The following is a 140,695-nucleotide window of genomic DNA, read 5'->3' on the forward strand; positions in this document are numbered from 1 at the left end:
TGTCTAAAATAGGGAAAGAACAAGTCAAAAATTACTTAGAGAAGTTAGATGTCTTCAGATCACCAGGGCCTGATGAAATGCATCCTAGAATACTCAAGGAGTGACTGAGGAGATATCTGAGCCATTAGCAATTATTTTTGAAAAGTTATGGAAGATGAGAGACATTCCAGAAGACTGGAAAAGGGCAAATATAGTGCCCATCCATGAAAAGGAAAATAAGGACAACTTGGGGAATTACAGACCAGTCAGCTTAACTTTGGTATCCGAAAGATAATGGAGCAAATAATTAAGCAATCAGTTTGCAAAAACCTAGAAGATAATGAGGTGATGAGTAACAGTCAGCATGGATTTGTCAAGAACAAATCATGTCAAACCAACCTGATAACTTTCTTTGACAGGGTAACAAGCCTTGTGGATGGGGGAAAGTGGTAGGTGTGGTATATCTTGAATTTAGTAAGGCTTTTGGTACTGTCTCAGATGACCTTCTCATAAACAAATTAGGGAAATACAACCTAGAAGGAGCTACTATAAGGTGGGTGCATAAGTGGTTGGAAAATCATTCCCAGAAAGTAGTTATCAGTAGTTCACAGCCATGCTGGAAGGGCATAACAAGTGGGGTCCTGCAGGGATCGGTTCTGGGGCTGGTTCTGTTCAATATCTTCATCAATGATTTAGATAATGGCTTATAAAGTTTGTGAACGATACTAAGCTGGGAGGGATTGCAAGTGCTTTGGAGGGTAGGATTAAAATTAAAAATGATCTGGATGAACTGGAGAAATGGTCTGAAGTAAATAGGATGAAATTCAATAAGGACAAATGCAAAGTACTCCACTGAGGAAGGAACAGTCAGTTGCACACATGCAAAATGGGAAATGACTGCCTAGGAAGGAGTAGCGTGGAAAGGGATCTGGGGGTCATGCTGGATCACAAGCTAAATATGAGTCAACAGTGTAAAACTACTGCAAAAAAAGCAAACATCGTTCTGGGATGTATTAGCAGGAGTACTGTAAACAAGACACGAGAAGTAATTCTTCTGCTCTTCTCCGTGCTGATTAGGCCTCAACTGGAGTACTGTGTCCTGTCCTGGGTGCCACATTTCAGGAAAGATATGGACAAATTGAGAAAGTCCAGAAAGGAGCAACAAAAATGTTTAAACATCTAGGTAACATGACCTATGAGGGAAGATTGAAAAAATTGGGTTTGTTTAGGCTGGAGAAGAGAAGACTGAGAAGGGACATAACAGTTTTCAAGTACATAAAAGGTTGTTACAAGGAGGAGGGAGAAAAATTGTTGTTCTTAACCCCTGAGGATAGGAGAAGAAGCAATGGGCTTAAATTGCAGCAAGGGCGGTTTAGGTTGGACGTTAGGAAAAACTTCCCAATTGTCAGAGTGGTTACGCACTGGAATAAATTGCCTAGGGAGGTTGTGGAATCTCCATCATTGGGGATTTTTAAGAGCAAGTTGGACAAACATCTAGATCAGGGGTCAGCAACCTTTCAGAAGTTGTGTGTCCAGTCTTCATTTATTCACTCTAATTTAAGGTTTCGCATGCCAGTAATACATTTTAACGTTTTTAGAAGATCTCGTTCTATAAGTCTATAATATATAACTAAAGTATTGTAAAGTAAATAAGGTTTTTTAAAATGTTTAAGAAGCTTCATTTAAAATTAAATTAAAATGCAGAGTCCCCTGGACTGGTGGCCAGGACCTGGGCAGTGTGAGTGCCACTGAAAATCAGCTTGCGTGCCACCTTTGGCATGCGTGCCATAGGTTGCCTACCCCTGAGCTAGATAATACTTAGCCCTGCCTTGAGTGCAGGGGGCAGGACTAGACGATCTCTCGAGATCCCTTCCAGTTCTATGTCCCAGGTTCAGCATGTCTCTATACCCACTTTCACATCACAATTGTTCTTTCTGGGCGCTGCAGGGATCTTTTAGCTTATGTATGAGGAGCATTGCTGCAGAGTGAATGAGGAAACCAAAAAACACCCACGAGGGGGAGACAGAGAGAAGCAACCAGCTTAATCATGAAAATTATTTATTGCCAAGTAATAACCAGTGGGGAGCCAAACAAACAAAACAGTGATAATATTAAATCTAACTTAAATTTGATTATAAAGGTCAGGTTTAGAAAATGATCACTGATCACAGAAGTCAGGGTCAGAAGAGCTGGGTTCTCACCACTCTCTGAAGCTTGGGTAGGGGGTTGTGTTGAGAAATGACAGTGGTTCAAGGGAGAACACTAGATTTGTTTGTGTAAACTGATAGCTCCAGGGAGGATACCAGAGTTGTTTTGTTCAGGCTAGACAATGGGAGCTGATCTTTCCTGACTATGGGCGGTGTTCCTTCCAGGGAGCTCACAATGCAATTAGCAGCTTCCATATTTTGGATACCAATAAAGGATTCATTACTAGAGTTGGTCTGATAACTGCTGAGCTGGGTTCACCATAGATTATCAGAGTTAGAAGAGACCTCAGGAGGTCATCTAGTCTAACCCCCTGCTCAAAGCAGGACCAATCCCCAGACAGATTTTTTTGCCCCTGTTCCTTGAATGGTCCTCTCAAGGACTGAACTCACAACGCTGGGTTTAGCAGGCCAACGCTCAAACCACTGAGCTATCCCTCCCCCCATCTTTGTACATTTGTCTTCGGATCAGTTTTGGTTCAAGCAGAGGCTGGGGGGTGGGGGGAAGGCTGGGTACTGCACCCTGGTTCCCCAAGAGCACAGAGCTGACAGGTAACACTCCCCAGGCCTGGGAGCACCTGTGGGCCCTGCTTAGGGTGGGGTCATGGGTCTCATGACCCTCCCCCTACTGTCCTGCCATCAGCGCCCATGGCACTGGAAGAGGCTGGACACAAGGCCAGAGCCCTTCTGGGAAACCCCCCACAACCCTATAATTAAAGACCGAAGCACAGCAGAGGCACGGCAGGGCTGGCATGGGGAGACAGGGATGACATGGGGTTGGGTGTGCGGCAGGGCTGGCATCAGGTGGGGGCATGGCAGAGATGGCATGGGGGGCAGGGCTGGCATGGGGGGGTCACAGCAGGGACAGCATGGGGGGGGTTGGGACCAAACGGCAGTGGGGGTGTGATGGGGCCATCACAGAAAGGTGATCCCGGATCAGGGCTCTGGGTGAGATGAGTTTGTGGGGGCTCAGTCTGGTGCCCATGTGTCCCCAAAACCAGGAACCACCAGGGGAGTAAAGCAGGTATCACAGGCCCAGCCACTGGTTGTTGAGCGATGGGGGATTCCCCTCTCCGTCACATACTGAGATAGGATCAGTCTCTCCCCCCCTCCACCCCCCGCACTCTGTGGGACTTGGCATCCGGCTCTGCAGCCAGTGCTTGGACCCACACAGACCCTGGCATCAACTAAGGCAACGCCCCTGAGTCCCGACCTGCAGCCCCCTGCGACCCCAGTCCTGGGTTCCCAGCCCCCCAGCTCTGCCGGTGCCCCTCAATCCTGACCCACAGCCCCTGCTACCCCAGCCCTGGGCTCCCATCCCCCCAGCTGTGCCAGTGCCCCTCAATCCCGACCCACAACCCCTGCTACCCCAGTCCTGGGCTCCCAGCCCCCCAGCTCTGCCAGTGCCCCTCAATCCCAACCCACAGCCCCTGCTACCCCAGCCCTGGGCTCCCAGCCCCCCAGCTCTGCCGGTGCCCCTCAATCCCGATCCACAGCCCCTTCCTACCTCATTAACAATCTCTGCCGGCTGAACTGTCCCTGTTGTTTCCCCCATGCACATGGGCTGTGGATGAGAGCAGCTAATCCCATGTCGTGGGGGTGCAAACCTCAAACCCCAGCAGGGAAAACCCAGCACTGCCCCCCTCCCCCGCATGGATCAGCCCAAAACTGAGCTGGCTGGACGGTGGGCCTGGGAGCCCAGCTGCCTCTTGGCAGCAGGGGGTGCTCTTTGCTTGCACAATCCCCTGGCACAGAGGAGCTGAGTCCCGGGGGCAGTGGTATCTAGTGGTTAGAGTGGCAACGGGCTGGGAGCCAGGGCTCCTGGGTTCTGGCTCTGGGAAGGGAGCGGGGTGTAGTGGTTACAGTGGGGGTGGGGACCCAGGGCTCCTGGGTTCTATCCCTGGCTCCGGGAAGGGGGAGGAGTCCAGTGGTTGTGGGGAGGCAGCATGGGGAGGGAGCCAGGACTCCTGGGTTCTATTTCCAGTCCTGCTCTGTAACCTCAGGGAGGTCCCCCCTGCTCTCAGTGGCGGGGGCTGCGGGAGCCGCAGGTCAGGGTGGGGACTCTGGTTGCAGAGGGGAAGCGCTGAGTGTCAGGGATACCAGCCCTGCGGCCTCCCCGGCCGGTTGCAGAGGAAGCTGGGCCGGGCGCTGCCAGGGGCAGATATGCTGGGCCATGCTGATAAAGGTTGCGTTAGACCAGGCAGCCACCCCGCCGCGAGACCGGTTACATAACGTAGCTTGGGCTCTCTAGCAACGGGTCCAGGCAGGGGGTGGGCCAGCTGTGCTGGGTCCCCCCTGGAGCTGAAGGGGCGGTCCCATCTAGTCTGTGCCCCCCAGAGCCACTCACCCAACTGGCCCCCCAGCCACCTTTTTGGCTGAGCCGCTCCAGAATCTGGGTCCAGGGTGCTGCTCCATGGGGCAGGGTCCAATCCAGGGTGGCATCCAGATCCGTCAGGCCACACAGACACCCCTTCAGAGTTGGGGGGATCAGCACCCTTGGACAGACAGACCCCCTGCAGGATCAGTCCCACTGGAGCCCCATCCCTAAAAGTTGACATCCTGGGCTCCCTGCCTCATGCCCCCCACTATTCACTCAGCCAAACAGGCTATCCTGGGGCCCCTGTTGGCCCCTCCTGCTCACACCCCTCAGTGCCTCCCCACAGGGGAGCCTGGGCAGTGAGCATCCCCAGGACTTGAACCTGGGGTGACAGCAGGAGTGGCTGGGGCTAGAGTAAGTGGGAGGGAGGCAGGGGGTGCTGCACTGGCTCACCTGCACCCAGTGACAGCCGCAGCCCCACATTGCTACCAAGCCTGGCAGATCCTTATTCAGAAAACTGTTCTCCAGCAGTGAAATGCAGCCACCTCTGGGGTGGGTGGGGTGGCTGCTTCACTGCACTGAACAAAAGGGCCTGACTTTATCCTGGTGGGGTCGCCACTCCCTGCAGCCCCAGCCCAGCATTGGTTTGGCCAAGCATCCCTGGGCCAAGGGAGCTGAGCTGCTCCCCTGCTGCTGCATCTGGCGCTCCAGCTCTCTCCTCAGACTACGAGTCCCAAGATCCCCTGGGCAGGCTAGAGGGAAGCCCCAGAAATAGGCTTAGTCCCTGGGGGTTATAAATTGTCCATATGGCACAAAACACAGGAGGTGGCACAGAAACCACAGTAACGGCCTTCCTGTGGGGGTGGGGAGTGGGTCGAACAAGGGAGAGAAAACATTCAGAGCCTGTGATACCCTGGCTGTGATACCCTAGTGTGGCATGCGCCAGCGGGGCTGCCGTGGCATCCCTGTGTGCTGCGTGTTACAAACGTGCTGGCTGTGGCATTCCTGTGTGCCGCATGTTACAGACGTGCTGGCTGTGGCATTCATGTGTGCTGCATGTTACAGACGTGTGCTGGCTGTGGCATCCCTGTGTGCTGGCTGTGGCATTCCTGAGTGCCATGTGTTACAGATGTGTGCTGCCATGGCATTCCTTTGTGCTGTGTGTGTTACAGACGTGCACTGCTGTGGGATTCCTGTGTGCTGTGTGTGTTACAGACGTGCACTGCTGTGGCATTCCTGTGTGCTGTGTGTTACAGACGTGCGCTGCCGTGGCATTCCTATGTGTCGTGTGTTACAGACATGTGCTGCCATGGCGTTCCTGTGTGCTGCTTGTTACAGACGTGCACTGCTGTGGCATTCCTGTATGCTCCTTGTTACAGACGTACTGCCATGGTATTACTGTGGACATGTTACACAGATGTGCTAACATGGGATTCCTATGTTACGTGCCCTGCATCACATGGTATTTCTGTGTGGTGCCCATTACAGCTAGATGCTGACCAGGATTCATGCATAAGCAGGTCACAGTTATGTGCTGGTAGAGCATCCCCATGCCATACATGTCACAGCTGTGTAACTACTAGCTCATGCCACCAGGGTTCATGTGTAAGGCATGTGGCAAACGTGTGCTGTGATATTCCTATGTGCTGTGTGCAGCTCTGCTACTCCTATGTGCTGCTGGCATGTGCCAGTGTACCTGGGGCCTGAGTTTCCTTGTACCAGAGCTTGACACCCATATAAATTCACTTACTTTAACAGAGTGAGTCCTGATTTACACCAGTGTGAGAAGAATCAGGACCATGACCGAGCATTCACGTGTATACATGTTGAAGATATGTGCTGCTCTGGCATTCATGTATATTACATGTTGTAGTCATGATCACCTAGCATTGACATATACTGGATGTGCTGATCCACATGGATTGCATGTTGCAGGCGTGTGTGGCTGCACGATCCCCTATTAAGCCATGTTGGGGAGTGTTGCATGTTGTTCACATGGGGCAGGTATGCACGCCACAGACACATGCTGCTGGGATCGTTCCATGTGAGCCCCGGTACAGATGTGTGCCTCATGTCATAGCAGTGATGCTCACACGCATGCACTGAGTGAAGACAGGGCACACGCCAGGGCTCACCGCCAGGGAGCGGCGTGTGCAGCAGAAAGACTGCCTGTGCCTTTAAGACAGGTGCATGTGGATGCCTGGTTACCTGGGCCCATAAAAGGGCCTTTGTCTCTGCCTTGGCCTGGCCCAGCCCTGGGGGAGGGGGAACCCAGGAGCATGAAAGGGCTGAGATTCAGGCAACCTTCCTCCAGCTTCAGCCCTGGAGCCCCCACTGCCCTGGTGCTGTTCAGGGATCAGATTCCCCACCCCCCGCCATGCCATGGGGTGCTGGGGTGCACTTCCCACTGGGATGCACTTACCGAGCGCTCCGCCAGGCTTCCACAGGGTCCCCCCAAAACTGCAGGACATGTGGACTCAAAGCCTGCACCCACTTGCTGGAGGTGCCTAGGAGCCAGGACTCTTGGGTTCTGGGAGGGGAGTCTAGTGGTTTCAGGGACAGCGGGGGGGCAGAACTCCTGAGTTCTATCCCTGGCTCTGGGAGGTGGGGTGGGGATGGCTCACGGTGACAAGCAGTGGGGCCGTTTGCTCCTAGATGGCCAATGTGATTCAAGTTCAACTTGGCAGGAGTTGCTCCCCTCCCAGCACCAGGGGCAAAACTCAGGCTCCCAGGCCCCCTGCTCTAACCACTAGTCACCCTCCCTTCCTAGAGCTGGAGATAGAACCCAGGTGTCCTGGCTTCCAGCCCACCTGATGTAACTCACTGCACCTCATTCCTGTCTCAGAACTGGATTAGAACCCAGGAATCCCAGGCTATGAATATACTGCACCTAGCACAAGGTGCAGTAAGAAATATCCAGGACAGCTAATGCCTGTGTTTCCAGCTAGGTGGCTGATGTGACCCAGGGGGCGTCACAGCCCCTCTATATGCATCAGTTTCCTTTCTTAGATGCCACTCCTCTCCCACTTCCAGGAATAGTACCCAGGAGTCTTGGCTCCTAGTCACCCCTGCTCTAAGCACTGACCTCCACTCCCTATCCAGCGAGAGGAACAGAACCCAGGAGTCCTGACTCCCAGGTCCCGCGCTGTAACCCACTAGACCCCTATGCAAGGCTATCTGTGAGCTCTTTGGGACAGAGACTTTGGGACAGAGAGATGTGTACAGCACCTGACACGGTGGGATCCTGTTCTCTGCTCGGACCCATGGGTGCTACAGGAAAAACGAATCAGAAATACTCAAAAGAGTGTAAACCATTTTTATTATTTATATTCCGGGCTCCCCCAGTGTGCCAGGCACTGCACAGACCCAGAGTCCTGCCCCAAAAAGCTCATAAATTTGATAGCTAAAAGGTGGGAGGGGAAACTGAGGCCCAAGCAGGGAAGGAGATTTACCCAGAGTCACTCAGCTGGGAATAGAACCCAGGTGTCCTGAGCCCCAGGCCCACATGGCAGCCCCCAGCCAGGCTGCCATTGGCTTAGGCTCTGAAGCCTCCTCACAATGAGGCCTTGTGAGGCCTAGCTGGACAAGGGCCCCATTTCCTTGTGTCCTGGCCCATGGCCCAGCATCTCCGAGCAGCCATGGCAGCCCAGGTCCATGGCACCGGCACTGGGGCCAACGGCAGGGAACTCCCAGGGGTGAGGGGGTTCACTCACCACCCACCCCAGGGAACAGGCCTCCTCCCCATGGGGACAGTTCTCCATGGAAAGCCCCTGCCTCGGAGACAATGTGTCTGATTCGTTGTGCAATTAGCCAGTTTTGGTTCCTTCTCATGGGCCTTCGCCAGGCGGCTGCAACCACCCCTTGTGGCAATGGCCTGGCGGTTCCTCCCCTGACCCCGCACCCATCCCAGAGCTGGGAATAGAACCCAGGAATCCTGATGCCCATTCCCCCTGCCTCCCCCACACAACCCTTCTCTAATCACCAGACCTCACACCTGTGTCAGAGCTGGGGATGGAACTCAGGGGTCCTGGCTCCCAGTCTCCACTGCTCTAACCACAAGACCCCATTGTCCTCCCAGAAGTGGCCCACTCAGCCCTTGGCTGTCCCACTGAGACTCTAGGGGCCTGTTGTTTGTAGACCCCAAGTGGCTTGCGTGGTGGTGTGGAGTGGGTTAGAGCAAAGGGAGCTGGGAGTCAGGACACCTGGGTTCCACTCCCCATATCTGCCTCAGCTTTTCTGTCTGACCTTCAGCCAGTCCCACACCTCTCTGTGCCTCAGTTTCCCAGTCAGCACAGTTGAGTAATGGCTGGCGGGGGGTTAACAAATGTGCGAGATTCTCACATAAAAGACACAATTGATGATGCTGGTGCTCCCCTCATCATGCTCTCCTGCACTCCCGTGGTCACCCTGCTGCCCCCAAGGTTGCTGTGCTCCCCTGGCTGCAGTCACCTCTCAACCTGTTTTTTATCGACTAAAAATGAATTTGCATTGAACTCTCACTGGGTATATTTGAGACTTTACCAAGATGTGGCAAAAAGTCACAAAAATTCCTTGGCTCCAATGGGGGGAAAAGAAGGAACGAACGTGCCTCTGTGGATGAACCCATGTAACATTTCAGCTCAGCTGGGGGCTGCGTCTGTGGGTTTGTGTTTGTCTTTCTCAGGGCTCAATAATCCCTTTTAAAGTTGTTTTTGGGCATGGAGCTGTGTGTGTGTGCATGGTGTGTTCGTGGGGCTCTGTGTGTGCATGCCTGGCTGTGTGTGTATCTGTGGCTTTGTAGGTGGGGGAGGCAAGTTCTGTGTGCACATGCAGCTGTGTTTGTGCGTATGCACAAGGGATGTGTGTGGCTGGTTGGGTGTTTGAGGGGCTCTGTGTGTGTGCGTGTGGCTGTATGTGTGGCTGTGCATATGCGGCACTGTGTGTGTGTGTGTGTGTGTAACTCTGTGTGTGCAGGGGAGGGGGCTCTGTGCACACACGTGTGGCTGTGTTTGTGCATATGCACAAGCATGTGTGTGTGGCTGTGTGTGCGTGGCGCTGTGTCCCAAAGTCTTTGCGTGTCTGGGCGTTGTTGGGGGTTGTGTCATGTTGTGGTGTGTGTCCTTGTTATCACTGTGTGCCTTGGAGCGAGGGCTCCTGTTTCCCTGCAGCGCAGCCCCCGGAGGCGGGAGGGGGGCATCCCCTAGGGACACTGCTCTCTGTGGCTTCCCCTCCACACCTCGTGGGGGGGGGTGTAGCGGGAGGCCGTTAGACGGCGGGGCAGGGCTGGCCCCGCTTATGTAATAACAGGCAACCCCAGGGAGAGGCGCAGAGCCTCACCGAGGAGAACACGGACGAGAGCCCTGCCCTCCGTGAGCCCCCCAGGGCTGCCCAGGATGGAGGTGCCCTGAGAAGGCCCCCCCCCGGCTTGCAGTACGGACCACGCTCGGCTGCCCCAGCACCTCGGGGTCCTCCGGGAAGGAGCCACCGTGAGGGAGACGGGGAAAAGAGTGAGACCCCCCCACGCCCCCCGGCTGGGGATCCCAGGCAGGTAGGAGCCAGCAGCCCAGCCACGGCCTCTCAAAGGAGACTTTGTTCAGGTCCTCGCTGCTCCGGCAGGTGCTGGGAACCCGAGATCCCAGCTGGGGGTGGGAGATTTTCCCAAGGCAGATGGGTCACCACTTGGGGGGCGGAGAGTGAGCCCCGTCCTGCCTGCATGGAACTGCTCGCTGGGGTGGTTCATTCAGGGCACCCCCCAACGTGCCAGGATTGGGGCCCCAGACTCTGGAACAAGGCAGGGTGCAATCCCAGCACCAAGCCCCAGATTCCAATGCTGCCCCCCAAGACACAAATCCCCAGCCCTGTTTAGCCCCTCAACCGGGGTCCAACCCCCTGACCAGGATCTCTGTCCCCCATAACCCACCCCGCACCCTCCAGATCGCCATTTCTATCCGGCCGCTCGAGCTGTGGGGAGGGTCCAACCCAGATCCCAGGCTGAAACCTGCTGCTCGGCCCCGTCTCTGTGAGCTGGCTGGGGACACATGGCTCTGGGGACCCAGGAGTCTGGGGGCAGGCGTGGGGAGGCTGTGGGGCCCACGAGGAAGCTGGGGGTATGAAGTCCTGGGCATGTGGGGCGGGGATGCTGCAGCCCCTGGGGGTTCTGATCAGATGGGCGCCAGCCTGCTGGGTTTGGGGGTCTGCCCTCAGTGGCCTGTGGGGAAGTCGCTGCCCTGCGGGGTCCTGCAGAGACTTGCCAGGGCTTCTGCGGGGGTAGGGTTTGTGTCTGAGAGGGCAGGAGAGAGAAGGCAGGTCGGGGGGGGGGAGGCTCAGCCTGGGGGCCGCCTTCTCCCGTCTGCGCCCTTGTGTCACTGGAGGTGAATAAAACACAGCCTCCCCCCCGCACCCTGTATCACCTCCTGGGGCACCACACCATACACACATCCTACACACATGCACCGTGCACACCCACCCCTACATACAGAGTGCACACACACACGGACACATTGTATGCACACACACGCACACCCCTACACATAGAATGCACACAGACACACTGTATACACACACACACACATCCTAGAGTGCACACACACACACACACACCCTACACATACCCACTGCACACACACACCCCTACACACAGGGTGCACACATACTCACACACACGCCTACACACAGAGTGCACACAGACAAACTGTATACACACACACACATCCTACACACACAGAGTGCACACATACACACCCTACACATACCCACTGCACACACACAACCCTACACACAGAGTGCACACACACATGGACACACTGTATGCACACACACACACACTCCTACACAGAGTGCACATGCACACAGACACACTGTATACACACACACACACACAAACACACACCCTACGCATGCCCACTGCACACACGCACCCCAACACCTAGTGTACATTTATACTCTATGCACACACATGTACACAATGCATACACCCATACACACAGAGTGTGCGCGCGTGCATGTTCACACACACACACACACGTGGAGCCAATGCAGAGGTCAGCAAATTCTCCCAGCAAATTCTCCCAGTGTTTGCTATTGAGGTCAGCATGGCAGTGTTTGATGGTGTGCGGGAGAGAGTGTGAACCAGCAGAACTCCCTGCCACATGATATCACAGAGACAAAGAGAAACAGGCTTGGCACCTGCGGCTGCAATAACTGGTAGTAAATAGAGAGGCTGGGGCTGTGGGGCTGAGTTGATCCAGCCCCCAGGCGCTGCTGGGCTGTGAAGCAGAACCAGGCCTGGGCTCCAGGGACAGGTCTGTGGTTGGCTGGACACACTGGGAGTCTCACAGGGGGACCAGGTCCTGGACTTGATGGCCCATTGGCCTTGCCCTCCCCTGGGGCCGTTTCTGTTGCCCCAGGGACCCTGCTCCCAGCCTCTTCCTGGAGAGGGGCCTGGCTGGTCTCAGGACCTGTGACCAGCCAGTTAGTGCTCACCACTGCCCTCTCCTGGATGGCTGCAGACTCTGCTTCACCGAGTGTCATGACCCCCTCACAGCCAACAGCGATTTCCCTTCAGCTCAAGTGCCAGGGGCTGCGCACTCAGAGCAGCAGGGGCTGGATTCTATCCCTGAAGGGTCCCAGAGGGTTTCCAAGACTGCTGACACAGGGAACTCTTCCCCCACTGCCCAAAAGCCGCCACTTCTGGGGTGCAGCGCAGCTCACAGCTGTTTAGCATGAACTGGAAACTAGGCAGAGCTCAGGGAGGTTGGGCTCTGTTTGATTTTCAGACTGGGGTGTTGCCAGAACCCCAAACTCCCAGGTAGATGGGGGGCTGGCTTGGTGGAGGCACTCAGGATATGGCAGTGCCAGGGATGCCTGAGAGCTGGGTGCGAAGGCTGTTGGAGGTACCAGGGAAATCTAGCAGTGCAGGTGCAGGTGATGTCAGACAGTCCATCAGCAGCTCTGTGGCACTGGCTTACTGAATGTGGCCAGGCCCTGGCTGGGTACCCATGTACCTTACCGGGGGCCAGCCCAGCCTGCCCTTGGAGGGGCGGGGGCTAGGCCTTGCGCTGAGGGGCAGTAAAGGGGTTCCTGTAGCTCTCTCTCTTTCTGAGGATCTGAGCCTTGTGGCAACTTTGTCCTCAGACTGGTAATAACAAGAAACAGCAAAGAAAATATCCCCCTGCAGGGTCTCAGCTCACTCCTGTCTCCAAGGGCGTGTCACCTCAGAGCAGGCGTCCCGTCTCTCTCAGCCTCAGTAGAGCAAACGTGGGGCATAAAGGATGAGCTGTGTGTCATATGCTCTATACTGCTAAAAGCTAGTGGGGATTCTCCTTCAGCTCTGGGGGCAGAGGCCTGCATTCCTGGGGGATCCAAGCCCTCTCCCTGACCTGTCTCTGGCTCGTGGCTTGGGGTGCTGATTTGGCACACAGGATTGGAAGAGCTGTGCCTGCTTCCACCCCCTCTGAGCCAAACTCGGCACTTAGCTAGGCCGGTGTGAAGCTGACTAGCCCCACTCAGGTGCATGGCATGATCCTGGATTTACCTCAGCATCACCAAGAAGCAGTTGCCTCTGCAGATCCCAAGGCTGCATTCCCAACCTGAACCCACGCAGGCTCCCATCCCCAGCCAGCTGCTCCAGCCAGGGACAAGCGAGCCAGATTCTAGCCAGGCTTCTGCATCATCTCCATCGTTGACTGCAGTGAAACAGCCCAGCTGGGGGCAGGGGGTCTGGATTGAACCCCTTTGCTGGGGGCAGAGATGGGGCTGGATGCACCCTCTCGGGCTGCGCTGCCAGAACCAGGGTGGGAATCTGGGGCTGGCTCCATCCCCCATACACACTGACCATGATCCCCATCGGGTCCCTCCCTCCAGAGCCCCTGGGCTGTCCCCTGGACTGGCCCCAGGACTCCAAGACGGTGGAGTGACACTGAAGGCCAATCCCTCAGGGGAAGGGCCATTGGCTCAGAGCAGCGCTTGGCCTTGCCTGGGTTGGAAAAGGGGCCCTGAGACGAGCCTCTCTGGGAATCACGGGAGTTGCACCTTAGACCCCCCAGAACCTCCTGGAGACTCCCTGGGAGCAGTACAGGGGCTATGACACAGAGTAGTGTGGTGTGGATTCCATCCACTAGAGGGCAGTGGCGCTCACACACTGACGCATGTGCACACAACACCCACGTACCCAAGTATAAGGCATGCCCACTCAGTGTGGTGCTCTGGTCCCTTCTTGTGGTGCCTAGTGCAGCCTTGCCTAAGAGCTGATGTTTTAGGGACGATGATCTGGTTGCAGGTTCGATCCCTGCTGCTATTAACCCACGCAGGGCATGAGCGTTCCACACGCTTGGTACAAGCTACATGTCAGGCTAAGCAGCAGAACAAGCAATGGTCCTGGCGGAACCCCCTGCCCCGACAGAGCCCAGTCACAAGTCTCTGCCTGTCTCTCCGCTTTGCCTGTCTAGTCTGCTCCAGCCCTAAGCACCTACCCGGCTCTGGGGTCAAGCCCCAGGCAGCCCCATCTCAGCACTGACGCCAGCCTGACCTGAACATCTCTGGGAGCTTGAAAAACCCACCGAGCCCACTGCTGTGCATGCTGGTTTGTTATTGTAGGGTCTTCCCACAACAGGTACAGGAGCTGGGTAGAATCATGTAGCAAAGCCGCGGGCACTGGGAACTCCATGCCTAGCTGGATGAGACACAGAACTCAGATCCTCCTGGTGTCAAAGCCACCTGCACCAAGGGAGAATCCCCCTCAGCAGTGCAGGGCCTCTGACACACAGTTGAGCAGTCCTTATCCTGCCTAGCAGAGGGCAGTGGTGCACACATGCTCGCCAGCTCCTGCTAATGCTAAGGTTGCAGGATGCCAGCTGGGAGGTGCAGGGGTCTGGAGGGAAAGTATCCCCATCCTGCGCCACTGGGTGACACCTGGAGTGGATGTGGGTCCCACCTGGTGGGGGAGTATCTGAGACCCAGCAGCTGGAAGGCAGGGCAGGGTGGGGCACAGGGGAGAGAGCAGGCAGGGGTCAGCACTGCTGGTGGGTAAAGTGGGATCTCAGCTGTCAGAGCCGTCGTAGGGTCTGGCACAGACTGCCAGCTCCCAGGGCCATAGTAACAGTCCTGGCAGGCTCTTCTCTGCTGATCTCAAAGTGCTTCACCGAGGAAGTCTGCGCTGTGAACCCTATTGTACAGATGGGGAAACTGAGGCAGCGAGCAGCACAGCTTGCCTAAGGTCTCCCAGCAGGCCAGAGCCAGGGACAGACCCCAGGTCTCTCGAGTCCCAGTCCAGTGCACTCCCCGTGACACCACCCTGCCTCCAATGCTACAAGGGCAGTGAGCAGTGTTTGCGAGTGGCTGTACTGGGGGGTGCTGGAGTGTTTGCACCAAGGGTCCTCCCAGCGCAGTGCATGGTGCTGATCGTATGGCAAGGCTGCCTGGGCCAAGGGTGCAGGGTAGGGCCACCCTGATGAGCCGAGAGGGCTGGGCAGTGGCCAGGGCTGGTGGGGAGGCCTCTCTTAAGGAGGATGTCCCAGAGAGAGGCCCTGCAACCCCCCAACCCTGTCCCATGCCCTGGGCCCAGGAGCAAGGGAGGGGGACGTGCCCAGCTGGAGCCAGGCGCAGTGTTAACCAAGAGAGGCTGGGCATCAGTTTTGCCTTGTGCAACATCCCGCTGGGGCCTTGGGAAATCGTAGGGGGCCTGTGTCGAAACACGGGCGGGAAGCCAGGGGCCCCAGAAGGTGATAACGGCCCACAGGCTGTGGTGGGGGAGGGGGCCAATCAGTGCCTTAACCCTCTGATCCCTGCAATAAACGTGCCCTGCTCTCTACAGGGCCCTAGCATCAGGTGGCAAAATTGCTCTGACAATGGGCTCACCGAGGGAATCAGGAGCAGAGCTGGGGCTAGAACCCAGGAGTCCTGGCTCTCTGCCCCATAGCTCTAACCCACCAGACCCCACTCCCCTGCCAGAGCCAAAGGAGATAACCCAGGAGTCCTGGCTCTCTGCCCCATAGCTCTAACCCATCAGACCCCACTCCCCTGCCAGAGCCAATGGAGAGAACCCAGGGATCCTGGCTCTCTGCCCCATAGCTCTAACCCACCAGACCCCACTCCCCTGCCAGAGCCAAAAGAGAGAACCCAGGAGTCCTGTCTCTCTGCCCCATAGCTCTAATCCACCAGACCCCACTCCCCTGCCAGAGTCAAGGGAGAGAACCCAGGAGTCCTGTCTCTCTGGCCCATAGCTCTAACCCACCAGACCTCACTCCCTGCCAGAGTCAAGGGAGAGAACCCAGGAGTCCTGTCTCCTCCCAGCCCCATAGCTCTAACCCACCAGACCCCACTCCCTGCCAGAGCCAAAGGAGAGAACCCAGGAGTCCTGTCTCTCTGCCCCATAGCTCTAACCCACCAGACCCCACTCCCTGCCAGAGCCAAAGGAGAGAACCCAGGAGTCCTGTCTCTCTGCCCCATAGCTCTAACCCACCAGACCCCACTCCCCTGCCAGAACCAAAGGAGAGAACCCAGGAGTCCTGTCTCTCTGCCCCATAGCTTTAACCCACCAGACCCCATTCCCTGCCAGAGCCAAAGGAGAGAACCCAGGAGTCCTGTCTCTCTGCCCCATAGCTCTAACCCACCAGACCCCACTCCCCTACCAGAACCAAAGGAGAGAACCCAGGAGTCCTGTCTCTCTGCCCCATAGCTTTAACCCACCAGACCCCATTCCCTGCCAGAGCCAAAGGAGAGAACCCAGGAGTCCTGTCTCCTCCCAGCCCCATAGCTCTAACCCACCAGACCCCACTCCCCTGCCAGGGCCAAAGGAGAGAACCCAGGAGTCCTGGTTTCCATTCCCTTGGGCTCTAACCTTTAGACCACATGGAGAATGTGGCTCGGAACAGGAGGGGTCTGACATTTAGGCCTGGCCCAATCCCCACACTGGCACTGAAGGGGGGAATTGGGTTTGGGATCTGACGCCGGTGGCGGGAGAGTAAATCTCATGTTGCTTCAGCGCAAATCTGCCCCCAGCTGGCATCGGGTTCAGCCCTGTGGGGAGCTGCCCCTGATCCGGGGGCTCTGATCCACATGGAGGGGAGACAAACGGACGGGATGAGAGCGACGCACAGAGTCCTGGATCCAGGCACCACCTGGGCTGCTCAACAGAAAGTCCCGAGCACCCCTCCCCGCCCCACCCCCACAGCCTCTACCCTGGCTCATCCCCACACTCTCCCGGCCCGTTAACCCCATCCACAATGGCTTCGGTGGAAACAAAGCACTGGTGGCACGAGGCTGCCGAGCTAAGCCCGCCTCCCCCAGCCTGGCGCGCCGGTCCTGGTGGGATGCTGCTGCGGCCGGCTGCTCATCCCGCTTGCTGGAAAGCACCTGAAAGCAGAAGTGAGCACAATGCGCGGTCTGGCTGGGCGTTCCTGCGGCTGGGGAGTGTTTATGGTCCCGGGGACTGAGAGATGAGACAGCTTGGGGCATCCACGGGGCATCCTCAGGAGACAGCCCAGGGCACTCTGCCAACCTGCCCCCACAGGGAGCTGCCAGGTGCTCCCCAGCCCCTCCAGGGCCCAGCCTGGTGCACCCTCAATGCCCAAAGGCAGCAGGTTTAGCGCAAGGAACACAAGGGCTGTGCCAGGCTCAGGGCCCAGCTCAAGGATTTGGGAGTGGGGACAGGCTCCCCAAGGCCAGTTCTGATTGGTCACTTAAGTCACATGTGTGTGTATGGTATGGGGGGGATTTTTCAGCGAAAAACCACCAACCCCCATATTTCTGGGATCAAAGGGTTGTTTCCTCTTTCGACATTCCGTTGTTTTTTATAGAGATATTTTTGGAAAATTACGAAATGTTCATAATAGCTTTGAAGGGGCCGTTGGGAGCATCTCGTCCGCCGTCCCGCGTAGCACCAGTCAGAAAACTTCCCTGACCAATTCCTCCCTGAACCAGAGCAGGCCTTGGACGAAAACAGCCTTGCAAAGTTGCCAGGAATGGAGACAAAAGCAAAGGGGGGGGGAAACAAACCAAGAAACCTAGCAGATTTAGAAATTTTTTTTTGAGTTAAAAAAGGCTGAATTGGTCTCTTTGAAAATCATAGAATATCAGGGTTGGAAGGGACCTCAGGAGATCACCTAGTGCAATCCCCTGCTCAAAGTAGGACCAATCCCCAGGCAGATTTTTGCCCCAGATTCCTAAGTGGCCCCCTCAAGGGCTGAACTCACAATCCTGGGGTTTAGCAGGCCAATGCTCAAACTGCTGAGCTATCCCTCCCCCCACATACAGTGGGACAGAGCTGATTCAGTGAAGGCCCAAACTGAGGTTACTGAGGCCAGGTCTTGGGGGTGGATTTTTCAGCCCCCTGAGTCCCATAGCTGTTGACCAACGTTTTAAGTGTTGACCAGGCCTGTGACTGGAAGCTACGTCCCAGCCCAGAGGTGGCTGCATTGGACTGTAAGCTCTTTGGCACAGGGACCATCTGTCTGTTGTGTTTATAGAGCGCCTGGCACGTGGGGGGCCTGGTCCATGAGTGAGGCTCCAAGATGCTACTGTAATACACCTAATAAATACCTATAGACAGTAGGAGCCGCTGGAACGTCCCACCCCGGAGGCTGGATTCCTCCCAGTTCAAACTGGAACTGAGCCATGAGTCTGTAACAGGGAGGGGACTTAGTCCTGGGAGCAGCTTCCCAGGGGACTGGTGGATTCTCCAACACGTGGAGGCTTTTGGTTGAGGATGGACGCACGTCCAAATGATCCAGGTCCCTCAGTTACCAGGCTGAATGCAGGGATCTGAATGGACCTTTCTGGTTTTATCGCCAAGAAATCTATTTCCTTTCCGAACTGCCTCACTAGCTTCCCAGGGGGGCCTGTGGGCCCCGCCCTGCCCCCATGACAGTCCCGTTGCCAGAGACTGTCAGCCTTTTAGGGATGACTGTGGGGGCAGGTGTCTGTGATCCAGGGACTAGCCTGAGACCTGGCAAACTCGTTTCGCCGGCATGTGGAAACAGCTGCAAGGTGGTAGCTGCTGGCACTGGCTGCTGGATTTGGATGGGTGGCCATGTGGGGAAGGCGCTGTGTCCCGTTATCCAACAGCTGCTTCTGTGGTACAGCAATGGGTGTGGCCCAGTTGATACCAATCAGCTGTAGAAGTCTCTGATCTGCCTGGTCAGTTACACGGAACCCACCTGCATGGCCCTTGGCAGTGCCCATCTCTGCCCCAGTGTCACTGGATGTTTTTGGAGTGAGGGTGCTGAGCTGCACCCCTTTTATCCCTGCCCGCACCTCTCACCACCTCCTAGAGCTGGGGCTGGGAGCAGGGCTATGGCTCTAGGAGGGGGGATGTGGACTGGAGTAAGGCAGCGGAGGCTGGGGACACAGATAGAGGTGGGTGTGGAGCCGTAGGTGTGGGTCCGTCAGCCAGGACCTCGCGTGCGGGGCTGGCGGCTGGGACTCTGGGGCCGGCAGCGGAGCCCCCAGGGTCAGCGGCCGAGTGGGACCCAGCGGTTGAGCAGGACCTGGGGCCAGCAGCCAACACCCTGGACAGCCTGGACTGGCAGCCAGGACCCTGGGCAGCAGGGGCGCAGGGCTGGCAGCTGGGATGCCGAGTGTAAAACCTGGGGATGCTGCAGCAACCCCTGAACCCTACTTCCCATGCCTATGTTCTGCCCCTCATCCTGATCTGACCATACCCAGCGTCTCCCTGGCCCCAGAGCTTGTCATTGGTTAGAGTCACCCCTCGCGTCTGCGTGGCACTGGCAGGTGCTGTCTGGGGATCCCACAGCCAGGCCCTGCAGAACAGCATCCAGGAAATAGGGTCTGGGGGGCCACATGATCCCAGCTGGGTTGTCGATGGGGTGATGCTGCAATGTGGAACTGGGGGCGGGTGAGAGAGGACTGCACCGGCAGAGGGGGGCTTTTTGCCTGGATTCTGGTGGGGTTCCTGGAGGTGAAGTACTGAAGATTTCAGACACTCCCCTGGTTGGCGATGATGGCGGGTGGCCTGAGCAGGCTGTGCCTTTGTTTTCCACCCTTGCTTTGGCTCGGATCCCCCGCATCTGGCCCGTCATCTCCGTGGTTTATTGCCCCAATCGTGGTTCCATAGGGATTCTCTCTCCCACACATCTTTACTGTGAATTGCCCTTCAGGTTTCCCCGGTGCACGGAGGGGGGAGGCGGGTGCTTTCGAGTCTGGCTTCGTGGACGCAAATTACAGCTTCAGGCCCAGCTGAACCCCCTGGGGAGCCGGGCTGGACTTTCCAAGGAGCTGCCGCCCAGCGCGCCCTTGGCAGGGCCATCTCTTCTGAGAATCCGGCTCTGCCTGGGTGCCCCCCTTGGAAGGCTGCCTTGGCCAGGAGTGGGCTTAGAGGCGGGTATGGGGCAGGGGAGCGTCGATCTGCCAGAGTCTGTCCCTGTAAGCCCCACAGAACCTGCTGAGCCATGCGGAGGGGACCTGGGATCTGTCCCTTTGGGTCCCAGGGAGCTGGCCTGGCCATGGGGGGGTGGAGGGAGCTGGTTCTCTCCCTTTGGGCCCCAGAAAACCAGCCCAGCCATGGGGGGAGCCGAGATCTGTCCATTTGTGCCCCACAGAGCCATCCTGGCCATGTCATTCGTTCATTCCTGGGGTGGCACAAGCCCACTGGGATTCAGTTCCACTGGGGGATTAAAGACTCTGTCCTCGCCCCCCCCATACAGGGAGCCTGAGTATCACTGGCGGGGGCCTCGTGGGGGTCATTGCTTGGCAGAGCTGAATGGAGCGGCAGGGACGTTCCCCTGGGAGGGCACTGCCAGCAGGGAGGGGGTAACGTGGGCACCGGGTGGGGCTGGCGAGTGACGGGGCCGGTTCTGCTTCTCTTCCCGGCAGCCCGGGGGCTCCCCTGCCACAAGGAGCCTCTTGTGAAATCGCTGGAGGAAGGCGGCCCTGCCCGCACACTCAGTCGCTGGCACTGGGGAGGGCTGCGGGCCCAGGGAGCGGGGCAGGGGCTCAGCAGGGGGCGCTCTCCCCTGGCAGTCAGCTCTGGCCCTATTGCCCCAGGGTGGCACTAGGGGGCGCTGTGCTGCAGGAGGGTGCAAGGTAAATCCAAGGCCTGGCCATGCATGGTCATTAGCGTGGCGCAGTCTCTCAGGGCGGAAGCGTGAGTCACAGAACCTTGGCCAATCTGAGTGGGGTCACTAGGGCCCCCTCCATGATCCACCATCGGCTCCTATTGCAAAACAGGATTATTCTGTGCATATCTGCAGCACCTAGAGACCTGACCGAGATCAGGGCCCTGCTGCGCCAGGTGACGCACAGACAGAGTGAGAAACGGACCCTGCCCCAAAGAGCTCCCAGGCTCAATAGAGACAAGGAGGGGAAACTGAGGCACTGAGCAGAGACGCAGCCATGGAACAGAACCCCGGCGTCCTGTGTTCTAGTGCAGTGGATTACCCACTAGATCACACTGCCTCCCTTATGCTTTGGGCAGTTTCATGGGTGTGTCTCGCCCTGGACAGAGACTGAGGATGGTCAGGGCTGGGAGTGGGTGGGTAGAGCACAGTGGGTTCAGGGAACTGGCTGGGCATGAGCCTGACAGCTGCTGGCCGGGGGCATGTCTTGGCCATGCAGCTGCGGGTGATAAGGGCTCTTATCTGTGTGTTGCAGGAGCAGAGCAGGCCTCCTCCCAGCTTCATGAATGTCTGATTTTGCCAGCTGCGGGCTGCAAATTCATAGAACCGGCTCAGAGGTAAGGGGAGCGACCAGGGAGGGGAGGCTTATCGGGGCACCAGACGGGGTGGCCACTCCCAGGGTCGCCGTGGGAAACATCCCACCGGGCGGCAGAAGGAAACATGGTGCTCGGGAATGGCCCAGTACTGCAGCCCCCCCCACCGCGCCCAACCCCCCAGATGTGACAGGGGTGGGAGACTGTGGAGGGAGCTCAGGAAGGGGTGGAGCGGGACGAGGGGGAGGAGAAGTCGCCCCAGGCAGAGGGGGAAGAGAAATGAGGAGGCATGAAGCCGGGGTAGGGTAAGAGAGCAGCAGCAGGGTGAGTGGGGATGTGGGGGCTGGTGGGCATGGCCCTAACTGGGTTGGGTTGGGAAGAGGACTAAGGTTGCCAGAGCTCAGTGGGAATCAGGAACTGGAGTCTTTCCTATAAATGCCACCCCTACCTCCCATCTCTGCCAGGAAGGGGGTGTCCCTCAGCCCACTTCTGTGAGAGGAGTTAGAGCCAGAACTCCTCAGGCCACCCAGCTCCAGACGGTGACCCCTGACCCAACCCCTCAGACTCAGGAGAGTTGGGATCTGGAGCCAGTCTCCAGAGTGGGGGCCCAAGGGGAGCCTGGCCCCTCCATACGCTTGGCCCAGCAGGCCCGAGGGAGATGCTCAGAGCAGAGCGATCCTGGGCATCCCCACTTCCCCTGCCACACCCAGGCCATGCTGGACAGAATGAGCCTCAGGCCTCTAGGGAACTTGGGAGCGGCAAAGAGCTCCTCAGTCTTCCCCATTTCAGAGAGAACTCTCCAGTTCCCAATCAGAGAGAGAAATAGCTCAGACCACCAATCAGCAGATAGGAAGGCTGGTGTGTGTGAGGGAAGATCCTATCTCTACCAATCAGCAGGCAGAAAGGCTGGGGTGAATCCTGTCTCCACCAATCCCCAGGCAGGAAGGCTGGAATGGATCCTGTCTGTACCAATTAGCAGGCAGGAGGGATGGAAGGATCCTTTTTCTACCAATCAGCAGGTGAGGACGTTTGGGGTGGCTCCAGTCCCTATCAATCAGAAGGCAGGAAGGTTGGGATGGATCCTGTCTCCACCAATCCCCAAGCAGGAAGATTGGGGAGGATTCTGTCTCTACCAATCAGCAGGTGGGAAGGCTAGGGTGGATCCTGTCTCTACCAATCAGTAAGTGGGAAGGCTGGGCCCTTATCCAATCAAATTCTTTCTTTCCTTGTGCCACAGAATTTCCCTACCACGGCCGGTTTTGGGGTGGCCCTTCTGGAGCAGACGCTGGGCAGAGCCTGGGCCAGCAAGATGCCCCCTTGCCCTCCCCAGCAGGGCCGGACCCGGACATCACTCCTGCCCGCACCACCGCTGAGTGAGCCTGGCCAGCAGGGAGAGATGGAGCTGACCTGGCAGGAGATCATGTCCATCGCGGAGCTGCAGGTGAGCCCCGAATGGAGCCTCTGCTTCCCTCCCCCAGCCAGGCCGCCTTTGGATCCCAGGCTCCTTGGTTCAGCCGGTTGCTGCATCCAGCGCGGAGCCCCACAATCTCCTGGGTGCTGGAGAAGCTGGAGGGGCAGTTATTGTAGAAGAGGGAGGGGTTGACCCAGCTGCGCCAGAGCCCCAAGATGCTGTGTTGCCAGGCCCCTGTCCCCACTGGGCTACTGCCACCCACCTGGGTGTCTGTCTCCCAGGGGTTTGGTTGGCATCTCCCCTTGCAATGGGGCCTTGTTCTCAGGCGGCTGCCTGCTGTGGGCTCACACAAGTGACACGAGTTTGGCCAGGTTCAGAGCCTAGACCCCAGCGGGCGATTTGCTCCCAGCACCTAGAGAGGGGAAGTTCTGATCTGGGTCGAAAGTCACATGGGTTCCCTTGAGCCTGCCACAGGGAGGGGACTCACGGCTCAGCCCCCACCCCATCTTGGCATGGACACTGCCAGCTCGAGAAGGGGAGTGCACTGGCTGGCTCTTGGCCTGGCCTTGATAAGCCCAGGTTGGACCAGTGGGGGGTCCTTGCGATGGGCTGTCTGCCCCAGCCAATCTGGCCCTGGCTGGAAACACAGAGCTCACCCCAGACCTGATGTTTAGGTCTAATTTCTCCCATCTGCTCCCCCATCCTTTGGCCTCAGCCCAATTCCCAGTGGTGCTAACCGGCCCCCAGTGCCAACCAAATCCCCGTCCCCCTAGTGGGGATCCCTGAGTGAGGGAGCAATACTGCCCCCTAGTGGCTGAGCCCACCAAGAGGATAAGGGAGCTGCTAGCTGTGCAGGCCAAGGGAGCGCTCCTCCTGTTGGTGAGTTCTAGCCCCACGTCCCTGGGATTCTTTGCAGCCCCCTGGATCTATCCCACCAGGGACAGGTGACCTGGTCAGTGTAAGGAGGCAGCCAGGGCTCTGGGGACACACAGCCGCCTGCCCAGCACCCTGTCCTCCCGAGGCCCCGCAAAGCTGCAGGTATTAATTACACACAGCCGCCTCTTTAATCTTCCCAGTGGGATGGAGCTGATCACCTCCCCCTGCGCCAACACTGCCCCATTCACTGCAGGGCCCTTGCTGTGGTGTTCGGCTGGTGGGAGCAGGGCGGGGGGAGGCCGGCCACACAATGGGGCATCTGTCTGACGAGATGAATCGGCTCCATTGTTCTGGTAGGGACGATATCGTGCTGTCCATCTCTGTAGGGCAGGCACCTGCTGCAGGGCTGGGCGCCTTCCCAGCATGCTTTGGGCCTGCAACCCCCTCCCTGAGGGGCAGGGTGATCCCAGCATGCTCCATTCCCCCTCCAACCCCAGGAATGACACAGTCACAGCATGCTCTGGGCCCCCCATCCCACCCCAAGCGGTAGGGTGTTCCCAGCATGCTCTGGGTCTCCCTCATCCTACTCCAAGGGGCAGGGTGTTCCCAGCATGCTCTGGGTCCCCCCATCCTACTCCAAGGGGCAGGGTGTTCCCAGCATGCTCTGGGCCCCACATCTCATCCCCAGGGGCAAGGTGTTCCCAGCATGCTCCATTCCACCCCAAGGAATAACATATTCCCAGCATGCTCTGGGCCTCCCATTCTACCTCCAAGGGGTGGTGAGTTCCCAGCATTCTGCATTACCCACCCCCACAGCCTTAGGTCTTCCTGACCCCTTTCTAGGGCTGGCGGTGCTGCAGAGTGTGGGTAGCGGGGCAGGCAATGCTGGTGCCCTGAGCAGCCTGGCGCGGGTGACTGTAAATGCTCAGGAAGATTAGAGAGGCTACAAAAGCAGAAAGTGCAATAACAATGGGGAGTTTCAATTGTCCTCTCACTGAGTGGGCACATGTCCCGCTAGGGCAAGATGCAGAGATAAAATTCCTAGAGACCACTAGCTTCCACCGCTGCTCCGTGGAGCAGCTAGTCCTGGGAGCCAGTCACGAGGGGAGAGGTGGGTCTTGATTTAGTCCTAAGTGGCACCCAGGAGCTGGTCCGAATACTCCTGACCTGCTTGAGAATAGCAACTGTTGTGTAATCCTTGTAGGGAGGTAACACAAGAAAACCCACCATGGTGACATTTCACTTTAAAAAGGGGAACGATGCGCCAAGGGGGGACCCCTGTTAGCTGGCCATTAAAAGGGTGAAATGCCTGCAGGCAGCATGGGGACTGTTTAAAATCAGCAGAGTAAAGGCTCAGACTGAAGTCAGGAGAGACAATAAGAGGACCAGAAGACCACCACAGGTAGGCTGACCAGATAGGGGGTAATAGGAGCCTATATAAGAAAAAGCCCCAACTATCGGGACTGACCCTATACAATCGAGACATCTGGTCACCCTACCACCAGGGCTAAGCAGCACATTACGAGGCAAAAAGTCTGGAAGTCAGGTCCCAGTTAGGGTAATAAGAAGCCGCCCAAACTCTGGCAGATGAAGCATAAAACTAAAATACGACCAGTCAAGAAAGAATTTGAGAAGCTTCTTGCTAAGGACGCGGAAACCAACAGTAAGAATGTTTTTAAATACATCCGAAGCCAGAAGCCTGCCAGCCAGACAAGGGGCCCACTGGGCGGTCGAGGTGCTAAGGGAGCACTCAAGGAGGACAAGGCCATTGAGGGGAAGCTCAGTGAATCCTTTGCCCTGGTCTTCGCTGCAGAGGGTGTGAGGGAGATTCCCACGCCTGAGCTGTTCTTTTTCAGTGACCGATCTGAGGAGCTGTCGCAGATTGAGGTGTCAGTAGAGGGGTTTTTGGAAGGAATTGATAAATTAAGCTGTAATAAGCAGGGGTGAAAGTAATATTAAACTCTTACCCATACGGGGGCCCAGAATGGGTGGGGCCTCAGCAGAAGGGGCAGGGCTGGGGTCAGTCTTCCCCACCCAGCCCATCCGCGCTTCCTGGCCTGCACCACCCGCAGATCTGATGGTGATTTAAAAGGGCCTAGGGCTAAATTGCCGGCCCTGGGGCATCTTCCCCTTTTGTCCCCAACTTGGTGGCAGAGCTGCCAACTGGGGGTGGGGGAGGGGGAAGAGGCAGCGATGTTAACCCTTTAACATCGGCTGCGTACGGGCTTCTTACTGGTACGCCGTACCGGCTAACTTTCACCCCTGGTAATAAGTCACCAGGACCAGATGCGATTCACCCAAGAGTGCTGAAGGAACTCAGATATGACGCTGCAGAATTACTAACTGTGGTATGTAACCTATCACTGAGCTAAGCCTCTGACCCAGCTGACTGGAGGGTAGTTAATGTAACCCTAATTTTAAAAAGGGCTCCAAAAGTGATCCTGCCAATTACAGGCTGGCGAGCCTAACTTCAGTGCGGGGCAACTTGGTAGAAACTAAGTGAAGAACACACAGATAAACAAGATTTGCTGGGGAAGAATCAACATGGCTTTCGTGAAGGGAAATCATGCCTCACCAATCTATTAGAATTCTTTGCGGGGGTCAATAAACATGTGGACAAGGGGGATTCAGGGACATCGTAAACTTGGCCCTTCAGAAAGCCTTTGACAAGGGCCCTCACCAAAGCCAGGTAAGCAGTCAGGGGACAAGAGGGACGGTGCTCTCATGGGTCAGTAAATGCTTAAAAGACAGGAAACAAAGAGTAGGAATAAACAGTCCATTTTCACAGTGAGGAGAGGTAAATAGTGGGGACTCCCAGGGATCTGTACTGGGACCTCTACTGTTCAACATATTCGTAAACGATCTGGAAAAGGGGGTAAACTGTGAAGTGGCAAAGTTTGCAGAAGATACAAAATCACCCCTGTTAAACCCAAAGCTGATTGTGAAGTTACAAAGGGATCTCAGAACTCGGTGATGGGGCAACAAAATGGCAGCTGAAATTCAGTGTGGTAGATAAATGTAATGCTCACCAGAAAACATAACCCCAACTACACATATGTGATGATGGTTCTAAATTAGCTGTGACCCCTCAAGAAAGTGAGCTTGGCCTCACCATGGAAAACCTCAGCTCAGTGTGCAGGATGAGGATGTAAAGATCCATTAGGCAAGGGATCGATAAAAAGACAGAAAATATCATAACGCCATTATAGAAATCCCTGGTATGCCCAGGACTTGAATAAGGGGTGCAGCTCTGGTTGCCCTGTCATAAAAAGGATACAGCGGGACTGGAAAAGGTTCAGAGAAGGGCAACAAAGATGAGTGGCGGAGGGGGGGAGAGCTGGGGGAAGCATGAGTTGGGGGAGGGGAGGTGGTTGGAGGAGAGTGGGTTGGGGGGAGCGGAGGGAGCCTGGGTGAGAGAAGGGACAGGAGTTTGCAGAAGGAGGTTGGGGGAACATGAGTCAAGGGAGGGGAGGGGACATTGGTCCAGTCTGGACCCTATGTTGCTTTTGCACCAGCATTTTGGGCCTAGGGCGTGGTGGGGAGCGTGACCGTGGTGCTATGGGGGGAGTTGGGAGTAAGGACTCCTGGGTTCTATTCCTGACTCTGCCACTTGACCCTGAGCAAGCCGCGTACCCTCCCTGTGCCTTGGTTTCCCTACCCTGTCCTATGGGGACAACACCCAAGCCCCCTCAGGTGTGGGAGGCCTGGCCCAGCGATGCCTCGTGGGAAGCTCCTAGCAGCCACTAACCAGCCTGCATCTCTCAACCCCACAGGGCCTGGATGTGCCGAATGAGACCCCCTATGACCCGGCAATCTACACCCTCATGCAGCAAATGGTGCCCACTGTCAACTACGGGCACTGCCCAGCGCTGGGGGATGGCCCAGTGCCCAGCTGCAGCCAGCCTGCCCCAGTGTATGACCGCCACTATCTGGATGTCATGGCAGCTCCATGCCCCCGGCTGATGGGCCCCGTGCCCCCTATAGACCCCCCTTATGGCTACACTGGGATGCTGATCTCCTCCAGCCTTGACCCAGGGCCGGAAACCACCGCCCTGAGCCAGATCGGCACTAATAAGACTCCGTCTCTGTCCGGGCTGCTAAGCGAGGCCCAGCGAGAGGCCGGCGGGCGGGCTGAGGGGGGCCGGGCTGAGGGCTATGGCCCCCCACCACCCTGCAATGTCCAGGAGGACTTGGAGTCAGATTCGGGCCTGTCGCTCAACTACAGCGACGCTGACTCCATGGAGACAGAGGGGCTGGAGCCCAGCAGGCTGCGGCCCGACTACGCGGAGATGTACCCCGTGGACTATGGCCCACACTACCCCTTGCTGCCCACCTTGCAGGAGGTGCCCCCCTTCGCCATGCAGCCCCCGGAGCCATTCAAGCCCCAGCCGGAGAAGGGCCGGGTGCCCCCGCGGGCCGAGCTGGCCTGCAGCCGGGATGAACGCCGCGCCCTGGCCATGAAGATCCCCTTCCCTACCGAGAAGATCGTCAACCTGCCGGTGGACGACTTCAACGAGCTGGTGTCCAAGTACCAGCTGACGGAGCCGCAGCTGGTGCTGATCCGGGACATCCGGCGCCGCGGGAAGAACAAGGTGGCGGCCCAGAACTGCCGCAAGCGCAAGCTGGAGAACATCGTGCAGCTGGAGCAGGAGCTGGAGCAGCTGGGGCGGGAGCGGCAGCAGCTGCTGCGGGACCGCTGCGAGGTGGACAAGACCCTGGGCCTGATGAAGCAGAAGCTGGGCCAGCTGTACCGTGAGGTCTTCCTCATGCTGCGGGACGACGCGGGGAACCCCTACTCGCCCGACGAGTTCTCCCTGCAGCTCACCGCCGACGGTGGCATCTTTCTGGTGCCACACAGCAAGAAGCTGGACAGCGGGGACTGAGTGGGGCGGCCCCAGGGCCCCACAGCTAGGCCCTGCCTGGGTGTGGGCTGTGGGGGGGTCTGTGTTCTTTCCCAGCAACCAAACCTGCTTGTGGGGGGCCCCTTGGCGCGTTACACACCTGGAGGCATCATAAGGGCCTGGAGGGCCTTACATACCCAAACCCTGGAGGTGTCATAGGGAACAGAGGGGCCTGTCCAGAGCATCACACACCCAAGCGAACCCTGGAGGTGTCATATGGGGATGGGGGGACCCTGTAGTGCGTTACGCACCAGGGTCCCAGACGTGTCACTCTTTGTTTCTGTGATGATTACCCCAGCCCCCTTCACTCCCCTGTGGAGACCAGATCCCGACCCTGCTGAGTCCCTTGTCCCCTACTCCCCGAGCTCTATTCCCAGGGGGTGTTTGGGGTGACGATGCCAACCGCGGGGAAGAACAGCACTTCTCAGACCCACTCGCCCCACGGAAATGACTTGGCCTGGAGAGAAGGAGAAGGGTTCTGCCCCATGTGCCCCACAGAGCCGAGAGAACCGGAGTCACTTCCTTCCTGAGCATCCATAAGTCTGTTTGTCAGACGCCCCTTTGCAAAGTCACGGAGCGCAACAGGAGCCCTATGTCCCTGAGGGCAGGGCTGGGGAGAAGGCAGCTGGGGGTCCCTGAGGGCAGGGCTGGGGGGGGGGGGGCAGGTCTTTGCAGGGTCGAGAGGGACAGGGAAGGACGGGGTCCTTGAGGGCAAGGGGCTGTGCAGGGCCATGGGGGAGTGAACAGGAGGGTGTCTCTGAGGGTACGGTGGTGATGCCGGGCAGGGAGAGGCCGGCCTTGGGGCCCATGGCTCATGGCACTGAGCCCGTGTGGCTGGGTACAGGGCCAATCCACCCTCATGGTGGGTCACGAGAGCAGGTGCTGAACACAGCAGCTGACATCTTGTGGCCGAGGCCGGCTGGCCAGGGGACCCCAGAGCTCAGAGGGTTGAATATGGGGAGCCGTGGCCCCAACTACTGTGTTGCAAGGTGCCCCCGGCGGCGTTTCCCCCACTTGGACTGTTGTAAATAGAGACCTGGCCGGTGGCTGCCAACTGTCCAGCAATAAACAGCGCCCGGAGGGACCCGCTGGGAGCCCGCGTTTCCATGCCTGTCACTGGTGGGGGTCACTCACCGACGCCTGGGGAGGGAGGAGGAGGCGGATGGTGGGAACAGGCTGCAGACTGTGTGAGATGGGAGGGCATGCATGTGTGTGAACAGTGCAGGGTGCGTGGGTTTGGGTGTGCAGGCAGTGAAGGGGTCGTGTGTATGTGGTGGGAGGCCCCAGCTGTGTAACACAGCCAGCGCCTGCATTGGTGGGGAGTCTGTGTACAGCCCAGGGCTTGGGCGAGGGACGCTCCCCAGCGCTGTAGCTTCATGGGCGCAGGTTGCTCCTCCTGGGTCATGGCTCTGCACAGCCTGCTTGCCCTCGCCACAGCACGCCAGGCCTCAGTGAGCCGGCAGCAGTGCCAAGCAGAGCCGCTCTGCGCTGCATGGGTATGTTTTTATGGTATATGCATTATGTATACATTGTGCGGGGGGGGTGCATACTGTGATGTTTTTTGCACACAGTGTATGGTGTGTAGTGTGGTGTTTGTGCAGTGTGGGTGTGAGGGGTGTGTGGGAGTGTGGGTGTCATCTGTGGTGTTGTGTGAGTATGGAGTGGTGGGGGTGCATTATGTGGTGTGGGTGTAATGCGTTTCAGCTGTCCACATGGCTGCTGCAGATGAACCAGTTCCAGCTCTCTGCATGGTACCGTAATTGGGAGAATTGGGACAATACCCCTCCCCATATTCGCAGTGGAGCACCCAGCCCAGCGCAGGGGCGAGAAGAGACAGGACATCAGAGTGCGGGATCTCTATAGTGCAAGCAGGGCACATGGGCTTCTCCATCTCCACAACAGTGTGGACTGATAGCCACAGCGCAGCCAGCTTTTCACCCTGCCCCCTCCTATCAGAACTGAACCCACTTACAAAGCTTTTATCCCCACCCCCGTTTGAATATCGAATCACAGGATCAGAAGGGAGCTCGAGAGGTCTAGTCCAATCCCCTGCACTCGTGGCAGGACTAGTATTATCTAGATCACCCCTGACAGGTGTTTGTCCAACCTGCTCTTAAAAATCTCCAGTGATGGAGATTCCACCACCTCCCTAGGCAATTTATTCTAGTGCTTCCCCACCCTGACAGTTAGGAAGGATGGTCAGATTGGAAGGTCATCTTCAGGTGGGTTCCACAGCAATGTTCTGAGTCTAGTGTTATTTAACATATTTATTAATGACCTGGATAGAAGAACAGAGCCTGCTGCTCAAACCTGCAGGTGACAACACATGCGGGTGGGGGGTTTACAAACACTTAGGAGGATAGAGCTAAAATTCAAAGGGATCTGACACATTGGAGAATTGGGCTAAAAATGAAATTCAGTCAAGAGAAACGTAAGATGCTGCACTTCGAGAAGAAAAACCCAATGCATATGTACGGAATGGGGGATAACCGGCTTGGCAGCAGCACTGTTGAAAAGGATCTGGGAGTTGTGGTGGATCACAACTTCAACATGAGTGAGGAATGCGACTGCTGTTGCAAAAAAAGCAAATGCAGTTTGGTATGCATTAACGGGCATAGCATGCAAGTCATGGGAGGTGACGATACCACACTACTCGGCGCTGGTGAGGCCTCAGCTGGAGTACGGTGTCCAATTCTGGTCACCAATGTACAGACAGGATGTGGAGAAACTGGAAAGGACCCAGAGGCCAGCAACAAAGATGAAAAAAGGGATAGAATGCCAGTCAGATGAGCAAAGGCTGAAGGAACTGTTTAGTTTGCAAAGAGGAGATTAAGCGGAAGGGGGACAGGATAGCGGTCATCAAATATTTGAAAGACTGCCGTTAAAAAGATGGAGAAATTTTTCTCTCTCTTGCCCCTGAAGGCAGGACAACAGGCAATGAGCTCAAAGTACAGCACAGCAGATTTAGATTGTGAGCAGTAGGACAATGGAACAGATGCCCCGGGAAGTCCTGGTATCTCCTTCACAGGTTTTTGAAGAGGCTGGACAGCCATCTGTCCTGGCTGGTTTACACACAAGTCCTAAACCTTGGCAGGGGGTTAGACTAGATGTCCCTTGCGGTGCCTCTTATGGGCTGGGGGCTGTGCAGCACAGAACTCGGAGGTGATTGCCAAGCAAGGGCTGTTTCAAGCCCAGTAGAGCCTGTGGGCTGAGGCCCATGCTGTTTCCGATCTTGCACTTAGAGTATCCGGCGCTCCCTTCCCACCGAGGGAGTGTTACACACTCACACTCCAGTCACAGACCCAGCTGACGCACCCCAGGAAGTGGTGCAACAGCTTGCTCCACGGCCAGGCCAGGACTGCAGGCTGGGGGCTGAGCCCTGTGCAGCCGCTTCCCCTGCCACTCATGATGCAGTTGATTCAAATGCCAATTGTTCATTCGTTGAGATGAAGACCGCAGGGCTGTGCATCGACCCAAACCCAGCTGCGATGCAGGCCTTGTCAGTGCAGCTGAATAGAGCAGATTCCTCTGTTGGCATCATAGGGCGAGAGATTAGGGAAAGGACATTTACTGCAGCCCTTGCTGAAAGAGGTGCGCTAAGCATGGCTTTGTGGGGTCTTCACCTTACAGAGCCAGCACAGGCTGCTGCTCAGCCTAGCACCCAACATCGTTAGTCAGTAACATGAGATAATCAAAGATTTTCAGAAGCTTGTCCCTTAGGGCATGTCTACATTGCCTGCAGGATCAACGGGTAGCGATCGATCCAGCGGGGGTCAATTTATCGTGTCTAGTCTAGATGCGATAAATCGACCACCGAGCACTCTCCCATCAATTCACCACAGGGAAGACACCGTGGTAAGTAGACCCAAGTACGTCAACTTCAGCTACGTTATTCACGTAGCTGAAGTTGCATAACTTAGATCGATCCCCTCCCCCAGTATAGACCAGGCCTAAGTCTCTCTAAATTTGGGATGTTTCAAATCATGCCGTGTCAGTGAAGAGCCAGTGACGGTGCAAGGGACCGGAGAGCAGCTGGGGTAGGACTCAAACTCTGCTGAAACAGCACAGAACCTTTGGGAAGACTGACGATGTAGACTGCAATAACATTCCCCACCCCAGGTTTCTATTCCCTTCTCCACTTGGCCCAGTCAGCTCATTCCACCCACTGCTGTTCTTTTTGCCCCTCCCTTGGCCTACACCTCTGCCTCACTCCCCTCCTGCTACAGACACGCTCTGGGGCAGTGGTTCTCAACCAGGGGGACACTTAGCCCTGGGGGTACACAGGTCTTCCAGGGGGTACATCAACTCATCTAGATTTGTCTAGTTTTACAGCAGGCTATATAAAAAGCACTAGCAAAGTTAGCACAGACTAAAATTTCATACAATTACTTGTTTATACTGCTCTGAATACCACGTGCTGAAATGCAAGTACAACATTTATATTCTAAATGATTTATTTAATAATTAGATGGTAAAATGAGAAAGGAAGCAACAGTGAGCTAGGACACATGTGTTAATCAGTAGACAAGCTCTTAGCATCTCCCATGTCAGTGACCCTTTGCTTCTCTGACCACATCCAACACGCTCTCTCTGGGGGTTCCCACCATCCTAGACTCTCTCCAATCCAGTTTCTACCCCACAGCCACTCAAAGCTCTCACAGAATCATAGAACTGGAAGGGACCTCGAGAGGCCAGTCCCCTGCACTCAAGGCCAGCACTAAGTATTATCTAGACCAGGGGTCGGCAACTTCTAACTTCTAACCCCCCCGTCTTCTCCAGCCTAAACAAACCCAATTTTTTCAATCTTCCCTTGTGTTTTCCAGACCTTTAAACATTTTTGCTGCTCTTCTCTGGACTCTCTCCAATTTGTCCACATCTTTCCTGAAGTGTGACACCCAGAACTGGACACAATACTCCAGTTGAGGCCTAATCCGTGGAATAGAGCAGAATTACTTCTCGTGTCTTGTTTACAATACTCCTAATACATCCCAGAATATTTGCTTTTTTGCAACAGTGTTACACTGTTGACTCATGTTTAGCCTGTGATCCAGCATGACCCCCAGATCCCTTTCCACTACTCCTTCCTAGGCAGCCATTTCCCATTTTGTATGTGTGCAAATGACTGCTCCTTCCTAAGTGGATCACTTCTCAATATCTTGTCTTCCCATGGCTCCTCCCCCTCTAATCACTCGTTCAGCAGGTTTCAAGGATTCTCCTCATCCCCTCAACTTTCTATGGGGATTCCTAAGGCAGCATTCTGGGTCCCCCCTCTCTTCCTGCTCCACACCATCCCATCCACAAGTACAACCTCTATACAGATGATTCACAGACCTGCCTTTTTACACCAGAGGGGTCTTCTGGCCAAATTAACACTTCGGCATGTGTCCAAGATCTCATGGGTGTCCAGCAATGCTTAAGCTCAGGGTGAACAAGACAGACCTCCCCATCACTATGGATACCTCCACCACTCAAGCCCATAACCTGGGTATCATCTTCACCCCAGCACTCTCTAGAGCATCACATCCTGCTGATTCTTGCTGTGAAAGATAAGAACTTGCTGTGTGGATACAGGGGAAAAATTCTCATCCAGGTTCTCATCTTGCACCTCAATTACTACAATATCCTTTTGTGGGGCCTTGACGAATGCTAGCTCATCCTGCTCACATCCATTCAAAATGCTGCTATACAAGTCAGTCCTAGCCTGTTGCTTTGACTGTGTCACCTCTGCATCCTTCCACTGACTCCGTTTCCCCTCACATCAAACAAACTACTTGCCTTCACTTCCATGGCCACTCACAGCCTACCTGTCTGGCCATCATCTCATACACTATGGAGATAGCAGCTCCCCACCTCTCATTGCCTAATGATGGCAGCCTTTCATTATCCATTTGTCAGAATTTCAGTCAAGCCACCCTCCCCCCACCCTGCCTATCCTGCTTGGGAGGGGCACCTCACAGTCTTTCCTTTGTTCACATAACCTTGGCAGTGGCCAAGCAGCTACTGTGCTACATCAATTGTCTCATGTTGACCAGCAGTGCCTCATTGCTTCCTCTTTTTGTTTCATATTTAGCTTGTTAGGGTAGGGATAGTCTTTGTTGTGCGTCTGTACAGCACCTTGCACAATGGAGTACTAGGTCAAGACTGAGGTTTGCGGTGCTTTTTTAAAAAAGTTAAAACTTTCAGACACAACAGCTTTATTGTAAAAAAAATATTTTTTATTTAAAAAGATGCGTTCAAATATGAACAAGAAACACAGCTACACAGTAGCTCCGCAACTCTCCATGGAGACATCAGCTGGGCTTCCGGCTAGATAAGAGAAAGTATTGCAAGGAAGTGAGAGAACACGTGAGTAGAGAGCAGACATTACCACAAGTCATTTGGGATCACTAGTTGGTCTGCTGCTTTGTGTGGGCTTCTAAATTGCTTCACACTAGACAAGGCCACATCCCTTATTCCTGTTTGAGGGTTGAAATCTACCCCAGGCCCAATCGAGGTAGCTTTCCCAACAAAGCATACTAAAGCCATGAAGAGAAGACACCAGGCATTAACAGCAGTAATGAACAGAGTGGCCTACAATGAGAAACCCCCCCCACAGATCTCACCTTTTAAAAGCAGCCACTGCAGATGTACATGGAGTCCTCTAGTTTAGAGGGCAGGCTTAGCACTGGGCATTTCCTCCTATAAAAGTGAAGGCAAACATTAGATTTTCCAGCATAGCTGCTCCCCAGGACATTTAAAAGCTACCCTGCATGACCACCCCCATTGCAATTTAAAGAGTTAACTGCTGGCCAATTTGAGTGCCCTCTGAAAGGCACTGACAGGGCACTAAGGCAGTTCACAGAATCTGGACTGCAGTGCTAAGCAAGTGGGTAAACATTAAGCAGCTCCAATAATAATGGCAATAGAATGAGAGGTAGTGAATTGAGAATGAACGTGCCACAAATAGATTGGTGAGCATTACTTTCAGGCCAGTGACAGAGTAATTTAAAGTCACTGTATTCCAGCCATCTGGTGCTTGCACTTACAGCACTGGGCAACTTTAAAAAGCCCATCTTGTAGATTTCAAGACAGCTAGCCTGACTACTTGGGTTCATTACACAAAGCTTTAGCAAAGTACTTGACAAATTAATTTCAGGCAAAACCATATGGACGTAAGTAAAATCTGTTCTTACCTACAAGCACAGTAATAAAACCTTGCCTTCTGGATCTGACTGCTAGTCCTAAGAGCAAGGATCTTTACTCTTGTCTGCCTCCTTCGATGGTCACTGATACTCCACTCCACTCCCTCCTAGAGTGCAGAGCCTGCACCTGGCTTATCTGTGTACACTGGACTCCACACACAAGTGTCTACTCTCTCTCAGCTGTAGAAGTGTCTGAACTCGAAGCCATTCGTGCTATGCTTGCTAGCAGCTCCTAGTAGCTCAACATCTGCATGTCTCCTGGATCTTTAAGCTACTTAGTTCTTGGCTCCTGGAGTGCCTTCCTCTGTTGTGGTATGCTACCATGTCCTCAACGTTATCAAGCCATGCCAAGAGTATACGCCATGAATCCTGAGGTCTCTTGTCTCCCTCAATAAGTTTAGGATCCACCTGCTATTGCAAACTCAGCCACAAAACCCAATGGAACTAAAAATTTTTTTTGTTTTGCATTCCACATTAATACACTTCATAATCATTCAGCTGAAGAGATCTGTTAGAAATATGCCAACATGATTTAGAGACAGGCCTGCTTCAAACAGTTACCATGGGGCTAAGTTGCTCTTTATCAGAGAATTGAGATCACAAGTGAATGCCTTGATTTGAAATACAAGAATAAGAACTGAGAGCTCTCAGTGACTCCCGTGTTCTGCAACGCAGCAAACAGAAGGAAACTAAAGCTATGCTTTTAAGCAGCTGTAGGAAACAGCAGCACTCGTCTGCAGTCTGCATTAGAGGGCAACTGCAGAGCGGACATTTTACTCATTTACATTAGAAAGCTCAGGTCTTCACTGTGTTGGAGGCTTAGAACAGAAGGGGGTGCCAGGTCAGAGTTTTTATCCCAACTACTTCAGCAGTTGAAATGTAAACCTTTAAACACAAGCAGTAAGATTTTAATGTTCCTCAAATTACAGGGCTGGGGAAGCTGGTTCATCCCACCTCATCTCCAGCCCTCTCTTATATGCCAGCAAAGATCTGATATTCCCAACGAGGAGCAGTTTACGTTTTGGGGCTATTGCCTAGGGTCAGTTTCTTCCTCTGCAGTTCCCCTTTAAAAACAGGCTGAGGCCGTTAGTTACCAACCAGTTTAAAAACAAAAAAAGTGAGACTCAGTTACAGCAGTTGGGTGTCTATGTTTATACACAGGTTTAAAACTGCAATGGAATGACACTGCATCAGTCAAAAAATGCCTCATATCAAGAGGCGACCGTTTGTTCAGATAACTTCAGCAGAACCCACTCAGTGCTTAGAAGAGGCAGAGACCAGAGTCTGATTTCAGCAGTCTGAGAAACTTCAACTGTTTCTCAAAGCTGGCAGCTGTATTTGAGAATCAACCCTTTTGCTGAACACTTGTGTTAAGAAAAAATGCAGTGCAACTTTCCCAGCATGAGGCCCAAGCTGATCCAGTGTCACGATTCTGCCACACTTACGGTCATGATGCCACTGTCTAGCTGGTGGAAACATTTAACATAGGCATCTGAGCTGGACAGCTTTGAGAGAAACAGAAGAGCAGCTTGCTTTCAAAGTAACCCTGGATGCACTCAGCTTTCCTTTATCATTACACAGGTAAGATTTCACAGCCATCTAGATTGGCTTCCATTAGTATCTCCTGCCGCTTGCTGTGAATTTGGGGTGTGCTTCTCAGCAGAACTAGGCCTCCACCCCCCTCACTGCCAGAGCTGGGTTTTAAAATTGCTCTTCCTTTTCCAAAAGTTGAAAAGGAGTTTTAGTTCCAACTTCTGCCAGCCATTAGGGTTTGGTTAGCTGGACAGAAGATCCATGCCAGTGAGAGTTAATCCCCCTACCTTTGTGAGATAGCCCAGGGTCAGTTTTATGGGAAATTTTGGCTGGCAGGGACCGGTCCACTACACTTCAGTTTACAGCCCTAGCTACTCAACAGCAACTGACTTTTGTTCTTGTATAGAGCAGCATCCTGTCATATTTTGTTCAGGCAAGTTAATCTTGTTTGCTGAGAAAGGGTTTACATGGATATATGCACCATGCGAGGAATTAGCCCCTTTTGTTTGCTCTAAGACAGTCTCTGGACCCATCTACACCAGCAGACTTCGCAGCTGTAATTCACCAACAGCTGCATCTGTGGTAGCTGGATACCCAAGTCCTGTCTACAAGGGTTACACAGAGGCAGCACAACTAAATCTACAAATTCCATTGGTGGTTACAGCTGCGAAGTTGCTAATGCACACAGCCTCTGGCATTAATATTCAGGACCCAGCTCAGGAGTCCTGACATGGCCCACAAACGACTGTCTCTGCCCAGTGGACTATAGCTGAGCTATACCTGGTCTAGTTACGGGCAGGTACTGCAGCATTCAGATAGCTAGGATGGCATTCAATTGACTTATATCAGACTAACTTACACAGCACATTTAAAAAAAGACACATTTATTCAGCGTCATGATCAGTCTATTACAATTAGCAATCAACAGCATGGGTGCGGAAAAAAATAAAATTAATTCTACATAAAAACCCTTATTGGAATGCTTTGCACTTTCCACAGAACAGAAACTAAAATAACCTGTTATACAATTAGTCACAAATACAGTCCTTATGTTTGCAAAGGAGAGTTTGTCTAACATGTCTTCATGTAGCAGCTACACCCTGCCACAACTGTGTTTGGCTGAGTTCACAACTGTTGTAACCTGTAGCTTCCCTGTCCCTTCTCTGGCTCTCCTCTCCTGCTAAGCTTTGTTTCCTGTTGAATAATATGGAATAAAGTTGTTAATCTAAACACATTTAGACTCAAGGCTACAATCCAACAGCAAGTTCGTTCCCACAGACAGCTGATCTGAATATTAGCTTAAACATCCACATTTTACTGAAATTAAGTCTTTTTACTGGGTACTTGCTCAGCTACATTATTTACTGTTACTGATTCACTAGCATGACACGTTTGACTGAGAGATGCAATGTCCAGACACTTACCTGGCAGTTAAAACCTTCGCCCACCTCCATAACTACCGCCACTACTGGAGCCACCGTAGCCACCTGAGAGAGCAATTGGAGATGGCGTTATAGCAGTGGGTCTCAAACTTTTGTTCTGGTGACCCCTTTCAGATAGCAAGCCTCCAAGTGCGACCCCCCCTATAAATTAAAAACACTTTTTATATATTTAAACACCATTATAAATGCTGGCAACAAAGCAGGGTTTGGGGTGGAGGCTGACAGCTTACAATCCCCCCACCCCAATGTAGTAACAGCGCAACCACCTGAGGGGCCCGGACCCCCCGTTTGAGAACCCCTATGTTATAGCAAACAAACACAGACTGAGGGTTTGGCCAACCTGACAGCAAGGTAGGGCAGTGGATTAGATTCAGGTAAGCCACAATTGCACAGGACTGCATTTGATCCCAACTGTATGTGTGAATGTCTGCAATTAAGCATATTCTGAAGCATCAGTTTGTTCCTGCTGGATATTCAAGTGGTGATATTCAGCTAGAACTCCATTTGATTTACTACAATCACAGCAAGTTAAGCCTGTGTGACGTTAAATGGACAAAGGATATTTTCATGTCAGCTTTCCTTTTTAACTGTGGGCTAGTGACTGTTCCCATGGTTAAAATTAGGTAATTACAGATACTAGGCAGGTAGATTTCAAGCTTGTACCACAAGTGTGGCATCATGGTACTGGCTTTGGCTTCTCTCACACCTACTCCCTCCTTTACAAGGACAGGCCCCTTATTCTGAGACTCACCACCACTGCTGTATGGACCAGAACTCCTGCCTCCGAAGTTCCCTCCTTTCATAGGGCCAAAGTTTGAAGATTGGTTGTTATAACTGCCGAAGTCATTGTAGTTTCCGCCACCTCCAAAGCTGCTTCCTAGAGTAGAACAAGCGATAGGCATCCCAAATCACAGCCTGCCCTTCTCAGCAATAGCACACTGTGCAGGGCATCCGGCTGAAAGGCAGTTTTTGCAGCACCATTTTGAGAAGTCAAGGGCAGTCTCCAGAGCAAGGAGGTTGTCTTGCCTGTGCAACGTGCCAGGGGAGGGAGTAAGATGGCCCAAGGCTGAGAGGATACAGAATGGAATTTTAGGAAACAGGAGGTGCAACAAGCCATATGGCAACGGCAAGGTTGAGTTAGCTTAGGAAATTATGCCCCATGTCGGTCTACTAGCAATAAAGGCTTTTGCCATGAAACTGTAGCACAGTGGAAAGAACTGGCGTTGCTGTTTGAAAGCCAAATAGTCCACTTCTGAACAAGGTCCCTTAGTGACACTGAAGTGATACTTACCTCCACTGCCACTGCCAAAGCCACCACCTCCGTTGTTATAGCCATCGTAGTTGCCACTGCCACCGTAGCCTCTGCTCCCACCAGAGTAGCTAGGGCCACCGCCGCCACCACCATAACCTACAAAATAACAACCAGGCTGCTGAACTCCAGCACTGCACAACCGACAGTTCACTGATGGAATCTGGAACTCCCCAAAGAACTGATCACAGCATGCACTTTGGTAAACCAATGATTGTGCATAGAAAATTTGTGACCAATCAATCAATGTGACAAGCTCAACACAATTATTCTATCTGGACGGATCCAGTTGGGTCCATGCTGTAGTCAGTTTGAATCAGCCTTTCCGTCAGGCCAAGGGGTTGGAGTTTAGTCACTTTCCTCATATCACCAGTGCTTCTTCATGGGCGTAGCATCTTTGAGCCTGGAAACAAGGCAACCTGGGTGCCGACAGTCAGTAAAGTTATGCTTTGGCCTTACCCTCATTGCTAAATCCATTATAGCCGTCTCCACTGCCTCCATAGCCACCACCGCGGCTGCCACCAAACCCACCTGAAAAGAACAAACCTTTGTGTTCAGTCTATCCGGGAAGGGACACTGTCAGGTGCTGGCGCCCAGGGCACACGTTTTTGTAAGCCAGTTTTACAGAATGAAGCAGCTGTATAAATTGATGGAGACAGGGATTCCAAGCTCTGCCTGAATGAGCCCTTGTACCATGTTGGAATCCAAGAGTCAAGAAAGGAGAATTGCACTTAGTCCAATGTCCAAATCAACAAATAAAATCAATAGCCAGAACTGCAGCCGCAGGTGTGTTAACCTATGGGCTAAAACTTTAGTTTTGTTAGCCTGACAGTACCCTTTTAATTTTAGTTAGAAGGATCCCTTAAGTCACTTACCCCGACCACTGAAGTTGCTGCCACGGTTAAAGTTGTCATTTCCGCCAAATCCACCTCCACGGCCGCCACCACTGAAGTTCCCAGAGCCACTGCGACCTAAAAGAGAGAGCGGTGTTTGTGAAAGGCACGGCTAATCATCAAGGGTCTGTTTGGGATTAATTTCACACTCATTTATAGAAACTGTCCTCACCTCTTTGGCTGGACGAAGCACTGGCCATTTCTTGCTTTGACAGTGCTTTCCTCACTTCGCAGTTGTGGCCATTCACAGTGTGATACTTCTGAACTGAAAGAGAAGAATCAGACATTACTAGGTTGTCATTAACTGTTACGTCCACACCTGCATCCTGATTTTAAGCCAAGGACAATTCCCATTGAAATATTATCGATTCTTTGCTGGTTTGCAGAGCTTTGTGTAATAGGCTCCCTGGGATACTTACTAACAATCTTGTCCACCGAGTCGTGGTCATCAAAGGTGACAAACGCAAAGCCTCTCTTCTTGCCACTGCCACGGTCTGTCATGATCTCAATCACTTCGATTTTGCCATACTGTTCAAAGTAGTCTCTCAGGTGGTGCTCCTCTGTGTCTTCCTTAATCCCACCAACAAAGATTTTCTTCACTGTCAGGTGAGCTCCAGGCCTCTGAGAGTCCTATGCAGGATAGAATAGGACAATATGAAGTATTATCTGAGATGTACAAATTTAGGACGCCTCATACACTGGGCTGAACTGCAAGGCTCCCATGGCTGAAACAAAGAGAGCCAATATGCATAGTTGTGCACCTCGACTGCGAAAAGAAGTTAAAGGCTAGTGCACAAACGAAATTTTGTCCCCCTTCACAATCAACTGTAGTGAGTGACTAATGGTACTGAAATTCTGAAAGCAGAATCATGCCATCTATGGCAGGGATGGACAGACTTTTTGGCCCGAGGGCCACATCTGGGTATGGAAATTGTCTGGCATGCCACGAATATTCACAAAATTGGGTTTGGGGTGCAAACTCTGGGGTGGGGCCAGAAATGAGGAATCCAGCATGCGGGGGGGGAGGGGGGTGCTCTGGGCTGGGGGGGGGTGAGGATTCTGGCTAGAGGTGTGGGCTCCGGGGTGGGGCTGAAGGTGTGGGGTTTGGGTGCAGGAGGGTGCTCTGGGCTGGGACTGAGGGATTCAGAGAGTAGGAGGAAGACACGGGCAGGGGCACAGGAGGGACTCGGGGTGCAGGCTCTGGGCAGCCATTACCTCAAGCACCTCCTTGAAGCAGTGGCATGTCCCCCCTCCCACTTATACATGGAGGCAGGGCAGCACCACCCTGCATCTCCCATTGGTCAGTTCCTGGCCAATAGGATCTGCGGGCTGGATTAAATTGGCCCACAGGCCATAGTTTGCTCACCCCATCCATGCCATTGACATTAGTACTGTGGGGGTGGGGGGGCATGTTTTGGCTGGCACCAGTGCATTGACAGTTACAGCCAGCATGATTAACGTAAGGGGAGCTTTGTGCGAGGGGAGCGTTGCTCCCCCAACCCATGAAGAGAAGGAGAGCTATTCTTCACAGTTTAAACCTTTGATTATAGCCAAACCACTCACAATAACCTCATCCCACTCCCTACACAAGCACATAGGACTACTTAACACTATCTCAGCAGTGCGTGAACACACAATTTAAGACTACAAAATCATCATGATTAGACTAAATGTCAATTCATACCTCTCTGGATACGGCCCTCTTTGGTTCAACCACTCTGCCATCAACTTTGTGTGGTCTAGCATTCATGGCAGCATCAACCTCTTCTACTGTAGAGTATGTAACAAACCCAAAGCCCCTGGAGCGCTTGGTATTTGGATCTCTCATTACCTAGAAATGACATCTCTATTAGTGACCAAAGTAAATAACTGAAACAAGCAAACCAGCATACAGATGAGAACAAAGGAACATCTAAGATTATTATTTAGCATTGGCTTTGTCCTACAAGTTACGGAAAACCTGACTGCCAGAATCTGGGACTAGATGACAGAATGGATCACTTGATAATTGTCCTGTTCTGTTAATTCCCTCTAAACTAGCATTTGACATCAACCACTGTTGGAAGACAGGATACTAGGCTAGATGGACCATTAGCCTGATCTAATATGGCCACTTTTATGTTCAGTGAATCCTTCAGAGCAACACTAAGTATGCATCTAGACCACTTACATAATATTCCACTATCTAGGAACAGTAATTTAACTGATAAGTAAAAAACAAAATTCTTCATCCCTCCCCACTGCATCAAAACCCAGTACTGCCACAGAATGAGATTCCTTCCCCCACTTCCGAGTTTTAATATCAAATACACACAAGTTTATTTGCTCCCTTCCCACTCCTTGCAAGGAAACCTTTTTTACTCCATTTTGAAGGCTGCTAAGTTATTATAACACAGCTGCTCTGCCCAAGCAAAGAAGCCCTAGAGGGCTTGAGCTGGCTTTGGGCCCAGGACACTCACCACGCAATCGGTGAGCGTGCCCCATTGCTCGAAGTGGCCCCGAAGGCTCTCATCTGTTGTCTCGAAGCTCAGGCCACCGATGAAGAGCTTGCGCAGCTGCTCGGGTTCCTTAGGGGACTAGAGAGGAAGAACAAGGTGTGAGTTGGAAACACCACACACAGCCTCCTGGAGCGAACCCGCCCCCAAGGGAGCACTGGGCTAGGCCTGGGGAGCAGGAACTCTCCCCCTCCCCCCGAGATCATCACAACCTGATCATCACTTCCCCCCCCCCTGCACAATGGCTTCCAGGCGCCCCCCCCCCTGCACAATGGCTTCCAGGCGCCCCCCCCCCTGCACAATGGCTTCCAGGCGCCCCCCCCCCTGCACAATGGCTTCCAGGCGCCCCCCCCCCCTGCACAATGGCTTCCAGGCGCCCCCCCCCCCCTGCACAATGGCTTCCAGGCGCCCCCCCCCCCCTGCACAATGGCTTCCAGGCGAAGCACAGCTCCTGCCCCTCAGGACTGAGCCCCCCTCCCACGGGGGGGACTGACCACCGGGCCTGCCCCCTCCCCGAGCCCAGGCGCCCCGCGTGCGGGATGGGCGAGGCCCGCAGACACGCACGCGCACACGATGTCCGCCACGCGCCGCTCGCCCGGCCGCCATAGCTCCGCTCGGGTTCTGCACAAAGGCGGGCGCAGGCGCGAGGAGTCGGAACGCGGGAGGGCCCACGCCCAGAGACTTGTCCCCGCCGCGCATGCGCGAAAGGGCCGCCTCGATGGGGTGAGACGGCCGCGCATGCGCGAATTCGGAGGGGGGGGGCGCCCTCGGTAGCGCACGCGCATTAGGCGCACCGCCACAGACGCAAGCAGGGGCCGTGTACGTTAGACCGCAGCCGAAGAGGCCCCCAGAGCAGTAAGGAGCCGCCGAGGGCTCCGGAGCAGCAGAGCCAGGGGAGGGCCGCGTGGAGAAGATGGCGGCCGGAGTCCCTGGGCCTGGCTCACCTCGGACTTGGACATGGCGGCGGGAGGAGTGCAGGCCTCCGTCTCAGACTGCTGCGCGCGCGATGCTGCCTTCGTCAGGCGCCGATTCAGAAAGGGCTGAATGACCAGAGCGTCGCCGCCTCACTCCACCGCCCCCTCTTAGTGCTCCGCCCTCCGCGGGCTCCCATTGGACGGAAGGGTCGGGTCACGCCCCCACCTATCCGATTGGATAGCCAAGACCGGCAGACACATCTCATTGGTAGTAGATCCTTGAACTATCCCACTGCGGCAATCTACTGGCTAAAATGGTCTAAGTCCCGCCTATTAACGTATCTCATTGGGAGTCCATTCCCCCCCCCCCACGTCTTCTCGCTCCATTCTCAAGACTAAAAGCAGCAAAGAATCCTGTGGCACCTTATAGACTAACAAGGTGCTACAGGATTCTTTGCTGCTTTTACAGATCCAGACTAACACGGCTACCCTCTGATACTTGATTCTCAAGACTGTATCTCATCTCTGATTGGTTCGCTGACGGACAATCACGCTCTAACTTCCCAATGGGTGGCTGCTGCTGCCAAACCTTGAGTTTGACTGGCGGGCTACGTTGTCAATTATTCGGTGAGGCGGGAGTGTCGATTACTGTGGGGGAAGTAATGAAATGACCTGATTTGTGTCACTAGCACTAGTCCGCGAGCATTAACCCTGTGAAACAGTCCAGATCTGTGCTCCTGCCTGGCAGCGTCACGGAAAAGGGAATAAAGACGCACCAGCCCGCAAGAAATCATCTGCGCATGCGCTGGGAGAAACCCAAGTGAGTCCCCATGTGTAGACGGACGAGGGAGGGAGCGCATTGGCCGCGCATGCGCGGTGCGGGGGCCCAGGCGCCTGCGCGCTGGGGGGGCTGTTTTGGCGGGCGGCGGGCGTTGCGCAGAAGCGGCCTCAGCTCTGAGGGCTTGCGAGAAGGGGGAGTCGGTGCCGTGCCGGACCCGCTTCGTACCCAGGTACCCGGCGGGCGGGAGGCTTGCTGAGTTAGGGGAGCGGGTTGTTCGGGCGGGAGGACCCCGGGGGGAATAGGGGCTCATTGTATGAAATGAAAGGGGTTAGGAGGCGGGCCCGCGATATCTGATGTACAGGCTAGCCGGCCAATGGAGGGGAGAGGGCGGGGTTAAGGTAGTATGACTGGCAGCACGATGCACCAGTGCCAGCTGCGCGGAAGAGGGAGGGTGTGGTAGGTGTGAGCGACAGTCTTCTCCGTCAATGAGTCAGCCGTATTAGGGAAGGGGCGGTGCCTTCCTACCTGACTGACGGCGCGGCGGACCAACGGGCGCGCGGTGTCTCGGGGCGTGCTCCTTAAGCGTATTAGGGTGGCGCTTCAGCCTGATGGGCGGGGCAGCGGGCCAATCGGGTCGAAGTCGCGATGCCCGCCTGTGGACCCCATGAGGTGGGGGTTGGGAAATGGTGCGCACCCCGCAAAGTGCAGAAGGGGACCTGGGAAAGGCAGGGGTCCCTGGCCACATCGACTTGGATTCTGGGCACATGCACTGCGCCTTCCTGCAACACCCCCGCTGCTCCCCCTGGCTGCGCCCCTGCTGCTTGTCCCCGGTTGGATTCGCTACACCGCTGTGTTGTGCATCCCCTCCTGCTCCCCCCCCCCGATCCCCTGCACTGCCTTGTCCTGTAAATCTCCTCCCCCCCGCGAATCCCCTGCTGCTGCCCCCTCCCCTGTCCGCCTACCCTCCCCTGTATCACCTCGTCCTCCATCCCCCGCCCCAAATCCCTTCTAAACCCTTCGCTGCTTCTCCCCCCATCCTCTGCACCCAGTCCTGCAGACTGCCCCCCTCCCGAATCTCCTGCAACATCCCTCACTGCACCTCCAGAATCCTCTCCCGCTACTCCCTACCCCTTGGATCGCCTGCACTGCCCTGTCCTCCAGCCCCCCAGGATACCATCCTCTGGCATCCCCCTCAATCCCTGTCCTTTCCCCTGGAATCCCCTCCATTTCCCTGTCCTGCAGACCTTCCTCTGGGGTTCTCTGCAACTCCCCCACCCCTGTCTCTCCAGAACCTTTGCAACAGCCCCTGGACCATCTGTGCTTTCCTGTTCTGCAACCTTCCCTGGGATCCCAAATCCCCTGAAAATCCTCCCCTCCACTCTCTGGACACGCCCCCACCCCAGGTTCCCTGCAACATTGTCCTTCCTACTGCTTAGTCCCTCCTAGATCTTCTGTAAATCCCCCTCTGCAAAATTCCTGCTACTCCTGATCTCCTGCAAACCTCCTGGCATGCACCTCCCCCCCAAAAATCCCCTGCAGCCTCCCGCTGTCAACCTCGTGGATCCCCTGCACTGCCCTGTCCAAGATCCCTGTAACAGACCCTTCCCACCCCATATTCTCTACAACTCCCCACACCAGTTGCCCACCACTGATCTCCTGTATTCCCCCCCCCATCACCTGCCACACATCCTCATGCTTGTCTCTCCTCCCTGTGATCTCCTGCAGCCTCCCCACCCCCCGAGATTTCCTGCAACTCCCCCATCCCCTGTAGCTCCATCTCCCCTGCTACCCTCCCACAGTCCTCCTTGTTTGCCCAGATTTCCTGCAAACATACCCCCACGACCCTCCTCCCTTATCCCCTGCAAAAACACACCCCTGTAGTCTTCCTCCTCCTCCTCCCCCCAAGGATCTCCCGTCTCTCTCTCCCCCTGAATCCCTCTCACAATCCTTCTTCTCTCAGGATCCCCTGATACTGCCCACCCACAGCCTCCTGATTAGGGGGGCTACAAACCCCACTGCCCTTCTGCCTGCTCCATGATCTCCAGCAGCCCCTTGCAAACTGCACTGAGCTTTTTAGCCCTCCCCTGTATTCTTTGCAAATCTCATGGATGTTCCTAGCCTGGCAACCTCCCAACACATCCTCTATCTCTAGAACCCTCACAGTAGGCCTGCTTCCAGCCTTGCAAATCCCTCTGTAGCCCTGCTTGGGATCCTTTGTGAACATCTTCCCCCACTCTCATTTTCATTTCAAAACCCTGATATTCCCAGGATTTCACCTGCAAGCCTCATATTGCTCCCAGCCTTGCATATCCTGCAGCTTCTCTTGTGTCTCTGCGACTTCCAAGCCCTGCAAATCCCTGTTGACACCCCTCTTCCTCCCAGTGCTCTCTTTATTTGTAGTCCCCCGCCCTGTCCCACCCCACCCCCCGTGTTTCATGCCTTCATGTCACATCCAAATCCAGTTTGTTGTTAAGTCTTCTGAGCAGTGATCCTGCCTTATGAGCCCAAACTCTGCCACATTTATTCAGGTTTCCTCCCATCCAAGGGCTTCCCCCCACACTGCAACCCTAGATTAAATACTGTATGTCTCATTATTGGCCCAGCTACAGTACTGGGAATATAGTAGAACCTCAGAGTTACAAACACCAGAGTTACAAACTGACCAGTCAACAACAAACCTAATTTGGAACTGGAAGTACACAATCAGGCAGCAGCAAAGTCCAAAAAAAAAAAAAAAGGCAAATACAATACAGTGGTAAAGATAAACTAAAAAAAAAAAAAAAAAAGAGAGGAGCATTTTGTACTGTCATCATCAAGTTTCAAAGCTGTATTAAGTCAATGTGCAGTTGTAAACTTTTGAAATAACAACCATAATGTTTTGTTCTGAGTTACGAACATTTCTGAAAAAAGAACTCGAGGAGTGCTTGTGGCACCTTAGAGACTAACAAGGAGAAACTGCAGAACTGGAATTTGCAAAATGGACGCCATTAAATTAGGCTTGACTAAAGACTGGGTGTGGATGAGTCATTACACAAACTAAACTATTTCCCCATGCTAATTTTCACCCTACTGTTACTCACACCTTCTTGTCAACTGTTTGAAATGGGCCATCCTGATTATCACTACAAGCGTTTTTTCTCCTGCTGATGATAGCCCACCGTAATCAATTAGTCTCATTAGAGTTGGTATGGCAACACCCATTTTTTCATGTTCTCTGTTTGTGTATCTATATATCTTCCTACTGTATTTTCCACTGAATGCCTCTGATGAAATGGGCTTTAGCCCATGAAAGCTTATGCTCAAATAAATTTGTTAGTCTCTAAGGTGCCACAAATACTCCTCCTCCTTTTTGCTACCACTCTGGAACATTTCTGAGTTATGAACAACCTCCATTGCTAAGGTGTACATAACTCTGAGGTTCTACTATAATGGTTTCCAGACATGCTCACAACATTCTTGGTTTTCTAGACACCATGATTCCACAGTGCACTAAAGTATCCCGGAACATGATCTTGTGCACTGTTGTGGTATTTGAGTTTGCACATGTGAAAATTAATCCGGAATAAGATAGGATGTGAAGTTACAGTGGCCCATTATAACTATCTGTAAACCACTAATTCTTGTGTCCTGTGACTGTAGTGGTGTTAACTGCCCACTTCACTTTGAATGGTCTCTTGCAACATGTGTTAACTCCTTATCTGTTCCACCCTTATATTTAGCTATAACACTCAAAGTACCTTTCCCAGACCTGAAGAAGAGCTCTCTGTAAACTTGAAAGGTTGTTTTGTCTTTTTCATCAGCAGAAGTTGATGCAATAAAAGAGACTACCTCACCCATCTTGTCTGTCCAATATCCTGAGACCGATATGGCTACAACAACACTGCAATTTACTGTGGGTTAACTATTCCTGATTAACTCCATGTCTAGATGCACTTATTCCAGAATAAGTGTACCTTGTTCTGAATTAGTATAAACATGAAAAAGGCATGCTAATTCTGGGATAAGTATCTATATAGAGAGTTAATCCACTTTAAATTCACACACACTCTACCTTATTCTGGATTAACTTTCATGTGTGGATACAAAGCTAGTAGCAACAGAAGGGGCAGATGGGATTTGGATCTTTGTTGTGTGCTATAGCACAGTGGTTTTAAACTTTTTTTCCTTTGTGGGCCCCTAAATTTCAAATGGAGGTGTGGACCCCTTTGGAAATCTTAGACATAGTCTGCAGACCCCAAGTTGAAAAACACTGTTCTGTTGTTATAACAACCTTTCGTGGACCCCTTAGACATAGTCTGCAGACCCCTGAGGGTCCATGGGCCACCAGCTGAAAACCGCTGCTGTAGCAGTTGCCATGCTGTGGCACTCGGATACATGTTACTGCTCTATATGTAGCAAGATAGAACCAAGCTTTAACCTTGTATCTAAAGAAAAAGTATCTGGATGTCTTTGACTGATTTTTACCACTCTTGTAACTGTATAATAAAGCAAAGGTAATCTAATTTCATACTGATTGTCTGAATTCTTATTAACTCTTTCTTTGCCCTTGCCTCCAAAATTGGTCTTTGTGGCAAAATTGTCCAGGTATCTAATGAGGGATTCATAGACTCTAGGACTGGAAGGGACCTCGAGAGGTCATCGAGTCCAGTCCCCTGCCCTCATGGCAGGACCAAATACTGTCTAGACGGTCCCTGATATACATTTATCTAACCTCAGAGCCTTTTCCTCCCTCTGAAGGAAGGCAGGATTTCAGAACTTGATGAACCAGTTACTTGCTCTTGTTAGGCAAATCCTATGCTTGAGAGTTTCCTTTGAGGAGACTGTATTCTGACCACCTATTTCAGAACAAAGGGCAATGAGAATTTAATAGTGGGAGTGGTATTCCTTACTGAAATACTGGATTTATTTCTTACCCCCGCTGTCTAATTACCATGATGTTTGGAAACCAAGTTATATACACACGCACATGTTACATTAGACCAGGTAACTAGAGCCTATGCTTCAGAACTTACCCCCGTGTAACTTTCATTTCTGTATGCCTAAGTACTTGTATGGCTCTCATCACCCTGGTATCTGAGAACTTCCTAATACAATAACAGCCAGATTTGCTTGTTGTAATAACTGTCCAATACTATTTTAAAACATATTACTAAATATGTTTGTATCTCCGCACCTTGTTAGTTGTATATCCTGAATCAGAGAGCACCCTTGTAATTTAAAACGCCTGAACTGCGGATTGGTAGTGGTAGTTTTATTTAACAGTCTACTTTGTATAAAGACAAGACTAAACATGTTACTGTTCCAAATGTTAAGCCACTTGCTTGTTTCCGTTTGATCTGTACCTAGCTTTCATTCTCTTAATATAGGTTTAACCATCTTCTATAATGCTTCCGTGTCAATCAGCTCTCAGCAAGATGGCTGCCACCAGCTTGAGTTTCAGAAATGGCAATTTTTACTTCAGATTTAAACCCAGTTGATGATCAGTCAGAGCAGTAATTTTGGGGAAGGGGCTAGGATCTTTGAACTCAGAAAGGAGACATACTTCTCCAGTTGATCTCCTAATCCTAATAGCATTTGTTTGTATATGTTGTAGTTACTGTTCACGTAAAATGAGAGAGTATCTCCATGAAGCAGTCATACATTTTAGTTTCAACATGTTGGAAGTGGGGCTACTTTTGTGCATCAGGGCTCTTTAGAATAAAGCAGCTACTTTAGAAATGTATAGATACACAGCTGCCCCAGTATAACGTGACCCTATATAACACAAATTTGGATATAACGCGGTAAAGCAGCGCTCCAGGGGGCGGGGCTGCACTCTCCGGTGGATCAAAGCAAGTTCGATATAACACAGTTTTACCTATACCATGGTAAGATTTTTTGGCTCCTGAGGACAGCGTTATATCAGGGTAGAGGTATAATTCTGATTTTTATATTTAGCATGCTGTTTATCCAGAGGGAACTATAATGGATATTGCAACAACATGCACTCATCTATATAGAGCTGGTGTCGTTACCATATGCAGCAAGTATTTCTTTACCAGACACACACTTGGATGTTTTTCATTGCTTGTAACTAAGGGCAAAGTTAGAAGTCTTCATGAGTGGAGAAATTATGATAGAAATAAAGTTCTGGCCCTTATCTTGTACCAACTACTCTCAAAATCTGCATTACTGCAATGTTAAATTTTACATTAAGGGAGTTTTAGTACTGCAAATGCAACCAGGTTTGCCTGACAAATGTAACACCATTTCATTTGTAGTGCAGATGGGACCTTACCAGTGTCCCCTTCAAGGCAGGGACTCTTAATGTTCTGGTCCAACGTATTGACCCCCTGTTCTAACTGGGTCTCCTGGCATGGTTATACTTGGCTGGAACGATCCTTAATATGAAGCCCTTTCATTGTGTTACTAGAGCAAGTTGAGTGAGGAGCGAGCTTGAGAAGAAGAGAATTTTCTCTCAGCCAGGGCAATACTGTTGAGTGTAGCTCCCCCATTAAAAACTTGTAGCTGGAAGAGCAACCACTGCTCCTTCGCTTCCCGCACAGGAGCCTTTTGAGCCATTGGATCTGTGGAAGTAGGAATACAATAGTCCTCTTGTGCTCTGGTCCCAGTGTATTTAGGCTCATTGCCTCAGAACGTAGAGCTTGCAGAGGCAATGTAGAATGGTTTCTCCAGCTGTGCATCAAATTATTGGGACTTTCTGTGTAAATGTCAACCCGGAGTAGATAGATGCTGTTTGCAAATGCTGAAAAGCATAGAAAAATAGAAGATTAGGGTTGGAAGAGACCTCAGGAGGTCATTTAGTCCAACCCCCTGCTGAAAGCAGGACCAACCCCAACTAAATCACCCAGCTAGGGCTTTGTCAAGCCGGGCCTTAAAAACCTCTAAAGATGGAGATTCCACCACCTCCCTAGGTAACCCATTCCAGTGCTTCACCACCCTCCTCGTGAAATAGTTTTTCCTAAGGGTATGGCTACACTTGACATTTCAAAGCGCTGCCATGGCAGCGCTTTGAAGTGTGAGTGTGGTTGGAGCGCCAGCGCTGGGGCTGCATGTAAACCACATCCCTTACGGGTGTAGCTTGCAGCGCTGGGAGCTGCGCTCCCAGCGCTGCGGCACTGATTACACTGAGGCTTTACAGCGCTGTATCATGCAGCGCTCGGGGTGTTTTTTCACACCCCTGAGCGCGTAAGTTGCAGCGCTGTAAAGCGCCAGTGTAGCCGTGGCCTAATATCCAACCTAGACCTCCCCCACTGCAACTTGAGAACAATGCTCCTTGTTCTATCATCTGCCACCACTGAAAGCAGCCTAGCTCCATCCTCTTTGGAACCCCTCTTCAGGGAGTTGAAGGCTGCTGTCAAATCTGCCCTCACTCTTCTCTTCTGCAGACTAAATAAACCCAATTCCCTCAGCATAATTCCCAGTTCCTTAAGCATAATTAAAATGCTTCAGCCAAACAGAAGCAAGAAAGGTAGGCCCTTGCTATTTTGTCCTTTCACTTAAAAATACGGCCTCATTCTTTGCCATCCCATTTACTTAAAAAAAGACATGAACCACACAGCCAAATCTTTTAAACTGGCAACCCTATTAAACCGATATCTAAAAACCAAACTAAGCAGGAGCAAGGTAACTTTTTTTTTAATGCTGCTCCTTACCCCACTCTCCACGTTTCAGAATACAGTACCACCAACCTGGCTCTCAATTTTGCCAAAACAGAGTCCTCAGGAGTCCTAAAACAATAGAAATGTTTTCGTGATTTTTAAACAATAATTATTCTACTGGAAACAAGTGATTGGGATACAAACATTGTGTAAGAGTGTTATTTCAATATAGCAGCACTCTAGAAGCTAAAAGGAAAATTGGCCAGCCCACACCCCTCCAAAACTGACTTCCTGGATTTTTATTGTTCAACCTGAAAGAACAAAAAGTAGAGTGAGTTTTTACAATCTTTCAGTTCTAACAAATCTAATACTTGATAAAATTATGATAAAGTGCATTCCATTTATAAGAATTGATGAAATAAGAATCAACCGCATATAGTGATCAAAACCAGTGAGACAAATAAGAACATAAAATACTCCACTTGTAAGAATAAACTGCTTATAAGAATCAAATCATCCAGGATTCGTATAAAAGGAGTGCACTGTATTTATATCTCCAAAACTTATACCTTTCAAATGAAACCTGACATGCTGAATTAGTTCACAGATGAGATGTTTTTGCTAACTTGACCAGTTCAAATAATTAATCATGGTTAACTATATTTTAAATTGTCCTATTAAGACTTTAGAGTTAAGACACCATTGAGATAAACTGGCAGATTTATCTCCGATGACTGGCGGATAGCTAATGTAATGCTGAATTTTAAAAAGATTTCTGGGTGATCCTGGAAATTACAGGCCAGTAAGCCCAAGTTCAGTACCAAGCAAATAGTTCTGCTCTTTACTAGTTTCATCCTATCAGACACATATATGCACACAATATGTTGGGGAAGAGACAACATGGCTTTTATAAAGTAAAATCATGCTTCACCAATCTATTAGAATTATTCAAAGGTGTCAGCAAACATGTGGACCAGGATGACTCAGTAGATATAGTATACTTGGACCTTCAGAAAGCCTTTGACAAAGTTTTCTCACCAAAGGCTCTTAAGCCAAGTAAGCAGTTATGGGATAAGAGGGAAGGTCCTCTCATGGATCAGTAACTGATTAAAAAATAAGGAATAAAAGGTCAGTTTTCACAGTGGAGAGAGGTAAATAGCAGTGAAGCCCAGGACCTGAGTTGGAACAGGTGCGATTCAACATATTCTTAAATGATCTGGAAAAAGAGGTAAACAGTGAAATGGCAAAGTTTGTGGAGGATACAAAATTACCCAAGATAGTTAAATCCAAACCTGACTGTGAACAGTTACAAAGGGATCTCTCAGAACTGGGTGACTAGGCTAGAAAATGGTAGATGAAATTCAGTGTTAATAAATGCAAAGTGATTCACATTGGAAAATAATCCCAACTATACATACAGAATAATGGGATCTAAATTAGCTCTTACCCATTGAAGAAAGAGATCTTGGAGTCATTGTGGATTGTTCTCTGAAAACATCCGCTCAATGTGCAGCGGCATCAAAACAGAATGTTAAGAACCATGAGAAAAGGGATAGATAACAGAGGAGGCAACAAATTATTAGGAGCATGGAACAGCTTTCATGTGAGGAGAGATTAAAAAGACTGGGACAGTTCAGCTTAGAAAAGATCCAACTGAGGGCAAGTCTACATTACAGCGCTGCATTGGTGCAGCTGTGCTGTTGTAGCGTGTCTCGTGAAGATGTGCTATGCCAACGGGAGAGTGATCTCCCATTGTCATAGTTACTTCACCTTGGTGAGAAGTGTAAGCTGTGTCGGCTGGAGAGCATTTTCTGTTGACATAGAGCCAATGTGAACCGGACAGCGCAAAAGTCACATCACTCGTGGCAGGGGCAGGGATGGGGTTTTTCACTTCCCTGAGCAACATAAGTTAAATCGACTTAAGCAGTAGTGTAGATCTGCCCTAAGGGAGGTTATGCTAGAGGTCTATATAATCATGAAAGTGTTCACGCAGAGCACTGCCAACCTGTGGAATTTATCGGGGGTGTTGTGAAGACTGGGTGAAAAAAAGAATTAATTAAATTCATGGAGGATAAATCCATCAGTGACTATTAGGCAGGATGGTCAGGGACATAACTTTATGCTCTGGGTGTCTCAATCTCTGACTGCCAGAAGCTGGGACTGGACAACAGGGGGTGGACTGATAAATTGCCCTGTTCTGTTCATTCCTTCTGAAGCACCTGGCAGCGGCCACTGCCAGAAGACAGGATACTCGACTAGATGGATTACTGGTCTGACCCAATGTGGCGGAGAATTCACTCCACAGAGTTGTTGTATGCCTTATCAAACTCTTTGCATTGAGTTACATTTAGGAGTATTTTAGCAACCAGAAAGGTTAGGAAATGTAACTGCCACTTCAATTCAATTAATTACAGTTTAAATGCTGCAGTTTATATTGGGAAAGCAGCAAAGAATCCTTTGGCACCTTATAGACTAACAGACGTTTTGGAGCATGAGCTTTCGTGGGTGAATACCCACTTCGTCAGATGCATTTAGTGGGAATTTCCAGGGGCAGGCAAGCTAGAGATAATGAGGTAGTTCAATCAGGGAGGATGAGGCCCTGTTCTAGCAGTTGAGGTGTGAAAACCAAGGGAGGAGAAACTGGTTTTGTAATTGGCAAGCCATTCACAGTCTTTGTTTAATCCTGAGCTGATGGTGTCAAATTTGCAGATGAACTGAAGCTCAGCAGTTTCTCTTTGAAGTCTGGTCCTGAAGCTTTTTTGCTGCAGGATGGCCACCTTAAGGTCTGCTATAGTGTGGCCAGGAAGGTTGAAGTGTTCTCTTACAGGTTTTTGTATATTGCCATTCCTAATATCTGATTTGTGTCCATTTTCCTTTTCCGTAGCGACTTTCCAGTTTGGCCGATGTACATAGCAGAGGGGCATTGCTGGCATATGATAGCATATATTACATTGGTGGAGGTGCAGGTGAATGAACCGGTGATGGTTTAGCTGATCTGGTTAGGTCCTGTGAAGGTGTCGCTGGTGTAGATATGTGGGCAGAGTCGGCATCGAGGTTTGTTGCATGGATTGGTTCCTGAGCTAGAGTTACTATGGTGCAGTGTGCAGTTGCTGGTGAGAATATGTTTCAGGTTGGCAGGTTGCCTGTGGGCAAGGACTGGCCTGCCACCCAAGGCCTGTGAAAGTGTGGGATCATTGTCCAGGATGGGTTGTAGATCCCTGATGATGCATTGGAGAGGTTTTAGCTGGGGACTGTATGTGATGGCCAGTGGAGTCCTGTTGGTTTCTTTCTTGGGTTTGTCTTGCAGTAGGAAGCTTCTGGATACACGTCTGGCTTTGTTGATCTGTTTCCTTATTTCCTCGTGCGGGTATTGTAGTTTTGAGAATGCTTGGTGGAGATTTTGTAGGTGTTGGTCTTTGTCTGAGGTTAGGGTTAGGGAAAGCTTCTGTCTGCATGGAGACCCTAGGCTGTGTTTATATTAACCTTTTTCCATCTAATACTTGCCAGTGTTGGCAAGCTACTGTACATTTAGGGCAGTCTTTGCTCCAAAAGCTTTGCCAGCATAGCTATACTGACAAAGCCTTTAGGCCTAGTGGAGAAGCAGCTTACACTGACAAAAGGAGTTGTTTTTCTATTATTGTTGTTTATTATTTGTATTAGTGTAACACCTAGGAGCCACCTCCTTGAACACATTAGCTATACTGGTGAAAGACTCTTTTGCTGGTGTAAGCAGTGCCTACATAGAGGATTTTACTGGCATAGCTATGTTGATTAGTGATGTGATTTTTTTTCCCCCCCAAACTCTCCTAGCTGACATAGCTATGCCAGCAAAACAGAGGCCTGGTCTACACTTAAAACTTAGGTTGATCTAGCTACATCACTTGGGGGTGAAAAATTCACACTCCTGAGAGACATACTTAAGCTGACCTAAGCCCTGGTATAGACACTGCAAAATTGACTGAAGAATTCTTCCATTGACCGAGCTACCTCCAGTCTGCACTACAGTGGTACAACGGCATTACTGCAACTGTGCCGCTATAGTGCTTGTCGTGTAGGGATACCCTTAATAACATAGACCAGGCCTTAAGCACTGTTGTCTAACCCAACACAAAGTAAGTTTTAGATGACTTGGGATTGGTCTTGCCTAGGCTTTAAACGTGTGTTAGAAAGCACTCACTTGACATGCTCTACCATTCAATTGTAGACAACGCAGAGTTGACTTTTACAGTGCTAAACTGAAGCCTAGGGTCCCCTCAGCAACGGAGACTTTAACTCAAACAGGTTGACATGTATTAGAGGCATGCTACCTTGACCACGCTAGGCTCTTAACACACGTTAGCTTAACATCTTCAAATCCTAGTACATGTGTACAGTGCCTGGCCCAGTGAGGCATTAATCCTTGACTGGGGTTTCAAGGTGCTAGCAATACCAATAATAAAGGTATGATCAAGGGATGGTAGAGGTTATTGGGGGCTAAATTTTGACCCTGATGTAAGAAGGTGCAACTCTGTCAACATCAGTGGAGTTGCATCTGCTTATTCTGGAGCTAAATTTGGCTCCATAGCTGTATCTGTGGGAACTTTAAATGTTTTTGTTAGTGGAACACCTGTTTGCAGCTATTGTTGAGTCTCTTCAGAATTAACAGAACCTTACTACAACTTGCTGGAACCTGCTTGCTTTCAGCAGTATATACTACGTTTAAATGCAAAACATTTTTTACTAATGAGACGTTTAAGGTTGGTTGCACAATTAAAAGGCCAGGAAATGTAAACATGAACTTTCCATCAGGAACGTTAACTTTTGTTGCATTGTGCATTCTGTACATTTTATACAGGTGAGCAAAATATTAACCTACACGCTAAACCTGAAACAGGACTATAAAATACATTTGTGCAATGTTAATGTTGTTAACACTTTAACTCTTGCATTTCCTGACTTAATATTGTGACAATTACAACCATAATGTTGTTGTAACATAGTTTTACACATTTGATTTCCATTAAAAAAAAAAAAGAAGAAAGCAGAAAGGGAAGACGGGGAGAAGAACAGAATTAATCTGGAAAAGTTTGTTGAATCTTTGAATTCAGTAGGGCCCTGATTCTACAATCCCATACTCCGACAAATTGTCCCATAGGCCATGCCAAGTAATGTGGTGTTTTTCTATGAAGTTAAATTCAGACATTCTTAAAGATATTAATCTGTATCTGCTGCACCATTGAGGGTATGTTGACATAACTTAGGTTGACATAATTTTGTAATATCAACATATAGCCACCACAATAATTAAATCACTTTTGCATGTCCACATTATGCTCCTTGTGTTGGCAGTGTATCCCCTCACCAGGAGCGTTTACATTGATTTAACTGTCAGTTTTGGGCATTGTGGGATGGCTTCTAAAAGCCAGTAACAGTTGATGTAAGCAGCCAGTGTCTGTACTGACACTGGATTGATCGAACAATGTTGACCTAAGCACTACACCTCTTGTGGAGGTGGAATTAAGTCGGCATAGTGGGCGAGTTACATTGGCAGGAGCAATATTTTAGCATAGACGCTTACAGAGTTAGGTTGCCGTAAGCTTCCTTGTGTCTACCTGACTCTGTAGTGTAGACCAGGGCTAAGGGGGATTTTCAATGGAGTTAAACTACTCAGTTGAGCTAATTTCATTGTGTGTAAAGCCATAGACACTGGCTTTATGGTTAGCATGACCAGCTAATACCTGTTTAAGCAGGGCTGCCTGCTCTTGTCCACAGTAAGGGCAGAATCGTATTTAAGATTGTGTTAACTTGTTTTCAAATACAGTGCATTTTCTGAGCGTAGCCAAGACCTATAAGCAAGGGTTTGCAGGATCAAGGCCCTATTGCACAGAAATGCGAGTTCATTTATCTCCTAGGTTATCTCTAGATTAGGAAAACAGGTGCTTTTTAAAAATCAAATTAGAAAAATCCTAGGCTATGCCTTGAACCTTGTCTAGATTAGGAGGTGTTGGGTAATAACACATTTGCTCATCCCTGGTCTGAACGGCACTTTTCAGAGTATGGCCTGTAGGCCGGATTCGGCGCAGCCGTTTAATCCGACCCTTGAGCTCCTACTGGGGTCGGGGCCTGGGGCTTGCCCAACTCCGGTGCTCCAGCCAGGGAGCAGGGTTGGGGACCGCTCCACGCAGCTCTCGGAAGAAACGGCCTGGACCCACTCTGGCTCCTATGCATAGGGGCAACTGGGGGACAGGCATGAGACAAGCAGTAGGACTTCCTCAAATTACATCTTGCTTCCTGTCCAAGAGCTGTGGTTGAAGTTGAACATATCCTTTAGAAAAACATCTAATCTTTGATTTTAAAATTTCTAGCACTGGAGAATCCACCACGACTTTTGGTAAATTATTCCAGTTGTTAATTACTCTGTGTGTTAAAAGTGTGTGCCTTATCTCTAGTTAGAATGTGCTTAGTTTCAACATTCAGACATTGAATTTTGTTACACCTTTGTCTGCTAGATTGAGGAGCACTTTACTACAAATGGGTAGTTACAGACTGTGATAAAGTCATGCTTTAACCTTCTTTTTGTTAAACTAAATAGATTGAGCTCATTGAGTCTCTCACTGTAACGCATTCTCCAATCCTTCAATCATTCTTGTGGCTCTTCTCTGAAACCTCTGCAATTTATCATCATCTTTCTTGACGTGTGGAAACCAGAACTGGACGCAGGATTCTAATAGCCAAATATAGAGGTAATAAAACCTCCCTACTCCAAGTCAGTCTTCTGTTGATACATCCAAGAATTGCATTAGCGTTTTTAAGCACAGAATTGTACTGAAAGCTTATGTTCAGCAGATTATCCACCATGACTCCCAGGTCATTTTCCTCTTTGCTGTTTCCCAGGTTAGAGTCCCCCATTCTGTAAAGATAGCCTGCGTTTCTAGACTTTAGTTCCTAAGCCTGTGTTGTGTGTACCTTACATTTGGCCTTATTGAAACACACACTGATTGATGTGCCCACCTTACCAAGTAATCCAGATAGCTCTGTTAGTGATCTGTCCTCTTGGTTATTTACAGCTCCCCTAATCTTTGTGTCATCTGCAACTCTATCGGTAATGAGATGTTATCTCTTCAGGTCATTGATAAAAGATTAAATAACATATGGCCAAGGACTGATCCATTCAGGACCCTAGTACAATTAATCATGTTATCTTCCTTTAATTCTTTGTTAATCGAGTCCTGTATCAGTCATAAGAATGGCCATACTGGCTCAGACAAGTGGTTCATCCAGGCCAGTATCCTGCCTTCCCACAGTAGTCAATACTAAATGCTTGCAGTGGTTCTCAAACTGTTGGTCATGACCCTGTTTTAATGAGGTCGCCAGGGTTGGTGTTAGACTTCCTGGAGCCCAGGGCCAAAGGCGCAGCCTCACCAGCCAGGGGCCAAAGCTGAAGCCTGAGGGCTTCAGCCCTGGCAGTGGGGATCAGGTTACAGGCCCCCTGTCTGGAGCTGAAGTCCTTGGGCTTTAGCCCCCCAACCCGGGGTGATGGGACTCAGGCTTTGGCCCCACCAGCTGGGGCGGCAGGGCTCAGGTGGGCTCAGGCTTCGGTCCCCCTTCTGGGGTCATGTAGTAATTTTTGTTGTCAGAAAGGGGTTGCAGTGCAGTAAAGTTGGAGAACTGATATGAGGGAATGAACGTTACAGAGCAATTATCAAATGATCCATTGCCTGTCGTCGAGTCCCAAAGTAAGCAATTTGTCAGCCTCCTCAACTAATGAATCTGTGTTACAGTGTAACAGTTTAAAAGAGGATGCAGGTGAAACCACAGTATTACTTGATCCCTATGGCGGTGATAGTTGGCATGGAGAACATCTGTCTAATGGAAATTCCCACTGAAAAACTTAATGGAAGACTCTGATTAGACGGCTTAAAGAACTATTTATTTAATTAGTATGAACTTTTGCCTAGTTGATGGAAAAATAACAGTGTCAGAGGCTTAGGGGAAACCAGTTGCATCCCTGACTATCTTGCCTGATAGCCATTGATGGACCTATCCTCCAGGAACTTATCTAATTATTTTTTGAACCCTGTTATAGTGTTGGCCTTCACAAAATCCTCTGGCAACAAGTTCCAAAGGTTGTCTGTGCTTTGTGTGAAGAAGTACTTCCTTTTGTTTGTTTTAAATCTGCTGTCTATATAATTTCATTGGGTGACCCCTGGTTCTTGTGTTATGTGAAAGAGAAAATAACATTTCCTTATGCACTTTCCCCACACCATTTGTAATTTTATAGACCTCTATCATGTCCCTCCTAAATTGTCTCTTTCTAAGTTGAACAGTCCCAGTCTTTTTAATCTCTCCTCATATGGAAGGTGTTCCATACCCTTAATCATTTTTGTTGCCCTTCTCTGTATCTTTTCCATTTATAATGTCTTTTTTGAGATGGGGTGACCAGAACAGCACTCAGTATTCAAGGCGTGGACGTGCCATGGATTTATATAGTGGCATTATTATATTTATTGTCTTATCTATCCCTTTCCTAATGGTTCCTAACATTGTTAGCTTTTTTGACGGCCACGGCACACTGAGCTGATGTTTTCAGAGAACACTCCACCATTATTCCAAATTCTCATAGACTCATGGACTTTAAGGTCAGGAGGGACCATCAGAATCATCTAGTCTGACCTTCTGCACACTGCAAGCCACAGAACCTCATCCACCCACTTGTGTAACAGATCTCTAATAGCTAATTTAGAACCTATTCTTCTTTATGTATAGTTGGGATTATGTTTTCCAATGTGCATTACTTTGCATTTATCAACATTGAATTTCATCTGCCATTTTGTTGCCCAGTCACTCAGTTTTGTGACATCCTTTTGTAACTCTTCACAATCAGCTTTGGATTTAACTTTCTTGGGTAATTTTTTATCTTCTGCAACTTTGCCATTGCACTGTTTACCCCTTTTTCCATATCATTTATGAATATGTTGAACAGCACTGGTCCCAGTACAGATCCTTGGGGGACACTGCTGTTTACTTTTCTACATTCTGAAATCTGACCATTTATTCCTACCCTTTGTTTCCTATCTTTTAATCAGTTATGATCTATGAGAGCACTTTCCCTCTTATTCCATGACTGCTTACTTGGCTTAAGAGCCTTTGATAAGAGACCTTGTCGAAGGCTTTCTGAAATTCTGAAGTTGGTGTCACATTAGCTATCCTCCAGTCTTCTGGTACATAATGTTAAATAGTTTACATACCACAATTAGTAGTTCTGCAGTGTCATACTTGATTTTCATTAGAACTACTGGGTGAATGCCCTCTGGTCCTAGTGACTTCTTCCTGTTTCATTTATCAGTTTGCCCCAGAGCCTCCTTTATTGACACCTCAATCTGGGACAATTCCTCAAATTGATAATCTAAAAATAATGGGTCAGTCATTTCATTATTTTGCCCTGGATGGATATCAGACTGACAGGCCTATAATTACTATTGTGACGAGTTGTATCACAGAAAACCCTTTGGGAACTGCCACCTGATGTGCCAAGACTACTTTTGTCCCTGCTTTCCCTGCCAGCTTGGGACTCCAGCACCGTCTTGTTGAGCCAGACAGGCCAGTCTGCTCCGACACACTGAACCATGTGCCCCAAAGCTGCAGACTTAACTGAAAGCAACTTAAGAAGTATTCCTGTCTTTAACACTCAGATGCCCAACTCCCAGTGGGGTCTAAACCCCATATAAATCTGTTTTACCCTGTATAAAGTTCGCCCTCTACAACACTGATAGAGAGTTATGCACAGCTGTTTTTCCCCTCCCCTCAGGTATTAATACATACTCTGGGTTAATTAATAACTAAAAAGTGATTTTATTAAATATAAAAAGTAGAATTTAAGTGGTTCCAAGTAATAACAGACAGGACAAAGTGAATTACCAAGCAAAATAAAATGTATGCAACTCTAAACCTAATAGAGTAAGGATATTGAATACAGATAACATCTCACCCTCAGAGATGTTTCAATAAGCTTCTGTCACAGACTGAACACTTCCCTAGTCTGGGCACAATCCTTTGCCCTGGTACAGTCCTTGTTCCATCTCAGGTGGTAGCTAGGGGATTTCTCATGATTGCAACCTCTTTTGTTCTGTTCCATCCACTTTTATATATCTTTTGCAAAAGGCGGGAATCCTTTGTCCCTCTCTGGGTTCCCACCCCTCCTTCTCAATGGAAAAGTACCAGGTTAAAGATGGATTCCAGTTCAGGTGTCATGATCACTTGTCACTGTAAGACTTCATTATCCACTTGCCAATACCCACGTATACACAGGAAGACGTACGTGAAACAGAGCCATCTATAGTCAATTGTCCTGGGTAATGGGAGCCATCAAGATTCCAAACCACCATTAATGGCCCACACTTTGCATAATTACAGTAGTCCCTCAGAGTTATATTTCATATTTCTAGTTTCAGATACAAGAGTGATACATTTATGCAAATAGGATGACCACACTCAGTAGATTATAAGCTTTGTAATTATACCTTACAAGAGACCTTTTGCATGAAGCATATTTTAGTTACATTATGTTTACATTCATCAGCATAGTTTTATAAAATCATATAGAGTGCAATGTCACAACTATGTTGTCCTGTTTTACCCTTCTTAAATATTGGCACATTAGGTTTCTTCCAGGCTGATGGAATTTCTTCAGTGCTCCAAGACATATTTAAAAAATCGACATTTAACAGTCCAGCTAGCTCCTCGGCCAGTTCTTTTAAAACTCTTAGATGTAAGTTATCCAGACATGCCGATATAAAAAATATTAATTTTAGTAGCTGCTGATTAACATCCTCCTTAGTTACTTTTGGAACTGAAAGTATTTCATCATTATGATATGTATATATCATCTGGCTTGTTCCTAAATACAGATCAGAATTATATTTATAGTACACTTCATTATTATTGACAACTTGATATTTATTTTGACTAGCAAACATGAATTAAAACTACAACTTGCCACATTTACAGTAGGGTTTCTTAATACATTTTAAAAAATACACCTCTTTTCTAGTGCAGGCATGGCTTACGATGCAGGCTAAGAGGTCTGAATTAGCCTGTCACGTTTTAGGTCAGAGGAGAGGCTAGGCTAAAACACAGCCAGCTAACATGGCTTCAAACATACTTAGACTGTATCTTAATGGAGCTTTTCAATTGTGTTACCTTAACTTGATTAAAAAACACACCTTTTTTACCTGTCAAGAACGGGACTTTAGGCTACTTTCTAGATTATGACAGGACTAGCTAACATGATTGTGAAGATTTAAGCTGTGTCTGCACTGGATGCTAAATAGTGTTTGAAATCATGTTAGATAAGGCTGGTTACCTAAGTCCATTTTAAAAAGCACCCCCCTCCTCCGCTAGTGTAGTCCAGGCCTTAGTAAAATAATTTCCAGCAACTTTTGTTAAATCAAAAATATTTTTCAAGCCAAGTAGAGGCTCTCGTTCTCAGCAAGAACCACATCTTTGCCAAGTTTTAAATTGAACATGATTTTGCTATAGTTTTTATGTATTATTTTAAGGTGGTATTACAATGGGAAAAGTGATTTTTGTCTCTACTAAAAAGAACAGAAGTACTTGTGGCCCCTTAGAAACTAATACATTTATTTGAGCATAAGCTCAAATGTAACCCACGAAAGCTTATGCTCAAATAAATTTTTGTTAGTCTCTAAGGTGCCACAAGTACTCCTGTTCTTTTTGCGGATACATATTAACACGGCTGCTACTCTGAAATTTGTCTCTACCATATCTCATACTGCTGAAGGGACTCTGGCCACTTTTCAGCAAATTTCCTTTGGGCAGAGACCAAGCACAGAAAACTTCAGTGAATATTTTTATGAAGTTGTAAGTAGGGGAAAACAGAGTTATAGTGGAAAATGTTTTGCAGCATTGATAATTATAGTGTCTGCTAGTCCGAGTTAGAATAACTGCAATCTTTGCTCTGGCTTCCCCTGAAAAACATTTCCATCATTCTGTGCTGGTACAGCTCCATATGAGGAAGCAATAGTGAGAACGCTATTGTAAAAAAGATGCTGTCGGCTGTTGCATTTTAACCAACATGTTGTCTAGTCTTGTTCATTGTAGTAGCTAAAATGCAGGTGGCTGCTTTGCACTAGTGCTCCTACTGTTGCTTCTGCCATGGGGAGTTGTCATGGAGTCCCTGGGTGATGCTCTGGAACTGCTCCCCACAAAGCCAGTCAGGACTTTGGGGAGCCTCCACTCCCTCGGAGTAGACTGTCTTCAGGGCAAGAAGCTCACTCAGCTTCACCTCCTGGGTCTCTCCTAGGAGCATTCAGCATATGCCCCTCCGTGCGCTTCCCACAGCGAGTCCGCCCAGGCGGGGTCCTGGGGAAGCCACCGGGTCCTGCACCCCCACTTTGCAGTCAGACGTGACTCTTAGCCAGCGAGTAAAACAGAGGTTTATTTAGATGACAGGAACACAGTCCAAAACAGGGCTTGCAGGTACAGACAACAGGACCCCCTTTAGTTAGGTCCATCTGGGGCCCCAGGGAGGCCACAGCCCTGTCAGGAGGCCCGAGCCTGGTTGGGCTCCCCCTCCATTTCCCAGCCAGCTTTCAAAACTGCCAACCCCCCTCCAGCCCCTCCTCTCTGGGCTTTGTCTCTTTCCCAGATCAGGAGGTCACCTGATCTCTTTGTTCTCCCACACCTTTAGCATCCCCTTGCAGGGGGGAAGGGCCCGGCCATTAGTTGCCAGGCGACACAGGGTCGGCCATAACTGAGGCACCTGCACAGTATTCAGAGAGAACATTAAAAACAGTCCCACTTTGTCACAGGAGCTGACCTGATGTTTGAGAAATGACAGGAAGATATTTTGGTGGAAGAAGGCCTAGTATAAACAGTGGCCCTGGGGCCTGAGCTACATACAATTATTGTACCAGTTTTAACAATTTTGGCTAGGAGTGTGATTTTTTTTCCTTCTGAAATAGATCAGTACGGATCCTACTGTAGACCCGTTGTGCTTGTTTAAAGGTGCCGCATGCTGCCAAAGGAGAATATTCATACTGGTATAACTGCATCTACTTTGGGGAGCTGTAACACTTCAACTGGAGTGGTATAATTCATGTGTGTAGACAAGGCCTGGTATTCGTAGTCATAAGCAGTAAAATGGCACTATAAAAAATGTGAATTCACCTTATTTATCTCAATTTAGTGGAAATGGCAAGGTCTGGTTGTTCCCATTTGGAAGTTAATGCTTATGGAAGAGTCACACATCTTGATTCACTAAAATGGGGCTGTAACTCATTTAATGTGCACGTCACTGTGAACTTGTAAAACTCTGACATGCATATTTAACGCAAAATGTTAAGGTTTTAGATGCAGGTGGGGCTTGGTGGTTGCTGTCATAGTGATGCTGTGTTCTTGCACTACTCTTGCCATGGGAAGAAGGCTCTATCTGTGGGTTAGTGTTCAAGGCCCCACCTACACTGGGAAAAAGCATTTTTTAACGTGTTACCTAACATGTTAAATACACCTCTTTTCCTAGGGCAGACAAGGATTTAGGGCTGGACTGTATTAGGTGTTTGAACCTCATTAGGATTCAGCACCTTGCAAGATGAGATCTACCGTGTTTTAATGTTTTGCCTAGCTTTGTTTCTTTGTTCAGCATATTTTACCTGTGTTGCTGAGAACACCTTAGAACATTAGCATTGAAAGAATTTTCAAAAGCGATGTCTTTGTGGCAAAAAAAGATGTTTTTATATCAAGACGGCTAAAATCCTAGTGGGGATAAGGAACTGTAGTTTTTATCTTGATATTAAAAGTACACCTTTTTGCAGTGAAGACTTAGGATCTTCCATTGATGCAGATTTTCCTTTTCATTTAGTTAGTTTGGACAATTAAAATAGATGAATTGGTTTTATTTTCTGGTTCTCCTGCCCTAGCCCAATGCTGTTGGTTCTTGGGTTGCACACATTGTGAGAGAATGTTTGTGTTAAATATTTCTATTAATGGATTTTGTAAAATGTTTTTTATCCAGAACCTATATTTGGACTCAAAATACCCCTGCAAGAGGGAAATAACCATATATGTTTGCTGATTCAGGGTTGGTGATTAACTGCGGAATACAATATAGGAAGAACAAAATGTATTACCTTTCTCTAAATCAGTGGTTCTCAACCAGGGGTACGTGTACCGTTGGGGGTATGCAGAGGTCTTCCAGGAAGTACATCTACTCATCTAGATATGTGCCTAGTTTTACAATAGGCTATATAAAAAGCACTAGCGAAGTCTGTACAAACTAAAATTTCATAGGTAATGATTTGTTTAGATTGCTCTGTATACTATACACTGAAATGTAAGTACAATATTTATATTCCGATTGATTTATTTTATAATTATAAGATAAAAATGAGCAAGTAAGCAGTTTTTCAATAATAGTCTGCTGTGACACCTGGTGTATTTTTATGTCCGATTTTATAAGTTTTTAAGTGAGGTGAAACTTGAGGATACACAAGACAAATCAGACTCTTGAAAGGGGTACAGTAATCTGGAAAGACTGAGAGCTACTGCTCTAAATGAACTATCTCTTATAGCCTTGTAGATCTGAAATGGGAACTTCCAATTTCTGTAAAAGTAGCCTTCTCTTGTATGAAACTGGCTTCTTTTAGTGTCATTTAAATAACAATATATCTGTACACTGAGCACACTTTTATGATATTGTGACACAATAACTCACAATTAAATGTTAACAGAGATACTTCAGAGGGCCTGCAAGGTTCAATAACTCTGTGGTTTGTTTTGCCTATAATCGACCATTATATTTTCACAAGCTCTTATATTGCTACAGAGAGAAATTGCTTTGGATTGTAATGGATGGTTAAGAAGCTGCCAAGGATACCTTGTTGTATCGGGCAGAAACAGTTCAATACTATTTTTGTTTTATCTATCTAAGTTCTAGGCCAGGGGTTCTCAAACTGAGGGTCTGGACCCCTCAGGGGATCGTGAGGTTATTACATGAGGAATCGCGAGCTGTCAGCCTCCATCTCAAACCCCGCTTTGTCTCCAGCATTTATAGTAGTGTTAAATATATAAACAAGTGGTTTTTAATGTATAAGGGGGGTCGCACTCAGAGGCTTGCTGTGTGAAAGGGGTCACCAGTACAAAAGGCTGAGAAACCCCTGTTCTAGGCAATATAGCTTAAGTATAATTTGTATTTCAAATACACTGAAGTGATAGCAGGACACAATATTATACCATGCATTAAAGGGGCATAAACATTTGGAAGCGTCTCCTTAGAGAAGATTAAACTTTAGTCATAGTTGTATGAGCGCTCTCTACTCGTTGTTGTGAATCCCACACTAATAAACATCCATACTTTGATAGATGAACCTCCTGCTCAGTTTGCAGAGCTCTGAATTTGTGAATTATCCCTGTATCCTATCACTGCACGCAAGCTCCTTTGTCATAATAATCATAATAATAAAAATAAGAAGAAATTCTTGAGAGGCTTGATCCAGCTCCCATTAAAGTTAGTGTAATAATATGTTTCATTAACTTCATAGGGAATTGGATTCATTTCTAAATTAACATCTAGCGATTTCATGTGACTTTTTTTTTTTTTTTTAGATGAAGAGTCCGTATTGGAGTGATGGAAAACTTGGGAATTAAAAATTATTGACATTTGTGTAAGGGCATGGGTGGATAAATGTTAGCTTCCATGCTACAGATCCAGAAATTCAGAATTAACATTCTGAGAGAAATTAAGTAAAATGTTAAGAAACTTTAGGGTTAGTCTCATTCTGCAGAGGCTAGCAACGGGTCTGAAAGCATCGTGAATCTAGACCAGGAGTCTCCAACGTGGTGCCCGTGGGCGCTGGGGCATCTAAGTGCGCCCGCGTACTGGCCAACAGACAAGCATCCGCTGAAATGCCGTTGACAAGCAGTGTCATGCAGAGGCGTCGCTGCCAAAATGCTGCCAGACGAAAAAGGTTGGGACCACTGATCTAGACAAAAGTATAGGGTTGTTGGATTTTGATTATTCTTCTGGCTTGTAGATCTGATGAAGACATGTTAACTTTCTCAGAAGGATGTTAAATATGGTCTACTAAAGTTAGACATTTTTAAATCAGCATGTCCGGATAACTTGTATCCAAGAGTTTTAAAAGAGCTTCCTGTAGAGCTCAGTGGACTGTTAATTTTGATTTTCAATAAGTCTTGGAACATGGGGGAATTTCCAGAAGATTGCAAGAAAGCTAATGTTATGCCAGTACAGATGGGCCACGACTTACGCAATCATTCCATTCCGGAAAGCCTTGTGTAACCTGAATTTTATGTAAGTCTGAAACTTAATGTTGTGCAAACATAAAAAACAAACAATTACAACAAAAATATTGCATTTACCTTAATCCTGTTGTTATCCTGGCACGCTGAAGGCTGCATTTTGGTGGTGGATGACAGTGGGCTTAATCTGTAGATGAGGAAGGAGAGGAGGAGACAGACATTACATCATCGGGGTCATCAGAGGGGGCTTTGGAGGTGGAAGGCTGTGGAGGTGTGGACGTTGCAGGCCTTTCAATTTTCCTTACAAACTTATCAAGAGATGACTCAATGGTGGCCTTTTTCTTCTCTTCATATATCAGTCTGTAACAGGCCAGCGTTTCGTCAATGCCTCTGTTCACTTTCAAGAATCGTGAGGAATTGGGGTCCATCTTCTCAAACCTTGCCAGTGCAGAGTGAATCTCATGAAATGCAAGTGCTATCTCCTTGGTATTGAAGTGTCGTGGCTCTTCTGCTTCAGCTTCATCCTCAGCTTCAGTCTGTTCTTTTACTTTTGCTGCTTCTAATTCTATAAGATCCTCATTTGATAATTCAGCTCCATGGGATTCGATAAGCTCATCCACATCACCAACATCGATTTCCAGCCCAAGCTGCTCGGCAAGCTTCACAATTTCATCTGCCACCTCCTCATATGTTTCATCTTTTTCAAAAACTTTAAAGCTGTGTACAAACTGTGGGCACACTTTCTTCCATACGGCATTCAAACAAACTTGGGTAACCTCTGCCCAGGCCTTAGCAATATTTATGATGGCTTGGTAAATGTTATATGATTTCCAAAAATCACGTAAAGTCTTGCCAGACTCTCTGTCAGTTGCTTTTACTGCCTGTGCAAATGTTCTTCGTAGATAATAGGCTTTAAAATTAGCAATGACCCCCTGATCCATGGGCTGTAGGATCGAAGTTGTGTTAGGAGGTAGAAATACGACTTTTACATTAGGGTGAAAGTCGTCTAAATGTGCAGGATGTCCAGGAGCATTATCGACGATAAGCATAATCTTGAATGGGATGTCGTTTTCTCTGCAGAATTTTTCTACTTCAGGGATAAACAAATTTATAAACCAATCTTCGAAAAGTGCCATTGTGATCCAAGCCTTTCGATTTGAACGAAAGTGAACTGGAAGGGTAGCTTTGCTAATGCCTTTAAACGCATGGGGATTTTCTGAATGATAAACAAGCAACGGTTTCAATTTGCAATCTCCAGCTGCATTACCCCCAAGCAAAAGTGTTAGCCTGTCTTTCGCAGCCTTAAACCCTGGCATTGTCTTTTCCTCTTTTGAAATGTATGTTCTCTCTGGCATTTTTTTCCAAAACAATCCAGTTTCGTCGACATTAAAGATTTGCTGTGCTGTATAACCACATTCTTCTATAAGTTTTCGTAACACTTTGGGATACTTTTCAGCTGCTTTTGTATCAGTACTAGCAGCCTCATCGCTCACTTTTATATTGTGAAAATTTGCACGTTGTTTAAATCTATTAAACCACCCAGGACTAGCCATAAACTTTGCGTTAGGATCACTGTATTTCCCCTTTACACCTTCGAAAATACTTTTAGCCTTTGCTTGAATAATCATTAGGCTAAGCGGCACACATTTTTGAATCTGATCTTCCATCCACATTGTTAATAACGTTTCCATTTCATAGATAGCACCAGAACGCTGCTTCGTTATGACTGTTGATTTTAAAGGAGCAGAGGCTTTCACATGCTCTTTTATGCGTGCACTATCATTCAAAATACTTTTCACTGTTGAGGTAGCCAGATCGAGTTCACGAGCAATTGATGACAGGCTTTGTCCGCCTTCATACTTTTTCAATATTTTCATTTTCTGCTCTAAATCAATCTTCTTTCGCTTACGAACTGGTCCTGCACTCTTGCTATCACTTGGTTGCTTTCCAGACATGATTTGAATGAAATAATAGGGTGAAATAACAGAAATACAGTATCACTGAAAAGACACGAGACTGAGAGGCTGTGAGAGCGCAAAGCCTTTCCTTGTAGGAGATGCTACTGCTGTATTCCTCCGCACTACAGTACTTTGTGTTTCCGTACGCTATGCAATATTTTCCACAACCTGCAAATTTTATTTATGCCTTATGGATCTTTTTGCGTAAGGTCGAATTTGCGTAAGTTGGGTCTTGCATAACCCAGGGAGCATCTGTAATTAAAAAGGATAAACAGGATGACGCAGCTAATTATAGGCCTGTCCCTCTGACATCGATCCTGAGCAAGATAATGGAGTGACTAATACACCACTTAATTAATAAAGAATTAAGGGGCACTAATATAAATAATGCCAATCAACATGGATTAATGGAAAGTAAATCTTGTCAAACTAACTTGATAGCTTTTTTACCTAAGTTTACGAGTTTGATTGGTAGAAGTAACAGTATTGGTGTAATATACTTAGACTTCTGTAAGGCATGTGGCTTGGACATTTTTATTTAAAAAACAAAAAACCCTTGGAAAATATAAAATGAACATGGCGCACGTTAAATGGGTCTAAAGCTGGCTAACCGATAGGTCTCAAAATGTAACAATAAAGGGCTAATTGTCATTGAACAGGAGGGTGTGATGCTCTCCAAGGCTGTGAGGTACCGCGTTATCACCTGCTCGTAGTGTGCAGAAGCATGCTGTCTCTGCCAGCTGGGAGTCAGCTCCCCAACTCCACTGGCCATGGGCAACCCAAGCACTCCCCAGGCAGGCCCTGCTGTCTCGCTCTAGGTTAGCTATAAGCATGCTCCAACTTTCAAGCCTTTTATGCATCCCCCTGGAATGACCAGCCCTTAGACTGCTGGACATTCACAGAATTCACAGACCTGCTGCCCCCAAAGGAGCAGCATGTGCCAGTTTACAAATTTCACCTCAGGATCATCGCTCCATTTAACACACAGCATTTAAATATGTCTATAATGAAAACCAGTAAAAGTGTATTTAACGAAGAGTAGAAATTGAAATGATCGCAAGTAGAAATATTGGAAACAAATGGTTACATGTAAAATAAAAGCATAACTCACATTCTAGAACCTAACTTACTTAACTAGTTACCATTGTTACCCTGAGAACAGATTTAGGGTACCTCCAGAATAGTTAACCTATTACCTACACCTGGATTTACCAAGGGTTCCCTCAAGAGAGGTGAATTTAAATATCTCCTAAAAGGTTTTCCCCTTAAAACCACATACCTGTGCTCCTCAATCTGTTTTCCTCAGGTAAAAGTCTCCAGGGTGGCTAAGGAATTTCCCAGAGGACATGGATACAGCCTTCTGATAAATAAACTATTAACCTAAAACAGTATTTTGACCAAAACAAGGCACCTTTTTATTGGTGCAAATAACAATCCCTAATACAATAATAATATAAAACACAAATCCCTTGCAAGTTAGAGAGCACCCCAAACTGTAATAACATACAGTTTGAGACTATTCTAAGTGTCTGCGTCCTGCTTCAAGTGGCCAGTCTTCCGCAGGATACTGACAGCAGCTCTTAAATGTTCCTTAAATCTTACAGATATACATTCATTTTACACCTTCCACAGATTCATACACCTTTTATTAACCAAAGCAACCCGTATGTACACTAACACTATACTGTACTATGCTATGATTATAACTGACAGGCTTACTCTGTCTGTCTGCTGACTTTGCTGTCTTCTCCTCAGGTCTCGCTTTCCTTCCTCTGTGCCCCATTCGGTGTCTCTGCATTCCAGTGGCAGGGCAGGACTCCCTCTGGTCCTGCCCTGCTAATGCTGCTGCTTTACTGGCAGCTCCCAACCCTCCGGCTGCTCACTGACACACTGACTTTTTTATACTGTCATGTCAGAACTTTCTAGACACTTCTGCTAATATCTTCCTGTCAGATCATTCTTGCACATGACAACTGCCCACATTCCAAACTGCCAGGTCTGTTTTTAGTCTGCAACCCTTGATTACCTCAGTATTAGGCTCTACTGACCTTTCCCCTTCTTTGGTTTTCCTGCCAGTTCTACACAAAGCTCCCTGGGTTACGCAAATCCGCACTCAATGGAAATAGTTCCATAAGCTTTTTTGTTTTTTTTACTTAATTATCAGGTATACGTGGCTAACTTACGCAAAATTCGACTTACGCAAGGCGTTCCGGAATGAAATACTTGTGTAATTCGGGGAGCGTCTGTATTTTTATTGCTATGTGACCTGCAGCTTCTCATGGTGGAGTGACTCTTGCTTATTTAAAATGGAAGCCAGGGATACAAAATGGAGTCTGGGGAATTTCTCTGATATATCAGTCCCTTCCTTAATAGTTTGACTATATTTATATATCCAGCCATCACCTACTAGTGAGTTCAGTGGGTATTTGGCTTTGTCCAAAGTTGGCTCAAGTCTCTGTTTTTGAGACTGAGCCTATGTTTCTTTTCATTGGCACAGTACCTTACTTCCCCAATTCTGCCTCACTAGAAGAATGTAATCATTTCAGCTCTCTCCAACCGTTCAAGCTTTCCTTTAATTCAGTGTATTAAGATAAGCATCTCAGTCACCACCAGTATCTGAAGCATTAAGATCACTATAATAGATGCAAAATTGCTTGCATTCCTGTTTGTTTTATTTTAATTTCATTTCATTTGTAAAGTGACATACAATGATCATAACTGTGTGTATTGGCTCTTGCAACAAGTTCTTGCAAATATAATATTACACACATACAATTGTTTAAGTAAAACTAGGGTAAAACTGTTACATGACATATTTATGAGTTCCGTTTAGATAAACAAATGGTTGGCTGTAAATTTCTCATGTTAAATTTTAATACATGCTTTACAAGTTAATTTTAAATTTCTTTTAATAAACCCATTACAATTTCCAGCCTTTTTTTGAACTACACCTCTACCCCGTTATAACGTCACCCAATATAACACGGATTTGGATATAACGCGGTAAAGCAGGGCTCCGGAGGGGCGGGGCTGTGTGCTCCAGCAAATCAAATCAAATTCAATATAACGCGGTTTCATCTATAACGCAGTAAGATTTTTTGGCTCCCGAGGACAGCGTTATATCGAAGTAGAGGTGTATTGTAATTTAACAGACATTTTCTTGGTCCAACAACACACTACTGTAATAAATAATGTACAAACAATTTGTACAAAATGGAGTCTGGGGAATTCCTCTGGAATCTGTCATGTCTTGTAGTATTGTTCAGTGGTGTTTTTCAGCCAAGTGGGCCCTAATCCTTTTTTCATGAAACAAGTCACACTCTCAGCTTGTCTCCCTAGAGAAGGATCCTGTGTTTCTCCTTGCATTCTCCTGTTGTACCAGACTAGTTCTTTAATGTTTGACCTCAACAGGACACCTTCCTCCTGTGTGTTCCCTCCTGTAGATTTTTGTGATCTCTTGTCAACTTTGCTGTCTTGATTAGCTGGTGGCTTATATGTAAATAGACTTACAGTTACCAGCCAGGGAGATAAATGTCTACCGCCCCTTGCCTGAACAATTCCTGTTTATCATCTTCTAGTGGCTTGTCTTACCTTATGTATCTTAAGAACACAGTTTTCAGTGTAGATACATAACTTTTTAAATAATATCCTTACATACGTCTCAAAGTGATTATGATGACCAGCAGGCTATGGGCTCTCAGTAGAGACCTTACATGCCCTCCTTTGGCTAACTATTATGTAGATGAGAGACCCTGGGGATCCCTAAAAACCCCCATGGACTCCGTATACTCTCTGCCAGTTGGCACCAAGGGGTTCCTGGTCAGAATGTGTTTCTATCTGGGTCCCACAGGAATTGGTTCTTGGCCCTACCCTATGTAACATTTCTGTTAATGACCTGGAAGAAAACATAAAATAGTCACTGATAAAAGTTTGCAGATGACACAAAAATAGGGGGAAGGTAAACAATGAAGAGGACAGATCACTGACGCAGAGCAATCTGGGTTGCTGGGTAAGCTGGGTGCAAGCAAACGATGTGCATTTTAATATGGCTAAGTGTAAATCTTGTTCTAAACAAAGAACATAGGCCATACTTACACAATGGGGGAGTGTATACTGGGAAGCAGTGACACTGAAAAAGACTTAAGAACATAAGAACGGTCATACTGGGTCAGACCAAAGGTCCATCAAGCCCAGTATCCTGTCCTGTGACAGTGGCCAATGGCACGTGCCCCAAAGGGAATGAACAGAGAGGTTATCATCGAGTGATCCATGCCTTGTCACCCAATCCCAGCTTCTGGCAAACAGAGACTAGGGACACCATTCCTGCCCATCCTGGCTAATAGCCATTGGTGGGCCTATCTTCCATGAATTTGTCTAGCTTTCTTTTGAATCCCGTTATAGTATTGGCCTTCACAACACCCTCTAGCAAGGAGTTCCAGAGGTTGACAATGTGTTGTGTGAAAAAATACTTTCTTGTGTTAGTTTTAAACCTGCTACCTATAAATTTCATTTGGTGGCCCCTTGTTCTTGTATTACGAGAAGGAATGGTGTCCCTAGCCTCTGTTTGCCAGAGGCTGGGATTGGGTCACAGGGCATGGATCACTTGCTTTTGGGGGACATGGTGGATAAGCAGCTGAACACAAGCTCCCAGTGTGATGCCAGAAATGCCTAAATATGGTCCATGGATGTATAAACAGGAGAATCTTAAGTAGGGATGGTTAGGTCATATTACCTCTGTATTTGGCTTTGGAGCAACCACTTCTGGAATATAGTATCCAGTTCTAGTGTCCACAATTCAAGAAGATGTTGATAAAATTGAGGGGGTTCAGAGAAGAGCCAAAAGAATGATTTAAAGGACTAGAAAACCTGCCTCAAGGAGCTCAGTCTACTTAGCATAACAATGAGAAGGTTATGGGTGACTTGATTACAATCTGTAATTACTTATATGGCGAACAACTAATTAATAACTGTCTCTTCAGTATAGCAGAAAAAGGTACAACACTATCTAATGACTGGAAGTTGAAGCTAGACAAAATCAGACTGGAATTAATGCATAATATTTTTAGCAGTGAGAATAATTAACCATTGGAACAACTTACCAAGGGTTGTGGTGGATTCTCCATCATGACCTTTTTAAAATCCATACGGGATGTTTTTCTAAATAATCTACTCTGCGAATTATTTTGGGGAAAGTTCTATAGCTTGTGTTATACAGGAGGTCAGACCAGATGATCACAATATTCCCTTTTGGCCTTGGAATCTATGAATGATTATGACAAGTCCCAGTTCTCTAAACATGCAACTCTTTAATGATCATGGGTTAAGGAACATGTGGTATTTAATGCTTTTTCAAACTGCAGCTAGTTAGCAAAGATTCCTTTATTATGTCCAAAATATACTATGCGCTTTATATAGTGTAAGAAGAAAGGTCTGTGCTCCAAGAGTTTACAGTCTACACAGATATGCATCCAGACAAGATCTACGTTATTTGCTGTGATCCGTAGGGATTACCTTGACCAGCTAATCTGTTAAAACTATAGCTGCTTTGTCTTCACTAGAATTTTAACATGTTAACCGATTCTCCTTGAAAATTGTTTGAGGTTCTGCAATGACCTAGTCTTGAATGGTTTTCTTAACCAAATTCTGCCTCATTTCAACTAGGAGCTATGAACTATGCTTGCTGAACATGATTTTGTCAGATCAAGATTTTGAAAGCCATATCCAGCATGTAGTGTGTGGAGAGAGACTAGATTTTTTTTCCACTTCTAGAAGTGACAAGTGTAGGGTTTTTTGGAGATTGAGTGATTTATCAGGATAATTACCACTTCCATCCTGGAAATATTGGGATGCTCAAGGATTATTACGTGCTTTGAAGTCCTTACAAGGACCATATCATGTTTTGTGTTTGTGCAGCATCTAGCACTTTGTGGATGCTACCAGAAACAACTTAACCAAACTTGATAGGCAGCAGTGGCATAGGAAATGCATATTTTGTTTTGGATACTCTCAACCTTTAGTTTTGTGTTACAAAGACTTTTTTTTTACTAGTTTATTTTGCAGTATTCTTCTGCCCCGATATAACACTGTCCTCAGGATCTAAAAAAACTTACCGTGTTATAGGTGAAACTGTTATATCGAACTTGCTTTGATCCACTGGAGTGCGCAGCCCCGCCCCCCACTCCCCTTGAGCACTGCTTTACTGTGTTATATCCGAATTTGTGTTATATCTGGTCGCGTTATATTGGGGTAGTGGTGTATTACAAAAGTATTGTAAATACTGTCCCTGTATTGCTTGTAATAAAAGATGCCATATAGGCTTCCATAAAACTTGTACAGGTTTCCAAATGTTTAATTTTGTCCATCTTCCTCTCTTCCAGGAAGATTAGAGATGTCTGCCTTTAGAAAAAGACTGTCAATGGATTCTCTAGTAGCAGTACTTAAGACTCCAAAATTGAAAGGTGGTTGTGCTAGTTCACAAGATGTCTAGCTGTTGTAGACATATACAAGGGAAGTGGGGAGGGATAGCTCAGTGGTTTGGGCATTGGCCTGCTAAACCCAAGGTTGTGAGCTCAATCCTTGAGGGGGTCATTTAGGAATCTGGGGCAAAAATCTGTCTGGGGTTGGTCCTGCTTTGAGCAGGGGGTTGGACTAGGTGACCTCCTGAGGTCCCTTCCAACCCTGGTATTCTATGAAAATCCCACTAGTTTGTCTGTCTCTCTCTCTCTTGTCTGAGTTGCATCTGGAGTTGACAGTTGTGTCTTGAGCCCTCATTCCTATTTTATAATGTTTATAAGAAACTGAGCCTGACATGGAAAAGAGCTCAGATCTCCTGTTAAGACATGAAGATAAATGGCCAGATTTTCAAAAGAGCTCAGCACATTGTGTAGACACTGGGTGTGAAGTGGTTTTGAAATTGGAGCAGTTGCACTTTAGCAGGGGGACCTTAGTGGATGGTCTTGTACATGTGATTTCACAAAGTTATTAACTTAATACATTACCCACTCTTAGGTATGTACAGGATGCTCATTACCATGATATCACAGCGCAACCAGCTATACTTTATGGCATTTTTTCCTCTTCCCCTTTGTTCTTTTATAGTATGAGTAAAGATTTGTTTCCTCTTAATACTCTAACATATGTTTCTGTCACATAGTTTTGTAATATAATAGCAAAGCGTACCTTAAATAGGTTTTGCCTGTAATAACAGATGCCAGATAGGTTTCCGTAAAACGTCTACAGTGACTTGTTTTAAAATCAAACTGCATTGAGTCTGGTAATTTTGTGGTTCTTTACATTCTGGATTAAAATGAGATGTTGAAAGCATGTAATCTCCAAACTTTCTGAGATTCTGAACTAGGGTTCACCAAATGAAATTAATAGGCAGCAGGTTTAAAAGAAACAAAAGGAAGTATTTCTTCATACAATGCACAGTCAACCTGTGGAACTCTTTGCCAGAGGATATTGTGAAGGCCAAGACCATAACAGGGTTCAAAAAAGAACTAGATACGTTCATGGAGGACAAGTCCATCAATGGGTATTAGCCAGGATGGGCAGGAATGGTGTCCCTAGCCTCTGTTTGCCAGAAGCTGGGAATGAGCAACAGGGGATGGATCACTTGGTGATTCCCTGTTCTGTTCACTCCCTCTGGGGCACCTGGCACTGGCCACTGTCAGAGGACAGGATCCTGGGCTAGATGGACCTTTGGTCTGACTCAGTAGGGCCGTTCTTGTGTTTTCAGGCAGGTAACACTAGAGACATGATCTCTTTCAAGGAGTTAATACATGCACTCTCTTCTGAGCCTTATCTTGCAAGGAGCTGAGAGCAACTTTAACTCTGTGATGCTTGATACTCTGCAGAATTGAGCTCTCAGACTGCAGCACATGCTAACGCTGAGGTGGGGGTGAGCAGCAGGCTGCTTACCAGCTGGCTAACATGGCCTCAGCCAAATGATAATATGACAAAACAACAGATGTTACACATGACTATAGGCTGCAGCAGAAAGGGTAGTTAAGGTGCGTGTAGGACCGTAACCACATACAGTCACCACCTGGACACACTGAGGGCTGGTCTACAAACTTACATTGCTGTAGCTACATTGCTCAGGGGTGTGAAAAAATTCACACTGCTAAGCAACCTAGTTATACCACCCTAACCCCCAGTGTAGACAGCACTATGTTGACAAGAGGGCTTCTCCATTGACATAGCTACTGCCTATCGTAGAGGTGAATAACTACGTGGACAGGAGAAGCTCTCTCGGTGTAGTAGTGTCTTCACTGAAGTACCTACAGTGGTGCAGGTGCACCGGTACAGAGCTGTAACCCTTAATTAAATCATCATGCTTTTGAATAACCCTGGGGGAGGGCTTGTTTCTAGAGCAGTTTAGTTGAAGTTAAAGTTAAGCAAGTTAAAGAATAAGACCTGGCCTAAACTAGAAAACTATGTCACTCAGGGATGTTAAGCCAACCAAGTCCCTGTATAGACAGTGCTAGGTTGACACAAACATTCTTCCATTGACCTAGCTGCCGCCTCTGAGGGAGGTGAATTACCTACACTGAGTGGAGAGCTCCTCCCATCAACATAAGTAGTGTCCGCACTTGAAGCGTTTCAAGTGTAGACAAGCCCTAAGTCTTCTCTTTCTACACCCACCCCCCGTTCTCTCCAGGAAAGGCCAGACTTTGACGTGTGAAAGTAGTTAGGCCGAGGCTCTGTCTTTGTGTTAGAACTTCCTTGTGTATAGAAGTAGGCCTGGTCTACACTAGAAAATTAGTTTGGTTTAACTACATCGGTGGGGGTGTGGAAAATCCACATCCCTGAGTGGCGCTGTTAAGACAACCTAAGTCCTTTTGTAGATATCACTAGGTTGACGGAAGAATTCTTACATCAACCTAGCAACCACATCTCAGGGAGATGGATTGCTTACACTGTAGCTGTGTCGCTGTAACATTTTTAAGTGTAGAAAAGCCCTTAGTGTTTTAAAACATGTACAGTGAGCTGTGTGAATGGGGGCATCACACCATTAAAAATGCTTTTAAAGTGTTGTTCTACGTTGAAAACAGACCGTATGGAAATGAGTCTTTGTGTGTGTCTGGCACATGAGCTGATATGCTCAGTTTTACAAGTAAAAAGGCTCAGCAAACACCCGTTGAGGTCTGAGAAGAAAATGAGGTTCATTGTGGATCATGCATCACCATCAATAAAGATTCTGCATTTTAGTTTGCAGTTCTGTTGATGCAGCAACCAGGTTAGGATTCCTGTTCATACTCCCAGGTTCACTGAAATAGTGCAATTAAATTGGGTCTGTTAGTGATTGGCTTGTTTCAGGCTCTGTCCATTTGCTTTTTCTGCCCTCAGGCAGCCTATTCATCCACTCCTGGGCCAGAAGTACGGTCTACTAGTGCTTCGTAGGACTAAATGCAGAACTGTTTAATGAACGTTAGCTGTGTGGCCTAAACTGACACAAGCCAGGAAATTCCAAGTTAAGAACTGGGAGTCTGCTTTAACTTGGAATTTCCTGGTTTCTGTCTAAATCACACGCTGCCTGTTGAGGGGTGTGGGTTGTTGAATTCCTCTTTTAAAGAAACAACAACTGAGGTTATAAAAATATGTATTTACCTCGGTGCCTGGAAAAGTTCCCAGTTTGGTAAGCCTGTGAACTAAGAAATACTGTTGAAAAGTCAACATTTTAAACTGGGACCCTTTTTCTAATTAGTTATGCCACGTGCAGCAATGACTGTTCTGTATATGTACAATGGCCGAGTTTTATATTACAGGGGATCTGTAATTTAAGAATAAAATAAAACTTAATACCCAGTGCAGCTGGACCACACAAGGTTTATGCACTAATAATTTGTTAGACTTGTTAAACTGGAAGCAGAGTAAGTTATAGGAGCACAAATCTGCTATAACAACTTTTTTCACTCTTGTACCTCAAATGGTGTAATTGATTCCCCCGCCTTTATTAATTTTTGTCTCTGGGACCGAAACCTCATAACCCCATGTTTCAGTGTGGAATGGTTTTAATTGCCAAGTTATAAATTCCTGGAAAAATGCCATTTTATATCTAACATTGACAAAACTTTAACTGTTGCTTCAGCCTTTAATGGCTACAGCTCAATAGTGTCACAGTAGTAAAGTGATAGTCAAGGTTGAAAGAGCACGTTTCTGTTTCTCAATCACTTGAATTCTAGTTTGGGACTGAACTTTTCCTTGTTTCTGACCCATGTATGTTTTGGAAAGTGATGATATCTGTTCAGCTCTTTTAATAATACTTGCATAGCAGTTTTCATTTAAAGATCTCAAACACTTTTGATTTAGCTTCACTACTCTCTTGAGAGATAGCTAACTATTATCCCTGATTTGCAGAGAGGAGAAACTGAGGCTTACAGTTTAAGGTCCTGTATGTGTTACCCCAGTCCAATTGTTTCCCTTACATGAGGATGCAACCTAATTAAATTGCATCTGGATCTTTCAATATAGGTTGACGTGGTCTAGTCTTTTAACATAGTCATGATTTCAAACTCTGAGCCTCGTTTTCTCTCCTCGGTAAAACAGGGATAATATTTGCCTTCTGATGAGGATAAAGCGGTTATATCCATTGGTATCTGTAAAGGCGATGGTTGTAGCATTGGTTCAAGAACAGTCAAGCCCTCTCTACATGGAGGAAACTGTTTTAGAAAAAAAAAATCCCACCACTGCGAACTTTCAGCTCCACTGCTGCTGGAAACCCTAATGTAGACAGACCACTGGCATTTAACACTATATGAGAATGCTTTCTCATCCGTGCTGTGGTTTCCAACATTGCTAACCCTTGTGATGCTGGACTGGTGTTCAGACTTTCTATAAAAATGTCCCTCGCGTAGGTAGGGCCCCATTGTTGTAACTGGGTCCCCAGACATGGTTGTATTTGTAGTTTTAGATGGGGCATTCCTGCTGGCCAAATCCACAGAATATATTTACTTACCTGAACTCTGCATCCAGCCCAGGGTAGACAGGTCTTCCGCAGATTAAAATGGGTCAGTTTAGCTATGATCAACAGCTCAACTGGAAATACCAACTCGCTTCAAGAATCTTGCAATTCTGGACAAAGTCACTTTGTCAAGTCCTTAAATAACAGGCCCATAGTCTTGTTCGTGCTCATTCTTCCCCTTTGGTTTATAGTGGCCTTTTAAGCCCTGATCCTACAGTGGGCTCTGCCCATGGATCTTTCTGCAGGATCGGTGCTTTAGTGACAAAGAGTTGGAGAAATCTTAGAGGGTCCCAAATGGGTGGGCGATACCTTGGCTGGGAGCAGTGCTGAGGCCTGCATCAGTGCCAACAATTAACAACATTTCACTTCCGATTTGCAGGAATTGGGTGGCCTTGGTGCATTAGGTGGAACTTCCTGCGCTATGGGAAAGAAAACCAAGAGGACAGCAGATAGTTCGTCCTCTGAAGATGAGGAGGAGTATGTTGTGGAGAAGGTGCTAGACAGGCGTGTTGTGAAGGGTCAAGTGGAGTATCTTCTCAAGTGGAAAGGATTCTCTGAGTAAGTCCAACTTTCCTTCTGACTTGGGCTATCTTCTTTAGCAGCGCTCCAGGCAGTGCTTCAAATTTGACCTTTGCTGCCCTCATTCAAGCTTTCCTAAACACCTTCATGGGTGGAGCTTGCCTTCTTCACTCCAGATAAGAGTGGCGTGCATCCATTTAAATGAGTGGGTCACGAGGAGAGGGCCTGGGATCGTAAGTGGGTTGGGAAACACTGGCAAAAGTTACTTTCCCTTTGGCGTCTGCGTTCCCTCTCTCACTTCATGGAGTTGGTAGTTCCACTTGAGTTGTTCACCAGCACTCTCGTCTATAGTCTTCCTCCTCACTTGAGCACCAGTGACTGACTTGCGGGTGAAGATGCACCTGAGCAGTTATTGTCTAGACTTATTGTGGAGATGCTATTAACTGCAGCTTGGGTAAATGGCTGTTTAGAAGAGGGATACTTCAAATGCCTTTTAAAAAAATCTCCCTCTTAACTTCCTCTTAATCTGCATCAATGGGGAAACTTTTTGCAGGTTGTGTGTCCTCTGTGTTTGTCATGGCTTTTGGCCAGACCTCTGGGGAATCTAGTAGTCAACCATGAAGCACAGCCATGACTGAAAATGTGCAAGGTTTATATCTTGGTATGGGATGTTTAAATGGATGCACACTGCTTTATACTGGGAGAACAGGACATTTAACACAGATGATCAGAAAGGAAAGTCCTGGGGGGAGGGATTGGGAAGTACGTATTTGCAAAGAAAATCTGGTAGAGCCTTGTTTAGTCAAACCTGGTTTATCCATATGTCTTCAGTCAAGATAATGTCCTCCATTACCACTGCAGGGAAGAGCTCTGCAGACTTCCAGGTGATTCTAGAATAATCAAATGCATTCTCTGTCTCCTGTTAGTCTGAGATTATGCTTCATTTTGAAACCCTCACCTTATGAGTCATTTAGCAACATGGCAGTCTGTGTTCACGAAGTGCAAGGGTGTCTAAAGCAGTGGTCTCCAAACTTTTTTGATCGTGCACCCCATCAGTAAAAAAATTTTGAGCATGCAGCCCTTGCTCCTGGCTTAACTTTCGAAGAAAAAAAAAAAAAAAAAAAAAAAAAAAGCTGCTCAGACTCCTGGCCCAACTGCCGAAGGTGGGGGGCGCGAAGCAGCGCTGCTCTGGTGGCACTTCTCCTGCCGCGCACCCCGAAGGATCCTCTTGCACACCCCCTGGGGTGCGCACACCCCACTTTGGAGACCAGTGGTCTAAAGTGTTGATACTGCAGGTGTCTGGGCTCCCAAAGGAAATGGGGAACCCAGCTTAAAACCTTTGCTAACAACTAACTTACTTTGCCTTAGAGTAGGTTAATGTCTGTAATCTTTGGATGGCAGCATTAAAACTTGTCCGCCTCTGTTTTGATTGTTGTTGCCCATCTCTTCCATGGCAGGGAACACAACACTTGGGAACCCGAGAAAAATCTGGACTGCCCTGAGCTGATTTCTGAGTTTATGAAAAAATATAAAAAAATGAAGGAGGGTGAGAACAACAAATCAAGAGAGAAATCTGAAAGCACAAAGAGGAAATCCAGCCTCTCCAACAGCGCCGAGGACATCAAAACCAAAAAGAAGAGGGAGGTGAGCTTGCAGGATTTTCCTTCACACCATTCTGCCACAAGCATCTAGTCCTGTTCTGCACAGAATATATTGATCTGTGCTGGTGGAAACCGTCTACTACCTGTGTCCTCCTAAAAATTACATGAGAGAATTTTAAAAACAAAATTGTTAAGAGGGTGTATTCTGTTAGACAAACTGGCATAGAGCAACACCTCAGTTTGGGTGTGCTTCAGTCTGCCAGCTTTGTAGCACTTTCAGGAAAGCTGCACTAGAACAGGATGAACTCTAAATGCTGCCTCTGACTCCAAAAAATGGAATCACTAAAAATAATTAGGGTCTTAAATATAATAAAGATTAATAAACAAACAAAGAGTAAACGGCTGTAAGCTAGGACACAAGAAATAGTTTGTTTGAATGAAGAAAGAGACCTTAAATGCTGATTTAAGCTTGACATAAACTAAAGTGTTTTAAAGTAGAACTTGCCTTAAAACAATACATGCCTAAAGCAAGAGGCTTTCCTGTATGTCCCAGTCTGCAGCAATTATTTTGGGCTCTGGAGAGGATGCATCAGTAAAATGCCTGCTCTCGCTGCTCATAAATGTTTTTCAAGCATTCATTCACTGCCATATCTAGGAGCAGATTTTAGGGAAAAATTAATCTTGGGTTTTTTTTTACATTTCTATCTGTTTGTTGTAGTGTCAATTTAAAATTTGTATTTATTTATTGTACTATGTGCAGTGACTATGGCCTAGTCTACACCATGGGGGGGGATCGATTTAAGTTACGCAACTTCAGCTACATGAATAACATAGCTGAGGTCAACGTACTTAGATCTACTTACCACGATATCTTCACTGCGGTAAGTTGACGGCTAATGCTCTCCCATTGACTCCGCCTGCGCCTCTCGCCCTAGTGGAGTACCGGAGTCGACAGGAGAGTGCTCAGTGGTTGATTTATTGCATCTAGACTAAGAGGCTACGTTAACTATCTTGAACCCAAATAAATTTGAATATCTAGAAGGTCTGGCATAGTTAGGATTCCCAGCACCTTCTGTGCAAAGTAGGACCCATCTCCTCTGCCTTCCCTTGCTTTCGTTATTGATTGCTTTCTCCCACTGGAATGCTGCCAGTCACTTCTGCTCTTCCATTTGGAGAGTTGTTGAAGCATCTCTTGAAAGATGCATCTCTTTGTGCAGTTGGCAAGACATTGTCTCCTCCTGACACCCACAGCTGGGTGTTGTACAGATCTCCGCTGTAACAGCTCTGGCTCCTGAGCGTTTGGCCATGGACTCTGTCATCTGTACCAGCCAATAACTTGCTATGACACATCACTGAGGGAAATACATTTTCCAAGATGAGTCTAGCTAGTAAGGGGCTTCAAAGGTCAGAGGTGAAATCCTGGCCTCCTTGCAATCAATGGAAAAACTCCCATTGATTTCAGTGTGACCAGATACCACTCCAGAACTTTGTACCTTTAAAGTAGACCTGGGAAACCAGAGTAAGTTTTATGGAGGTCATGGGCTTAGGCTTGTTGAGGCAAAGCGCTATTCATAGATGTGAAGATTATGAAAGACTGACAGGCCTTTTTAATCTGTTAGCAAATATTTAATGAAACCCAGCCATTTAATTTTCAAACTCTGGAGGCCAGAACTACAGTATAGGCTGATGGACAGTAATGCCAGGGAAACGGGAGAAGGTCAAGCAGCTATAGAGAGAGTATCATGTAGCCCTCCTTACCCAGACTGCAGAGGTGGTGGGGTGGACCTTTCATGGTCAAGAGAGGAAAGGAAATCAAGGAATACAACAGAGCTGCAGAAACATAGTGCTTTCTATTAGAACAGGAGCTCTGTGTTTCAAAGTACTGCACAGACTTTTAACCACCATTAAAAGCCAATGGGGCATTGAAAGTAAATCCTCAGACATGGCTTTGAAGTGTAGGAAATCCAGACAGGATGCTGGAGGTAATGATGCCTGTTGGTTAAATTACTGGCACTGCAAGCACCTTGATACTCAATTATGATGAGGGCAAGGGGGCCTTGTTGGCTGAAGTATAAAATAAAAAAGTTGACTCCCTTTAAAAAAAATAAAATAAGTTTCCCAGATGTGCAGAATTCACTGTCCAGTGCACAAAGCATGAGAAGGTGGGTTATTAAAGCCCATCTTTGTGGAAGAGACTGATATATGGAATGTTCTATAAATGAGAAACCATTGAGCAACATTTTATGTCTCAGATTTTCCGTTCCTGAAGAAAATCTCCTGCAGATCTATCTTCTCGTTGCCTTTTTTACAATCTTATTTGAAAAAATGCCCTGCCCTTTACAGCCGTGTCTGTACAAAGTTATGGCTAAGTCATTGGAGATTCAAACCCGCATTGCTACTGTCTGCTGGTAATGAAATCATAAGGGGTAATAAGGTCATATATTTCATATCCAGACGGTTACCCTTAGTGTGTAGGGATTACAGTTTTATAACCCATTTTGTATCCTATTTAAAGTTTGGAACTAAAGCTTTCCACCAATAAAATGAGCAGTTTTGATTTCTGCAGCTTAGCTGAAGCATCATGTCTTCTGATTCCAATGTTCTAGCCTGGCACAGGTTCCCATAGAGATGATGCAAATATCAGCACATACTAGAATGGGTCTTAAAAATCCATGCCGTGCTTGCACCCGCCAGTACTTTTCATGGCAATTGCCATGTATCTGAAGCTGGAGTCTCCCCTGCTGTGTTACATCAGCCTTGATAGTCCATGATCGAACATTAAAAGGCTGGAAACTTGCGTACATCTTCTGGGGGCAAAAAAGGAATAGCAGATAGTTCTTAATCATTACAAGGGACATTGTTTTGAAATCTATATAATTTAAAAAAAGAATTGAAAGTACACCTCTACCTCGATATAACGCTGTCCTCGGGAGCCAAAAAATCTTACCGTGTTATAGGTGAAACTGTGTTATATCGAACTTGCTTTGATCCCCACCACCCGGAACACTGCTTTACTGCATTATATCCAAATTCGTGTTATATTGGGTCGTGATATATTGGGGTAGAGGTGTAGTTTGAGATAATGCACCTATTCCCAAGTCTCCTGCCAATTTCTGTGGTTTATTCACACTAAAAAATGTTTGTTTTTCCTCTCCTTTCTTGTGTAAAAGACAAAAGAGGAAACTGAGTAATTATAGGAGAAACTGATGATACACAAAGTGTTATGAAATGCACAAAATATACTCTTGGGAAATTTTTTCCCCTCTAATCTTTCAGCGATGGTAATCTCGGTTATTGCATGTAATAATAATAGGGCCACTATTTCAAACAGAAATATGATTTGTTTTTTAAGCTATGCCCCTTAGACCGGGGTTCTCAAATTGGGGATCAAGACCCCTTGGGGTTGTAAGGTTATTACATGGGGATTCATGAGCTGTCAGCCTCCAGGATATATAATGGGGGTAGATATATAAAAAAGTGTTTTTAATTTATAAAGGGGGGGGGGTTGCACTCAGAGGCTTGCTGTGTGAAAGGGGTCCCAGTACAAAAGTTTGAGAACCACTGCCTTAGACCATGTGATCTCTTGTGTGGCACCTGCAGTAAAACATCCTTGAGGTACACGTCTTTGTTTACCCCCAAAATGTTCCTCTTCTCTCCGCATGTCGGCTAGATCTAGTAGCTGAGCTGTCATTGATAAGACTTCCCTGTTTTAACCAAATATACCACTGAATGTTTAGGGTTAGATTTTTAGAAAGCGCTGAGCACCACTGAGTGGTGTCAAACATATATTTTGAATGTGTCCAGCTCCTGTTTAGGCATCTAAATGAAGTGGAAAGGCTTTCAAAAGTGTCCAGCCCCCATTGTTCTCAAAGGCAGTTGTTTAGTTGCTGATTAGTCCCAACACCACTGTAGTATTGCAGCTGAAGATAGTGATGGGTTCCATCCACAAAGTTCTCTTCCAGACCAAGTTGTACAGGGTTTAGGTCTGTACTTCTGGTGTAGACCAGGGATCGGCAACCTTTGGCACGCGGCGCGGGTTGAGGGATGTGGTGGCCGCCGCTTCCCGCCACCCCCATTGGCCTGGAGCGATGAACCGCAGCCAGTGGGAGCCACGATCGGCTGAAACTGCGGACGCAGCAGGTAAACCGGCCCGGCTCGCCAGGTTGCTTACCCTGGCAGGCTGTGTGCCAAAGGTTGCCGATACCTGGTTTAGACCTCTAATATAAAAACTAAACACCTGTTGTCTCCAAATTGCAGTGCAAATTGTGATGCAGTAGCTTAGATTTTTTTTGTATTTTATTTGTTTACTGATTCATGAAATTGGTGCATCCCCAATGGGTCTCCTGGTCACTAGTGAAGTAGCCAGTTTTTGCTTGGGTCTGTATTATCTCATTACCCTCTGAATGTTTTTTCATTTGGCAAATGTTTTTAGTGCATCCAAAGCCAAGCTGGCTGCCTCTTTGTTTACCTCTTGATCTGCATAACAGCATCTGTTGTACAACATGGGAAGCAGCAAACATGCGTATCTGAGAATACCGTGTGCTGCTGCAATGAAATAGAGAAACCTCGCCCCAGACATTATGGCCTGTGGTGACTGAAAGCTGTCAAGCCACCCTAACAGCCATTAGATGGTATGTACAAGGAGTTGCGTCACCCCCGCCTCCCTCCCGCGCTCACAAGCCCCATCTCAAACTCTCAGTAAAAATGCACCAATTGTCCCATTGTTGGCAGCCTCAGCCCAGAGACCTCATGGACAGATTCAAACTCTCCTCTTCCTTTGGAGTTGGTGGGTAGGCTTGAGAAGCTAGCATCACTGCAGCCAGAACCATACCTCTTCTGGGGAGAGCAGACTTTGATCTCTCTGGATGTCTGTTATCAGTCCAGAACTTCTCACCAGCTGTATATTTAAACTGACTTCACTAAAGTGATGGCTTGTCTTTATGGATTTCCTTGTTTTCCCCTCTCTCCATGTTCATTATTATTGACTCTATTGACTCCTGAATTGTAGATTCCAAATAATGACTTGGAGAAGTTAACCCACCTGTTTATAACCCCACCATATTTCTACATGTCAGAGGGTTAGCAGTGCCCTTTTAAGCCTGCTTCGTTCTGAATTGTAAGGATGTAAAGAAACAGCCAAAGATAATATACATCATTATAATTTTTTTTTTCAACCCATTCTCTCCTTGCCAGAGCAACGATATTGCCAGGGGCTTTGAAAGAGGATTAGAGCCAGAAAAGATCATCGGTGCCACAGACTCCTGTGGAGATTTAATGTTCTTAATGAAATGGTAAGTCTTGGGTGTCATCCTCCTCTCTCCCCCTCCCCTTTTAGATTAGTAGCTTGGATGGTTTTCTGGCCTGTGCTCTCCTCTAACACACCCAGGGAAGGAATGGTCCCAAGTGAGCCACTGTAGTAAACAGGACTAGGGCAGCTAGGCAGCTCCACTTTCTTTTGTGTGGCTTCATTCTCTCTCATTCAGGCTTGCCCCTCCTGTCTTAGGTTTTACCTCTGCTGTGCCACTGACCTGGTGTTCACTGGTTCTGGGGCTTGCTCCCCTGTCCCAGAACACAACAGAGTTCAGGCTGCCTGCTGGAACCAGCAACTATGCAGTTTCCAGCTCTGCTCCCCCCCACCGCCACCCCCACCCCCAAGTGACAGCACACAGGAAATCCTTTGAAAGAGATTCCCATTTGGCTCTGTTGGTTCCTTTGTTTTTCTCAGCTGGGTTGGCATCTTACTGGGCCCCCGCAGCAGACAGCCAGTGTCCCCTCCCCCACTCTCTGCAAAGACAAAGAGCGGAGAGCTTCATGTGCAGCAATCCTGCAGCTTTGTTAGGCAGGAGAAGGCTGCAGCTGTGTTTTGTTCGCCTGCTCCAGTTCCCAGCTCTGCCATAAGCAGTTTCCTGGCTCGTGGCACCTGCCCTCGTTGGCCCAGAGTCCAGCACAGAGTGAGTCCTGGCTCTGCTTTGGCTTCCCTGAAACCCAGCGGAACAGAAACAGATTCCCTCAGTTCCCTCACATCAGCAGGCAGAGTCTTGTACTTCACACAGTGACTCCGTGGCTGTGCTCAGCTTTCATACCAAAAGCATGTTCCACAGGTCTCAGGGTCCTCTTCTCTCACTGTGCACCAAATCTAAACATTGTAAGGACAAAGTGTCGTGCACTGAGTGGTGTTCTTACAGCTGTTAATTGAGCCTATCTTCTGGTAAGCTCTTGTGCGTATAGAGATCCAATAGTTCTCTTTGTTCTGTACTTACCAGTTAAAGGTGAAAAAGCGCCTTATGCATGTATTACCAGGTGGCTAAAGATGTTGTATTAAAGGACTGTAACGATCAAAGCCTATTAAGAGTGAGCACACTTCTACATTGTAGGCTGAAAAGTCACGTGCTGTATGAAGAAATGTGTAAGGCAGCAACTTGGTCATCTTGTCAGGCTTTTGCCAGATGCTGCAAATGAGGAGTGAAGGTAACATCTGCAGAGGCCTCTGGTCCTGGGATATTCTCTTTACAAATGGAAAGCAAAAATTTTGCCTCTAAAACATTTACTCTGAGCTCAGCCAGGGGATTTTCTTGCTGCCATTCCAGCATTGGGGGTTTGAGCCAGGGTAATATCTGATGAGTTCTCTTGGACTGTTCAGGCTTGCCCTGATTCACCTTTACCCTTCTACATTTTGGCTCAGATCGGTAGAAGATAGTCTCAGAGGGGAGCCGAGTTAGTCTGGATCTGTAAAAAGCAACAGAGTCCTGTGGCACCTTATAGACTAACAGACGTATTGGAGCATGAGCTTTCGTGAGCGAATACCCCTTCGTCAGACGCATGTAATGGACATTTCCAGAGGCAGGTATATATATGCAGGCAAGAATCAGTCTGGAGATAACGAGGTTAGCTCAGTCAGGGAGGGTGAGGCCCTCTTCTAGCAACTGAGGTGTGAACACCAAGGGAGGAGAAACTGCTTTTGTAGTTGGCTTTCCATTCAGTCTTTGTTTAATCCTGAGCTGATGGTGTCAGTAGAAGAGTTACACTGCTGTGTTCTGCAGATGGATTTAATTGGGGAAGTTAATAATTAAGTGGGCTTTCAAGTTTGGATGCCTTCTCACTGGGTTGTGTTCCTTAAGGTAGAGTCAGCCCCTGACATGGTGTTTGACGGATCTCATCCTGCCACCTCAGTTGCACAGCATAGATTACGCCTGGTGTAGGAATGGTGATACTCGGAAAAAGTTGTGCATAAACGTATCCTATATAAACGGTCTATATTTATGGAACAGAGGTGAGATCACTTGCAGTTTTCATGAGATGAAGATGGCAAAATGTTGGTAGATGAGAGAGGCAGATAGCTCCCAGGTGAGGGGTGGATACTAAACTAATGTTGTTCTTAACATGACCAAAGTAGACAACATTACACTGATTGGGGTGGGAGGTGATTGTGGGGAGCAGGAAATGACATTTCCTATAATCCAGTATATGAATTGAGTTTATCTGGCAGTTTTACTTGATGGTGGGGTCGGGGCAGCTGTTGCTCGCACTATTCAGTAGTTCTTCGAGTAGTGTCCCTACGGGTGCTTCACGGTCGGTGTGCTTGTGTCCCTGCGCTGTGGACTGGAGAACTTCAGTAGCAGTGTCCCTTAGGTCCGCACATGAACTGTCTCTCCCTATGCTGCGTGGGCTAACCCCCCCTCGGTGCCTTTTCAACTGCTCTGCCTAGAGACGGAGTTATTCACAGTCCATTATGACCATTACTTCTATTTGCATTTCTATAGTTAGTCAGTGTCCTAGTTCTTAGTTGTTGTTCTAGTTGTAGTTTTTTTCTCTTTTCTTATTTTTCCCCTTTTAAAAATAAAATAATTAAAAAAAAACCTTTAATTTTTTTCCAGCTATTTCTTCCCTCATTGGGGGACCCTTCGCCCAATGGGGTGTACCCAGCTCACCGGGCATCAGGAAGCTCCTCTCTTGCAAAGAGGCAGTCCCTATCGCAGACAAACTTAATACACTCAAGAAACAGGTTACAAAATGTAATTTTTCACCCTAAATGTTGTTTTAGTTAGGTTGTAGAGTTTCTGTAGCTTAGAGTTCCAGTTATTTCTCTTTACAGACTGGACCCTTATCTCAGCGTGGACTCAGTCCCTGCCTTTCCCTTCAGGTGTTTTTAGCAATCTTCCTTCTTGGACAGGGAGGCAATGGAGAAGAGTCCAGATTGCCTTACTTCCCAGCTTTAAATAGAATTAACATAAGGTGGGAATCTTTTGTTTCCACTGGAAAAATATCAGCAGTGTCCAGTACCAAGTGACATTATCAGATGACCCTGCAATGTTGAAGCAACATCCTAGGAAGCTTCTCAGGAAGGTGAGAAATTGGTATCTTCAAAGATCTTTTGTCCTTAAATGCAGCAAAGAATCCTGTGGCACCTTATAGACTAACAGACGTTTTGGAGCATGAGCTTTCGTGGGTGAATATGAATTCCTCATGACATGCATCTGAGGAAGTGGGTATTCGCCCACGAAAGCTCATGCTCCAAAACGTCTGTTAGTCTATAAGGTGCCACAGGATTCTTTGCTGCTTTTACAGATCCAGACTAACACGGCTACCCTCTGATACTTGTCCTTAAATGGCTCATTCAGGCTGATTGCTTACTATCTGGTGGATGTTCCCCCAGGTACACACACAGTTGTAATTGTTACATAGTCAATATTCCTAACTTCAGATACAGAAATGATACATGTTGTGACAAAGTTCCTCCTCTATCTTGGTGGGTCCTGCACTTATTGCCAGATTTGCTCGCCTCACAGATTCACCCTGTGGGTCGGGAAACAGCCCAGAGATCTTCCCCTCTGGTAGAGGACACAGTCCAGGTCAATTCCTCCTGTGTTTGATCAGGAGTTGGGAGGTTTTGTGGGGAACCCGGGCCCACCCTCTACTCCGGGTTCCAGCCCAGGGCCCTGTGGACTGCAGCTGTCTAGAGTGCCTCCTGGTACAGTTGCGTGACAGCTACAACTCCCTGGGCTACTTCCCCATGGCCTCCTCCCAACACTTTCCTTGTCCTCACCACTGGACCTTCCTCCTCTGATAACGCTTATATTTCTCAGTCCTCCAGCGGTATGCCTGCTCACTCTCGACTTCTTGCACATCTCTTGCTCCCAGTTCCTTGCACGCACTTCCTCTCCTCTGGCTCCCTTTGGCCTGACTGGAGTGAGCCCTTTTATATCAACAGAGGGGGCTTAATTAGAGTCAGGGGCTTAACAGCCTCAGCTGACTCTTAGCAGGTTAATTGGAGTCAGGTGTTCTCATTAGTCTGGAGCAGCCCCTGCTCTGGTCACTCAGGGAGCAGAAAACTGCTTATCCAGTGGCCAGTATATCTCCCTTCTACTACTCTGTTGTTCCCAACTGGCTTGAGTCAATCACAATGTATACAAATTGGATAAACATATTGAGTAGATAATAATAACCTTTTCAATGATGCCTCACATGACCCATTCTTCCACTCTACTCTGCACTGGTTAGGCCTCAACTGGAGTATTGTGTCCAGTTCTGGGCACCACATTTCAAGAAAGATGTGGAGAAATTGGAGAGGGTCCAAAGAAGAGCAACAAGAATGATTAAAGGTCTTGAGAACATGACCTGTGAAGGAAGGCTGAAAGAATTGGGTTTATTTAGTTTGGAAAAGAGAAGACTGAGCGGGGACATGATAGCAGTTTTCAGGAATCTAAAAGGGTGTCATCAGGAGGAGGGAGAAAACTTGTTCACCTTAGGCTCTAATGATAGAACAAGAAGCAATAGGCTTAAACTGCAGCAAGGGAGATTTAGGTTGGACATTAGGAAAAAGTTCCTAACTGTCAGGGTAGTTAAACACTGGAATAAATTGCCTAGGGAGGTTGTGGAATCTCCATCTCTGCAGATATTTAAGAGTAGGTTAGATAAATGTCTCTCGGGGATGTTCTAGACAGTATTTGCTCCTGCCATGAGGGCAGGGGACTGGACTCGATGACCTCTCGAGGTCCCTTCCAGTCCTAGAGTCTATGAATCTATGACTCTATGAATCATACATAAAACATATCTTAATTATGCTATGTTCAGATCACAACAAATATTTCTATGACGAGTATGGATGTAATGTGACTCCCACATGACTACAAGTGAAAGCTAGACCCAATAGAGCTTCACGATCTGTTCAGTCGGTGGGAACACCGACCACAGACTTGTTTGCCACTTACCTGTACAAGACATGTCCATGCTACTGCTCCAGAGCAGGGATAGGATGACGCTCCCTAGGTGACGCTCTCCTCCTCCCCTGGAATGGGGACCTTTATGCTTTTCCTCCTGTTGAAGGTTCTGCTTTAAATAAAGAGAGACAGAGCACACATCATTCTGATCACTCCTACTTGGCTGACACACACCTGGTTTCCTTACCTGTCACAGGGTGTGACATGCCTGCTGATCCCTCTCCCAGTCACTCCGTACTTCCTCTCCCAGGACCTACATTGCAGCTTGGAGGTTCTCCGCCTCAAGGCATGGCTCCTTGGTTCAAACACCTAGAAAGCTCCTGTTTGAATGATGTGCAGGAGGTATTACACAGTAGAAAGTCCTAAACATGAGGTACTTAACTCCAAAAATGGTTCAGGTTTTGGATCTGGTATACTTCACAACAAATCTCCCCAACATCTGCGACTATTCCACACATCTTAGACTGTGGTTTGGCCCTAAAAAGATCAGAGCTGTCTGAGTTCTCTCTGAGTCCACCCAGCAGCGGTAACAGCCTTCCACCATCCAGTAGAGGGGTACTCAGTGCTGTCAAACACAATCACCAAAGGATCCTCAAGGGTATAGTAAACCTATTCCACAACCTCAACTTCCTACTCCCACATGGGATTTAATAAAAGGACTGACTAGGCCTCCCTTCGAACACACCTGTTCCCTTACGTACCTGTCAGTGACAACAACCTTCCTGATAGCAATTACCTTGGCCAGGAGAATAGGAGAAATAGTGGCTCTGATGGCACATCCCCCACTTCATGGTATTCTTTCAGGACAAGGTTACGCTCAGGCTGCATCCAAAATTCATTCCTAAGGTAAACTCCCTGTTTTACATGAACCAGTTGTTTCATCTTTCAACCTTCTATCCCAAGCCTCATCAAGACAACAGAGAGGCTAAATTACACACTCCAAATGGCAGGAGAGCCCTAGCCTTCTACCTGGGCAGGAGGAAAGCTTTCAGAAAGTTTCTCAGGCTTTTCCTTTCCATTGCGGACAGATCCAAGGGCTCACCAGTATCAGCCCAAAGACTCTCCAAGTGGGTCTCGAACTGCATCAGACAATGTTACCAAGTACGCAGTATGATGCCTTCAGATATCACTTGTACACATTCCACAAGGTCAATCTCATCTGTTGCCTTTTTCAAGAATGTTCTTATCTCAGAGATCTGTAGAGATGTGACATGGGCTGTGACCGGAGTCCTGGGGAGCCATGCTGAAATTACTCAATTAAGGTGAACTGCAAAAAAACGGGCAGACAGTCCCCAAAGCTGGTGGATATTCCAATACTTAGATTTACCAAGCCAACGCAAAACAGCTTCTATAATACCTCACTGGTTACCCAGAAGCCAACAACACAGTTCCCTTAAAGCAACCCAGCCTCAAGCCTCCACCCAGACACCCAAGTCAAATATGATGAGGATTACTGAAAATCTTATTCATCATATAAAAAAGTTCTACCAATCCCAAAAGATAGGACACATTACCTCCCAGGTTAATAAATATTTCAGCTCTTACTCAAATATACGCTTACATTCAATTCTTATTAACTAAACTAAAATTTGTTAAAAAAGGAAAGCATGAGTATTGATTGAAAGATCAGTGTACATACAGACATGAGTACAGTTCTGAGATCAGAATCATAGTACAGATGGTGAGTTTTGTATTTGCAAAGAGTTCTTTCAGAATTAGTCCATAGGTTATAGTCCAATGTTCATATTCAGTGTGAGCCAGATTAGGACTGGAGATCTCGGCCTTCTGGCTTAAGCTTCCCCTTCATGAAGCATCAAGCACATCTGAGACAGAAAGGATCAGGACCCAAACGGTTTTTATACAGGTTCCGGATCTTCTTTGGCAGCTCGGAGTCCTTAGGTGAACAATAGGCAATTATGGAGCCTTTAAAGTAGGCCTTTAAAGCATCACTGGTAATTAGCTACACAGATTATGATACTGTAGTTGCCCATTTTCCACCACTCTCAGGGGATTTGCCATACATTTCAAAGAGATGAATACAGAGATATCACTATGTTTACAGTTCATTTAAATGTTAGTATTTCCCTTTGAGCTGTTTACATGGCTAACATCTAACAAGATACGAGTACACCTACAATTAGTATCACCTCTAATTTCTAACAATATAGGTTTGCATTTCAAAGCTCTAGCCTATCTACCATGGAATGGCCCTAATTACCATTTGCATACTTTTCTACATGGCTCTAGAATTTGGCTCTGGATCATTTAGCCTACGAGCTGCTTAACCCTTTCTGGCCATACGTTACACTTTGTATAAGATTTGTTGCAATTCTATAACAGTGGTGGCAGCAGCAATGATTTGCATTATTATACTCTAATCGGATATTACATGGGTGTCAGTCCATGCTTTCGGAGAACAATATGCGATCACTGGGGACTCATCCTCCAGTGCCACCTTCAGCTCCATAGTACTGTCATCTGTAACTGACCTGACTCTGAAGTTCCAGCCCTACAGAAAGGGCACTTCTCGGGAGTGACCTTCAGTGGAACACTCATAGAGATGCTACTTGAAGAAGAAATAGTAGTAGTTTCTCACCTGTGCAGTAATGATAATTCTTTGAGATGTATCCACCTGTGGGTGCTCCATAATCCACCCTCCCCTCTACTTCAGAGTTCTTGTCAATGACCACAGTAGAGAAGGAACTGAGGGAGGTTAGCCTGTGCATGCTGACTAGCCTCATGGCCCAACACAAGGAGAAACAGCACACGCGTGGGCCCAATAGACACTGCTACCAAAGTTCTCTGATCAGCAGTGCAGGGACGCAAGCACACCTCCAGTGGAGCACCCGTAGGGACACACATCTCAGAGAATCATTGTTCCTGCACAAAGTGAGTAACTTCTTCTTTTACATTTATGGTGAACGTACAGTTTAACAGGAAATTTCTTGCCTTACGTATACGGGTATCGTTGTGTTGGGCTGTTCTACCCCAAAGACGACTGTATGTGCTACATAAAAGCTAGATGTTTAACGGGTGTTGTATTGGTCCCCAAGCCAGAACAGGACTGTGGAGAGATCCTAAGGAATGCTGTAACTCGCTTACACCAATGGTAGTTGGGGTGCTCCGTGTTTAGTCACATGCTAAAGTGTGGTAATGGGAACGGAGAGCATTCCATAGAACAGGGGTCGGCAACCTTTCAGAAGTGTTGTGCAGAGTCTTCATTTATTCACTCTGATTTAAGGTTTCGCATGCCAGTAATAATTTTAACGTTTTTAGAAGGTCTCTTTCTATCTGTCTCTAATATAGAACTAAACTATCGTTGTACGTAAAGTAAATAAGGTTTTTAAAATGTTTAAGAAGCTTCATTTAAAATTAAATTAAAATGCAGAGCCCCCTGGACCGGTGGCCAGGACCCGGGCAGTGTGAGTGCTGCTGAAAATCAGCTTGTGTGCCGCCTTCGGCACCTGGGCCATAGGTTGCCTACCCCTGCCATAGAAACAGAAGCTGCTTAATAGTCTAGCATTGATATCTGATTGAAGTTGTTTCTATGAGCTACACTCACAGTGCCATGTGCTTCAAGGCACTGTCCAAAACTAATCTGCACACCGAGTGAGAAGGATAATCTAGGAGACCTGGGTTCAGTTACTGGTGCAGCCACAGACTCCCTTTGTGCTCTTGGGCAAGTCATTGAGCCTCCCTGCCCCACCGGTTCCCATCTGTGAAATAGGGACGATGCTTCCCTTCCTCACAAGGCAGCTGTGGCCATCACACCCATTCATGGCTGAGAAGTGCTCAGGGATTGTGGTGAGAAGGGCCATATATAGACATAAAGCAGGGGTGGCCAACCTGAGCCTGAGAAGGAGCCAGAATTTACCAAAGTCCATTGCCAAAGAGCCACAGTAATACGCCAGCAGCCCCCCATCATCTCCCCCAACCCTCCTGCCCACTCCCAGCGCCTCCCACCCACCGGCAGCTGATCAGCACCGCCCCCCTCCCTCCCCATGCCTCTGGGATGGATGGGGGAGGCGCAAGGGTGCAGCAGGCTCAGAGAAGGGGGCAGGAAGGGGTGGGGGCCTTGGGGTAAGGGGTGGAGTGGGGGCAAGGCCTGGGGCTGAGCAGTGGAAAGTTGGCACCTGTAGCTCCAGCCCTGGAGTCAGCCCCTATGCAGGGAGCCACATATTAACTTCTGAAGAGCCGCATGCGAACTCCGGAGACACGGATTGGCCACCCCTGACATAAAGAGACAGACACACGTCCTGTGAAGGAGGGAGGTATCTGTGTGCATGCATGTGCTCTGCTCACTTGCTCACAGCAGAGTTTTATAGTCCTGTTACAGTAGCACCTCAGAGTTACGAACACCAGAGTTACAAACCACACATCTCCTTTGGAACCGGAAGTACACAGTCAGGCAACAGCAGAGACGGAAAATAAAAGCAAACACAGTACAGTGCTGTGTTAAACATAAACTACTAAAAATATAATGGGAAAGTTCAAAAAAGGTTTGACAAGCTAAGGAATCTCTGCTTGTTTCATTTAAATCAAGATGGTTAAAAGCAGCATTTTTCTTCTGCATCATAAAGTTTCAAAACTGTATTAAGTCAGTGTTTAGTTGTCAACTTTTGAAAGAACAACCGTAATGTTTTGTTGAGAATTATGAACATTTCAGAGTTTCAGAGAACTACCCCCATTCCCGAGGTGTTTGTAATGCTGAGGTTCTAATGTAATGTTGAAAGCTGGCCAGTGGGAGCCCAGAGCTAACAAGGATAGTAATACTCTCTCTTTGACTCTTCAGGAAAGACACAGATGAAGCAGACCTGGTCCTAGCAAAGGAAGCCAATGTGAAATGCCCGCAGATTGTGATAGCGTTTTATGAGGAGAGACTGACCTGGCACGCGTATCCAGAGGACACGGAAAACAAAGAGAGAGAAGCAGCGAAAAGCTAAAGAGCCATCCTGGGCCATCCTTAGCTGTACATACACATCCCCCCGCCCCGACCACATCATTGAAATGTGCTTATTACTGTGCTCCCAGGAGAAACCGTGTTATTGCTTCAGTCATAACATAAATGGTTTGCTTCATGTTCAGCTTCATCTCTAGTGAAACCCACGCGCTTTATGTGCCGTGTATCCTCCTCTCTCCTCCCCCCTACCCTCCAGAAAAGTTTTCACTTGTCACATCCTCTTAGAGCCTCCAGGGGTTTATAGAGTTGTTGGTTCCCTTTGGTTCGGTCCCTTTTTGCCACTTTAAATGCCGAGAGTGGCAGCGATGCCCTTTCTAACCAGAACTAAGCGGAGTTACCCTGTCCAGGTACACAAATGGCTGTTGGCTGGGAAAGCGATAGGAGTTGTCTACATTTGGGAAATCCATCCCGTCCCTCCTGCTAGTGCTACACAGGTCAACATCCTGAGATGGTCACCATGGCCTTAATATGCTGGGCTTGTGTGTTGTTACGTAACTGGCAAAGTCTTGTTGGGACTGTGCATCTGGACTCCATCCCGGGGGACACCAGTTGTCCTGGGCTGTGATTCCTTCCAGCCTGTCTCGTGCCTAGGATGGATTCCAGGCGAGCTGTGTTTTCTTTGGAAGCCCAGCCTGCATTAGTATTGGTTCCCAGACGCAGAGCGAGCCCCCTTCCTCTAGGAGGAGTCTAATGTGTGGGAGGTGGGGAAAGAAGAACCTTCTGAACTTTAAATGTGATTGTTTATCCCGTCAGGTGCAGGTGGAGGCCTGCCACGGCTTCTGTATGATCTTATGCAGTATGTATGTATGTATACATTCGTTTCTCATTTGGGCTGTATATTTCCATAGGAGTGAGCGTATCAGATGGCCTGGCTTTGTGTCAAGGTGCCTGATCCATGGCTGTCATTGGCTGTTGCTTCAAAAGGCCACAAGCATTGTGTTACCAAAGTGGCTTTCTGCTTGAGGGCCTCTCCTCCCCTCCCCTCCCCCATGAGCTCTCTCTTGGAAATGTGGACAGCTGATCTGGTCTGGTGTGCACAGCACTTCTCCCTGGAACATATGTCCCAGGCTCTAAGACCTGCCAGTGGAGCAGAGAGGGCATTGCTGTTCCCAGAGGGTGAGTGCTCGTTTTGCAAGGCATGGGTCTCTGGGACAGTTGCTCTGCTGCCCAAGAGAGCTGGCAGCACAGTAAGATGGTGCAGAACTGAGCCGCTACAGCATTAGGCACTGCTTTCAGGGTCTCCTTTTCCTTTCCCTCCCTGAGTATGGTGATGCCGGAGTTGAGAACTGACCCAGGGCTGGTTGCAAGGTCTGCTCCTTAGCATCTCAGCACAGCCCCCTTTTGCTTTCCAGCATCATGTACACACTTCATGCTGATCCTATGTACTGTGTAGTTTAGCTGGACTTGGGCTCTCCTTTCCCGCAGGAACTGACTGATGTCTTAGGCTCCCCCCCTCCTAATGGTGCAGACTGAGTCCTCCTTGATGACTAGAAGTAATACAATTATGGTATTGTGGTATTGACACTGGTTTCTGGTTGACTTGTTCCCCGTGCAAAGCTCCTGCAAGATGAGCGCTAATTGGTTTTGTGGCCTTGGAAATGCTTATTGCATAAAGTAGAGACCTGCAAGTGGATGAATTGGAAAGGGGTTGTGGGTTTATTCTCCGGAATGAAAATATCATTGTTGCATCCTGACTTTCCTCAATCCAAAGGCCTGGTCCTGTTCTTGTTTATCTCCCCTCATTCCCACCCCTTTGCTGCTCTGATTCTCTCCCTTTATAGTGAGCTTCGAAATCTTGAATGGCATTGGGGGATATGTGCAGACTGTTGCAGAGGGAGTTTTATCAATGGTGACTCCCTTCCTGGCCCTTGGACTCTGGTTAGTTTTGTGCCATGGGCACAGAGAGTTTTGCTTGTTCTGATTTTCTAGAGCACGTGACCCAGTTTGTTCTCAGCCTCTTTGTTGGTCTGTCTGTCTCGCTTCACAAGCTTGTTCAGTATAATGTTCGCACTGTTGGATGAATTCTGCATACAAGCAGTTCAGATGCTGTGGGGGAAATCCAGGCACCCTAGAAATCAATGGCAGAGCTGTCATTGACTTCCTTGGGACCAGGATTTCACTCTCTCTCTAACATGACTTCTAGTTGAGCGCATATCACTAAGTGGTATTCCCGCTTCATTGACACACCTGCCATCATCTCCTGTGCCTTTTGGAGCTGTGTGCCGGCAAAGGGTTAGCATGGCCATTGCTTTGAAAGTTCCCATTGGCAGGATCAGTATTTCTAGTTGCATCATCCTGGCTGGTGTTGAGGGTGATTTAAAATCTGCCTTCTGAGCCACACTGCCAGGCAGGCCAGCAAAGCTGCAGAGGCCAGCAAAGCTGCAGCTGCCAGCACACCGAGTAGAAATGCTGATGTGCCTAATGCTGCACACTTCTTATGTGCTGGGAAGTGTTCCTGGCCCTGGGACCCTTCCAAGGCTTCTGCTTAGCAGCTTTCCTGGCATCTCGGTAGCTGACTTTGCTCATTATTAAGCGTCTGTGGTCTTACAGCCTCTTGTTCCTATAACTGTGGGACTTGCACAGGTACCTCTGGCACCAGCACAATCCACAGAGATTCAGGCCTTGGCTACACTCACACTTTACAGCGCTTCAACTGGGGTGTGAAAAAACACCCCCCTGAGCGCTGCAAGATACAGCGCTGTAAAGCGTCAGTGTAATCAGGGCAGCAGCGCCGGGAGCGCGGCTCCCAGCGCTGCACGCTACACCTGTAAGGGATGTGGTTTACATGCAGCGCTGGGAGAGCTCTCTCCCAGCGCTGCCGCTCTGACTACACTCACGCGGCAGCGCTTTGAAATTCCAAATGTAGCCATACCCTCAGGGTATGGCTACACTTGCAGCTGTACAGCCCTGGGAGCTGGCTGTCTCCATACAGCTGTGTAGGGAAAGCGCTGCAGTGTGGCCACACTGACAGCTACCAGCACACTGTCGTGGCCTCATTTGCAGCAGTGTTGGGAGTGGTGCATTATGGGCAGTTATCCCAGTGTTCAAGTGGCTGCAACATGCTTTTCAAAAGGGGGTGGGGTGGGGTGGAGTGTGACAGGGAGTGTGGGGGAGACAGAGTGGATTTTTGGAGCTGACACTGTGTCAGCTCCCTGCCTTGCAAGTTCCGACCCCTTCCCTCACCCCTCTCTCATTCATTAAATGCAAATAGCCTTCTTTTTTTTTTCCTCACAGACCAGATAAGCAGCCTACCCGAAACTGACCCCCCGCTTCCTCCCGCACGCCACGCTGCTTCTCTCCTCAAGCAAATACTAGGTGTGGACATTCCAAAGGGATCCCCCTGCCTGCCTCTGCTCATTCACTGCAAACAGGAGCTGTGTTTGTTTTTTAGATAAGCAACTCCAGGAGCCCCTAGTTCACAACAAAACAAAGAGAGGCATCACAACAAAGCAAAGAGTGTTATCTTTACTTAAAAGCATTACGGGAAGGTTCCGGAGGGTCAGTTACAGTGTAGTAAGATGAATCACTGTTTACGCTGGCGCTGTTCTCTTTATTCCTCTCGTCGAGGTGGAGTACAACCAGCGCTGTAGCCAGGGAGATACAGCGCTGTATGTGCCTTGCCAGTGTGGACGGGGAGTGAGTTACAGCGCTATAAAGCCACCACCAGCGCTGTAACTCTCAAGTGTAGCCAAGGCCTGAGTCTGTTTTGATGAGGTTATGACACTTTTTAATTTGGTTTGAGTGATCTTTTGCTAGTCAGAGCGAGCTCCCAGAGCCAGGGCATGTGGTGATGATGCTTTGGGAGGAGTTTGGGAAGTCCCCGTCATTCTGACTTGGTTAGGATTTGCATAGGTTTAGGGCTGAGCCTGACGCAGAGCTGGGTAGCATGGGCTCATTGCTGTGTGGCATGTTATTAAACGTTGACGCTAGTATGTGAATTGGCCTAGGGTGTAGTTGATACTATAGGTAATGGCAGCAGCTGGCTACTTTCCAACTGCATTAGTTTAGGGGCTTCCCCACCTGTAATGTGGCGGGAGGTGGGGATATTGAAGGAAGCTTTTACAGGGCTGGATACAAGAGCATAGCCTGCTGCAGTCTGTACCACTTGGTGTGCTGAGTTCAGGTATTGGCTCAGGTATAGAAAAGGCTTCTGGCATGTCAACCTGTGGCTGCCGCTTCTTCTCTTGCCCCCATTCCCCCAGCATCACAAGCTCCTTGTTCTTCCCCTTCCTCTGCAGCCGTTCCAGCAGGCAGACTTTATCCCTGCCTCTGCATGGATTTCTTTTCTCTGAAGGCAGTCCACTAGCCTGCCCATGATTTGCTGGAGTCTTGATTTTTGCCAGCTCTGTTCTCCTCTTCCTCTCCCCGCAGCCTCCAACCTCCTACAGACCTCTGCACCAAACTCAGAGGGAGCAAGGCAGCTGCTCTACAGCAGTGCTTCTCAGTCGGGTACACGTACCCCTGGGGTACACAGAGGTCTCCTGGGGACAAGTCAACTAGATATTTGCCTGGTTTTACAACAGGCTGCATAAAAAGCACTAGCGAAGTCAGTACAAACTCAAATTTCATACAGATAATGACTTGTTTATACTGCTCTATATACTAGATCCTTGTTTCTCAAGCTGGGTGTGACAGGATGGGTTATGGGGGATTGCAAGTGCAGAGCCGGCCTTAGAGGGCTGACAAGCAGGAGAGCTGCGAAACAGAGACCTGCTGAAGCCAAGGTTCTGCCTCCTGGGGCTGAAAGCAGACCTTTGAAAGGGGTACAGTAATCTGGAAAGGTTGAGAACCACTGCAGGAGCTGCAAGTTAAGATGGCTTAATGCTCTTTCTGTGCTTCGCTGTCTGGTGCAGGTGGGAGTGGATAAGCGCGTGGGAGTGGATAAGCCTGCTGGCGATCTCTGAGCCAGTGTGAAATGCTGTAGAACACGGAGCTTGATCTCAGCACACAGAGGACAGGCACTGCTAGCAGGAGGCAGGCCCCTTCCTCCTGCACAGACCGTCTTTCTTTGCTTTCTGGAAGCGAATCTAAGTGAAATCCACCATTGATTGTGTTGTGATCTAAGTCCCTCTAAGCGGTGTGGCTGCGCAGCAGCCTATTAAGCACCATGCAGGCACTCAGGTCTGTGGTGGGGAGAGATGCCTCTTCCCCAGCCCTGGACCTGCCGCAGCACCCGGCCCCAACCCAGCCCAGCCTGGATACTACCGTCAGCTGCCTGCCAGTGATGGGGCGGGAGGCGGAAAGGAGCCCACAGCCACTGCCGCCCAGGACCTGCCATGGACAGGGAAGAGATGTCTATCCCGTGGCCCCAGCACTGGAGCTGCTGTGGTGGGGAATGGTGCCTGTCCTCTCCAGCCCAGGTGCTGCTGCAGGGAGAGAGCGAGCTGAGGGGAGTTCTCTCACCCTTCATAGCCCTAAGGCAGCCTGCACCCCAAATTGCTTGTCTCCAGCCCCCTTCTGCACCCCAAGCCCCTCATTTCTGGCCCCACCCCAGAGCCCACACCCCCAGTCAGAGACCTCACACTCAGCCCCAGCCCTGAGCTCCCTCCCACACTCCGAAACCCTCTCCCCTACCCCCGCCACATGAATTTTGTTATATGCACCAATATGGTGCAACATCACCTCCATATTGGTGCACATAACAAAATTCACTCCGTACATGTGTGGGAAAAACACTGGTTGTGACCAGAGCTGGTTGCAATACTCCCCGTGAGCCTGTTGGACTCTTATTTTAGCTGCGCTGCGTGTTCTACTAGAAGCAGCAAAACGGCTCTGGATAAAAAGCCTGATATGAATCAGATTAGAGCCCAGCAGGCTTGGTACGTCAGGGCTCTGTTTCAGCAGTCAGTCTTGAGGGTAGCTCTTACGTCTTCTCCCTTCCAGCCTGAATTATGCTCCTATGGGAGATGCAAAATGGTTCTTAAGTTGCTTCAGCATTCCAAGTGTCTTCTAGACAGTAATAGATTGTGTTGGTTGTAGCCTCAGGCAGTATAGTATGTGGTGTCATCTCCTGCCAGGGCTGCCCTGGACCAGCCTGCACGCTCGTGCACCAGACAGATTTCTGCCTGTCGAGTCTGCCCCAGATACCTCCCTTTTAACTGCTCTTGAATGCTTGGGCTTGCTGCTTTTCCTGTTGCAGAGAGGAAGTTTCTCTGCTGGTGGCCGGCCGTCTTCCCTTCTGGCTAGGTTTTCTTTTGCTGATTTCCGGTATCGGTATTGCTCGAAAAATAGATGCAGGCTGGCATGGGAGTTAGGGGGTGAGTAAAGGAGTGATGTCAGAAACCCCTTAGCAAACTGAGTAGGTCCGGGGCGAGGTTTGTTTGTGGCTGAAACCAAATACTTAATGCTGGACTGAAAAGCTCTCCAGGCATTGTTCATTTTGCGTCCCAGTCTACACATCTAGTTGTGAGCAGTACTCTGGTCCTCATCCTCTTCTCACAGGGTGTTCGGGGCAGAAGGTTAAGTGCCAAACTCCGTTCCTGGAATGGCATGTACCGTCTGAAAGAGGAGACGTTTTCCTTCTGGCATCTGTTGGGAACCAAAACCCAACCCTTTTCCTTGGCCCCATTTATTGCAAACAGCCCTCTCAAATTGTGTCCCTCACTCAAGAAACCAGCTCAGTGTCTGTGAGCAAGCTGCCCGGAACAGTGCGATTTCAGACTAACCGCATTAAACTAGTGCGAAAGGCTGTGTGGATGCACTTATTAGCTTGTTAGGAATTGGCTAAAGCCAACCTGAGATAATTGTCCACATAGGTGTTCACACTGGTTCTGCAAAATCAGTTCATGTAGACGAGCTCCAAGTCCCTTTCTATAGGGAATTAGGGGTGAAGAGAGAGACTGGGTTGGGGGTGTTGAGCCCTCAGCCCCCTGTCATGTCCCCCACACGTCTATTACTCTGTCCTTCCTTTGCTGTGTAAACCCTCTTCTCCCTCCCTTTTTTAATGATTGCAGCTGCTAATGGGGCTGCTTGCGACCAGATCTGTGTAGGCAGCCACCTGCTGGCAGAAAGCACCAGGGCATCAGATGAAAGGATACCTGCGGTGATTGCTTAGCCATCTGTGGCATAACCAAATATTTACCATCCACAGATGCATTTTTAAAGTACAAAGTGTTGCTGTTTTCCTCTCTCCACAATCCTGCGTATTGCTCAGTGGGAGCTGCTCTTCTGCTAACCCATCATCTGTGGGGAGAGAAATTGAAAGGCTAAGACAAGGCTGTGGGAAGCCCCGAGAATGCAGTACGGACTGCATGCCTCCCAGTGTCACATGCGGTCTGATTCCTCCCTGTGTGTGCTAGGTTTGGGGTGGGGGGATGGACACCAGGATTGGCATCCTCTTGTTGCACGTAGTTGTCAAGTTGAAGGCTGATGCTAGCTAGGGAGGTCAAAGTGATTGCCCAGCCAGCTGCCATTTCAACACTCAGTTTGTAGTCGGTGGGGTGGGGGGGTGACCAGGGTCATTTTCAGACACAAAGGGGAACTGAAAAGCATTTAATCTTGACTCCTAAATCCCCCTTTCCCCCGCTCAGACAAACCTGACCAAAGGCAAAGGAGCGAGAACCCACTCAAAGGAATGGCTGGGAGTGGGGACACCCCCAGTAAGGAAGTTGCACTGCAGATGGAAGTCACTCTTCCATATCTGCCAAGGCCCAGGTTGAGGCTCCTGGTCGCCTGACGTGCACTTGTCACTGAACAAGACCCATTTTCAAACACTGGTCCGGTGGGGCTGCAGAAGACCTGGTTTTCAGTGAAGCTGGGGGACAGGCCACAGCTGCTGCACCTGTTTAAAAATGGCATTTTGAGGGGGACTCGGTCTCACACCAGGGCAGCGGGTCCAGGAGCACACACAGTCCAGGGGTATGGCGGGTGACGTGTTTTTCTGAGCCCTCTTGCTCTTTATTTTAATCCATTGTAAGTGGCTGTAACCCAGTGCAGTCAAGGCAGCTAGAACTCCGTGTGCCAACTCAATGCTCCCCAGCCCTGCTGCACCGGGCAGTCCTCCGACACGTATCGTGTCCACACTCCCCTTCGTGGAAAACGGTCCCCTTGGCCAATCCCCTCCCTCCCTTGAGTTGCTGTTCCCGGTGTTGATGGTGTTTTTTATGGCAAAGCAGAACGCTAACTTTTTGTCAAATTTCTTTTGTCGTTGTTACATAGAAGGGATTTGGGGAGGGGTCATTCTGAGATACAGGCGTGGTCTCTGGCCAGCTTTGTAACTAGTGTGTTTTTTAAAAATCTTTCTTTTATATACTGAGCACTTCTGTATGGACACTTTTTAGGCCGAGTCAGTTCTCAAAGCCGCTTGCCAACGATTTCAAGTCTTTTGCGCTAAAGGTTGGATCCGGCCTGCGTTTAAAGGCAACGATTAACTTTTAGAGAGTCTAGTTCCAGTCCGTCCTCTCTTTCTGTTCATGGAGACTGCTGCTTGCAAGGACTCGTAACTTGCAAATGAAGAGGGGAAATTTAATTATGTTTTAATTAAACACATAAATTTTTGTCACAGAGGTTCTAATTTTATCTGGGATCACAGCTGAGCCTCTCTAAGCTGAAACATGACAATTGTCTTCCTCCTCTTATAAATTGGACCCCCTTACCCCCCGATTAGTGATGAGGCATGATTTGCTAATGGTTAAACTTGCTCTGATCCCACATATAAAGGCAAGACAGAGCCTTAGTTCAGCCTAGTGTTGAGTCTCCCAGCACAGTTGTTTCATTGTAGCATAGGTGCCTCCTTTGAACAAATGTAGCCTGCATGCTCTTATAAGGATGAATCCGCAAAATACAGGGCTACTTTCTAATTATCAGTTTCTAGTGTTCCAGGGGGCTAGGCCCTGCCATTACTTTTGGGGGCATCTTTCCTTCCTAGCCAATCTGAGCTTTTAGGGGTTCAGCTCCCACATTTTTGATGATTTCCCCCCCGCCGCTTAACAGGGGATGAACCCCTATTTTAAAAAAGTACATCTCTGACAAAATGACTCTCTCCACCGGAGAGTTCAGAAGCCATTGCTAGCAGGTGGATCATTTCAAGGTCTGACACATTTCAGTCCTAAATGATTTGACAGTGTTACGTTAAACTATGGGCCCAGCCCTCTCTCCTGCCAGCTGTCCAGTCACTGCTTGGTGTGAGTAAAGGCTGCAGAATCAAGCAAGATTGGCAGAGACTTGAGAAGGACCCATGGCTGCTCCCGCTGCGTGCCAGGCGGTGTCTGTTTCCTTGCTGTGTCACTGCTGCGTTGCCTAGGCAGTAGGTGGCACAGTGCTGTTGGTGTGGGGGCCGTGGGCAGCATTCGAACCCATCTCTCTGTTAGAACTGACTTGCCAGGAGAGAGTGAGACTCTGTCCTGCAGACCGTAGCCAGGTGCTACTGTGTGGCGCAAAGTGTCTGTCGGAGCCGGCATGTGGCTCACGGCTCTCCCCTCTATCGTGTGATGTTCGGTAGTGTAGCCTGTCTCCCCGCTGATGTATGTTACGCTTTTTTTTAAATGGTGATGTTTTTAAAATAGGGATTTTTTTCCCGTCATGAGACTGACATGTTACAAAGGCCCCCTGTCCCTTCGCACTCTTTCATACTCTTGTATTGGTTCTAATAAATGGTTACTTTTCAATACAGGATCCTGTGTGGTTTTTCCTCCCCTGCTCTTGTCTCCGTGTGTGTGGATATAATTGTCCTGCATAGACACCTCCCTACACAGCCCCTGCTCTTGGTGCATCGCTCAGTCACATGGGCAAAACAGACACATCAGGCCAGATTCTGAGCTGGTACAAAGCACCCTAGAGCCATGGAAGCTAGTGGAGCTACCAGTGTCCTTTCAGGCACAGTCGGAGCGGGAAATTCTTCCCTGCGGTGAAGTCAAGGCTGGTGCACGCTGCTGTTTCTCAGTCCTGCAGACTAATGTCCTGTCGGGATATAAGGGGCAGGCAGTTATGGGGTGAACTCCCACACACCTGGCCCCCAGCCCTGCCCTGGGAAGGGACCGTCCCTGTCCTTCGCCGTGTCACATTCTGCCCTCATCTCTTGTGCGCATTGGGGGCTTCCCTTGGAGATTTTTCACCTCCCCTTGGGCGCCACCCACAAAAGAGGCCTATGGACAAGTCATCCCTCTGTGTCCATGGTGGCCCCACAATCCTAGCACAGCCGGCTGGTGTGACTGCTAAATGGTTAGCAGTGGAAGAGTTCATGCTTCCAAATGCCGGTAGTGTCACTACGTTCCAGTGTCAATGCAGCAGCCAGGTGTATGGGGCAGCCCCTGAAGTCGGGTCTACACTACGCACTTCAGTATAACTATGTCGGTCGGGGTGTGAAAAATCTATCCTGAGCGATGCAGTTACACGGACCAACTCCCCATGTAGGGCTTCTCCCGCCAACAGCTACCGCCTCTCGCGGAGGTGGAGTCGCTAAGCCAATGAGAGGGCTCTCCCGTTGGCTTACAGGGTCTTCACCAGATGCGCTACAGCAGCATCAGGGTGGCTTCCCCCATGCAAGTTGGCAGTGTAGACTCGCAGTCAGTCCCATGGGGTTGCAGATGGATGGTTCCCTGGGCAACCAGACAGGATGATTTCACTGCAAGCTTCAATTCTTCAGATGGGGGGTATTCCCTAGAGGGGGCTGCAGCCATGTGATCTCCCCCCCCCCCCGCCGCCACATGCAGGCTCAGTCCCATTGGTGCTAAACCTCATGCAACTCTTCCTGCCCTGGGCCATCTCGCGGGGTACCTGTGAGGAACCTGGCCCTGGCTGGCCGGACTCCTGGGTTCCATTCCTAGTGCAGAGCAGGGAGTGGACTCCAGTGGTTTAAGCAGCTGGGGCTGGGAGCCAGGACTCCTGGGTTCTGTTCTTGCTGCTGTGCTGGCAGCACTCGGCTTTGCGAAGGCGAGTCTATGTTGGCTCTGCTGCAGGGGAGCGAATGGAGCCACACGGGACAAGCTGCAGCTTTCACAAGTGGCCTCTGCTGGGGCTGCCCAGTTTGGGCGTGTCCTGTGTGGCCTGATTGCTCCCAGCACCCAAACCCCATGGATTGCAGGTCCCAGCACCTCTATCCCTCAGACCCCTGCCCAAGCACGGACACTGAATGGCTTGCTCAGTCTACAGTGGGACCCAGGAGTCCTGACCTCATTCTCCATCGGCTCTGGGCACTGGACCTCATTCCACTCTGAGCTGGGGAGAGAACCTGGGTGTCCTACCTGGAGCCTCCAGCCTGCACACCCAAGAGCGTCTGTGGGCGTGTGGGCCTTGGTTTTGACGAGGACTTGCCCGTGGGTTCAGACATGTCCACATGCTGCTCCCGTGCTCTGCTGTGGGGCCGGCAGCACTGTGGCTGGCGCGGGCAGAGTCTGGCCCAGGGGGAGGATGGGGCCGTGAGGGTGGCTGGCAGAACTCGGAGGGCTGTCAGAGCTCAGCTGTGTGGTTACATCGGGGGGCTGTTTGGATGAAGGGGGGAGACGGAAGCAGGGCCAGGGCATTGGAGGGGGCAGCAGGCCATGGGGTGGGAATTGGAGTGGAGAAGGGGAGAGACTTCAGGGAAGAGGGGTCATGATTGGCTGTGGGGGGTGAAGCAAATTAGGCTGTGGCAGAGCTTCCTTCACAGAGCAATTTACACAGATGCTGGAATGCCATTAACTGCAGGGGCTGGGAGCCAGGACTCCTGGGTCCTATCTCCAGCTCAGGGAGCGGAGGGGGGTCAAGGGAGACGGGGCTGGGAGCCAGGACTCCTGGGTCCTATCTCCAGCTCAGGGAGCGGAGGGGGGTCAAGGGAGACGGGGCTGGGAGCCAGGACTCCTGGGTCCTATCCCCAGCTCGGGGAGCGGAGGGGGGTCAAGGGACATGGGGCTGGGAGCCAGGACTCCTGGGTTCTCCTCTTGCCCCTGCTATCCATTCATTAGCTGGGTCCTAGGTGGCCGGGACGCGTCACCTCGCCCCTCCCGCAGGCGGCTCCATTATCCCCCCCGCGCCCCTTCTCCTGCACACAGCCCGCGGGCCGGTGGCTCCCTAACCCTGTCCTCCAGCGCCACCTGGTGGCCGAGTCGGGCCCTGCGTCGGGAAGGCAGGAGGCATTGTCCGTGCTGCCCTGGGCATGAGTGGGAACGGAGGGGGCTAGCGAAGGGCAGTGGCCAATGGGGGTCGGTGCCCCCCCCAGGTGCCTACAAGGCCCTTGTTCAAACGCTGGTGCAGGCCTGGACTCCTAGGTTCTATTCCTAGCCCTGGGAAGGGAGTGGGGTCTAGTGCAGTGATTTTCAACCTTTTTTCATTTGTGGACCCCTAAAAAAACCATTTTGAATGGAGGTGTGGGACCCCTCTGGAAATCTCAGACAGGCTGTGTCCCTCCTAGGCGGCTGCGAGCCCCTCGCTGAAAACAACTCATCCAGTGGCTCAGAGAAGGGCGGACTGGGAGTCGGGACAGGTGTGTTCTATCCTGAGCTCTGCCATGGATGTGTCCTGTGTGCCTGTGCAGACAGGTCCCATCCTCCCTCTCTGCCTCAGTTTCCCCATTTTCAGCATGCACCTCAATCTACTTCAGAGGCTGTGAAAAAGAAAGAGGCCAAAGTGCTGTGGGTCCTCTGAGGGGAGGTGCCAGGGACCAGCCGCCTTGGTGTGGTGTTTGTTTTACTGACAATTGAATGAACTTTGAAAGTTTCATTGAACTAAAACCCCCACATCTGTTCCCTTTCTCTGCCAGAAGCCATCAAAAGGCCTTTATCCGCAAGCTCAGACAACAAGCAGTGTTTCATTACATAGTAGAATAACCACATGAAAATAACCAATAACGCTCCAACCTACCCAGGGCAAATATGTTCAGAGTTTGTCATATTTCATATTTTACAGAAGATTTACTTAACTTTTACACATTATTGGCTTCGTTCATTCATTTCTTAGCTTGTCTTTTCTTGTTGATCTTTTCTATTTCTTATTAGAACAGGGCTACAGTTCACAGGACTCCCTGTGTTTGTACAGGACAAAGTCCAAGTGACTGCAGCTTTTAGGCACTATTGTAACCTACACATTTGGCAGTAATAACAGTACATTAATAATCAAACACTGTAGTAATAGTGATTATCTGCATCCATTTCTGTGTGTTATATTTTAATGCAATTTGTAATGAGAGGGTATTTTAATGGTTACTCGTGTCACTCCCTGCATGGATTGTCGTTATTAGATTTACTGATTTTCTTAAATTAATCCGTTTGCTCTGACCTTTCATAGCTGTGCATTTCGGGCGTTGCTGTGCCTACAATGGCCACGGCGTGGCGCCTGTCCCTGCTGGAGGCTGGGCGAGACCGTGGCTCTGCAGAGGAACCGGTTGGTGACAAATCGCTGCTCCGACCCAGCGTGGGGAAGCTGCGGATCCAAGGCCGCGTTCCTGCTGGAGAGATGCAGCCGGGCCGCAGGGAGCCCCCCAAACGGGACCGAGGGGCCCCGGCAGAGCCTAATGGAACAGTGCCCCTCACTCCCAACTCGCAGCCCCTGCTATCCCAGCCCTGGGCTCCCCCCAGCTCTGCCAGTGCCCTTCACTCCCGACCCAGAGCCCCTGCTACCCCAGCCCTGGGCTCCCCCCAGCTCTGCCAGTGCCCCTCACTCCCGACCCACAGCCCCTGCTATCCCAGCCCTGGGCTCCCCCCAGCTCTGCCGGTGCCCCTCACTCCCGACCCACAGCCCCTGCTACCCCAGCCCTGGGCTCCCATCCCCCCAGCTCTGCCGGTGCCCCTCACTCCCCACCCGCAGCCCCCGCTACCCCAGCCATGGGCTCGCCCCAGCTCTGCCAGTACCCCTCACTCCCGATTCGCAGCCCCTGTTATCCCAGCCCTGGGCTCCCCCCCAGCTCTGCTGGTGCCCCTCACTCCCGACCCACAGACCCCTGCCAGCCCAGCCCTGGGCTGCCCCCAGCTCTGCCGGTGCCCCTCACTCCCGACCTGCAGCCCCTGCTACCCCAACCCTGGACTCTCAGAACCCAACAGTTCTCCTGACTTTCTCCTCCCCTCTACCTCTCCCCCTTTATCCATCAGCTCCCCCTTCTCTCCTGTCCTCTCATTCTCCTTGCACCTCCCTCATCACCACTTCCCCCCCCCCCACTCTCCCTGTTGAATTATGGGAAACAGCACACGGCCTCATAAAATATTATGAAGACATCTGTAGCGCCGGGCGGGTTTATGAGACGTGACCCTCGCTGGCACGTTGTAAACCCTGCCGGGGCTCAGCTAGGGCCGCCATCTGTCTGCCATCCGCGGGGAACGCTGCAGAGAGATGCTCCATGTCCTGTCTATCCCAGGGAGGCAGCGGCTGGGCCGGGCATAACAGGCCGGCTCCACTGGGCACTGCTCAGCTCCGCCCATGGCGGTGCCCCTTTACTAATCAGGATCCATGATGCATTAATTATCAATGATTCAGTATCAGCCCTTTCTTCCTCCTCGATCCATCGCTTGGACCCTGTCCCGGCTCCTGGCAACTCCCTGCGGCCCCTGAGCCGAGACCCATCTGGGGCGAGGGTGAGGGAATCTGGGGTATTTCCCATCAGAAGGATATTGGGGCTCCTGGAGATTCTCCCCCCTTTCCGGTGAGACCAAGTCAGTTTCAGACCCTGTGTCCCCGGCGCCGGGTGACCCAAGCTTCAATTGGGACTCGCCCGGCCTTGTGCGCTTCACAGCACGTGGCCCCACAAAGACACCCTCTCCCGCCCCGGCCCGATACCCGTATTCACGGCCTGCACCCACAGACACCAGGCCAGCTCCCCTCACATAGCCACTCTGCTGGCATGGGAGAGAACAGGACACATCCAGGGCCACTTGAGGGCTCCCAGGGCATTGAAAGGAGCCTGCCCTAATGACATGCTCCCCAGGAACAGAATCCTGGTACGAGGGGTGAGTGTGCAGGGGACAGTCCGTGTGCATGCACGAAGCAGCCTCACAGAGCCAGTGGCCAGGCCACCCAAACTCCAGTCACCAGGATATAGGAATTGCTGGGTAGGATCAGCCCTGGGCTCTGTCCGCACCACTCCCCCATCTCTGGTAACAGCTGCTTTGAAGGACAGTGCAAGACCCGCTTCTGTCACAGGCTTGTCTTCCCAAGAGGGCGTTGGAACCCAGGAGTCCTGACTCCCAACCCCCGCCCCCCAATTCTATCCCACTAGATCCCACCCGCCTCCTGCCGCCGGAGATAAAACCCTGACTCTCAGGCCCGTCCCCCACTCCCTGGATGATCTGGCCTCCTGTTGTCCGTTAGCAGGAAAGCACCTTGTCCAGCCTCCGAACGAGTCGCAGTCACATCCTGCGAGGGGGGGGGGGTCCCTCCTGCTCATGAAATAGGAGCTAATTTGTGCATCGAGTGCTTTATTAATACGTATATTTACATAACTGGCCTTGGACGAATTCTGAACACACCAAACTGTCCTGTCCATGAGAACCACCCAGGACCCTGCTGCTGGGTCCAGGTGAGGCCGATGCTGGGGCCTCTTGCCCAGGGCTCACAGCGGGACCAGGGCCTCGAGTCTTCTTGAGTCCTCTTGGGTGGCACAAACCAGTTGACAAAGCGATTGGACCCAGTTTCCTTTTGGGAAAGAGCAGGTCAAATAGCCAGAAACGAGTGGGTGAGACCAGCGTCAGGACACCTGAGTTCTGTTTCTGGCTCTGCCACCGACCTGCTGGGTGACCAGTCCCTGCTCTGTGCCTCAGTTTCTCCTCCCACCCTGTGTGTATTTGGATGGTGAGCTCTTTGGGGCAGGGGCTGTCTGTGTCTGTGCAGCGCCCGGCGCCCGGACCCCGAGTTCAGCTGGGATCTGTAGATGCTGCTGTCACACAAATAGTAACTGATGGGCAACTGTTTCCCCAGCTGCAGGCCCCTCTCCGTGGGCTGTGTCTCCCGGAGGCCAGGTTATTCGCTAGTCACAAGGATTTGTGAAAATACTGGTCCAAGCACCTCCCAGCTCAGCACTGCCAGCTCATCCAGAACAGGCCTTGTTTACGCCATCAGAGGGCAGAAGATTATCTAGTCTGACCCCCGGCAAAACCCAGGCCAGAGGATTTCACCCACTTACCCTGTCCTGAACTCAGTAACTCACCTGGGCCACAGCATCGTCTGGAAGGGCCTCGGGGATGAACTTGAAGCCATCCAGGGATGGAGACTCGGGGCGTGGGGTCCCCTCATTAATCCCCTCCCTGTATTTCTCGGCTGAGAGTGGCTGGCTGCCAGCTACTGGCTCTGATTAAATTAAAGCACCCGTTAGTACATGGGGCTGATGTCCCAGGAAGGGCCTTAGACACTGATCCAGTCACCTCAGGATCAGCTGATCTGCTCAAGCACTGTTGGGCTTGGCCTACATTTAGAAGGTGGGGAGCCCACAGGGTACCTGGGTCAGGGTGTGGGGAAAACCAGGCTTGGCCGCGGAGACACAGCCGGGCCAAGGCAGGGAGGTGCTCCTACCACGAGGGGAAACCCCACCCGACCAGGGCCTGTAACACCCTGGGGGGCTTAGGGCACAGGGCGGCCGTGGCCTCAGGCTCCGGCCCTCGGAGTGCGTTTGTCGTTGTGGTTCTTTGAAACACCGCTGTGTGACTCACAGCGTCCGGTCACGGAGCAGGAAGTGTCACGGCAGAGCCTTTGCGTGTTTGGGGACTCGTGGTGTTGGCCGGGGGGGGGAGGGCTGATGGGGAACCTAGCCGCAGACACATCACTGGCCAGCAAGGGGGTGCATCTGTCACTTGCAGGGCGTGATCTGCCCAGCTCTAGGGGTGGTTGGCCATCAGGGGGTGCCGTCCCTTGCAGGAGAGACCACCAAGGCAGGGTCTGGAGGCAAAGGAAGGACAAAGAGAAGGATATTCTGCGTGCAGTGTGGAAGGTGCATGCATGTGCACCATGCGGGGGGTGTGTGCGTATGCATATGACTGTGTATCCGTGTGTGTCCCCCACACGCTCAGGACCATGCTGTGCACACACAGCTGAGCTGTTTGTTTTTTAATTCACAAACCAAGGCCGCTGTCTTGCTGCTCCAGGAGCCCGATGGGCCTGAGGCCCCTCTCTGCCCCCAGGGATGGCCTCATCATTGTGGGCTCTCCCGCCCTGACCCTCCTCCCCACTGAGTGTGGTGCTCAGGCCCCATTCATTCCTTGGTCTCTGCTGATGAGGGCACCATCAGTGCCATCTGGGAGGGGGGGTTGTGTGACAGGGAGGTAGTGTGTCCTAGCGGATAGAGCAGTGAACAGGCACTCAGGACACCCAAGCTCTATGCCCAGCTCTGCCAGGGCCTGCTGGGTGACAGTGGGCAACTCGTCCCCATGCTGTGCCTCAGTTTCCCCTCTCACCCTGTGTCTCTTCCGGCTGAGAGCACTTTGGGCTGGGACTGTGGGGAGAACTTGGACAAATCCCTTCCTCCCTCTGTGCCTCAGTTTCCCCTCCCACCCATTGAGCTGTGAGCTCTATGGGGCAGCAGGGCCACCCTGCACCCACTCAAGATACTGCTCTGGCCCCCTGTAGTGGCTGGGACATATGTAGAATTGGGGAGTGACTTGCAGCCCTGACTCCCAGAGGTGAGTCTTTTAGGTCAGGCAGGAGAGACTCACATGCTTAGATCCATGGGTCTCAGATTTGATCCCTGAGGCCGCCAATAGGCAGGGTCAACAGTGCCAGTTGCCCAATGGATCCTATTACACGACTCTATTTTCAGTCGCTTATCACTGTGCCACATGTTAGCTGGTCAGGCTGAATTTTCCCGCCCTGGGCGCCTGCTTCAGGTGGGAGTTGGCTGGAGAAATTTAGCTAACATGAGTTCTGAGAATAAGACTGAGGAACCAGACAGGTTTTTGCCAAGGTTATACCAATTCTGGTGCCTTTTTCTTTGAGCGGCTCTAGTGGCCCCCTGGGCTGGGGCAGGGACTTGAAATTTGGCAGGGGGGGTGGCTGATCGATGTGGCAGAGATGTGCCTTTTGCCATCCCTGGGAAAACCCACCCAAATTTGGCTAAACTGTGAGCCTTTGAACAATCCCAGCTTGCACACGCTCAGTGGAAGCCTAGATTTTAGCAGCTGAAGTCCCTGAAGGGTCCGTCCATACTCCAGCCCGGGGCCAAGCACGACTTTCCCTGCAACTGCAGCTCCAGGCTGCTGCGGGCTGGGGGTTGTTGTACTTAAAGTACAGTACAGGATCTTTTCAGGGGGAATAAGGCAAAACGCCACATTGATTAGCAATGCATGCATTAATTAACATTGTATCACATGCTTAGGGTATATTACACTCATGCACTCTCACACACACACTCCTTGTTGTTGTTGTTACCAACTGGTTGCTCCCCTTAACTGCACTGGCCAGGTGAGTTAGATGGGGGAACTGGGCTTCTGTCGATCCGGATGGATGCTCCCATGTTGACAAGACGAGACCCGGCGTCCTCTGCAAGACACCTCACCTTTATAGCAGCTTCCCTCTTGTGCAAATCGGCACCAGATTCAAAATCTGTGTCTGTGTCCATTGATCCTTTGTCCTGCTTTGTTTCAATGCTGCACAGAGAGGGTTTCCAAAAGAAGGTGCTTGCTTCTCTTTAATGAGCCCACTTGACAGGTTTTATTGTCCTTGGGTCTGGCTCCCAGCCCCTCTCCAAGGGTTGAGGCTGTCTGGAGGTGCTGCCTTCCATGCCTTGCTCATTCACACCTCGTTCATTCAACAGGACAATTGCTTAAGGGAGTTGGGCCGGGGGAGATCTTGTTCTCCGAGCAAAAAGACATTTTTCTTCTATCTTATTCTATCCTTAGGGGCTATAACATTCTACCAAGGGCGATGCAAAGTTTCGACATGAAGCTTTGATACAAAGTTTCCATAAACCAAGGCTCTATATGAGGCTTTGATACAAAGTCTCATGAAAACAGAGGTCACACAGGGGTAGACGGTGACCCACGACAAGGTTATATGAAGTGGCACAATGTAAAGTCATATGAAAATGATCAGAGATTTATCTACACTGTGGGCACCAGAACGGAGAGCAGAGGCCAGTCTTTCCTGTGCTCCTGGTGCCCCCACCCCAACTCCATGGCTGGACGCAGGTGGTGTGGAGGAGAAAGCATCCAGAGGGGACAAGAGATGGTCCTGGGGAAGAAGGGGAAGAGATTGGGGGGGAGGGATAGCTCAGTGGTTTGAGCATTGGCCTACTAACCCAGCATTGTGAGTTCAATCCTTGAGGGGGGCCATTTGGGGAGCTGGGATAAGAATCTAGGGATTGGTCCTGCTTTGAGCAGGGGGTTTGACTAGATGACCTCCTGAGGTCCCTTCCAACCCTGATATTCTGTGATTGGACCAAGGAACCTGGGTGGGGGTAAAGAGCAGGACTGGAGACTGGTCAAGGGGGAAGGAAACTGGGCATTGAGGGGGAAGGCTGGGACTGGGCCCCAATGCAGGGGATAGGAATGGGAGAGATCTGACTGAGCCAAGGGGAGAAGTGAGCCTGCTTGAGCAAAGAGACTGTGGCAGAGAGGTGGGTGGGGACAATGAGATTGGAGGAAGAGTTTCATGAGGGAAATTTGGACAGAAGCCAGTGGAGGGGGGACTGGAGGGTGTGGAGTGGGAACCAGGAGCTGTGGGGGGGAGATTGGGACAGGGTAGGCATGGTTGGAAACAGAACAGGGACTGGTTGGAGGTGATGGGGCAGAAGGGGTCATGTTTGGGGAGATGGGCAGAAGGGTTGGACTCCCCTTCAGAGCTGGGCATGGGCCCCCAGGATGAGATGGGGGGCCCTGACATTAAAGACTCTCTAATGGAGCTGCACAAGGATGGAGACCCCATTCCCTGCTTCAAGGGCTTGACTTTCCCCCTTAGTATGTTTTCTGACAATCACAGCAGGGCATGACCAGTTAGCAGGGCCCTGGTCCTGGCTGAGGAATGGCCAAAGCCTGGGTGAGATCCCCCCACACCTGCACTATGCACCTTGGCTTCTCTTTCCTGCACTTTCCCTCCTTCCTTTCTCCCCTTCAGAGCTCTTCCATCCTGTGCCCTATGGGACCAGGAGGCTTTTATCATCCCTGGGATTTGGTGCATGCTGGGCCAGCCCTGATCACCTGGCCTGCACCCCTGATCTGTACAAGCTCGGTGCAACTTGCTGGTGGCAGCTGTTGCTATGGCAACGCCAGGTAGGTGGGTGGCGGGGGAACAGAAATTGCTCCCACAAATGGTCCCTCCTGCCTGGGGCCTGCTTTGGGGAGTCTGTTTTCCCTGGGGTGGTTTGCTCTGGCACTGTTAACTCTCAGAGGCCCACGCTGCTGGCTGGAAGGAGATGGGGAGGGCCTGGGGTCCCCAATTACCTAGGCCTGAGAGAAGAACCTAGTAGTTAGAGCAGGGCAGATTGGGACACTACTCCTGGGTTAGATCCCTGGCTCTGGGAGCGGAGGGAAGTCCAGTGGTAAGATTAGGCAGGAGCCAGGACTCCTGGGTTTTATTTCTGGCTTTAGGCAGCGAGGGGTGGCTGAGAATCAGCATTCCTGGGTTCTCTTCCCAGCTCTGGCAGGAGCAGCGCAGGGCTGGGAGTCAGGATGCCTGGGTTTTAGCCCTGGCTCAGAGAGGGGGAGTGGGGTCTAATGGTTAGAGCTATATGTAGCTACGTTCTGTTCCCAGTGCTGGGAAGCACCTTCACCTAGCAGGGTCAGCTGGGGCTTAGGTAGATGGGCAGGACTCCAGGGTTCCATCCCTGGCCACTTTGCTGCTATAAGCAGGTCACTTCACCTCCCCATGCCTCAGTCTCCCTATTTCACCCCTTTGGGAGCGTCTGGGTCTGATGCTCTCAGCTGGTGCTAAGGATGCTGTGCCTGTCCGAAGGGGGACAGGTCAGAGCATCACTCTCAGCTCCGCTCTCGGAGGTGGGGGCTTCTCTCACTTGTGCCAAAGGGAGTGTCAGGCTGGCATCTGGTGCACCCCATAGACACAGTTTCTCCGGAGATGGAACCAGAACCCCAGATCCAGCGCTCCCCTCTTTTCCTTTGGCAAAGGGATGGGGATCCAGGTCCAGGAATGGCAGCTGGGGCAGCTTTTCTGGTAGCAGGAGGGGACAGCGTGGTGGCAGGGACTCAGCAGGGCATTCGGTCTGCTGCTTTTCCCCATTCCAGCCCTGATACCTTAGTGATGGGAGCATAAAAAAGTCTCCAAGATAAAAGTCCCTCCCACCCCGCCTGACAGCCCTCACATCCCCCTGACTCCCCACCTTCTCTTGCCCTACCCACCACTCCATCCTGCACTCCCCACTCCTCCCTCTTTTCATCTGACTCCCTGAAATGGAGTGAAGGATTCTGGCAACTGGGCCAGTACGGTTCTGGGTAGACTTGCTATCGGGTTGGGTATTCCCAGCTGCTGTGGTGGAGCACTTCCAGATCCATGTTCACAGAGCCCAGGCACAGGGTGGCCATGGTTTGAGGTGGCTTTGGAGGTGGTCCTAGCTGCCTCCGATGAGATCTGGGCCAACAAGATTTGTGTGGCTGCAGCAGGGGTACAAAGGATCCTGGGAGACAGTGCCAAGAATTCTGAGAAATGGGTTCCTGGGAGGAAAAAGCTTGACTGGAAGTGGGTCTGAGAGCCCAGAACAGCTTGAGATGCCTGTCAGGCTGTACAGGAACTCCAGCATGGAGCCCCCAGCCCCCTATCAAACCCCCCAGGCCAAGAACCATTGATTTCAATGGACATTAGGAGTCCAAATACCTTTGAGGATCTGGGGCTAGCCCCCCCGTACTCTGGTGGCAAACTCCAATGCACCCCCTGCCAGACCCTCTATCCACCCACACCAAACCCCCAGGATTCCCCCACACCTCTCCAAACCAAGGGCACCTGCTGGCTGGCTCCCTAGAAGTGTCCCCCTGACCTGAATGCCCCAGCCAAGGCCTAACGAGGTGGGTGCTGCGCCTCGTAACCGGCTTGGGAATTATCGCCCCTATAATGGTGGTGAGCACATCAGACTGACGGCTTGAGAGGGGATGGAAACACGAGTGCCGCTGCTTGGAACCATCCCAAAACCACCAACCGGCGGCGCCTGGTGAGCCATCCATCAGCATGGGCACTAAACATCTGCGTGAGTTTTTAATAAGCAATTGGTATTTAACTGGCTAAAAGGTATTAAATGTCATAGCCGGGAACTCAGGAACCTTCTCCAGCTTAATGTTCTGGGAACGGCAGATATTAATTGCTTCTGGTTTATGGTAATTACACGGTGCTGGCACGGCTCGGACACGGAGCCTCACAGCAGGTAAAGGGGATCAGTTAACTGGGTTACTGGTGGGGGGGGGGCTGCTGCACTCCCAGGTGTGGAGATCTCGCCTCAGACGTATGTAGCCTGTTGCTGCTGAGAGGAAGGGTCAGTGGTAGGGGGCTAGCTTAGCTCTTGATGGATCTGGGGTCAAATCCCTGCTTTGCCACAGACTTCTCACGTAAGTTCCTTCACCCCAGATCCACAAAAGTCTTTAGATGCCTCACTGCCACCCCCTACCTCCACCCCAGCTCTGCTGCTCAGGCTGTGGAGACAGAACTACCCCCTCTTCCTGGGGCTCTTGTCTGTCCCTGAAAATCCCAGCTGTGGCTGACAGGTGCCCACGCACCCCTGCCCTGGGGGGAAAGGGGCCTGAGCTGTGGCCCCTTCAATTAAGTCTCCCTCTTGGGTATTCACCTGGCACCTACTGCTCCTCCATGGATGCCCAGGATGCTGAACAGGTTGGAGGAGCTAAGGCCTTGATCCTCAGGGATTCCCACAGAGTGGAAGTCTCTAGCTACATGCCCCCACCCCCCTCTGCCTGTTAATCTCAGAAGTTCATTTTGCTGCCCATCACCATAGTACCCGGGCACCTCCCATGTAAAATCCACAGCAACAGCGAAATCCCCAGTGGGCTCCCTGGTGTCTCGGGCTCGTCTTCCTCTTGGGGTGAATATGGTCGGGTCCCGCGTTATACTGTCATGGTAGCGGCTGGCCACTGGGACTCGTGCCTTGGGCTTGTGTCCTCTGCTCTTCTGCTGGCCGGACCGCAGGGGGTAGAGTTAATTCTCCTGCAGCGTCATAGCCTATGTCGACTCCATGATGCTGGTGTGGGGTGGCTCTTTGGGGCAGGGCCTGTCATTTGGTTATGAGTTTATTCAGCCCCTACCACCGTGGGGTCCTGGCCTGTGACTGGGGCTCTCAGGTTTTACCATAATACACCTAATAAATAATGTGCAGTGCCTAGCACACGGGTGCTAAGCCATGAGTGAGGCTCCTAGGTACTACCATAGTACATAGTGTACAGCACCTAGCAGAATGGGATCCTAGTCTGTGACAGGGGCTCCTACTGCAACACAAAAAATGCATAATTCCAGGAACTCTCCCCATCCCCTGCCATCCTGTGTGAATTTCCCTTTATTCCACCAGTCGCTGCTCCATCCTTCCCCTGCCCTGTGACCCGTCACTTGTCACTTGGGTGAGCTCTGCACATTTAGCTCCTGGAGTCTCCACCCCCGCCGTGGTGGCCCGAGCAGCCTCCAGCCCAGCCCAGTGGTGGCTGTTTCCTCCACAGGGCTTCATGGAGCTGCATCTGGCTGTGTTAAAAGCTACCTGCCCTGTCAGAGATTTTCAAATAACATTTTGGGCCCTGCTTCAATGTTTGGCTCTGCTTCATTAGTGCTATCAAAGGCTGGAGTCACCAGCACCCACCCCGGGCTTTATGGCCAGGCTCACCCACGTAAACTCACCCTCATAAAGAAACGTTGCCAGGGCCTTGGGCAGCCAAGGGGGCTGTTTATCGCCCTGCACCTGGTGCTAGCTAGTGAGAGAGGTGGGCTGGAATTGGGGAGAGGGGGGCGCTTACACTGCTGGGGGTGACTGTGTCAGGATTTTGTGCACCCCCACCCCATGCTGGCATCAGGTTGTCTGGCTGGGGTGGGTCTGATTGACTCAGTGACTTGGTTTCCTAGAGAGAGTCTCCTTCTCTTTGCAGCTAGATTAACTGAGGCGGCAGAAGCACTGCAGAGCCTTGGCCTCCAGCGAAGCGGCTGAGAAGGGTTGTGCTGTGGCGTCACATGGCGTCACTGCAGCGTTGCCAGGGCGATTGCCATGGTGTCATTGCAATAGTGCTGAGGGCAACTGTGTTGCTACAGCGTTGCTGAGGCCATCGCCACGGTGTCACTGCAGCGTTGTCAGGGGCGATTGCTGTGGTGTTGCCAAGGCAATCGCCATGTCCTTGCTGCAGTGTTGCTGGAGGTGGTTGCCATGGTGTCACTGTGGTGTTGCTGGGTCAATTGCAATAGAGTCATGGCAGTGTTGCCGGGGTGATTGCCATGGTCTTGCTGAAGGCAAATTTCACCCCCGCCACACCCCTCCCTGCAACTCCGCCAGTGCCCCTCAATCCCAACCCGCATCTCCCAGCCCTGGGCTCCCCTGGGAGCCCAGATCCCTCTATGCTGGACACACAAGGGCCCCTTCAGATAGAGCCACTCCAGCATTTTAACCTTCTGCTAACCCTCAGGAGCAGCAAATGCCCTCAGCAAAGACTTTTCCCTGCTGAGGGGACCCGGCCAGGGCAGCCTGGGGCTGTGGGGCTTTGCACTGAGCAGCATGGAAGCCGGGACTGGCTCACCCTGAGGGGAGGCTGCTGGGGTCTCAGCACTGAATTGATGGGGCCCCCCGGACTGAATGAACTTCTCTCCTGCTGGGCTGAGGCAGGGAGTGGGGTGGGAGTGGAAGTGGGTGGGGCAAAGCTGCAGGAGACCCAGTTTGTCAGTGAGAAGCTGCAGAGCTTGGATGGGGGGTGGGGAAGCAGACCAGGTGTGTGGGGTTGTGTGAATTCACGTGCACTTGTGCGCACATGCATGCTTGTGTGTGAATGTGAATGTGCATGACATGTCACCCTTTAGCGAGGGAGCTGAGACAGGCTCAGCAGCCCCGGAGTGCCTTCCACGGTGACGGCAGCTCCCCCCACGGCGCCAGGCACTAAGGGCTGTGACTCTGGAAGAGGCTCTGCTCCGAGCTCCCTGGGTGTGATTTATCTGCCAGTCATGCTTGGTGTCTGCAGCCCCTGGATTCATTATACTCAGGCCATCTTTCCCACACCTCCTCGTGCCCTAGCCAGCAGCTCCAGGCGCTGCCAGCCTGGTAGAGAAAGGCCTTTTCCAGCTCATCAGGCCTGCCAGGGCCCATCAGAGGCTTTTAGCCCTGCCTGCTAATTACCAGGGACAGGGTGTTTCGAGGGGAACTCTGGGGCACACTGGGCCAGTGGTGGAGGGCTGCGGGGGAGGGGTTTGTCTCAGCACAAAGGGGGAGTTGGCTACAGAACAGGTGTGATGGCAGAGGGGGCAGAGCCAGAACCTCCCCTCCGGCTTCGGACCCAGTCAGCTCCCGAAGGGGCTGAGCCAAAAACCCTGCCCATGGGGCCAGCTTGGGTCTTGGATCTGGGATCATGCCTAGGCAGACTCTGCCCCTTGCAGCGATACAGCGTCTGGACCCAGGAAGGGGTCTCAGCTCTGCTCAGAACAAAGCAGGGATGGAGCTTCCCTTTGTTAAAGCAACTTGTAAAATGTTTGTGTGTGTTTCTGCCGCCCCCTGCTGGAGGGGATGAGCCCTGCTCTGTGTGTGTGTGTGTGTGTGTGTGTGTGTGTGTGTGTGTGTGTGTCCCTGCCACCCCCTCCTGGAGGGGATGAGCCCTGCTCTGTGTGTGTGTGTGTGTGTGTGTGTGTGTGTGTGTGTGTGTCCCTGCTGCCCCGTTGGAGGGGATGAGCCCTGCTCTGTGTGTGTGTGTGTGTGTGTGTGTGTGTGTGTGTGTGTGTGTGCGCACATCCCTGCTGCCCCCTGCTGGAGGGGATGAGCCCTGCTCTGTGTGTGTGTGCGCGCGCGTGTCCCTGCTGCCCCCTCTGTGTGTGTGTGTGTGTGTGTGTGTGTGTGTGTGTGTGCGCGCGCATCCCTGCTGCCCCCTGCTGGAGGAGATGAGCCCTGCTCTGTGTGTGTGTGTGTGTGTATGTGTGTGTCCCTGCTGCCCCCTGCTGGAGGGGATGAGCCCTGCTCTCTGCGTGCGTGCGTGCGTGCGTGTGTCCCTGCTGCCCCCTGGTGGAGGGGATGAGCCCTGCTCTCTCTCTCTCTCTCTCTGTGTGTGTGTGTGTGTGTGTGTGTGTGTCCCTGCTGCCCCCTGCTGGAGGGGATGAGCCCTGCTCTGGATGTTGTGCCTTGGAGGAGGAGTGGGGGAATACAGTGATGAGATAAGATGCGTCATCTGTGCTGAATCCTTGTTTTTGAACCGTACTAAACTCTTGCTCTCACTAATTTCTGGCAGCAGTGAGTCCCGAGGGATAGATCTGCATTGACTTGTAATTGTGCCCAGCCCGGCCTAACAGCTCAGGGCAGGAAGCCAAGAGGCTGCTGTATCTGGGGGCAGTAAGGGGGCAGATTTGGGGAGGCAGAAAGTAGCATTAGGTCTGGGGGTGGGATTAGCAGCCACAACTCTGCAAAGAAGCATCCCAGACTCCCACCAGCACAGCGTCCCCCTGGCAATGCGCCATGGCACTTGTTTGAAGGAAGAGCGCCCCCTGCTGTATACGCACAGCCTCCCCATGCAGCACCGTGCTCTCCCATGCTGGTACTAGACCTGATAGGTCCCACTGCAGCATGTCTGGCCTGGCAGGATCAGCAGCCCCCGTCCCTCAGCCACTTCAAACTCCCCCCCCCCCCCGCCGCCTCCAGGGTTTTTGATTTTCATGGTGGCCAGAAGGTTAAAAGAATCAGCCTGGCACAGATAGGGCAGCTGTGAGGGGAGGGACACGGTGGGGCCTCTGTCTCAGCCAGGCCGTACCCCAGTTCAGACCTCAAAGCCTGGCCTCATGGCAGGGAGCAGGAGGGGGAGGCAGCCGGGTCTGCAAGCTGCTAGTTGAAAGGCCAGGATTTCTCTTGGCTGCCAGCGGGATCAGGCCCCTAAGAAAGCCCTGGCTTAGGAGGTTCTGGGGGGGTTGGAAGGCTCTGGGGGGTCCTTCCCTCTCTGGGTCTATCTAGGGCTAAGGTGATTCTTTGCACTCCCAGGAGCAGCCTCGGGTGACACTGCGTTAGTAGGGTTGCCAGGCATCTGGTTTTCAATAGGAACGCTCGGTTGAAAAGGGGCCTAGGCGGCTCCGGTCAGCACGCAGTGGTTGGCTACAGCAGGCTCCCTGCCTCCCCTGGCTCAGCATGGCTCCTGGAAGCGGCCAGTGTGTCCCTGTGGCCCCTAGGTGCAGGGACAGCCAGGTAGGCTCCATGCGCTGTCCTGCCCCGAGTGGCAGCTCTGCAGCTCCCATTGGCTGGGAACCGCGCTGCAACCATTGGGAGTTGCGGGGGCGGTGCCTGCAGGCCCGGGCAATGCGTGGAGTCTCCCTGGCCATCCCTGCTTCTGGGAGCCGCCTCAGGTAAACTCTGCCTGGAGTCCGCATCGTACCCGCTCCCACACCCCAACCATCTGCCCCAGCCCTGAGTCCCCTCCCGCACTCAAACTCCCTTCCAGACCCTGCACCCCCTCCCACACCCAACCCCCATCCCTGAGCCCTCTCCTGCACTCTGAACCCCGGCACCCCAACTTCCTCATCTGCACCCCCACACCAGAGCCCGCACCCTCAGCCGGAGCCCTCACCGCCCCATCCCAACCGCCTGCCCCAGCCCTGAGTCCCCTCCCACACCCAAACTCCCTCCCAGAGCCCGCACCCTGTCCCACACCTCAACCCCCATCCCTGAGCACCCTCCCGCATCCTAACTCCCTGCCCCAGTCTGGAGCCCCCTCCCACATTCCAAACCCCTCAGCTCCACCCCCCAGCCCGGAGCCCCCTCCTGCACCCCAAACCCCTCATCCCTGGCCCCACCCCAGAGCCGGCATCCTCAGCTGGAGCCCTCACCCCCTCCCGCATCCCTGTCCCAGCCTGGTGAAAATGAGGGAGGGAGGATGGGGGAGAGAGAGTGAGTGGGGCAGGGCCTCAAAGAAGTTTGGGTTAGGGGCGGGGCCTCGGGTCAGGGGACGGGGCAAGGGCATTAATTTTTATGCCATCAGAAAGTTGGCAACCCTAAGTCTGTGACGGGCCTTGGGCCAACATGAGGTGGGTGGCTCTGTCCAGGTAGCTCAGCGCGAAATCTGTACGTTCTGTCACTAGCAGCCCATGGTTTGAACCCTTGGCAGGAGCCAAGCCTCCTGAGTCACATCCCCCCCTTCTCACATGCACAGACCCCCAGGTGCCTCCCGCCACACTCAGACACGTCGACATGCCCGTCTGCTCACACATGATCTCTTGTGCTTGCCCCCTATGCATGGCCCCAGCCTCTCCTGTCATCACCCCACTTCCCCGCCCCCCAGGGACACACACAGCAACACAACCACACTGCCTGACAGACTCACATATGCCTTCCACATGCATGCTCGCACACACAAATGCACACACACCTGCATCTGTTCATGCACTAGCCTGGCTCACAACCCAACGGCAGGTCATGGGGGCATTTTCCGGGCTGCCCTCCCCCGAACGCCCTTCCTGTTCCCAGCCCTGCTGGGGTTTTGCAGAGACGCGGGGTGGGGGGACCCCTGGATCAGAGGGGGTGCTTAGCTGCTCCCTGGGGCTGTGGGTGAATCCGGGTGGGAGGGGTGAGGGCCGGGCAGCTCATCCTTGCTGAAAGAGCAATCCCGCTGGGGTGCGTGATTGATGCCAACATTATGCTGCTGTTCGCGGGGAAAGGCCGCTCCATGCAAAATATTGCTCATAAAATTAAAATGAGATTAATGGAGCCACTGGAGAAGCCGTTCATCTCCCGGGCGCCTCTCCTGTTAAAGAGACAGTACACAGAGCTCAGGGCCTTCCGGGGGCAGGCCTGGGGGAAAGGGGCATAGGCCGGGGTGAGGAAGGGGGAGAGACTGGGGGGATGAGAGGGGGTGGGGCATTGTGTATGTGAGGGAGACCGTGGGGGAGTGTTTGGGGGGCTGAGTGGGTAGGGGTGTATTTGGAGATGTGTGCTGGAGAGAGATGGGGTGTGCACGTGTGCGGCTCTGGGTGTGTCTCAGGGTGCCTGTGTCTCTGAGTGTGTGTGCATGTGTGCCTCCAGACTCTGGGGGGGTATGTGTGTGTGTGCGGCTCTGGATGCATGGCTGGGACAGGCTCCGCTCCCTGCTCCCCCACTCCAGCCCCCTTTCCCCAGCCCCAGCTGAGCCCCCGGCCTCCTCGCCCAACCCCCCCGCAGTGGCTGATTCCAAGGGGCCGTCCAGCTGGCTGAATGCAGGCACAGACCCTTGCTCCCTCCCCCTCCCTGGAGCCGTGGGGGCACTTTGGGGCCTGGCGTGGGGACCACGTTCGCCCACAGAGGGATGTGGCCGGAGACTGTCAGCTTGACACACCCAGCTTCATTGCAGCCTCTCCCTTGGCTGGTGTCCTGCCGCAACCTGCCCCTAGAGGGGCCTGTCAATCCTGCGCAGCGTGTCCAGAGCCAGCTTCCCCTGCAGACTGTGTGGGAGACATGTGCTCAGACAGCACCCCCTGCTGGGTCCCTCTCACAGGGCCCCGCCCTGCCCAGGGTGCTGAGGCACAGCTGCAAACCCTTGGGGACTCAGTGGGTCCCCGGCCAGTGCCTAGCTCCTGTCGGATTTGCTGAATGGCACCACGGAGAAGCTCCCTCACGGGAAACTGGGCTGAGACCCCCCTCCTGCCAGGCAGCTGGGACCCAAGGGGCATTCCCTGCCCCCGAGAGCTCCCAGTCTGAACAGACCCGGGTGGGAGGGAAACTGAGGCACAGAGTGAGGTATGTCACCAAGTGGTCTGGGGCAGAGCTGGGCATAGAACCCAGGTGTCCTGAATCCCACCCTTGGCTCAACCTCTCAGCTGAGCCATTTCCACCACATTGGGGCTGTTGGGAATGGAGGCCGGGGTCACATGGTGTCGGTTCTGCCCCACAATTCTCACAATGACAAGTGATTTCCCCCCCAAGTGCTCATTGGTGTGGGGCTGGAGCAGACTGGCTGGAGCAGGTGCAGAGTTTCACAGCCCCTGGCACCCTGGGAGGGGTAGAGCTGGGCTGGGAGCCCCAGGCCTAGGAGGATGGGCCCCCGCATCCTCGTAATAAAGCCTCTGTCAGGCTCCCCCAGAGGAGGATGAGCCCCAGTTGCCCCCGCCCCTGGGAAAGGCCCCGACCTGTGGGCGAAGAGGAAGAAGTCGTGGATGTGCTGGAACTGGAGCAGCTGCTGGCGGTGCTGGATCAGGAGGGCGACACAGAGCAGCACCTCAAAGGAGACTCCATCCCGGTGCGGGGCCAGCCTGTCCTCCCCTGCAGGGATGGGGCAGCGAGAGCAGGGTCAGCAGAACCTAAAGCCAGCACGGAGATGGGCACGCGGGCACTGGCAGAGCCACGGGGGATGGAGTGGCACAGGGCTGGGCTAGTAAGGGGCTGTGGGTCGGGACTGGGGGCAGAGCTGTGGGTATGGGGGGGCACAGGGCTGGGCTAGCAGGGGACTGTGGGTCGAGACTGGAGGCAGAGCTGTGGGTATGGGGGGCACAGGGCTGGGCTAGCAGGGGGCTGCGGGTCCGGACTGAGGGCAGAGCTGTGGGTATGGGGGGCACAGGGCTGGGCTAGCAGGGGGCTGCAGGTCTGGACTGAGGGCAGAGCTGTGGGCATGGGGAGCACAGGGCTGGGCTAGCAGGTGGCTGCGGGTTGGGAATCGGGGTAGAGCTGTGCATATGGGGGCGGGAGACGGGCTGGGCTAGCAAGGGGCTGCGGGTCAGGACTGGGGACAGAGCTGTGGGTATGGGGGGCACAGGGCTGGGCTAGCAGGGGGCTGTGGGTCAGGACTGGGGGCAGAGCTGTGGGTATGGGGGGGCACAGGGCTGGGCTGCAGGGGGCTGCGGGTCAGGACTGGGGGCAGAGCTGTGGATATGGGGAGCCGAGGGCTGGGCTAGCAGGGGGCTGTGGGTCGGGACTGGGGGCAGAGCTGTGGGTATGGGGGGCACAGGACTGGGCTAGCAGGGGGCTGCGGGTCCGGACTGGGGGTAGAGCTGTGCATACGGGGGTGAGAGACTAGGGCTGGGCTAGCAAGGGGCTGCGGGTCAGGACTGGGGGCAGAGCTGTGGGTATGGGGAGCCGAGGGCTGGGCTAGCAGGGGGCTGTGGGTCAGGACTGGGGGCAGAGCTGTGAGTATGGGGAGCCCAGGGCTGGGCTAGCAGGGGGCTGTGGGTCAGGACTGGGGGCAGAGTTGTGGGTATGGGGAGCCCAGGGCTGGGCTAGCAGGGGGCTGTGGGTCAGGACTGGGGGCAGAGCTGTGGGTATGGGGAGCCCAGGGCTGGGCTAGCAGGGGGCTGTGGGTCAGGACTGGGGGCAGAGCTGTGGGTGGGGGGGCACCCAGGGCTGAGACACGGTGTGTGTGTGTGGAAGGGGGAGGGGACGGGTGGCGACTGCCCCTCACCTTCCCTGCAGTTTGGCAACAGGCGGGCTGCCAGCTCAGTGGGATCCACCTCCAGGGCACTGATCTCCATCACCCGCACGGCATCCTCGTGCCCCAGCTCCCGCTGGAACCGCAGCAGCAGCCAGCTGGGGAGGGCGGGGGAAGTGTGAGGGGCACCAATGCCATGCACGGGCCCAGGGGCAGGTCTAGATCCTTCCCTCTCCCCCAGCAGCAGGCTCCCTGCAGCCCCCAAATGCACCATCCCTGGCTCCCTGCCCACCTCCACCCCCCACCCCCACTCTCTAGCCACAGTCTGTTCCCATCGCCAGCTCCCCAGCCCCTCCCAGCAACTCCACCCCCCGGGTGGGGGGAAAGGTAGCAGCAGATTTTCCATGTTTGTTTCCCTGCAAAAGGTGCCAATTGCAGCTCTGGCAGGGGCTGAGCTCCAGACTGTTCGAGATTTTACCGCTAGGAGGGACCGTTGTGACCATCTGAGAGCTTCCCCCAGGGGTTCCTGCACTGAACCCAGAGCTTCTTCGAGAGCGAGAGGGTAGCTTTGGGAGACACTCGAGCTGGATTTAAAGACTCCAAGTGCTGGGGAATCTGTCCCACTCCTACCTGCTGGGTTGGGTTAACTCCACCCTGACACCCCCCTGCTAAACCCTGGTAATTTATTTCTGGTCTGGGTTGGTCCAATGTCTGTTCTCAGCCGCTGGATCTGATTCTGCCTTTGGTTACTGGATTGAACAGGCCGGCGGTCTCGGAAATCTCCTCTGGGTGGAGAGGCTAGTCCGCCCGGATCAAGCCGCCCCATTCACCTGCTCTCGGAGTCGAAAAGCTCCTGGCACCAAAGGCCTGAAGCCGCTCCAGTCTGTGCGAAACAACCAGCTGCGTTAGCGGACGCTGACTCACAGGCGTCGAGGCAAGATCTGGCCACCAGAGCGTGACAGAGAGCCACACGCATCGCAGGACAAAACCCCATCAAGGCCACCTGTGCTGCCCGTGGGGGTGGTGACCCGCCCTTCCCCTCCCCCAGAGCCCTGAGCTGCTACTGTTGGAGGAAACAGTCAGAGCCGGGGGAGCCCTGGGTTGTGGGGCTTTTCACCTGAGACAGAAGAGCAGCGTCTCCTTGGAGGTCCTCACGATGTGATGGTGCAGCTCGGGGTCCACGTGTCGCAGCAGCTCCTCGGTGGTCTCTGCGCCGGACACACAGCCAGCGCTCAGCCCCTGCCCCCTGCGCATGGAGCTGGGGGGAGGGGGCCTTTCCCACCAGCACAATGCAGCTGCCTCTGGGGTGGGGCGCAGCTGCTGTTTAACACACACAGCAGCTTAGAGCAGGGGGAGGATGTTGCACTGCATGGCAGCTCCCAGGGGAGTTTGCCCCAGGCACTGGGATTAGCCCCTAGGTGGTCAAATAGAACCAGGAGATTTTCAAAGGTCACAAGTGACTGGGAGTGGAGCTAGACATCCCAGCCAAAAGGGGGCACCCCCACACACTGCAGTCAGCACTGACTGAAAGGAGAGAGGGCCCCCCACTGCGCTCCTGCCCCATTCTCTACAGCACAGCGCCCCCCTGCTGGGGCTCTGGGGTCAGCATTGATTGCAAGGGGAGAGCGCCCCCTACTGCCTAATAATTCTTTGCCTTTACCCATCCTTCTGCCCAAGGATCTCAATCCAATTTACCAAGGGTGTGGGAGTGGGAATTACTCCCTCCTTGTACAGATGAGCTTATTTCCCCAAAGTCAAACCGCAAGCCAGTGGCAGAGCTGGGAATGGAACCCAAGAGTCCTGACTCCCAGATTCCCTCCCCTCGCACTCTAACCACTAGACCCCACTCCCCTCCCAGAGCCAGGAATGGAACCCAGGAGCCTGACTCGCAGACACCCCCCACTCCAACCACTAGATCTCACTCCCCTCCCATAGCCAGGAACAGAGCCCAGGAGTCCGGACTCCCAGACCCCCCCCCGCTCTAACCACTAGACCCCATTACCTGCCCTGACACAAGCACTTCTCTCAGCTCTCGAGGTCTCCCACCAGCCATTGACCAGTCAGGACCCTTCTTGGCAAGAGTCCAGCTGAGGGTGACACAGTGCCTATCCCACCCACCTTGGCTCTCAGCAGCGCCTCCCCGTGGGCTGGCACACTGTACTCAGCTCAGCCCTGGAGGGGGCCTGGCACTGGGGCTGCTGTCCCCCTCCCACCGTGCCCCGCTGCTCACGGATCTTGTGGGCCACGCCCTGGGCGGTCAAGCTGGGGGCCCAGTGCCGCATGCAGTTTACGAAGCACCAGAAGGCGTCAAACTCTGAGTCCAGGGTCTCCAGGAAGTGGCTGGCAAAGTTGGTCATGCCCTGGCAGTAGCCGATGTCTGGGGAGAGCAACAGGGGGTGTCGGAAAGTGAGGGGGAGAATAGGAGTAGGAGGCAACAGGGAGCCAGATGGGGGCAAAAAGGAATCCTGTGGGGGGGAGGGTGTCAAGGGATAGTATAGGGGGGAAGTCACAAGACACTGGGGGGGCAGGTAGAAGTGGGGGGGTCAGCAGGGAGGTTTGAGGGGCAGGGGGCAGTGAGAAGCTCAGGGGAAGGGACAGTGGAGGGGTGCCAGGGCGACAGGAAACAGTGAGGGGTGCCAGGGGGCAGGGAGCAGGGGAGAGGTACTAGGGGGGTAGGGAGGGGTGCCAGGGGGACAGGAAGCAGTGGAGGGGTGCTGGGGGGAAGGGACAGTGGAGGGGTTCCGGGGGGGGTAGGGAGCAGTGGAGGTTGTCAGGGGGACAGGAAGCAGTGGAGGGGTGCTGGAGGGAAGGGACTGTGGAGGGGTGCTGGGGGAGTAGGGAGCAGTGGAGGGGTGCCAGGAGGACAGGGAGTAGGGGAGAGGTACTAGGGGGGTAGGGAGCAGTGGAGGGGTGCCGGGGGACAGGGAGTAGTGGAGGGGTGCTAGGCAGACAGGAAGCAGTGGAGGGGTGCTGGGGGGAAGGGAGCAGGGGAGGGGTGCCAGGGGGCAGGGGAGAAGTGCCGGGGGGCAGGGAGCAGGAGAGGGGTGCCAGGAGGGCAGGGAGCAGTGGAGAGGTGCCGGGAGGGCAGGAAGCAGGGGAAGGGTGCCAGGGAGTAGGGGAAAAGGGGAGGGATGCTGGGGGGCAGGGAGCTGGGGAGGGGTACTGGGGAGCAGGGAGCAGTGGAGGGGTGCTGGAGGGGTAGGGAGTAGTGGAGGGGTACTGGGGAGCAGGGAGCAGTGGAGGGGTGCTGGAGGGGTAGGGAGCAGTGGAGGAGTACTGGGAAGCAGGGAGCAGTGGAAGGGTGCTGGAGGGGTAGGAAGCAGTGGAGATGTGCCAAGGGGCAGGGAGCAGTGGAGGGGTACTGGGGGGCAGGGAGCAGTGGAGATGGGACAGGGAGCAGGGAAGGGGTACTGGGGAGCAGGGAGCAGTGGAGGGATGTTGGAAGGGTAGGGAGCAGGGAAGGGGTACTGGGAGACAGGGAGTAGGGGAGAGGTGCTGGAGGGGTAGGGAGCAGTGGAGGGGTACTGGGGGGCAGGGAGCAAGGGAGGGGTGCCGGGGGGCAGGGAGCAGTGGAGAGGTGCCAGGGGGCAGGGAGCAGGGAAGGGGTGCCGAGGGGGCAGGGAGCAGGGAAGGGGTACTGGGGGGCAGGGAGCAGTGGAGAGGTGCCAGCGGGCAAGGAGAAGGGGAAGGTGCCAGGGGGCAGGGTACCCACCCTGGTGGAAGGCGGCAAATGTGATCAGAATCTCCCTCAGGTACAGCAGCTTCACCAGCCCCTGGCGCCTGCAGAGAGCCACAGGAGGGGTGAGAGCCCAGCGGGCGCATGGCACCACTGGCAGTGTGATTCCCACAGGTGTGTAGCACCACTGGGGGGTGAGCCCGGTGGGCACGTGGCCCCATTGGGGGGTGAGCCTGGTGGGCGCGTGGCCCCATTGGGGGGTGAGCCCGGTGGGAGCATGGCACCATTGGGGGGTGAGCCTGGTGAGCGCGTGGTGCCATTGGGGGGGTGATCCCAGAAGGCGTGTGGCACCACTGAGGGGTGAGCCCAGTGGGCACATGGCATAGGCTGTCCTCATGGGGGTGCCTACGTGGCATGGGGTGGCTGTTCCTGGGGGCATGTGGCACCGGGGCGGGGGTGATTGTGCTGGTTAGCATGCAGGACTGGGGTAGCCTCAGTTGAGAGGGGCCTATGTGGCACTGTGGGGGAACTGTTTGGCGTGGCAGTGGGTGGCTGTGCCCAGCAGATATGCAGCAATGGGGGGGCCTCTTGGAGGGCTCCATGGCAGCTGGTGGCTGAGCCTGGTGTGGTGTGGCACTGGGGCGACTTGAGGGGGAGCTTTGTGGCAGTGGATGGCTGTGCCCGGCGGGTGTGCAGCACTGGGGGAAGGCTCGTGAGGGGGCTGCATGGCAGTGAGTGGCTATATCTGGCATGAAATGGCATTGGGGGTGTCACACAGTGGGGGCTGTGTGTCAGCGGGCGGCAATACTGGCATGGAATGGCACTGGCGGAGTGCATGGTAGCAGGTGGCAGTACCTAGCAGGGATGTGGCACTGGTGGGGTGCATGGCAGTGAGCAGCAGTGCCCAGCACAGCATGGCACTGGGAGCGTGGCACTGGCATGGCAGTGGGCAGTGATGCCTGATACAGCATGGCACTGGTAGCATGGCACTGGAATGGCAGTGGGTGGCAGTGCCCAGCATGGAATGGCACTGGGGGAGTGCATGGTAGCAGGCAGCAGTACCTAGTGGGGGTGTGGCACTGGGAGGGTGCATGGCAGCGGGCAGCAGTGCCCAGCTGGGGGGTGCATGGGCAGCGGCAGCAGTGCCCAGCACAGCATGGCACTGGGAGCATGGCACTGGCATGGCAGTGGGTGGCAGTGCCCAGCATGGAATGGCACTGGGGGACATGGTAGCAGGTGGCAGTACCTAGCGGGGGTGTGGCACTGGGGGATGCATGGCAGTGGGCAGCAGTGCCCAGCACAGCATGGCACTGGGAGCATGGCCTGGCAGCAGTGCCAGCCAGCTGGCACTGGAGCATGGCACTGGCATGGCAGTGGGTGGCAGTGCCTGGCATGGAATGGCACTGGGGGACATGGTAACAGGCGGCAATACCTAGCAGGGGTGTGGCACTGGGGGATGCATGGCAGTGGGCAGCAGTGCCCAGCACAGCATGGCACTGGGAGCATGGCACTGGCATGGCAGCAGGTGGCAATGCCCAGCAGGGTGCACTCACTGGAAGAAGCTGCGGTGCCGGTCGGTGTGGGGCACGTCAGCGTCAATGTCCCTCAGAGATGCCCAGAACTGGGGCTGGTCGATGTTCTGGAGCCACAGGATGTGCTGGCAGGAGAGGGGCTGCATTAGTATTCGGCCCAGCAGTGGTGCCCAGCAGGGTACTCTGGTGCTCAGGGCATGGGGAGGGGGCTGAGGACCAGGACTCCTGGGTTCTACTCCCAGCTCCAGGAGCACCCATTGAGCATGGAGCCCAGTCCCTGTGGCCTATGCAGCGCTGGCATTCCCTGCGTGCAGTGCAGGGCCTGTGCCAGTGAGGCGGATGCCCGCCCCTGAGAGGCTGAACCTTGGTACCAGCTCCTTCCACGCTGCCTTCCCCGTGGCTATTGCTGCTGGCTGCTCTGTGCCACCCGGGCTCCTGCCTGCTGTGCCCCAGCAAGCCAGTCACCCCGTCCAGCCACGGCTGGCACAGATGTCTCACCTCTGTGGGCACCTTGGCCTCTTCCATCTCCTGCTTCTCGTATTTCTTGATGGCCAGGGACAGCTCCACTGTGGGAAGGAGAATGGGGTCGGTTTTAGCCACCAGGACCAGGCTCAAGCTCTTTAAGGAGGAGGAGCTCTGTTGCCCCGCCCCCTGGGAGGAGCTGTTTGGTGGGAGGAGCTGTGGGGCTATAAATTGAACGTGTTGCGTGTCCACCTCAATCAGTGGCTGGGCTGGTGGTTAGGAAGAAGTGACCCGCCCCTGTCCCTGCCCCTGCTCGAGTTGTAGGGAGGAGATCTTTGCTGAGTGAACTTGGCCTCTAAAATGTGGGGAAAGCAGATGAGCCTCATCCCCCCCTCAAACTCTCCCCCCATTGTACACCCATCCCCCCATTCAGATCTGCCTCCGGCCCGGTCCCCTGATGTCCTGCGTGCTGGGAGCTGGAGAGTCAGTTTGGGGGGCACTTACGGTCTGACTGGACCTTCATGCGCCTGGCGCTGGGGAACTGCTGCTTCCAGGCGTTCTTCATGCTCTTGTAGCGAGCGACCAGCTGCTGGTCCAGCCGGCGTCGCTCCTCACTGGTGGAGTCCGCAGGGTACACACCAAAGAGGAACTTCCAGGTGACCTTCCGCTCGCTGGCATCCGTGCCTGGGCCCCCAGCCCCCCCCCAGAGCATGAGATGGGGCTGGACTGGACCAGCTACACACTCATAGAACACTGACTATGTGGGGGCAGGGAGCCAGGACTCCTGGGTTCCCTCCCTGGCTCTGGGAGAGGAGTGGTGTCTAGTGGCTAGTGCAATGGAGGCTGGGAGCCAGGACTCCTGGGTTCCCTCCCTGGCTCTGGGAGAGGAGTGGTGTCTAGTGGCTAGTGCAATGGAGGCTGGGAGCCAGGACTCCTGGGTTCCCTCCCTGGCTCTGGGAGAGGAGTGGTGTCTAGTGGCTAGTGCAATGGAGGCTGGGAGCCAGGACTCCTGGGTTCCCTCCCTGGCTCTGGGAGAGGAGTGGTGTCTAGTGGCTAGTGCAAGGGAGGCTGGGAGCCAGGACTCCTGGGTTCCCTCCCTGGCTCTGGGAGAGGAGCCAGGACTCCTGGGTTCCCTCCCTGGCTCTGGGAGAGGAGTGGTGTCTAGTGGCAAAGAGCAAGTGGAGTTGGGGGTGCCTGGACTTCTGGGTTATATCCCCAACTCGGGGAGGGGAGTTGTGTCTAGTGATGAGAATGGGGGGAGTGGCTGGTAGCCTGTCCTGGGGGCTGATGGGAAATGTAGTCACCTCCCTAGTGGGGCAGCTGGAGCAGAGCTTCAGGAACACACAGTTTGGATTTTCTTTATTTCTATTCATCTCTGAGACCTCTGCCCAGCGTGTGTCTGTTAATCCAGCTCTGCTGCCTGTCTGGCATGTAGTTGCTACCCCACTATGGCACAGCAGTGCCCTCTCTTCACAGCAGCAGACCCTAAAGCATTTGACCAAGTCAGTTTCACTGCCACTGTACAGTTGGGGAAACTGAGGCACAGAGAGGCGCAATGACTTGCCCAAGGTCACCCAGCAAGCAGTGGCAGAGCTAGGCACAGAACCCAGGCGTTCTCTGCTGGATCTGATGGCCAAAGCTTGTCTCTAGGGAGCAGCTTCCGCCAAGTGTGGATCGCTTCGCTGCCAACGGCGCCAGCTCCTGGCCTCGCCCTGCAGTGGCACTCAGTACTCTCGGCATCAGCGCCAGGGGCTGGGGCGAGAGGTGTCAAATCCAAGGGCTCCTCCCACCACCCCAGCCCCGCACGCACCTGCCTCATAGACCACGCTGCGCAGCCCAGCCAGGTCCAGCCTGCCTGCCCCATCAAAGAGGCTGTGGAGAGAGCTGGTTGCTGGGAGCTGGGATTCTGGCTCGTAGGTGCAGGTGCCATCCCCATCTACGTGTCTCCTGGGCGGCTGCTCCTGGATCTTGCTCCAGTCTCCTGTTCCTGCTGCACCCCTCTGCCACGTGGCCACGATGCGCCTGCTGTGAGGGGGCCAAGGGCGATTAGTGCTTCCTAGTCAGGAATCCCCTCTGCCCCAGTGGCCCCTAGAGCTGCATGGTGTCAGAACTGAGTGGGAGGAGAGAGTGCCCCCTACTGAGCTCCCACCCCACTCTGTGCAGCACCGCACCCCCAAATGCTGCATGGGCTAAGCACCGACTGAGGGGAAAGCGCCCCCTACTGAGCCCCCACCCCACTCTGTGCAGTACAGCGCCCCCTAGTGCCGCCCGGAGGTCAGCTCCGACTGAGGGGAGAGTGCCCCCTACTGAGCCCCAACCCCACTCTGTGCAGTACAGCGCCCCCTAGTGCCGCCCGGAGGTCAGCTCCGACTGAGGGGAGAGTGCCCCCTACTGAGCCCCTACCCTACTCCCTCCAGCACAGCGCCCCCTAGCGTTGCATGGACTCAGCACTGACTGAGGGGAGAGCACCCCCTACTGAGCCTCTACCCTACTCCCTCCAGCACAGCGCCCCCTAGTGCTGCATGGGCTCAGCACTGAGTGGGAGGAGAGAGCGCCCCCTACTGAGCCCTCACCCCACTCTGTGCAGCGCGGCACCCCCTAGTGCTGCACTGGGGCATTGGGATCAGCACAGGTTGCCTCTGTGTTTAACAAGGAACGTCTCTCTCTACCTAACACACGTGCTAACCATCTCTCTCCCCCCACACCCTGGCTCTAGCCCCAGGCCAGGTGCTTTTCTCCGTGGAGTCCCCTGACCTGGTGGGGGCACCGTCATGGTCTCTGGGCCATGGGTGGAGGGCCTGCAGGAGCCAACAGCCGGGTACTCTGTGGAGGGCGCGCTCCGCCAGACGCAGCAGGACGCCGATGGAAGCCCTAGAGGGGGGTCACATACAAATTGGGGTCAGGGTCTGGGGCCGGCTCAGGGTTTTTGTTTCCCAGGAACCCATCACTCACCTCAGAGCCCTGAGCCAGTACAGCAGGAGCCGGAGCACCACCCCACCCTTCATCTCTGGGAGCCCTACACCCCGCTTGGTGCCATATGTGTGGAGGATCCTGGAGCAGTGGGGGCCATGGGTGGTAGGGAGGCAGTCACAGCCTTCCCCCAGGGCAGTCTCCCCCACTGCTCACACCCAGGGGATGTCACAATGGGGCCCTTGTGCTGCCTGTTCCTAGGGAAACCGGGGGTTTCACCATGGCTGGAAAGTCAATGGGCCCATCTGGCCTGGCATCTGGCCTCCTGCTGTTGCCATGTTACTGTGGAGAGCTGCTCTGAGCTCCATAGGAGAGGCCATTTATTGCAGTGTCAGAGGAGACCAAGGGTCCATCCAGCCTCCTCCTGAATTCAGATTCACCCCTCATCTGTTTGGAGCTGTGGATTCTGCAGCTTGGCTCCCAGTCGGGTGGGTGCTGACAGGAGCTGGGGGCTGGCACCTTCACCCACCTCTATGGGGTGTCTAGGGAGGATGGTGTTATGGGTGGGGGGTGGCTCTGTTCTCCCTTCTCCCTTTGTGTTTGTAATATACCAGCTGAATGCCTGGGCGCATGTCACTCTCTTGTGGCCAAGACCAGCTACTACACCAAGCTGTAGTATGGCTGGTTCGATCCCTGGGGCGGATTGATGCGCTTCTGGGGCTGCTGCCCCTTACCTGGGGTTTGGTCCCCCTGGGAGTATCTGCTCCCAGCTGGGCCAGCTGCCTCTGTGCCAAGGATTCTCCCTCCCAGCAGAGGAGGCCGGGCCAAGGAGCAGCTGGGGATCAGTTTGCTCATTAGTGCTGTGTTCGTTAAGGCTTCAGCCGTGTTACAGGAGACCCCCCCCCATATGCAAGGGATAGTCGATGTGACCCCCCACACACACTGCCTGGGACCAGAGTGAAACGAAACCACAAATCATCCCTGTGGAGTTGTGTGTGTGGGAGAGAGATCGAGGTGCGTGTATGTGAGAGCTGGGGATGTGACACTGTGGGGTGTGTGTGCTGTGGGGCATGGGTGTGACATTGTGGGGCGTGAGAGCTGTGTGGGGTGGGGGTGACATTGTAAGGTGGTGAGAGATGTGGGGTGTGAGTGTGACACTGTGGGGGTATGCAGGAGTGACATACTATGGGGGGTGGGGACGGCATGGTGAGGGCTTTGGGGCATGGGTCTGACACAACTGTGGATGGGACACTGTGGAGGGTGAGAGTTGTGGGGCATGGGTGTGACACACTGTAGGGGCATGCGAGTGTGACATAATGTGGGGGTATGCAGGTGTGACACTGTGTGGAGGGGTGTGTGGTGTGGTGAGGGCTGTGGGGCATGGGTATGACACACTGTAGGGTGTGACATTGTGTGGACGAGTTGTGGGGAGGTGAGAGCTGTGGGGAGTGGGTGTCACACGGTGTGGGGGTTTGACACACTGTGAGGCATGGGTGTGACACTGTGTGTGGGTGTGACACACTGCAGGTGTGATGTGCTGTTTGGAGATGTGGGGTTCGCAGGCGCATGCAAGCACCACCGCCCTCTGCTGGTTGGAATCACAGCCATTCCCCGTGTGTCACAGGCCCTGCACTGCTGGCCCTGAGGGTGGCTCACCGGCCGTGCAGGGGTGGGGATGACAGGGCACGGGATGGGATTTCATCTCACAATACTTCCTGGGCCACCTGCTCTGACCCAGGCCGGGAGCTGGGGTCATTGCCCAAGGCGGAGACCTGGGGATCAGGGCCCCAGTTCCTCCTGCTGCAGGGGCAGCTTGGCACCAGTGGCCCCTCACCCAGGCTCGGGCTGGAG

At 51.1% G+C, this 140,695-nt stretch overlaps 4 protein-coding genes across 21 annotated transcripts; 2 read left to right on the top strand and 2 right to left on the bottom strand.

Annotated features, from left to right (window-relative positions):
* Positions 1 to 9,631: 9,631 nt before the first annotated feature.
* NFE2 (nuclear factor, erythroid 2) lies at positions 9,632 to 29,424 on the top strand. 4 transcript variants are annotated; one of them, XM_030554396.1, is made up of 4 exons: positions 9,632 to 10,027; positions 21,085 to 21,166; positions 22,380 to 22,583; positions 27,203 to 29,424. In XM_030554396.1, exons 2-4 carry the CDS (start codon positions 21,116 to 21,118, stop codon positions 28,310 to 28,312), a joined length of 1,365 nt encoding a protein of 454 aa, XP_030410256.1. In that variant the 5' UTR covers positions 9,632 to 10,027; positions 21,085 to 21,115; the 3' UTR covers positions 28,313 to 29,424. The 4 variants fall into 4 exon arrangements, with proteins under 4 accessions (XP_030410256.1, XP_030410259.1, XP_030410257.1 ...); XM_030554397.1 differs by lacking the exon at positions 9,632 to 10,027 and adding an exon at positions 22,162 to 22,285 and having other exon boundaries at positions 21,098 to 21,166; XM_030554399.1 differs by lacking the exon at positions 21,085 to 21,166 and having other exon boundaries at positions 9,758 to 10,027.
* Positions 29,425 to 34,523: 5,099 nt separating this feature from the next.
* Positions 34,524 to 44,234, bottom strand: HNRNPA1 (heterogeneous nuclear ribonucleoprotein A1). 7 transcript variants are annotated; one of them, XR_003999385.1, is made up of 12 exons: positions 43,748 to 44,109; positions 43,148 to 43,264; positions 42,373 to 42,519; positions 41,108 to 41,318; positions 40,861 to 40,953; positions 40,671 to 40,766; positions 40,255 to 40,326; positions 39,778 to 39,894; positions 39,238 to 39,363; positions 38,469 to 38,627; positions 34,933 to 35,008; positions 34,524 to 34,636 (listed from the first exon to the last, which is right to left on the bottom strand). XR_003999385.1 is itself a non-coding variant. In XM_030554401.1 (11 exons), the coding sequence occupies exons 1-10, from the start codon at positions 43,880 to 43,882 to the stop codon at positions 38,476 to 38,478; spliced, it is 1,266 nt and encodes a 421-aa protein (XP_030410261.1). In that variant the 5' UTR covers positions 43,883 to 44,109; the 3' UTR covers positions 34,524 to 35,008; positions 38,469 to 38,475. The 7 variants fall into 7 exon arrangements, 5 of the variants coding, with proteins under 5 accessions (XP_030410261.1, XP_030410263.1, XP_030410260.1 ...); XR_003999386.1 differs by having other exon boundaries at positions 34,528 to 34,636; positions 38,469 to 38,531; positions 43,748 to 43,897; XM_030554401.1 differs by having other exon boundaries at positions 34,524 to 35,008.
* A 508-nt stretch (positions 44,235 to 44,742) lies between these two features.
* CBX5 (chromobox 5) lies at positions 44,743 to 101,277 on the top strand. 3 transcript variants are annotated; one of them, XM_030554414.1, is made up of 6 exons: positions 44,989 to 45,107; positions 82,037 to 82,215; positions 83,634 to 83,820; positions 88,971 to 89,068; positions 90,152 to 90,245; positions 98,787 to 98,835. In XM_030554414.1, the coding sequence occupies exons 2-5, from the start codon at positions 82,079 to 82,081 to the stop codon at positions 90,234 to 90,236; spliced, it is 507 nt and encodes a 168-aa protein (XP_030410274.1). In that variant the 5' UTR covers positions 44,989 to 45,107; positions 82,037 to 82,078; the 3' UTR covers positions 90,237 to 90,245; positions 98,787 to 98,835. The 3 variants fall into 3 exon arrangements, with proteins under 3 accessions (XP_030410275.1, XP_030410274.1, XP_030410272.1); XM_030554415.1 differs by lacking the exons at positions 44,989 to 45,107; positions 90,152 to 90,245 and adding an exon at positions 44,743 to 44,917 and having other exon boundaries at positions 98,787 to 101,277; XM_030554412.1 differs by lacking the exon at positions 90,152 to 90,245 and having other exon boundaries at positions 44,991 to 45,107; positions 98,787 to 101,277.
* Positions 50,720 to 72,740, bottom strand: LOC115647700 (tigger transposable element-derived protein 1-like). 7 transcript variants are annotated; one of them, XM_030554410.1, is made up of 5 exons: positions 72,411 to 72,740; positions 68,854 to 70,943; positions 61,707 to 61,864; positions 52,570 to 52,608; positions 50,720 to 51,623 (listed from the first exon to the last, which is right to left on the bottom strand). In XM_030554410.1, exon 2 carries the CDS (start codon positions 70,686 to 70,688, stop codon positions 68,916 to 68,918), a length of 1,773 nt encoding a protein of 590 aa, XP_030410270.1. In that variant the 5' UTR covers positions 70,689 to 70,943; positions 72,411 to 72,740; the 3' UTR covers positions 50,720 to 51,623; positions 52,570 to 52,608; positions 61,707 to 61,864; positions 68,854 to 68,915. The 7 variants fall into 7 exon arrangements, with proteins under 7 accessions (XP_030410270.1, XP_030410267.1, XP_030410268.1 ...); XM_030554407.1 differs by having other exon boundaries at positions 52,534 to 52,608; XM_030554408.1 differs by lacking the exon at positions 61,707 to 61,864.
* Positions 101,278 to 140,695: the final 39,418 nt, after the last annotated feature.

The sequence above is a fragment of the Gopherus evgoodei genome, chromosome 3, assembly GCF_007399415.2.
Source record: "Gopherus evgoodei ecotype Sinaloan lineage chromosome 3, rGopEvg1_v1.p, whole genome shotgun sequence".
Lineage (NCBI taxonomy): Eukaryota > Metazoa > Chordata > Testudines > Testudinidae > Gopherus > Gopherus evgoodei.

Coding starts and splice junctions, on each gene's coding strand:
- NFE2 (XM_030554396.1), top strand. CDS start 21,116: ATGTCTGATTTTGCCAGCTGCGGGCTGCAAATTCATAGAACCGGCTCA. Junction 21,167..22,379: donor TTCATAGAACCGGCTCAGAG/GTAAGGGGAGCG, acceptor CTTGTGCCACAG/AATTTCCCTACCACGGCCGG. Junction 22,584..27,202: donor TGTCCATCGCGGAGCTGCAG/GTGAGCCCCGAA, acceptor TCAACCCCACAG/GGCCTGGATGTGCCGAATGA.
- HNRNPA1 (XM_030554401.1), bottom strand. CDS start 43,882: ATGCGCGGCGGGGACAAGTCTCTGGGCGTGGGCCCTCCCGCGTTCCGA. Junction 40,767..40,860: donor TGCTTCGTCCAGCCAAAGAG/GTGAGGACAGTT, acceptor TCTCTCTTTTAG/GTCGCAGTGGCTCTGGGAAC. Junction 40,327..40,670: donor CAGCAACTTCAGTGGTCGGG/GTAAGTGACTTA, acceptor TGTTCTTTTCAG/GTGGGTTTGGTGGCAGCCGC.
- LOC115647700 (XM_030554411.1), bottom strand. CDS start 70,688: ATGTCTGGAAAGCAACCAAGTGATAGCAAGAGTGCAGGACCAGTTCGT.
- CBX5 (XM_030554415.1), top strand. CDS start 82,079: ATGGGAAAGAAAACCAAGAGGACAGCAGATAGTTCGTCCTCTGAAGAT. Junction 82,216..83,633: donor AAGTGGAAAGGATTCTCTGA/GTAAGTCCAACT, acceptor CTTCCATGGCAG/GGAACACAACACTTGGGAAC. Junction 89,069..98,786: donor TTAATGTTCTTAATGAAATG/GTAAGTCTTGGG, acceptor TTGACTCTTCAG/GAAAGACACAGATGAAGCAG.